The sequence below is a fragment of the Ranitomeya imitator genome, chromosome 2, assembly GCF_032444005.1.
Source record: "Ranitomeya imitator isolate aRanImi1 chromosome 2, aRanImi1.pri, whole genome shotgun sequence".
Lineage (NCBI taxonomy): Eukaryota > Metazoa > Chordata > Amphibia > Anura > Dendrobatidae > Ranitomeya > Ranitomeya imitator.
In genome coordinates, this window is record NC_091283.1 from 758,822,214 (window position 1) to 758,966,392 (window position 144,179).

Sequence of the window (144,179 nt, forward strand, 5' to 3'; positions counted from 1 at the left end):
CTCTATCATTGGTGCTGTCATGGGTGACAGAAAAACAATACATATGAATTTTAGCTTTGAATGCCTTGTCCATATAGGAGGCAAAAGTTGGCTCTGTAATAGGAAATTCACTTATTGAAGAAATGGCAGAGGATAACAACATTAATGAATCCCTATATTTAAATTACCGTATTTTTCGGACTATAAGACGCGCCGGACCATAAGGCGCACCCCAATTTGGGGTGAAAATTGCAGAAAAAAAAAGATTTTTTATAAGATGGGGGTCCGTCTTATTGTCCGAATTTACAGTATCTTACCTGAGGGCTGGCGGTGGCAGAGCAGGATCACAGGAGGCATGGTGTCGGCAGAGGTGGGGAGGTGCTGGGATGAGGAGGTGCTGGGATGAGGAGGCGCAGTGAGAGTTATGGCGTGAGAGGGGTCCCTTTCCCCCGGTATGGTGATGCAGCAGCCCGGGTGAATCCTGTTGTTATCGGTGGGGGCGGCCATCTTCCTGAGGCCACGCGTGTGCAGATGAAGTGCTCTGCTTCCCGGGGCTTCAGGAAAATGGCCACGGGAGGCCGCGCGTGCGCAGATGGAGATCGCGGTGGCCAAGGAAGCAGAGCGCTCCATCTGCGCACGCGCGGCCTCAGGAAAATGGCCGCCACCACCGATAACAGGATTCGCCCGGCTCTGCTGCTTACCGGGCTGCTGCATCACCTCGCCGGAGAAAGGGACCCCGCTTACTGCGCCACCTCTGCCGCCACGGTAAGCCTGCATTGCGACTATTAGACGCACCCCCTATTTTCCCCCTTTTTGGGGGGGGGAAGAAAAAGTGCGTCTTGTAGTCCGAAAAATACGGTATACACAATTTTTCTATAATGCAGAATAATGTTTTGTAGTCTGATTTCATACAAAATATTTGATTCCAATAAATGCATTTATGAAAAACCTCTTTGTTTATTGTATCATGTCCTTAATAACTTTACTTCTTAAATCTTGTCAAGCACATTTACATCATTAGAAAAACTATACAAGTAATTACATTTGCAATACTCAACCTCAGGATATCCGACAAAAATACATAGTCAAAATGACTTGCGGCAGGTGTCAGAGTTCTGCAAAACAAACATTTACACTACAGATTTCCAAGTGTGCAGTGGCAGACTCATCTGTAAATTCCCCACTAAGGCTTCAGGAACTCCCACAATAGCAGTTATAAGTAAATCTTCACACTGATTTTGTGTGCTCTCCGAAGTATAAGGCACTGAAAACAATGGAACGATCTAGGGGGGGGGAAAAAAAAAAAAAAAAAAAAAAGTATAGCGAGTGGTCTATTTCTAAGGCCGGGTTCACATTGCGTTAATGGCAACGCAGTAATGGCATCCATTACATAGCGGCACTAACGCTATGTAACGCAGGGGTGTCAAAACTGCATTCCTCGAGGGCCTCAAACCATGCGTGTTTTCAAGATCTCCTTAGCATTGCACAAGGTGCTGGAATCATTCTCTGCAGGTGATTAAATTATCACCTGTGCAATGCAAGGAAATCCTGAAAACATGACCTGTTTGCAGCCCTCGAGGAATGCAGTTTGACACCCCTGATGTAACGGATACGTTAGTACATGTCATGCGTTAGTGATGTGCCGTCATTCTGTGACGGGCCCTCGGACACTGTCTGCAGCGTTCCGGGGTCAGTCACCGCTAGCGCAGACGGACCATCTGTGCTAGCACAATCGCATAACGCGATCTTTAACGGCACTTGCGTTAGCGCAGTCCGTTTAACGCATGCGTCGAACGGACTGCCCTAACGCAATATGAACCTGGCCTAAGGGTAGTTCCAGGCCAAAATTATTAATTAAGGTGTGGAAATAGGACATACATAATACTTCTACAATTCAAGGAGGGTTTCCATCCAGGAAAGATTTGTGTGCCATCGTGCAAAAGGGAGTTCAATTGATTCTATATCCTAGAAAGCACATCATGGTACTGTGGATCTAGCATCTTCCTGGGGTCCATTAATGAAAGAGGTTTGTCCCCTAAACTTTTCGGGCTACCAGTAAAGGCAGGGGAGTATCGGAGGACAATAAGTTTACTTCCATATTATTGTCCTTTCAGGTACTGTGAGAATATGAACATCTGTACTTTAAGACAACTGGCATAAACCCTAGAATATGGCTTCAATATGTGACCAGTGCATCTCCTTTGTAGTAGATGGAGCTACACTGCGCTTTAGGAATACTTCATTTTGCAATTGCTAGGGATCTCAATGTTTGGATGATATTTGGATTACATTTTCCCTGGAATCTGCTATCAATCGTTCAAAGCAAGAAAATTCGTCGATACACAATGTATGAAACATTGTAAAAGTACCAGAACATTAAATTCAGAGTCTACTGTCCTTTTTAGCAGGGTAAACTTCCATCAGCCATCTCGTGGTCTGCATTGTCAGGGAGGTGGACACCCAAACTTTGTAATAAATTGGAAGCTGGTCCAGCCAAGCCAGATTGAGAGCTGCATGATTCAAGGAGATTTGTCACCAAATTTAAGTCCACATCCACTGGGGTCAGGTCTGGCTCATCAGCATCCACCTCAGCTTTATCGGTCTTGGAATTAGCTGCACTCTGCTTGGCAAAAAAAAAGGAAAATTAGAACAGTTCTGTATTGGCGACTTATACACACTACTCCAAAATGAACTCAAGAGCAATAATCTTATAAAATTCTACCTGATTGATTTGAATAAAATTATTCCTCACCACATTTTTCTTTTTGGTGAAGCTTTTCCCTATGTCTGTGTGTGCCAATTCTTTGTCCATAATGTCCATATAAGAGTGAAGGCTTTGCAGGGCATCTGCGTTCAGTGGTGTGGCCTGATCACCTCCTAAATAATCATCATCATCACTGTTCAGTAACTCAAATTCTTCTTCTGAGACTAGATCATCAGAATCCAGTTCCTCTGGGCTTGGACCTGAGAAAATAAGCGAATAGAAAATCCCTTTAATGCATTTAAAGTCTACAAAGATCAGACAAAAAAAAAAAAAAATGGTCAAAGAAAGTATCATAAATGTCAGTGACACACCATTGGAGGCTTGCAATTGGATGCAGCAATGTTGACAAGGAGCAGGAGAGTGGCAGAAGCAAGACTACATAACATCATCCTGATCCTATCTCACTGACCAGGATTGGTGCTAGTCCTGATCCTGGAAGTACAACCCTACAGGGTGCAACAGGCAATGGCTACTGCAACATCTAGGTGGTTAGACAATGGCGGCTCCCTCTGTCAGCCATACCCACCCCCGTTACCTCATGGGTGCTGATAGGCTGCAGTGGCTTAACCCCTTCACAACCCAAAGCCTGTTTTCACCTTCATGACCAGGTCAATTTTACAATTCTGACCAGTGTCACTTTATGTGGTAATAACTCTGGAACGCTTCAATGGATCCCACAGATTGTGAGTTTTTCGGGACATATTGTACTTGATTGTATTGTATTGTATTGTATTGTATTGTACATGATCGTGATAACATTTGTTCAATATAACTTGAGTTTGTGAAAAGAAAAAATCCGAAATTTGGTGAAAATGTCACAATTATCAAGCCCTTAAGCCAGAGACTTACGTCACACAAAATAGTTACTAAAATAACATTTCCCACATATCTACTTTACATCAGTACAATTTTTGAAACTTAAAATTTCGCTAGAAAGCTAGAAGGGCTAAAAGTTCCTCAGTAATTCCTCATATTACAGCAATGTTTATTTATTTATTTATTTATTGCACCACATCACATTTGAAGTGACTTTGGGGAGGCACATGACAGAAAACCAAAAGTGACAACAGTCTAAAAACTGCACCCCTCAAGGTGCTCAAAACCACATTGAAGAAATTTATTAACCCTTCATGTATGCACAGGAACTGAGGAAATGTGGAAAGAAAAAAAAAAAAAAAAAAAAATGAACATTTAACTTTTTTCAAAAATTTTTTTTACTTAAAGAAGGATTTTGCTCAGTAATCTACAGACACTGTCCGTATGGCAGTGTTAAACTGATTAAAGTGATACCTGGGTGAGGAAATCAGTCTTGTGGAATCAGTGTTAAGCCGGCGTTACACTCGGCGTAAGATAATACGGTCCGTATTTTACGGCCGTAATATGCTGAAAAGTCCCCAAAATAGTGGTCCGTAGCTCCTCCGTAGGCAGGGTGTGTCAGCGTATTTTGCACATGGCATCCTCCGTATGTAATCCATATGGCATCCGTACTGAGAGATTTTCTCGCAGGCTTGCAAAACCGACATACGGATATACAAGGGATCCATGTGCTCAAAAAATAATAAAAACATATATACTATAACTATATATAGCTTTTGCTATCTAGCGCTGGATGAGATAGATATATATATATATATATATATATATATATATATATATATATATATATATATATATATATATATATATATATATATATATATATATATATATATATATATACACACACACACACACCTATTCTATGTGTACACATTTATTCCACCTATTGTATTGTAAGCTGTCAGTGTGATTTTACTGTACACCGCACTGAATTACCGGCTTTTCTCACTAACACCGCTGCGTATTTCTCGCAAGTCACACTGCTGGTCCGTGTGTAATCCGTATTTTTCGGGCCCCCATAGACTTGCATTGGCGATTTTTTTGCGCAATACGGTGACAAACGCAGCATGCTGCGATTTTCTACGGCTGTAGAAAGCCGTATAATACGGATCAGTAAAATATGGCTGATAGGAGCTGGGGCATAGAGAATAATTGGGCCGTGTGTAATGCGTGTTTTATGGACGTATTTAATGCGCTCATACGTCCGTAAAACTCGCTAGTGTGACGCCGGCCTTAGAAGTTTTCAGTTAATGAGATGCCTGTGCTTCAGGGCAGGACTGTAGGCAGATTCTCATCTTGGTGCTCTAGGCAAGAAAAACCTAGGAAAGACCTGCCCACGGGCCTCCCCAAAGCGCAAACTGTCTCTATGATTAACAACAGATTTTGGGGTCCATTTTCACCCGAGTACACAGATACCCCATATATGGGGGAAAACTACTGTTTGCGTGCATGGCAGGGCTCGAAGGGAATGAGCACCAATTGACTTTTTGAATGCAAAATTGTCTGTAGTCGATAGCAGATGCTATGTCATGTTTGGAGAGCACCTGATGTGCCTAAACAGTGGAATACCCCCTCCCCCAACTGGCCCCATTTTGGATGTGACCCTCAAGGAATTTATCTAGACATATGGTTAGCACCTAGAACCCACAGATGCTTCACAGAATTTTACAATGTTCATCTGTGAAAATATACATTTTTTTTTTTTTTTTTTTTTTAAAGGCCCCCAATTTTTTTCGTTTTTACAACGATAGGAGAAATTGCACAACATATTTTAGGGTCCATTTTCTCCTTCTGAGTTCAGATGCCCCATATGTGGTCAAAAACTACTTCTGAGGCACAGTGCAAAGCTCAGAAGCACCATATTGGAGTTGATATTACTGGAATGGTTTGAGGGTACCATGTCACATTGAAAAGCAAAAAGGGAACCTAAAACATAGCATTTATTATATCTATTAAAATGACAAGACACAACATAGAAACAAAACATGTGTATTAACCAATCGTTAATCAGAAAATGGACTGTTTATGAATAAAGAGATCAAAACAATAATGCTCAGGACAGATTGGTTTCTTATACTCCTAAGGCAGTTATAAGCCCAACCCAGACTCAGCATAGAAACCAGACGCATAAATCAACACATATCAATGCTCCTGTCTATGCCAGCATACTCATGCTCAAATACGTGAAAAAAATCAGTACCACCGATGATCACCCTTAGTATGCTTGCAAAAATGAATAGGGGTATATAATACAAAAGTGGAACAATCTCACCAAATGATGAAGACACCACACCACACCATTGGTATTCAATCAGTCATAAATCCAATGGATCAATACACGGCTCCATAGATCATTCCTGTTCAGAACTACCTCCCTACGCGTTTCATCCCAGAGGGGAATCATCAGGGGACAGGGCGGTCAAATAGTGGTCTTGATGATAAGATGCTCCGTCATCATTAATTTTCACATAGAGCCTATTGATAGGGAAGCCCCATCAGTCCCTAACTCTGGGGTTACTCCTGAAGGTGGAGATGCCCGGGTCTCAGACTTCTGTGCTGCTACAATATCATACACAGCTTCCACCCTCCCCCAAAGGGAGGAAAGGGGCAGGAGTAAAGGGGGTAACACTGGCTGGACAGACAGGGGAAAACAGGGCACTATCAGATGTAGGGCACACAGGATAAAATACTGCGCTGGCAGTGAATATGCATTTCTCTGTAATAGCGGGCACAGTAGTCACAGCCGCTGGCTTCCTGCAGTGACCGGGCAGCCACATGTGCCTGCTACTTAAGAGAAATGAATATTCACTTTGCCACTCCCATGGGCGTGGAGGGCAGTGAATACTCATTCCCTTAAGTAGCCTTCACACGTGATTGCCCCGCCACTGCAGGAAGCCTGCGGGACGGTCAAGTAGGATGATTTATTTTTTTTGGATGAGATGCCATGCATTCCAGTATAGGGATGAGAGGGCCATGCAGACCATGATAGGGATGAGAGGACAATGCAAACCCGGTTATACTCAATCAATACGTTTTCCCAGTTTTTCTGTGGTAAAAAATATAGTTCTTACCGATAACGGTATTTCTCTGAGCCCATGACGGCACCACGGAGAGAGGGGATCCGCCCACCAAGGACTGGAAACCTACGGATAAAAAGGCGGTACCACTCTCCTGCATCAGTTGTTTTACATAGAGAACGATGGGAGACTACTAAACATTTGTTAAATTTTAACTGTTTATCATAACTAGATACCGCGTGACTATTAACACTATGAGTAGACTATGGCACCATTTTGATGTGCGCACCCACAAGTGAAGGGAGGGAATGTACGGGTGCCGTCATGGGCTCAGAGAAATACCGTTATCGGTAAGAACTATATTTTTCTCTGATCGCCCATGACGGCACCACGGAGAGAATTGCATAGATAGTGCATTCAGGGAGGGACCACCGCCTCCAGAACCCTTTTACCGAAAGTAAGGTCTGAAGAGGAGATTAGGTCCAATCTATAGTGCCTATAGAATGTGGATGGTGAGGACCAGGTAGCAGCTCTACATATCTGGTCTATGGAAGCTCCGGCCTTCTCCGCCCAGGAAGTCGCTACTGCTCTTGTTGAGTGAGCCTTAACCTCCCCGGGAACGGACATCCCACTTGCTGAGTATGATAGACTGATGGCGTCTGTGATCCATCTTGCTATGGTGGCTTTAGATGCTTTTTTTCCCCTTCCGGGGACCCTGGAAACACACAAACAGAGAGGAATCCTCCCTACTCTCTCTAGTGACTTCTAGGTAGTGTAAGAGACATCTTCTTACATCTAGTGTATGTAATGTTTGTTCCTCCTTATTTTTAGGATTGGGACAGAAGGAGGGGAGAGATATCTCTTGAGACCTGTGAAATTTTGAAGCCACTTTTGGGAGATATGCTGGGTCTGTTTTTAAAATGACCCTATCCTCTAGGAATTGTGTGTAGGGAGGGTTAGCTGAGAGAGCCTGTAAATCGCTAACCCTGCGGGCCGAAGTGAGGGCGACTAATAGAGCTGTTTTGAGGGATAGATTTTTTATTGTAGATTCGTGTAATGGCTCAAATGGAGAATTAGTCAGGGCTTTAAGGACCAAGTTTAAGTCCCATTGAGAAACAACTTTTACTGGAAGAGGCCTTGATCTTCCTGCCGCCCTGATGAATCTAGCGACCCACCTATTTGAGGCTAAATCAAAATTGAATAGGGCTCCCAAAGCTGCCACGTGAACTTTTAGGGTGTTAGTGGCTAAACCCATCTCCAACCCGTTTTGTAGGAACTCTAATATGGAATTAAGGGGAATTTCTTTCCCTATTTTTGCACCTGATGATGACAGAAACTTTTTCCATATCTTGCCATACTGTCTTGTTGTAACAGGCTTCCTACTTTGTAACAGAGTTGAGATCAAGCCCGGAGAGAACCCCCTGCTTTCTAGTAATTTCCTTTCAAGAGCCAAGCTGTCAAGTGTAAGTTCTTGACCTGCGGATGACAGACTGGGCCCTGTGACAACAGATCTTGGAGGTCTGGTAATACCCAAGGGTCTGATATTGATAACTTCCTCATCCATGAGAACCAAGGCCTCTTCGGCCAGAACGGGGCAATTAAGATGACCAGCGCCCCGTCCTCCCGAATCTTCCTCAGCACTGCTGGAATCAGAATAAGAGGAGGAAAGGCATAGACCAGATGGTGACCCCAAGATATCAGGAAGGCGTCCACAGCTACTGGGTTCCCCAGGGGAGATAGGGAGCAAAAGGAGGTTACTTTTTTGTTTAGATGACTCGCAAAGAGATCTATTTTGGGAACGCCCCATCTTTCTGTGATCTGGGTGAATATCGCCTGATTTAGTTCCCATTCCCCCTGTTTTAGACTGGACCGACTGAGGAAGTCTGCTTTGTAGTTGTCCACTCCCCTTATGTGTAAGCTTGTTAGGGATAAGAGGTTGCTCTCGGCTATTTGCAGGATTGAATTGGTCACCTCCATTAGATTTTTGGAACGGGTGCCCCCCTGGTGATTTAGATAAGATACTACCACCCGATTGTCCGACATTACTCTTACATGGTGAGAGTGAAGGACCCCCAAGAATTCCTGAAGGGCAAATTTTACTGCAAGGAGCTCCTTCATGTTGGAGGATTTGTTGACTGTGGATGGAGACCAAGTGCCCTGGGTTACTAGGTCGCCCAGATGAGCCCCCCACCCTGAAGGGCTTGCATCCGTAGTCAGGACTTTCGAGATCTGAATTACCCACGGGACTCCCTGGGAAAGATTTTTCTGCGATCTCCACCATGTCAGAGAGTGATTTGTGCGAGGAGATAGAGATAACTGCCCTCCTAAATTCTCTCCTAGATGGATTTGCTCCGACAATATCTGCCATTGAAGTTCTCTTGAATGTAATTGGGCCCACTGGACTGCAGGGATGCAAGAGGTCATAGAGCCTAAGAGGGACATGGCCTGACGGAGTGTTATGGAGGGGAGAGATTGGGTTCTCGATACTAAACTTTTTAGTTTTTGTATCTTGTACTCCGGGAGACGACATTCCATCTTTTTGGAGTCTAGAGTGAGACCCAGGTACTCCTGGACCTGAGAAGGCATTAGTCTGGACTTTCCCATGTTTATTAGCCAGCCCAATTCCTTCAGAGAATGCATCACTATTGCCAGTTGATCCTCGCAATGTTGCGGGGAGGAGCCTATCACCAAGAAATCGTCCAGATATGGAACGATTAGGGTATTTTCTTCTCTGAGGTGAGCCATTACCTCCGCTATCAGCTTTGTGAAAACTCTCGGAGCTATGGCAAGACCAAATGGTAGAGCTGAAAACTGGAAGTGTTTTAGGACTCCCCTGATGTGAACTGCCATCCTGAGGAATCTCTGGTGATCCTTGTGTATTGGGACGTGATAATATGCGTCCTTTAAGTCCAGGACCACCATGAAGCATTGGGGAAACAACATCTTGATAGATGACTTTATCGTTTCCATCTTGAATGCTTGAACCTCCAGGAAATCGTTTAATTTCTTTAGATTTATAATAGTCCTGAAGGAACCGTCGGTTTCTTCCTCAGGAATAGAGGGGAATAGTACCCTTGCCCTCTTTCTTGTGGGGGAACCTCCAGGAGTACACCCTTTTTTACTAACTCGATGACCTCGTTTTCCAGAGCCAGCTGTTCTTCTGCCGAAGATCTTATGGATGTCATCATAAAAGAGGGACGGGGGCATCTTTTGAATGTCAGCCTCAGGCCTGATTCTATAATGTTCAGAATCCATTGACTGGAGGTAATCTTTTTCCAGGCTGGAAGAAAGAGAGATAACCTCCCTCCCACCTGGGGCGAACCTTCATTGAGAGGGTTTCTTGTTATCACTGGGGTTTTTGTTAAAGATGAACCCCTTGTTTTTGTTCCTCTTATCCTCCCACTTTCCCTGGCCTCTCCCAGGGTTCTTGCGGAAAAACCTCTTGTTCCGAAAGGGCTTCCGGTAAGAGGGGAGACCAAGGGAGGGAAAGGACTTTTTCTTGTCCCCGGCTTTTTCCAGGATGTCATCTAATGTGGAACCGAACAAAAACTCCCCTTCGCAGGGGATAGTACATAGTTTTGTTTTTGTTTGCAGATCGCCAGGCCAATTTTTAAGCCAGAGGGCACGCCTGGCCGCATTAGCGAACACTGCTGACCTGGCGGCTAAGGCCTCTTTCACACTTCAGTTATTTGGCGTCAGTCTAAAACCGCCATTTTCCTCAAATAACGGATCCGTCATTTTTTTTGACGGATCCGTTATTTTCCCATAGACTTGCATTAGTGACGGATTGTGACGGATGGTCGTCCGTTCCATCCGCCATGCGACGGATCCGTCGACATTTGGCAGACGTTTACTGAAAATAGACGGACATTGGAACGTTTTTTGTCAACGCCGAAATGGCGGATCGCGACGGATCCGTTGCATCCGCCATTCCATAGAATGGGCGCCTATGGGCGACGGATCCGCCGCAACCGTTTTTTCGGCGGATCCGTCGCCCCAATCCGTTTTTTCAATTGCGCATGCTCCAAAAAGTAGATACTTCTCCCAGACAACCCCCAAGTAACGGATCCGTCAAAAAAACGGATCCGTTAGAACCGTTTTCGCAACAATTGTGACGGATCCGTCAATCCGTCACTATGTCGGTAGTGACTGACGCCAAAAGACTGAAGTGTGAAAGAGGCCTAACCTGATAGAGTCTGCTGAGGCGTCAGCCAGAAAAGCCGCCGCTCCCCTTATTACAGGTAATGTTTTCAGCATCAAGTCTTGGGAGGTTTTCCCTTTTAATTGACCCTCTAGTTGATTTAACCAGATCATTAGGGAGCGGGATGTGCAAGCTGCTGCCACTGCTGGTTTCAGGCCTCCTCCCGCTGACTCCAAAGAGCCCTTGAGGAAGGCGTCCGCCTTCTTGTCCATAGGGTCTTTTAGGACCCCCATGTCCTCAAAACGGGAGAGCGAATTTCTTTGATGCTTTGGCTATTGCTACATCTAATTTGGGGGCTTTTTCCCAAAAGGAACAGGATTCATCCTCGAAGGGGTATTTCCTTTTCGGGGTTAGAGTCTTTTTCATGGGTTTTTTCCATTCCTTTTTAATTAACGCTGCAATTGCTTCGTTAAGCGGAAAAGCTCTTCTCTTTTTTTGTTCTAATCCCCCAAACATGATGTCTTGTGCTGACTTTTTGGGGTGGGAGTCTACTAGTCCCATAGTACTCCTCACTGCCTTTATGAGGCCATCAGTGTCCTCTAGCGGGAAACAATTGTGACCTCCTGAGGAAGAAGTGGATGATGAGGATGAGGAGGAGGAGTCGGAGGATGCTGAACTCGCACTATCGCTGTCAGATTTAGAGACTGGGGACGGGGACCTGTGTCTGGTCCTTCTCCGTTTTTTTCCTCTTTTTAGGGATCTAAAGGTGTCTTCCACCTGTTCTTTAATCAGGTTTTTAAGATCTGTTGCAAACCCGGGCAGGCTTTCAGATACTGTTTGCTGTATGCAGGAATTGCATAGCTGCTTCTCCCATGCGGGTGGAAGATCCTCTTTACAGATGGCACAGGCTTTGTGCTTTGTTTTACCTACGCTTTTCCTCCCCTAAAAGAGACAAATAATAATCTTACTGTCTCTATCTTTCACGAAGATCAACTTACCACCTCCAGGACCCATAAATACCGGTTGGGGATTCTCAGCCTCTGGCTTTTTCCCCCCCGACGCCGTGCTGGACTCCTTGCTGTGTTGAGACCTTTGGCGTTCTTTGCCGGTGTCCTGGTAACTTTTCTGCTGTCGCCTTTTTTGCTGCTGCTGAGGCGATGCTGTAGGTGGAGGTGATCCAGGCAGGGGAGACGCCGGGTCGCTCATACTGCTGCTGGTCTGCTGCCAATAACGCTGGCTGCGCCTGATGCTGCGACGATTAGTAGCTCCTAAGGCTCTTGCTGATAAACTGCAGAGCCGCTGAGAGGAAGTAAATCCCCCATTTTAAAACTCCCGCCGCTTTCCTTCCGGCGCCTGCGCAGTAGCGCTTAGCCGACGGCGAGGAGCGCCGAACGCCGGCGCCTGCGCAGACGCTTCTGCCTTTGGAACGCCCAAGCGACCTATCTTTTGGCGACGCCTGCGCAGACGCTTCTGCGCCGCCTTTGGAACGCCCAAGTGACCTATCGGCGACGCCTGCGCAGTAGCGCTCAGCCGACGGCGCCCAGCGTCTCGCGAGACCAGCGCAACTCCGGGCATGCGCCCTACTCACAAGATGGCCGCCCGGAATGCAGATATGGCGCTGCTGACCGGCACCCCCGGTCCTATGCAGACCCTACTGCGTGGCTCTGCATACCCGATGGCGTGCAGTGTGCAGGCTGACGCGTGCTAGGGGAGGGCCACGCCGCACCTCCCGCAACCACAGAGGGACCCCCCTGGATGTTGCCGCTGCTGCATCTTACCTGGGGAGGTGACCGCGAACTCCTTGTCACCTCCCCCGCACACCCTGTCGGCCCACTGGCTCCCAGCGGTGGCGCTTCGGGTCACCACCCTAGCCGAGGCAGAGGGACCCCAGCTGCCTGAATCGGACTGGTTGGCCCCGGAATTCCAACGACGACTGGTAAGTCCGTAGGTCTCCCATCAAGGACAGGAAACCAACTGATGCAGGAGAGTGGTACCGCCTTTTTATCCGTAGGTTTCCTGTCCTTGGTGGGCGGATCCCCTCTCTCCGTGGTGCCGTCATGGGCGATCAGAGAAAATTGGGTGCCTTGGCTTATACTAGTGTATATACATTTTTTTTTTTTTTTTTGCACAGCATAGATTTCAGCGAGTTAGAGATTTGAGAATTTCAGATCCATTATATAGATGTGTAAAATATACAAAAACAAAAAACAAAAAAACAAAAACTTACCAATGATCTTTTTTAAAGCACTTGTGAAAGAATCGACATCAAATGTAATGGGTACTTCTGGAAGATTCCTGCGTAGGTCGTAAAACAAGAAGCATGTACAACTATTAGTAAGAGTTCAGCAAAACCTGTCACTTAGAGGTTTGTATAATAAATGGGATTGGAAGGTACCTGCACATGACCTCATAACAAGGTGTAATCTATAGAAATGGAATCAAGACACATTTCAGCGCTTGGGGAAACAAAAAAAAATAAAAATATTCTTTCATGAAGACTAAAGATGTAAGCAAACAATTCTTTGCATGAATATCACAGAACATCCCATCAACCACACATTTTGTATGCCACTGATAAACTTTCACATCTTTAATAGATATGAGTGAGCACTAAAATGCTCGGGTGCTCTTAATTCCTAATAGTCGCATGCTCATTTAGAGAAATTTCATGTTACAGGAAAAAAAAAAAAAAGTTATATATTTTTCTCCTGTATAATGACTTATATGAAAAAAAACAAAAAAAACCACATTTTTGGTTTACTTAAATTTTTATATATTTTTTATTAAAGAAAAAAAATAAAAAATAGGGCGTGTCAGTGTAATTTATGAAGGAAGCAAGAACTGCCAAAAATAAGGGACTGATACTCTCTGCATTAGACATAAAGGAGGGCCTCATACACATTCTGCTCAAATTGTCATACATCAGTACTCCTAGATTCAAAAAGGTATGCACTTTTTAAGGGTTATATACCAAGGAAATGTTCTCCAGACCATGGAAGTCTATGGGTGAGCAATATAATATTAATAAGAGTATGTGCACACGTGGAGTCAAATCTCTGCATCTCTTGGCAGGATAAATGCAGCTGCAAAAATGAGTATTTATTAATTTGAGTGAAGTGAATGGTGAAAAACGCATAGAAAATTAACATGCTGCAGATTATTGGAAATCAAAAATACTCAACTTGTGCATGACAGTCAAGGTTTCTCATTCACTTGCTGGCACCAGGTTGTCACAAATCCGAGCAAAAAAAAAAACAAAAAAAAAAAACAACAAACAAAAATACACAAGGACAAAAACGCACCTGCAGCATGTGCACACAGCCTAAATTTTTTTTTTAACAAATTTTGAGGCTTACAAAGCAACGAAATGTGCTCGAAGATTTAATACTGTAAGGCTGAGAAATGTAACTCAGTTAATTATTTTTAAACTTTTTATTTTTTGGAGTGTTCTATATCACATTAATGTGCCCCAGGACACAGAATAGTGTATGGGTAACAAATGTGAACAAACAGGCAACATTTTCAAATGCTTTTTTTTGGACTATGAAATACCACCAAAATGTGAAAGAACGCACATTATACTGCATGGATGAGCAATCTAATCGTGAACTGATTTTGTAAATTTTACATACCACTGTATTGCAACAATAACCATGTTAGACTGTATAGCTGAGTCATTGAATCTTTAACAAAAGTTGGACTAAAATATTTTGAAAGTGTAGTTGATGTACTTATGCAGTCAAAGGCTTTGCAGAAAGTGCAGAGCCAGACGGAAGTTATGAGGAGGGTCATCCATAGACCCCTGAAAAGCAACAACTGGGGAGCCTCACTAAAATATTGAATATTACAAACACTATCTGTTGCTGTCATCTGGTGGTGTGGAAAAGTGTGGCCTAATCCAGGCTTTGTTCATTTCAGAGTGAGCCTGTCTGCATTCTCTGTTGACAGGAAAAAGCCAGTCTGTTATGACTCCCCCCCCCACCTCGGCGGCACTAAAAACCCACTCAGACAAGGCACATAGTGTGACAGGTTTGAGACCCCGTAGTTGAAAGTCGCAGCGGAATTAGCGAGTATGCTTGTTTGATTGGTCAGATATTGTGATAATTGATTTATCTCCACTGCAATAAAACAAGTGTACTACTAATTCAGAAATAACCGTTTATATGTGTGAAGCAGTTTAATGGAGATCTAGTGAAAAATAGGTGCTCCAAAAACAATAAGACATTTGTAAAAAGTAATCTTAATGTTACTTGAGCTGATATACACCAGGATTACATTTAAATGATCTTGATATCTTTATATCTGCTCTAGACTTTGGGTACGTATCTCATGTGTGATGATGTCATCATCACAGGATGTATAAATAGGTTCAAGATGCGGCTGACCTCGCCCTTAGAGAAAGCCGGTTTCTCCGGTGAAAATCGCGCGTCAGGGACGTTTGTCCCGATAGTAGTGTTATCTGAGATTACAGGCATGAGGCCATTCATCTATGTACATGCTGACTAACCATCATAGATCCCTGCATGATCAATAAATCTATGAGCTGCAGATGGTGGACTCAACTGTTTAGGTAGTTTGCGTGATTGGCTCATCCGCACATGGTCTCTCTTTTCTGACCGCACATGTATTTGAGCGTCAGGTACCATTGAACTGCAGCCGCTCCTGTGCCATGCAACTGCTCCTGTGCCATGCAGCTGCTCCTGTGCCATGCAGCCGCTCCTGTGCCATGCAGCACGTAGCATCTATAGCGGCTTAGACAGAATGCCGATGACAACCGCAGACAATACAAGTAGCGGATAGAGCTAGGGAGAATTTTTCAGACATGCTTAATCAGCAAAGATCAGCAGGCTAACGTTGCGGTGACTGACAGTGCGGATTAACCTCACACGGCTTGCTGGCTTAACAATGGTTGATGCTAACTACCTATGGTTGGAACGCTATTTGATAATGTAGACTTAATATCTAATACACCATTAGGATGTTTAAGAATAAATTATTGTCACAGGTGATAACATGCAAAGGTAATCGGATTGTGGTGACACATACAGTGTTAATCAGTGGGGGGGCTATAACCATTATTGCCTGTTGGTTTATTTATCATCTAATTGACCATCGACAATGCAGAGCCATTATCCAATACACCATTAGGGTGAGCATTTAACTCTACTAGAGACCTCAGTCTGAGGATATGCTGATTTTGTGATACACCATTGGGGGGGAGGGAAGGCGATTCTACTGTGAACCTCACAGTGAGGACATACTGATTAAAAATTGTCCCATACAACACATGGGTGTTGTCTATAGTTAAGCCCGGTGTATATTAGGAGTTATATACACGGGCTATTGATAGCATATCTAATTTTTACAAATGCAGGGATCTATAAATGCGCTAATTAGACAGTGCATGTAACGATTGTTATATTAGTGCTATACTCCATTCAATTAATGTAGGAGTGCTTTTAGCAATGGAGATTGAAACCCAACCTTTAATTTTAGGGACAATGTTGAGACTTCATCTGATAGATTTAAGTTATTTCAATCTTAAAGTCCAATACCTAATCAGGATCTAGCGGGTCACAGTGGTGGTTATAACATAACATTTACTGTGATCCAATATACATGTTTACATAGATGTATGGTAATTCTTTTATAAGAACCAAAATTTATTAACCATCACCAATAAAAGTTAAAATTTCACATTATTTTCCCCTTTTCCTTCCCTTGGGTCACGCTACTAATCACAGTGGTGTCCACCTATGTGAATACGGTCTTATCAGATTTGACTTTTTGCTACAAAATTTCCACGTCAAGCAGCCTGGAAATGTGCCCGTTTATAATTTGGGTCTGTGGGTGGCTGAGAACTTTCCTCTTCATTCCAAGGCATGTGTAGGGACAGTTGAACAATGGGCTGGGACAGGACAAGGACCTGGAATTGACGGACGATGGCAAGTCTGATTGTGCAAGGATAGGTGCAGGGCAGGAGGCATCTGCGCCAGTGTTTTGTACAGAGGATTGGGATGTACCTAGAACAAGGGAAGTGGCAATGGTGCCACCCGATGGCACCAATCATGGACACAGGCGCTCAGCCCACAGAGTCAAGTGCTTAATGATGTCCCTGATCATGCTTGTAGTGGTTAGGTTTAGTCATCATGCCCCCCAAAAATGGCCATTTTGTTAGTCTCAGAATTCTCTTTCAGAAAGTCCAACTCTGACGGAGTTAGGCACCAGTGCTGGTGCTCTGCAAAACAGTTTCCTGCTTTGTCACTCTGGTCACCCCATTTTCCGTGCTACTGATCGTGCACCCTCAGCGCTGCTGGCCTCGCTCTGCAAGCCAGCTTCGCAGGTTGGGTCCGTGACTTAGTCATCCACCACCTCACCCACCCTTGTCCTCGACTTAACAACAAGATTTAGCAGCAACTGTGCCAATCTTCCTCCTTAGCCACAATTTGCCGTTCCCCACTGTCATGTTCTTGTGGCCACTCAAAAGGTTTGTGCATCACTAAACAGCGTGTCCTCCTGTCCCTCTTGGAGAATGCAGGCCGAGAGTCCACAATCATGAAATTAAGTTGTAAAGAGCTAAATCGGGAGTCTCCTAGGGCGTGATCACTAAGCTCCTGGGACTCAACATGGTGGGAGGAAGGAAGATCAGGGTGAAGATTTAATGATCCAGACTGTAGTTTGGAGAGACTGGACGGTGTGGAAGACTGGATGGTTCTGCCAAGCCATTATCTGGTATCTAACCAACCACCTGTTTGCAATGCTTTGGCATTTAGAAGAGATGTACTGTGCCTCCCTGAAAAGTGGAACAGGAACCCATGCATCCTGGATAGGCATGTTTCTTGTGCTCTAGTAACAGGTGTAGTAACACCTGCCCCACATCCTCGGCATCTGCTGCACCATCAAGACTGCCACTTTTCTGTCCCTTAACACACGCTTTCCACATTTTGCACTTGCTAGGACTTTTGAAAACAAGTTTATTTTTAATAAAATAAATAAATAATTGGTTACCTGCAGCAGTCAAAGCCGTTTTGGGGAGTTTACTCCACAGTAATGTAACAAAGTACGCACTGAAGACAATCAAATTCAATCCAGAAAAATGTTTAAATGCTTTTTATAGAGCAGTGTTCCCCAATTCCGGTCCTCAAGAGCCACCAACAGGTCATGTTTTGAGGATTTCCCTAGTATTGCACAGGTGATTGAATGCTTGCTTGTCCAGGTGATGCAATTATCACCTGTGCAATACTAAGGAAATCCTCAAAACATGACCTGTTGGTGGCTCTTGAGGACCGGACTAGGGGAACACTGCTATAGAGCAAAGAAATGTACCAGACCACGTAATAACTGTGGCTGAGAAATGGAACCCTGCAAAATGTTCTTAAAAGCCTTCTCAGTTTTAGAGAGCAGAGATATATACTCCACACTACGAAATAGTGTATGGCTGAGAAATGTGTCCATTAGTCAACAAGAGGACTGGAAGTTATAGATAGATCAGTATCTTGAGCAGTGTATAAAGAATAACATACTATAAAATGTTATTGAATATACGGTACATACCAGGGAACCTCCGCTCCTTCGTGTGAGGACACATTTGTCATAAATGCCTTCATGCTCTCAGTCACTTCTGACATGTTGTATTTCTCCTCATTCTCAGTGGCAACTTCCTTTGAGCCTGCAGCATACTGTAATATTTGCTCCAACTTCTCTGGTGTCAAGTCCAACCAGCTGTCATCTTCAAGCAGATAAAAAAAAAATTACAAGACTAGAAGGTAGATGATCTTCGTATAAGTCCCACTGATAATGACCATCAATAGACAGAAAATGCAAACGAGTGGAAGGGTCTGTGGCAACCTTTCAAGCAGTCAATTCTATATTAGTCAACTACAGGGCGGGCCATTTATATGGATACACCTAAATAAAATAGGAATGGTTGGTGATATCAACTTCCTGTTTGTCGCACATTAATATATGGGAGGGGGAAAACTTTTCAAGGTGGGTGGTGACCATGGTGGCCATTTTGAAGTCGGTCATTTTGGATCCAACTTTTTTTTTTTTCCAATGGGAAGAGGATCATGTGACACATCAAACATTGAGAATTTCACAAGAAAAACAAACAATGGTGCGATTGGTTTTAAGGTATCTTTATTCTTTCATGAGTTACTTACAAGTTTCTCTTTGTTTACAGCCATTGACAGAGGTTAACAGGTGAGAGCGGATAGAAATGGTGTTGATGTCTGGTGAATTCAGTACCTGGGTCATTACAGCAGACTTCAAAGCAAGACACCCTACAAGACCACCCATCTCCCATGCTACAGTTAGCAAACTGCTTGGCAAATTTCGTGAAACAGGTTCAGTGTTGCATTTGTCAAAATGTGGATGCAAGAAAACTGTCACTGATTAAGAAACATCAGTGGTTGAAGATGCACTGAACATGGCACGTTCCCTGAAGATGGCACGTTCCCTGAGTTTTTCCAGCAAGATGGTGCACCACCACATTATGGGTGTCAGGTCCGAGCATTCCTACATGAAAAGTTTCCTGGAAAGTGGATTGATCATCGTGGGCCAGTTGAATGGCCACCAAGGTCTCCCGATCTGACTTTTATCTTTGGGGTCATCTGAAGGCAATTGTCTTTGCTGTGAAGATACGAGATGTGCAGCATCTGAAACAACAGATACTGGAAGCCTGTGCTAGCCTTTCTTCTGCGGTGTTGCTATCAGGGTGTCAAGAGTGGAAGAAGAGGGTGGCATTGACAATTCAACACAGTGGGCAGCACTTTGAACACATTTTATAAGTGGTCATAAACTTGTAAATAACTCATGAAAGAATAAAGTTACGTTAAAACCAAGCACACCATTGTTTTTCTTGTGAAATTCTCAATAAGTTTGATGTGTCACATGACCCTCTTCCCATTGGAAAAAATAAAGTTGGATCCAAAATGGCAGAATTCAAAATGGCCGCCGTGGTCACCACCCATCTTGAAAAGTTTCCCCCCCTCCCATGTACTAATGTGCCACAAACAGGAAGTTGATATCACCAACCATTCCCATTTTATTTAGGTGTATCCATATAAAATGGCCCACCCTGTACATCAGCAGACTGCCATTTAGTGTAGCTTTACTGTGCTTCGATGTAGGGCAGGTGAAAGATCTAATGTATGTATATTACAAATCTGCTTGTAATGTAGATGCCCAATAGATAATTCAGGGATTATTAAAAATTTTAAATTAATTATTTAAAACTTGTTTTTGCATGCCATTTCAGACTGTTGCCGTTCCTTTACATTAGTGATATGCAAAAATGCTTGGATAAGGCTTTATCTGAGCATGCTTGAGCATCTTTGACGTGGTAGAATACTATATTCGAGTAGCCGCGGCTGAAAGTCTCAAGGCTGTTTGACAGCCGCAAAACATGCAGGGATTACCCGTTTGTTTGGCAACTCCTGCATGTGTTGCGGCTGTCAAACAGCTGTGGCAACTTGAAAGTAGTATTCGATCATGCCGAAGATACTCTTAACACCCAAGCATGCTCGGATAACACCTTAACGGAGCACGCTCACACATCACTACTTTACAGATAATAATCTCCACTTGTCTGAAACATGAGGAACATGCTGCTGAACGTCATCTTGGTATTATTATTGACTTCTCATCAGGAGGTGAGCAGGGTCGGTGCAGATCTCACACACCTGTCTTATTTTGTTCGCTATGCAGGTGGCCCACGTGTTTTTGGTTCTATAATTGTTCTCGTTTCTACAAGACTGGGGAGTCCACCACTCCTCTGTGGGTCATTTGCATTGTAGCTGTTCCATCTCGCATGTTCAACGTGGATATTTTCTCTCTGAACCCTGTTCATACATGTACTATACAGATGATCAGGTTTTTAAATACATCAGATAGGGATTATATACATTAGACAGGACTGCTCTATTATGGGTATACCTTGGCGATTGGTGGAGCAGCTTAACATACTTTTTTTTTTTTGCAAAAAAAAGTAACTAAATACCCTGTATTTTTTAATTTTTTTTGACTAGCACTTGCTTATTTACTGTGACTTTTTTTTTTTTTTTTACAACAGAGTATTTTTTTACCTCTCTGTGCGCTTTTGTGTTTTCAAGTTCTTTGGTGGTGTGAACAGGTTCCTACAGACTTGTTCGCTATGCAGGTGGCCCAGTAATCCACTAATTTGGACAGGCGCACAATACCGGCCAATTGTGTGCTCAATCAGGAAAGATCAGAAGACAAGTTGCCAGCCCACTCATCACCAACTGCAAAGTGAGTGGAGAAGAATACCACTAAGATTTACCTTCATCTGGAGGAAGTTGAGCTTCTTCTGTCTTCAACTCCTCCATGTTAACAGTAAGGGTGCTCAGTAACCTCAGGACTTCATCACCAGGACTCAAGCTTTTGGAACTAGGCAAAAAAGCAACAAGGCTGGGTCAAATCACCATTACATTAAGTCTTACACAACTCACTGACATTTATGTCCAAGTCTGGAGACTACAAAGTGGGTCAGAGAAAAGGAAAAGCTTTAAAAAAAAGGTTTCTTTTTCTAGTGGGAAGGGTCCTTAGAGCCTAATCAAGAGAGTGTTTTGATGCAGAAACCCACATCACCCAGCCATCTGTGGGAAACCTGGCAGTATAGGTGCAATGCCGCATTACATTTTTGTTGAAATCTGGGCTGTCCTTGTAACGTACAGACGTACCACGTCTCCCAGAGGGTGGTACTGCAGCATAACTCATTTTCATAGGTTTCACAGTGATCCTTTCTGATCCCAAGGATTGGAGGTAACGACAATAATGGTGGGAGCACAGATTGCGGTGGGTGCCAGGTACTCCCCCATGAACATCAGCAGTTGTCACAAGTCACAGGGGGAGGTTAGTGGTTATTCTCTGTCAGTTATTGTTTGGATAACAATCTTACCCATCTGGTTGGAATACCGATTGCTGGAAGTAAGTCTCTGCTCTCCTCATAAGTTCACAATACTTTGCCGATCCTTCAATTTCACCCTAAAAGCGAAGCAGTCTTCTTGATAATTCCCATAAACACAAATCCACAGCATGCAATCTTCCTTTACAGCATTAGATGAACTGATTATTGAACAGATGTGGCCATTACTTATATTTTCCTTTCCCATTTTAGCCCATACAGGGTGGGTTACTGAAAACCATTCCCGATAGACAATCACAGAGGGGCTATTATCCTCCACTGAGGATTCCATTTACTCAAAATTAATTAGGGAATGGTCATTTTTACTCTCAAGCATAAAATAATGTAACTAAACGTTACATACTATTATGAGCCTAATCCATCAGAACATATTAAAGAAACTATGCGATATTTGTGTACATTATGCGCTCATTTTATTATAGTGGGTGTCAAAACATGATCATTGGCAAATACATACAGCATAATGTGAATTAAGCTAGCCCTACCTTAAAGAAATCGTTTTTCTTCAAGTTATTTAAAAATCCAGTCCAGAGTGGGCTTTGTGAACGATGTCTTGTGGCCGCTCCGTCAGACCCAGCACTTTTGGAACACAGGATCTCAAAACCATGTGCCTAATGAAAAAACAGGTAAGTGTCCGCTTAATTGTAAAGTGCTGCGGAATTTGTTGGCGCTATATAAATACAAATTATTATTATTATTATTATTATGTGATGAAGATGTGCAACATCAAAAAGCACCAAATTCATTTAAAAAAAAAAAAAAAAAAAAAAAAAAAAGCACCCCACCAAATTTATTTAGCAGCATAACCACATTGATAAATCTGGTGTATTTTAAGACTGACTGACTTAAAGGTTGTGCTGCCCAAAACTTAGAAGCAGTATTAAAAAAATGTCCCATTGTGACAAAATCCTTAACCATGTGTATGAAAAGGAACCAATTTTTTTTTTTTCCATTTGCTTCGCGTATTCATCACAATACTTTATGGTTGTTTTCTAGCTTAAAAAAAAAAAAAAAACACGACAACCAGCATTTGCACAAAACTTTTTTGGTGATGCCTAGTTGGAGAGAGGTCAAAAGTTTGGGCACCCTACGTGGGTGCCTAGTAGCACCCCTTTTAAAAGTATCACAGACTTTTGCAGCCAGACAAGAGTCTTTCAATTCAATTCTTGTTTGAGGGATTTTCATCCATTCTTCCCTGGAAAATTCTTCCTGTTATTTTGAGGTCTAGCCACAGATTTTTAATGATGTTCAGGTCAGGAGACTGAGGGCGATTATAAAACCTTCAGCTTGCGACTTTTGAGATAGTCTACTGTGGATTTTCATGTGCGTTTCGGATCAGTATCCATTTGTAGAAGCCATCCTTTTCAACTTCTGCCTTTTTACACATTATGTTATGTTTGCATCAAGAATTTGTTGAAATTTCATTGAATCCACTGGTCCCTCTACCCGTGAAATGTCCTCTGTGCCATTGGCAGCAACACAACCCCAAAGCATAAATAAGCATGGGGTGGATCAACAGTTGGCGAGATGTTCATTTCCTAGAACTCTGTGCCCTTTTTTCTCCACACATACCTTTGATCATTATGGCCAAAGAGTTCTCTTTTAAACTCATCGATCCACAGGACTTGTTTCCAAAATGCATCAGGCTTGTTTACATGTTCTTTTGCATATTTATGAAGCTGAATTTCATGGTAAGGATGCAGGAGGGGTTTTCTTCTGATGACTTCAATGAAGGCCATATTTGTGCAGGTGTCTCTGAACAGTAAAACAATGTACTACAACGCCAGAGTCTTCTCAATCTTTCTGAAGGTTTTTTTTGCAGTCAAGCAGGGGTTCTGATTGGTCTCTCTAGAAATCCTACGAGCAGCTCTCACTGAAATTTTGCTTGGTCTTTCAGACCTTATCTTGACCTCCACAGTTCCTGTTATCTGCCATTTCTTAATTACATTTCGAACTGAGGAAAGGGCAACTTGAAAATGCTTTGCCATCTTCTTATAGGCTTCTCCTGCATTGTGGGCCTCCAAATTTTTCAGAGTGCCAGGCAGCTGCTTAGAAGCTGGAAAATTTGAATAATATGGCCTTTCCTAATGATGATTGTTAACAAGCCATAACGCTAACAGGCTAATTAAGGTCTGAAACTTCGGTCAATTTTATTTAAGTGCACACATCTCAAAAGGGTGCCCAAACTTTTGCAATGGCCCATTTTCCTTTTTAAAACGTAAAAAGATTAAATAAAGAGATATTTTTGCCTAAAATACAAAAGGAAAATGTGTAATCTTTAAGACCTTTTAGAGATCATTTTCAACTTGCTTAGCTGTTCAAAATAACAGTCATTTTGATCAAGGGTGCCCAAACTTTTGCATGCCACTGTAGCATGAATCTGCTGCAGCCATGACTGGTTTGCAGGGTGTATTTGATTTAAATTTAACGGATTTAAATCACGATTTAAATCACTAGTCAGTAAGGCTTGATTTAAATCAGTGATTTAAATCAAAGTTTCTACCTAAACTAGGTCTTGCTACTTTAACATGCAAGTAGATGAAGATTTTTAGAATCACTTTTTAGATTACTTTTTTCTCCCCAGTTTAATGGGTTAATCATTCATATTTGGACACCACTGTTCTGTTGTACTTAGGAAGGAGAAAAATAATCCTGACCTTAACAACAATTTAAATAGATTTATTCAACTGAAACAATAACAACATTACAGCATGAGTTATTTGCTTAAACAAACATCCATGTTTGTTAACTAATTTGGCTAAACTAGATCTATATATATATATATATATATATATATATATATATATATATATATATATATACACACAGTGGGGAAAAAAAGTATTTAGTCAGTCAGCAATAGTGCAAGTTCCACCACTTAAAAAGATGAGAGGCGTCTCTAATTTACATCATAGGTAGACCTCAACTATGGGAGACAAACTGAGAAAAAAAAATCCAGAAAATCACATTGTCTGTTTTTTTAACAATTTATTTGCATATTATGGTGGAAAATAAGTATTTGGTCAGAAACAAAATTTCATCTCAATACTTTGTAATATATCCTTTGTTGGCAATGACAGAGGTCAAAAGTCTTCACAAGGTTGCCACACACTGTTGTTGGTATGTTGGCCCATTCCTCCATGCAGATCTCCTCTAGAGCAGTGATGTTTTTGGCTTTTCGCTTGGCAACACGGATTTTCAACTCCCTCCAAAGGTTTTCTATAGGGTTGAGATCTGGAGACTGGCTAGGCCACTCCAGGACCTTGAAATGCTTCTTACGAAGCCACTCCTTCATTGCCCTGGCGGTGTGCTTTGGATCATTGTCATGTTGAAAGACCCAGCCACGATTCATCTTCAATGCCCTTGCTGATGGAAGGAGGTTTGCACTCAAAATCTCACGATACATGGCCCCATTCATTCTTTCATGCACCCGGATCAGTCGTCCTGGCCCCTTTGCAGAGAAACAGCCCCAAAGCATGATGTTTCCACCACCATGCTTTACAGTAGGTATGGTGTTTGATGGATGCAACTCAGTATTCTTTTTCCTCCAAACACGACAAGTTGTGTTTCTACCAAACAGTTCCAGTTTGGTTTCATCAGACCATAGGACATTCTCCCAAAACTCCTCTGGATCATCCAAATGCTCTCTAGCAAACTTCAGATGGGCCCGGACATGTACTGGCTTAAGTAGTGGGACACGTCTGGCACTGCAGGATCTGAGTCCATGGTGGCGTAGTGTGTTACTTATGGTAGGCCTTGTTACATTGGTCCCAGCTCTCTGCAGTTCATTCACTAGGTCCCCCCGTGTGGTTCTGGGATTTTTGCTCACCGTTCTTGTGATCATTCTGACCCCACGGGGTGGGATTTTGCGTGGAGCCCCAGATCGAGGGAGATTATCAGTGGTCTTGTATGTCTTCCATTTTCTAATTATTGCTCCCACTGTTGATTTCTTCACTCCAAGCTGGTTGGCTATTGCAGATTCAGTCTTCCTAGCCTGGTGCAGGGCTACAATTTTGTTTCTGGTGTCCTTTGACAGCTCTTTGGTCTTCACCATAGTGGAGTTTGGAGCCAGACTGTTTGAGGGTGTGCACAGGTGTCTTTTTATACTGATAACAAGTTTAAACAGGTGCCATTACTACAGGTAATGAGTGGAGGAAAGAGGAGACTCTTAAAGAAGAAGTTACAGGTCTGTGAGAGCCAGAAATCTTGATTGTTTGTTTCTGACCAAATACTTATTTTCCACCATAATATGCAAATAAATTGTTAAAAAAACAGACAATGTGATTTTCTGGATTTTTTTTTCTGTTTGTCTCCCATAGTTGAGGTCTACCTATGATGTAAATTACAGACGCCTCTCATCTTTTTAAGTGGTGGAACTTGCACTATTGCTGACTGACTAAATACTTTTTTGCCCCACTGTATATATATATATATATATATATATATATTATAAGAAACTTAGACTGTCAGCCCAGCCGACACATGAAAAACTTAAATACTACTGTCCCTGTTGTCCTCTGTAGCTCACTTGTCGTCATCATCATCTTCTTCTTTGTTCCTATTCATAATCTGGAAAAGAAAAACAAGCTTTCCTGCTTTATTGGGTCCCAACCGATTTCTCAATTTAGAATGAATGAGTCCAAAGGAAGAGAATATTCTTTCAACGCCTGCAGAAGAAGCTACTGCTGTTAAAAGTGAAATCATTACTTGAACAGTCTCTAAATCCAAGCGCTTAAGTGACTTCCACCAGTTTACTGGTGTGACCTTCCTTAAAATATCTTCAGCAAACATATATTTCTTGAATGGTTCCCCCTTAGCTCTGAAGTGTATTATAGTTGGCATTAAAGATGGATGATTGCTGGATACCCATGTCATAGCTAACTCCTCTTCCTCAGCACTTAGGTTTTGACCCCGATATTGGATATTGACAATATTTGCCAAAAAATGAGCTGGAGTCAGTGCTTGTCCCATTCGTTTGTTTACTGCTTGTAATTTAATTCTGTCCATGTGTAGTTCTGTTTTTAAGTGTTCACTCAGTTCCTTCCAAATTTCAACAGCATCCGCAATAAAACAGCTATTTTTCTGTATTTTGTTTAAAGCTTGAGAGATGGGTTTCAGGAAGCTCAGCATATGTTCAACATTTCTCTTAAGCCCAATGTTGAGGATTTTGGCCGTGACAGTGCCATCTATTTTATCTCGATTTTCTTCACAAAGTGTCATGAGAATAGGCCAGTTTTTGATATGCTGCTCAAAACAGTCCACCACAGAGTTCCATCCAACATCTTGTGGGAGCGTTAGCTTGGTTCCACCCATCCTTTTCAGAGCTGCTGCAGCAAAATGATTATTACGGAAGTATTTAGCAATTTCAACAACATTAGCCTTTATTTCTGGAACACTTAAGTCTTTGGCTAAGAGGTGCAGCAAATGAGCACTGCAACCATATGTTATTAGCAGCTTTGTATTCCCTCCCTGCTCTTCTAAATCTCTTCTCATCTTGGATACGTTTGCAGCATTGTCAGTGACCAAACTGCGTACTAGACATTTGAATTTTTGTTCACATGTCGTTATAGCTTTTACTGCCACTTCTTGTAAGTATTCTGCTGTGTGTGCATTTCCTGACGTATCAGTTGTTTGTGCAAGTTAGACTTTACCTTCTTCTGTTGTTATACAAGCACATACAATAGGATCATTGTGGACATTACTCCACCCATCAATACTTAGGTTAACAATTTTACCCTCCAGAGCTGTTGCACATTGCTCCATTTCTCTGTCATACACTTGATCCAGCAGTTTCCCTGCAACATCAGCTCTGCTGGGTGGACTGTATCCTGGTCTCAGTGACTGAACCATATTAATGAAATGTGGGTTCTCAGTCAGACGGAAAGAAGAATTCGTTGCATAAATAAACTGGGCAATTTTATCGTCAATCAACTCTTTTTCTAATCTGCTAGTTCTTATCACAAACCTATCTATGGTGGTTCCAGGAGGTAAAGGTTTTTTCTTCCTTTTGGGTGATGGTGATATGTGGCTGTGGGTGTCTGATGATGATGCTGCTGCTAATGAAGCACTATCCTGGATGGATAACTCTGAAACTGTAGAACAGGATGATGGTGATCTTGGAGGTGGATAGTTTCCAGAATCCATGAATTCCCCTAAACAAAAAAAGTCAATGCTGTTATTTTATTGTTTATACAATTTCTGCTTATTGTACACAACACATCACTGTCCCTGCCCCAAAAGGAATATTTGTTTTTCTTCATAACTGTACCAAATGACAGTAACATGCAGTAATAATAATAAATATAATTTTTCTCACACGTGACAGTTCAGTCTTTAGAAATAGGATTCAATAAAAATGTTTACCAACCTGAAGATCCTGCCTGTTCAGAAGTGTTTCTTTGGTCATCTTCATCACCGCACTTCTCATGATGTTGCCTTATTCGCGCCACCAGGCCTTGCATCTCTTTGTTGCATCGTTTGCATTTTGCACGCATGCCTGCCTTACCGATAGGCGAAGGAGCTTCATTAAAATATTCCCAAACTGGGTCTCTTTTACGGCCTGCTGCCATTATAAGGAAAGAATGTAATAAACCTCAGATCGTACACACAAATAGATCCAGACTTGTCTGTCTGTGGCTATGCTGCAGTATTGTGCTCAAAGTTTCACTTTCATTTTCTTGTCTGCTTGCCCTTCCTCCTCCTCACACCTAGATTCACATTCTTCTTGTGTTGTGCAGATCTATTCCACTCCAAACAATCAGAAACATATTGTCTAACTTCTTGGACTTGGCACTGAAGGGGTTGATTCTGTATTCATAGGTTTGTAGAACAATAGGATTAAGGTCTTTTTCTCAACTCTGTTCATGTTGTAACATTTTTGCCGTGAAGAAGAGGCTGGGACCTCTGCGGAGTCAAATTCAGTTTTGAGAACTGTGTAAGTAAAGCGAGCGTCTGTGATAATATAGGAGAGAAACTGCCCACTAATTCTACAGAAACCTCTGGAAGAGCATGGCATTGTGAATGTTACACATAGACAGCCTTTATTCTACTGAGTTAAACAACTCAGCTTTATCTCATGATGGAAGAACCTTTGGATGGTAAAATATTTTCCTCAAAAAGCAGTTTATTGAAAAAAAAAAATCCGATTTAAATAAAAAAAAATCCGATTTTTAAAAAAAAAAAAACATTGATTTTTATCCACCCTGCTGGTTTGCGACACTTAAGCCGCCCAAAGATGAGCCTCTTAAAGTTTGGGACGTTTTAATCCATCAGGTTTTGATCAAATGTACGAAACGTCAGTCTTGGTAAATTCTGTTAAACAAGAGTCTAAGACAGGGGTGGCAATTAATTTTCCCTTGGCAATTAATTTTCCCCAAGGGGGCCACGAGAGAGAGAGAGTATGTATATGTGTGTGTGGTGTGTGGCACGAACGAATAGGCTGAAATGTATTCTGCTCAGTTTTAACACAGGATTTTATATTAATTGCATCACTTCATATTGGGCAGAATTAAATTATTACAGCTTCTCATAAACAGCATGAAGCTCACATAGCCCCCTATATGCAGCTTGATTTCCCCCCTCCCAATACAGTATAAGCCCCATATAGCCTTACGCACGCACTCACGCGCCTTGCTCCAGTTCCCCTGGCGCTCTGCCTCTGCTCCGATTATCTGCAGTACGCAGCTGATGCAATGAAATTATGTCACCACGACTGCTGGCTCACACGCTGGTTGCTGGAACAAGGGGCGGCCGGCCCCTCTACCAATGTATTCACCGCTGCATGCATCGGATACAGGAGACGGCACAATACACGGTCCTCAGCCCCTCTGCTGTCTGTCCGGACTTGAACAGCCAGAGGAACTAAATGTGGCCTGCACTTTTCACGAATAGCATTCGTATCTGTGATTGTCCATGAGGCCACTCACGTGTCTATGATTTTTCACAGACAGAGTGGTCAGCGGAAAGTTACGGAAACGTCCAATTTCAGATGGAAAAAGATAAATAGACAATGCAGGTCTATGGTTCCATGGGGAAGGGGTGGAGCAAGAAATCAGATCGCACTCGGATACCAATTTTCATGGACTGTCGGGAAGAAGGAGATGTTTTCTTCCACGTATGAGAAAAGCTTATGCTTGGACCGCACTCTTGGTACGTGAGAAAACCTAATGACTGAATGAGGCCTAAGGCCGGCGTCACACACAGCGTAAAACAATACGGTCCGTATATTACAGCCGTAATACGCTGAAAAGTCCCCAAAATAGTGGTCCGTAGCTCCTCCGTAGGCAGGGTGTGTCAGCGTTTTTTGCGCATGGCATCCTCCGTATGTAATCCGATAGAGATAGAGATATATTTCATACAGCGCTAGATAGCTTTAAAGCCGGTAATTCAATTACCGGCTTTTCCTCTCTCCTTCCTAAACCCGACATGATTTGTGACATGGTTTACATACAGTAAACCATGTCATATCCCCCCTTTTTTTGCATATTCCACACTACTGTTAGTAGTGTGTATATGCAAAATTTGGCTGTTCTACCTACTAAATTAAAGGGTTCAATGGCGGAAAAAATTGGCGTGGGCTCCCACGCAATTTTCTCTGCCATAGTAGTAAAGCCAGTGACAGATATTAATAGCCTGGAGAGGGTCCATGGTTATTGGCCCCCCCCCTGGCTAAAAACACCTGCCCCCAGCCACCCAAGAAAAGGCACATCTGGAAGATGGCCACTCTCTTCCCATTCCCGTGTAGCGGTGGGATATGGGGTAATGAAGGGTTAATGCCACCTTGCTATTGTAAGGGGACATTAAGCCAAATTAATAATGGAGAGGCGTCAATTATGACACCTATCCATTATTAATCCAATACTAGTAAAGGGTTAAAAAAATACACAAACACATTATTAAAAATTATTTTAATGAAATAAAAACAAAGGTTGTTGTAATATATTATTCAACGCCCAATCCAATCACTGAAGACCCTCGTTCTGTAACAAAAAAAACATAATAAACCAACAATATCCATACCTTTCGAAGATCTGTAATGTCCAACGATGCGCCTATTCTGGCCAAGTGCCAGAATAGGCGCATCTTCCAGATATGCCTTTTCTGGGGTGGCTGGGGGTAGATGTTTTTAGCCAGGGGAGGGGCCCAATAACCATGGACCCTCTCCAGGATATTAATATCTGCCCTCAGTCACTGGCTTTACTACTCTGGCGGAGAAAATTGCGCGGGAGCCCACGCCAATTTTTTCCGCCATTTAACCCTTTAATTTAGTAGATAGAACGGCCAAATTTTGCACATATACACTACTAACATTAGTAGTGTGGAATATGCAAAAAAAAAAAAAGGTGATACGAGATGGTTTACTGTATGTAAACCATGTCTCATATCATGTCGGGTTTAGGAAGGTTTACTGTACACCGCACTGAATTGCCGGCTTTTCTCTCTAACACCGCTGCGTATTTCTCGCAAGTCACACTGCTGGTCCGTGTGTGATCCGTATTTTTCAGGCTTCCATAGACTTTCATTGGCGTATTTCTTGCGCAGTACGGTGACAAACGCAGCATGCTGCGATTTTCTACGGCCGTAGAAAGCCGTATAATACGGATCAGTAAAATACGGCAGATAGGAGCAGGGGCATAGAGAATAATTGTGCCGTTTGTTTTGCGAGTTTTACGGACGTATTTTCTGCGCTCATATGTCCGTAAAACTCGCAAGTGTGACGGCGGCCTCAGTTGTCTGGCAAGGCTCAATATTGACTTTTAGGATTGCTACTCTTCACTTTAGGCCGGTGTCACACTTGCCAGTGCAATGCGAAAAACTCTTGCATCAATACCCAGCACTGCGGCCGGCACTCAGAACCGGAGTGTGAGGCTGCATGTATTTCTATGTAGCTGAACGCTCCGGACTCAAGTGCCGGCTGCAGTGACGGGTATTGATGCAAGAGACTCGTGCAAGTTTCTTGCATTGCACATGCAAGTGTGACCCCGGCCTTAGAATTTTAATCCTCTTCCTTGCTGAAGAGGCAATTTGCATTCTTAAACTAGTCATATGAAGTCACTTTTCGGCCTGTACACATGAACCACTTAAAAGGGTAAGCTGTCACTAGAATCATGCTGCCTAAACCAAGTTGATTGGGCAGCGTGACCAGTGACAGGCTGCTATCTTTAATATTTCCATTCACTGCCTGCAAACACAGATTCTGAAGAAAGGGAGTATTTGAAGCACAGATTGTAAGAAACTTTCAGAATTTTTCATTTTCTAATGGAATAAGCTTTACTCACATGCAACCAGATACCTAAATTGACTCTTGTTGCGAGTGCCAAAATGGGGAAACCTGTCCCTCCCGACCAGGATGGCCGCAGTACAGCGGAGCTGTATAGTGCAATAGCTGATATAAATTAAATTGAAGTATTTCCATGTGCCTGAGGTATTACAACCAAATAAGCAGCGTTTACCAGCTTTATTCCCAGATCATGAGCCTTGTACTTGGGATGCGAGACCGCAGGAAGGGCGAATCCGCTGCGTTTGTCGGGATGGAACCCCTGTTGGCGGAGCTGAGCATATAAACACTTTGTAAAGGTCACCTAGAAATAACAGATCATAATTGTCAATAAAAAGCGTGTCTAAGGCATGATGGTCATCAGGTGGATGAATAGAGCAGAGTACAGACTACATGGCGTGTGCTTACCAATGTGTATATGCACCTTTCAGGTTTGAAGTGACGAAATGTGCGACAGGTTTTCAGGTCAATAGGGTCTCGGAGGTAAAACGCTTGGACGGCTGCCGATACCAACTGCGGACGCTCCTTTAATATAGCTGCTATCTCAGCAGGAACCAGACAATGGGCTTGATGGAAGGAATCCTTAATTTTTTCAGGATACCTGAAAAATATTATGAAATGAAGTCAATAGTTAAAAACCAATTAGCACGTCAATAAATTAAAAGTCTGTCAAATTTTGTGAATCTGATGGGGTGCCCCAAAGTGCACTGTAATAGAGAACAGACCAGGATCCCCTCTTCAGGACACCTATTTGCTGTAATAATTCCAGGTTGACAGCAGCAGAAGCATCTAATGCCAACTTGTAAGCTGTGAATCTGGCCACACACATGAAACAGAAAAACAGACAGCATTTACTCATTCATACACTATGGGCAGACATTGACCATCACAATTGCAGAGGGTCCATCCCTGCATTATATTATCAAACAATTACATATAGGAACCACGCACAAGCATGCAAACATTGATTCATTGATATATGCATACAATGAAATCAATAGTTGTCCATTTACAGTGCCTTGCGAAAGTATTCGGCCCCCTGGAACTTTTCCACCTTTTTCCACATATCATGCTTCAAACATAAAGATACCAAATGTAAATTTTTAGTGAAGAATCAACAACAAGTGGAACAATTGTGAAGTTGAACAAAATTTATTGGTTATTTTAAATTTTTGTGTAAATTCAAAAACTGAAAAGTGGGGAGTGCAAGCCGAGACCCTTAACTTTGCCACAAAAAACTGGGAAAAAAAACTTAATGACGCGAGTATAAGCCTAGGGTGGAAAATGCAGCAGCTACTGGTAAATTTCAAAAATAAATACCAATAAAAGTAAAATTAATTGAGACATCAGTAGGTTAAGTGTTTTTGAATATCCATATTGAATCAGGAGCCCCATAAAATGCTCCATAAAATTTATGATGGGCCCCATAAGATGCTCCATATTAAAATATGCCCCATTTAATGCTGCACAAATGCTGATTATGGTTCCATAAGATGCTCCATAGAGATATTTGCCCCATATGCTGTTGCTGCAATAAAAAAAAAAAAAAAGGCGCACTTCACTCTCGTCGCTCAGGCCCCCAGCGCTTGCAGTATTCACCTGTCCTCGTTCCACTGCCAGGCTCTGTCTTCAGCATCCTCTGCACTGATGTTCAGGCAGAGAGCACGCACTAACCACGTCATCGCGCCCTCTGACCTGAGTGTCACAGCAGAGGGCGCGGAAGACTGAGCCCGGCGGTGGAACGAGGACAGATGAATATCGCGCAATGCTGCTTACCCTCCCAATTATACTCACCTGCTCCCGGCACGGTCCCTGGCAGCTTCCCTGATAGCTTCTTCCAGCATTGAGCGGTCACCAGTACCGCTCATTACATTAATGAATATGCGGCTCCACCCCTACGGGAGTAGAGTTGCGTCCATATTCATTACTGTAATGAGCGGTACCACGTGACCACTCAACGCTGGAAGAAGCTGTCAGCGCCCGGAGACCATCGGAGATGCAGGGACCGCGCCATGAGCAGGCGAGTATGTCACAGCCGTCGCTCCCCCTCCCCCGCCAACCCCCCTGGAAAAATGACTCAAGTATAAGCCGAGAGGGGCACTTAGCCTAAAAAAAATGAGCTGAAAATCTCAGCTTATACTCGAGTATATACGGTACTTTGATTCTTGAAGTAATAACACATTTATAAGAATTAAGTAAATACCCTTTAATTCGTCGTTCGGTAGCTTTAGTAATGGAATCAGATGCAGTAAAGGCGTCTGGGTGAGCAGAGAGTAACTGCAGGGCTTGCGATATGGACATACCAGAAGCCGGGCCCGGCAGATCGCCCTTGTCTTGATGCACTGGTATCATGCACAGCTTTCCACGGTAGAAAAAGACCTGGTGAGAAAGTCAGAGCCGTGCAGTAGAATCTCTTCACAGTTGGGCTTCAGACTAGAGCTGCTCTATTCTTTATGAGAAGGCCCAATAAGGCCTTTAGTGTCATCATGGTCTTCCATAAGTGTAGATATGGGGACCAGAGTGCACAATAGGGCGATATCCACTCTCCCTCCATAGAGCGAGTGTTGGTTACATTCACCAGCTGGAGTGGCGACAGACACCACTCCTATGTAGGCATGAAGAATAATCAGCAGCTGCCGCCATGTGGCTGGTGGATAAATCCTCCAGGAAATATCGGATTCAGTTGGATGAAATCCGTTAGGTGGGCTGCGCTGCTGGATTCTTCAACAATGCTAAAGAGGTTTTTATTCACTTGATATAAAACCATAAATCGCTGAAGAATCGATTTACTCCAACAGCGCAGCCCACCTTACACATTTCATCCAACATGGTCTTAAAAGGGGTTGTCCATAAAGTAATGTACTTACCCGATTGGAGCTATTCTCTGGCTTTAACCACTTTGGCAAGAAATCGGCTGCTTCTATCAGCAAAAATTCTCCATCGTTGTCCTCAACCCTGTATTAAAAATATAAGAGAAACATAAGATGATAACATTAACTGGATGTGTACAGATATTTATGGTGTTAAATAATGTGGTAGATGCCAGCACTCCCTGCATATTGGAGGGGTCCTAGTCCTGGGAGCCTCACTGATAACGCAAATCACTTCAGAAGATTAAAAATATGCAGCTCAGTCGGCACAGAGCAGTGCGCACATGCACAAGGCCTTAAAAGAAATCTGTCAGCAGGTTTTTGCCAAGTAATTTGAGGACAGCGTGAGGAAGGGGTCACTGACTTCATCCATGTGTCACTTGTCAAGCTGTGCGTTTACTTAATTTGAAGATTTTATCACTAGATCATCATCATTATTCCTGTGACTAGCTGACATGTGGTCTCATCTGACTCTGCCCCTCCCGTGATAAGCAGCTCACTTTCTATAGACAGTAGACAGTGTACACACACATACACCGATGTGGATTGGTGCAGCTTTCTCAGCTCTGCTGCATTGCTAAATGTAAGAAGTCTTGATTGTGTGAGAAAGGCTGCACTCAGTAATCCAAGTGATCCAGGGTCTCTTAGCCGACATGATCCAGGGTCTCTTTGCCGACATGCTGCTCTCAAATGAGGTAGCAAAAACCAAGAGTTTGTTTAGTCTGTACACCGCCACTTGCACGAGCTCAAGAAGAAAGTGAGCACTTCTGTCTAATGGGCAGCATATGTAAAAAAGGATTTAGGGTGGTCGGTGGGAGTCCTATGACAGAAAGCACCATCCCCACCCAAGTAACGTGTAATATATTTGTATAATATAATATATATCTTTCAGCACCCAACACATATTAATATGTAGTTACACGTTATAAGTCACAGACCACTAGGCCGTATAAAGACTTATTCTGAAATGAATCAGCACAAGATGTTATGATTGTCTCTACACTACATCGGCATGCTTCAGAGGACTTGTGCTGCTGTCCATTGGTCAGAATTTCAGCAATATATAATGTTTAATTTCCAAATAATTAAATGTCACAAGTAGTAAATGGTATTTTTTTTTTTGCAGTTTGTTAAATCCTATTTGTGGCATACATTCACTAGGAGCAAACTACTCCCACATACATGTAGTAGGGACTAAGGTACCTGGCTGCCAGTTCTGGAAAGTCCTTTGTGATCTGTTGAAGAAGGTAAACTATAAACCACTCGTCTTCTATATTATCACCAAAACATGTCATCCCCCTAATATGAGCAGGAACATCACCTATTGAAGAGGGGAAAAAAAACAACAACTTTAGTCTGTGCTCAACAAAAGCCATTGTATACACAAGTCATAAAAAACAACATCATACAAAGGATCCATCACCAGATAGAACATTACAAGTTTCAATCATTATTATATGGTCATCGGGGCTAGAGCGACTCAACAGGAAGTGCGTCCGAGGAGAACTATTGAGGACCAGAGAGCCACCGGGGCAGCACCCAATAAACTAAGTGATACATCACTGAAATCAGTGTCTCTACCACTGACCTCATGCTGCTCTATCTAGATTCTATTTAATAGCAAAGCGTAAAAATAGCAATCCATAGAGGGATTATAAATTGAACCGCTACACTTAGTTTATCAACTTCTGGAAACAACTGTTTACAACCAAAGGCTGAAATTACAGATCACATCCATACAGGCAGAAATGACATAACAGAGGAAATTTGGGCTGATGAGAAAAAAAAAAAAAAAAAGTTTTCAGCTTACTGATGTAAACAATAACAGTTCCATTTACTAATGCAGAAAAATAAATAATCTTGAACAGTAAGCATTTGAAAGATTAACGCCTTAATGACCGCCAATACGTCTTTTTACTGACCTCAGACATAAGAGAATAGCCTCCCCATACAGGTGACAATCCAGCACTGTCGGCTGTACACTATAGCTGACAACTTTCTGTATTCGCCACGGTCAATGTTGACATCGTCCATATCTGTTTAACCCCTTAGATACTGATGTCAATAGTGAGATCATATAAATGGTTAATAGAGTGCGGGGGTACGCTTTGTATCCCCATTGGCACCCTGAGATCATGATTGTGTGGTCCTGATGTTTGTCATGGTAATTCATCACCAAATAGTGACCGTAGAGTCTGCCGGCTACACTGACCTGTTCATAAGTTACAGACATTTAAGTGGTAAAAATACACTTCTTCATTCCTGTTATGCCACTTTGCAATCATTCCCTAACATCGCCTTAAGGGTTAATAAGCTACCTGACAGTCTTCAATATTCTCAGGGGGTGCTGTTTTTAAAATAGTATCACTTTGGGAGGGGGGGGGAACCAATATCTAGGACCCCCGAAGTCACTTTAAACCTGACTAGGTCCTAAAAAAAAAAAAAAAAAAAAAAAAATGCTACATTTTTAAACCTCCTATAAGGCTAAAAAAACAAACAAACACCCAAAACAAGACATTTTACAAATGGTGCTCATGTAAAGCAGACATGAGGGAAATGTTATTTATTAATATTTTTCTGTGGTGTGACTATCTGGATTAAAGGGATAATCATTCAAACATTAAAAATTGATTTTTTTTTTACATTTTATCAAATTTCTGATTTTTTTTTACATTTTTTTATATAAATAAAACAAAAACAGAGACATTTACCATTAACAAAGTACAACATGTCATGAAAAAAAAAACAATCTCAAAATCATTGGGATCTGTTGAAGCTTTTCAGAGTTCTTACCACATAAAGGTCAATATTTAGAATTGAGAGTCCTCAGTGGTTGATACCTTTTAATGGCTAACTGAAAAGATGGTAAATTGCAAGCTCTCGAGACTACACAGGTCTCTTCATCAGGCAATAGACTAATACAAATTCTGAAGAATCAAATATTTATGCACAACACAACATAGAAATAATGCAATATGTATATAAGACAAGTGACGTGAAGCAGAACTATCACTATGGGAGAGGGATAAGCAGTTGTGGCCATAAATATTGGAACAGTTCATAGATAAGGAGTGTGACAGTTTTATTATCCTCTGATTGGGGTCTGGTTCTCTGTTGTGATGCCCCCACAAGGTCCAAGGAGCAAATTCCTTAATTGATGTAAAAAGACATAAATCCATGTGACCCATTCATTCCTGTATCAACCACTGAGGACTCTCGATTCTAAATATTTGTCTATCTACTGGCTAAATTGAAGGGAATGATGAGCACTCTGTAAACAAAGGTAGGCGGGTGCAGGCTGAACAAAAAGTTCCAATCTTCATGAAAAACAGCCGCACTCCAGTAGTATGAATTTTTATGCCAAAAGTATATCCTTATTTGTACGTACAGACATCGCCAGTTGTATACAGGCTAACACGGTAAAAAGATATATATTTTTCTTGTACCACATAGAGGGACACTAGTTAGATTTCAAAAATTTGGCCAGGTCACTAAAGGTACCGTCACAGATAACGATATCGTTAACGATATCGTTGCTTTTTGTGACGTAGCAACGATATCGTTAAGGAAATCGTTATGTGTGACAGCTGGGAGATCGTTGGTCGCTGAGGAAAATCCAGAACTTTATTTCGACGCTGGATCTCCCGTGGACATCGCTGAATCGGCGTGTGTAACGCCGATTCAGAGATGTCTTCACTGGTAACCAGGGTAAACATCGGGTTACTAAGCGCAGGGCCGCGCTTAGTAACCCGATGTTTACCCTGGTTACCAGCGTAAACGTTAAAAAAAACAAACACTACATACTTACCTACCGCTGTCTGTCCCCGGCGCTCTGCTTCTCTGCACTCCTCCTGCCTCCTGTGTCAGCGCCGGCCAGCCGGAAAGCAGAGCGGTAACGTCACCGCTCTGCTTTCCGGCTGAACGGCGCTGACAGTGCAGAGGAAAGCACAGCGCCGGAGGACAGACAGCTGAAGTTAAGTATGTAGTGTTTGTTTTTTTCAGTTTACGCTGGTAACCAGGGTAAACATCGGGTTACTAAGCGCGGCCCTGCGCTTAGTAACCCGATGTTTACCCTGGTTACCGGGGACCTCTGGATCGTTGGTCGCTGGAGAGCTGTCTGTGTGACAGCTCTCCAGCGACCACATAGCGACGCTGCAGCAATCCACATCGTTGTCGGTATCGCTGCAGCGTCGCTCAGTGTGAAGGTACCTTAACCCTGCTGTTCTGTTGGTCAAAAATGACCGACTTTGAACTTCAATATTCTTTAAAATATTCAAGATGCGGCTCTGAAACCCGTGGCCGACCGACCCATCCTCATTTAAGTCAATCAACCACAAGTTTCAGAACCGCATCTTGAACACCCCAAAAAATACCAAAGTTCAAAATAGGTCTCCCCAGACCGAACAGAACAGCAGGGTTAAGGGGTTAAAGAAGCATCTTTTTATTACATTAATGTGTATCCTTGTACCTTTCCTTGATGTATATTTGAGATTAAAAGCCTGGTTTTGCCAGATGTAATCAGCCAGTAATGGAGCAAGTTTAGCAACTATTTCTTCTATGTACTGCTGCAAAATCTGTTTGAGCTTTGCGGGGTCACTTGGCTCCTCAGGGACCAGGAAAAGGTGATATTCTACAAAATCTTCTACAACCATCATTTTCTTCGGCTTCTCCATGGCGTGCAAGATTTCTAAGAGAAAAAAAAATGCATGAGCCTCAAACAATATTCATAACACTTTTCCCTCAATTTACTGTGATGATTAAAAGGGAATCTGTCAGCAGGTCCTTTCTACCCCATCTAAGAGCAGCATGATGTAGGGGAAGAGAACTCAAACACAGTGTTGTGTCACTTACTGGGCTCATTGCAGCTTTTCTATTTTTAAATATTCTTTTATTCTTTCTGCTACAGCTTCTCTAAATGGTGAGAGCTGTATAACCCGCCCACACCACTGACTGGAAGCTTTCACTGTGCATAGGCAGAAAGCTGACAATCATTGGTGGGGTCGGGGGGGTTATACAGTGCTCATGAATATGGAGGACTACATGGCGGCAGGTTTACTAGACTAGTGATAATCTCTCAGTCCAGCAAGTGAAACATTGCTGGAATCAGGGTCTCTTTCTCTAAATCATACTGCTCTCAAATTAGTAAGTAAAAACCTGGCAACACGTTCCCTTTAAAAACTTTTGTGGTGGTGGGGGGAAATGGCAGATATTCATAATATTTTTCTTAAGACTCCCTTAGCAACTAATAGTTTACTGCAGTCCTGGAAAAGTGTTTCCATATGTAGAAACCCCCAATACAGTGCCCCCACAGGATCTACAGTATGTAATGTCTTCTGGCCAGTAAGCACCTCTAATTGCTTATATAATTTTCCACCTGCCCATGACAATGCTCCCCACACCTCTTCTCTGAGGGAGCCATTCTAAAGATCAGCACAGCGTGTCCCTCAATCCAAACGCTTAGGGAACTTTACAGCCACAGAGCAGCCATAATTTCATCACTTTCTACTTTCAAAGCAAAGAGAAAACAAGAGATTAACACAACGTTCATCTATCTGTAAGAGAAAAAAAAAAAAAAAAAAAAAAAAAAAAAAAATCACACAGACCACTAAAATTCTTGAATTGACCCCGTATTACGCTAACCTGAGAGGCCATCACTAACTCTCTTCATGCACCAGAATACAGAACCTTTATTGCCCTAGACCACCTTGGCTGCTGACAATAACCCTTTAGTGCACTGCACATCCATGAATGATCCTTCATTACCTACACCTCTACAGATCCGAACATTGATCCTTGTACCGTCGCACACAACCACGGAAGCGGTTATTACCACTAGGGAACCTGTCACCCCGTTTTTTCAGATTGAGATAACAATACCGTTAAATAGGGCCTGCGCTGTGCGTTACAATAGTGTATGTAGTGTACCCTGATTCCCCACCTATGCTGCGAAATACATTACCAAAGTCGCCGTTTTTGCCTGTCAATCAGGCTGGTCAGGTCAGGTGGGCGTGGTGACATCGCTGTTTGTTCCCCAGCTTTCCGTTGGTGGCGTGCGCATGTCCAAGTGCCGAATCCACTGCACGCACATGAAGAAACAGCGCGCGATCTGCGCTATTACCCTTGTCATCGGTGGGGGCGGCCATCTTCCTGGGGCCGCGCGTGCGCAGATGGAGTGCTCTGCTGCACGGAGCTTCAGGAAAATGGCCGCGGGATGCCGCGCGTGCGCATATGGAGATCGCGGCAGCCATTTTCCCAAAGCCGAGTTTGCATCTCAGCTTCAGGAAAATGGCCGCCGCGATCTCCATCTGCGCACGCGCGGCATTCCGCGGCCATTTTCCTGAAGCCCCGTGCAGCAGAGCACTCTATCTGCGCACGCGCGGCCCCAGGAAGATGGCCGCCCCCACCGATGACAGGGGGTAATAGCGCAGATCGCGCGCTGTTTCTTCACGTGCGCGCAGTGGATTCGGCACTTGGACATGCGCACACCACCAACGTAAAGCTGAGGAAGAAAAGAGCGATGTCACCACGCCCACCTGACCTGACCAGCCTGATTGACAGGTGAAAACGGCGACTTTGGTAATGTATTTCGCAGCATAGGTGGGGAATCAGGGTACACTACATACACTATTGTAACGCACAGCGCAGGCCCTATTTAACAGTATTTTTATCTCAATCTGAAAAAACGGGGTGACAGGTTCCCTTTAATGTTTCTACTTCATGGATGCCGACATTACGAGCAGGTGCAGATGGCTGTGTATTTTGTCATCCGAGAGAGTCAGCTAGATTATGCAAATCACACTCTGATCACAGTGTGATCCGATTCACGCGGATGAGAAAGAAAAAAAGAAAAAAAAGTCTCCATCTTCTCCATTCTATCAGTCTGTGGAAATCTCACTCCACTTAGATGCCATCCGAATGCAGTCCGATATTCCCCACAGACTCATTGACTTGTATGGCTGAGTGCAATCTGAACAAACAATGGTATGCAGTGACTTTTAGCTCAGACCACCTTGATTCAAGGAGGAAAAATAAAAATCTCACGTGCAGCTGGCCCCATAGAATAACACTGGCTCACGTCTGCACAAGTCCTATTTACCAAGTTGGGAGCTTATCCCCCTCTATAGGACAGGAGCTAGCATCCTCATCGCACTGGGACCTCCTACTGATCCAAGATCCAAGAAGGGGCTCTGCTGAAGTGCACATGCGCAGGCACTACTCCACTGAGGGACTGGTGGGGTCCCAGTAGTCACCCCCTCGTTGTCTAATGGACAGGGGATAGCTTCCATGCCTGGTACAAACCACTTAGCCCCTTCAATGCCATACATTACCAGACATGCCGGCGTTAACCCATTCACCACCCTAGACACCAGGGAGGAGGGAAAGTTAATCTTCGTATTAATTACAGCTCAGCAGCAGCATGGCGGTTACCTCAGTTTGAACAATCCTCTGTTTCTTTCCGCACCAAACAGCCAGTCCTGTCAAACTTCCAGAGGAAGCAAAAAGCCTGCGGTGACGTCATTATAAGGCGCCTCCAGCAGGAACATGTGACAGGGGGCTGTCGCCGGGAATGACGTGGGCGGGAGTCATGACGACTACAGAGCGTCCTTACGGCGGCCTGAGAGCGACGGGCGGCAGAGACCTTCTCCGCAGGTGCGAACACGCGCGGCCGAAGAGGGGACATCACTGATCGTGCTCAGGGGCTGACAGAAGTGGCGCTCTGTAGAACCACAAGTCACAGACTTATCTCTGGCGGGATAAACACGCGTGCTGGGACACGGGGGATGTTAGGACTCAGGGCTCCAGACTGCGGACTTTGGGGGGAGAGGTGGTCGCCTGCCCCATCTGTGCGGAGGTAGGAGGGGGCATCAGGGCGTGTGTTAGGCCATGTGCACACTAGCAGTGTTTGTAACCAAACCAGGAGTGGAACAATCAGGGGAAAAGTCTAATAGAAACATATGCACCACTTCTGGTTCCTGATTACAAATACTGACCGTGTGATCGTGGCATCCTGCAGATCATTATATCCCTGTGTTAGGGGCTTTGCACGGTGTGTGCACGGTGTGGAGGGGGTAACAGGTGCCAGCGACACACTGCTATCAGGGTCTCTGCCCCTATTTTATGCTGCTGTCAGATTGAGAAGCTTATACTTGGGGACAGATTTCCCTCAGAGTCCCTGGGTGGTCCTCGTTGTATACCTGTGGTGGGATTCCTGCGTTCTTCCTCTTGTGTACGCAGGGATAGACCTGACAGTCACCTGCAGTGGTGCTGGGAATAGCCGGCCAGGTGCAGAGCCGGACTAGTCTGCTTTCTCTCTATGGCCAGTGTTTCTACGGCTAATATTTCTGATGATCCATGCTGCTGGCGGTTTGGGCAACATGAATCGCGGACAGGTTCCCTGTAATAATACCTGTTTGCTGTGGGTGGTCACCCAGATAATGATATTGGAGTGAGGAATGTACGGGGTCACAGATCTGTCATTCAGGAGTCTGGGCGAGGCGGGTGCCTGATTATTTACAGGCTAAATGATGATATTCACAGAACCTAATGGAAATATTTCCCCACCTTTGTGGACCACAGGCATCAGGGGGAAATGTCACAGTGAGTGGTGTACTAGGATGATTTCCAGATACAAAAGGAAACCAGTATCACAGACATCACAAATGTAAGTTCGTCCGTCTGCTTCTTGTATAAATGTCATTAGTTTCAGCCTCTTCATCTATCTACTATTTGTATTTCTAGTAATCAGAGCCTCCCGAAAGCTGCAGAAAATTACCCTCATCCAGACAAAGGAGAAGGATTTTCTGGGGGTCTCAGCAGTGAAAGATACGATGTGGCTTCTGAGTGTGAAAGGTGCTGGTCACGTGGGATAGATTGTAGAGTTGTTCAGCTTTTCTAATAAGTGGGATGTGATGTTACATGTGATGTTATATCTTGATCAGCCGGAATAATTATGTTTAAAATGCGAGGTGGTGGGTAATGGAAAAAAAAGTTGGTATGTGATCGCAAGCATGCAAACTATGCGTGAGTGGTCACATGACAAGCGCCAGGAGTGTGACACCGCGGGCAGAGCTATGTCACACTGCTAGGGTTTCCACTTTTAGGCTATGTTCCCAAAATAAGTATTTGATGAGTTTTCATGTTGCAGATTTTCTGCATCAATTAGCTCAATTAAGTTACTCGCATTTTTTATTGCGTTTTTTCTACGTGCGATTTTCCTGCTTTTTTCTGCGTTGGGTTTTGTCTCTTTTTAGTATATTATGTTTTAAACAGAACTGATTTTTATTGGATACTCCGTGATACTTGGCTTTGCTAAAACTTTATTTTTGTCACCTGCGGATTTTCCAGTAGGAAAAACCCGCAAATAAAACACATACATACTGCAAGAGAAACTGCCGATTTCAGGTCAGTTAAGAAGCCCAGCGGGTGTGAGACTTCTATAAATCCCCTCCACTCTGCTGGAACTATAAAGCCGGGTGCCCGCGATCCGGAACTATCAGCGCCTTGGACTCAGCCATGTTCACTGCATCCAAAGTGCTGCCGTCTATTGAACGCAGGTGAATCCTCATGTGCTCACTGAACCGTTCAGATTCAACACATCCATTCTATTGATGTAATTTCTCTTGCGGAGACCTGCATCTCTGCAAGAGAAATTGACATGCTGCGGCCTGGAAAGACACGTCGCATGTCCATCTCCACGGGTGTCTGTGGACGCTTAGTGGACATGGGATTTGATGAAATCCCATCCACTACGCTATAATATCTGGCCACTGTGGGTTTGACGGTGCATAAGTACACAGCGTCAGAACTGCAGATTGTGGGCACATACCTTAAGATGTTGCGTTTTTTGTGCAGTGAAAATACCCAGCCTCAAAAACTCATCGTGGGAACTTAACCTTAGACTCCATGACTAATTCTATCAATGTCTTAGCCACATTACCAGCATCAGAGAGGCTGCCTATGTTAGGAAATGGTTGTTAGTGTATTCCTCTCCAAATAATTGGATCTGAAGCACATACAGTATGTAAAGTCCATTTTTTAACCTTATGTTCTGCTGTAATGTGACTAATCCGCAGTCAGTCTTACAACCTCTCTTCCTGTAAACATATAGTGTTTTTGCTGCAGATTTTTTCGCCACTTGGCACTTTACCACAACATGTCCAGGCACCCTCATATACACTCATGTCCTGATTCATAAAAGTCTTTATGCCAGAATTCAGTGGTGAAAAAACTGTGAAAAGGCACAAAATATTGATGCCAGTTGGTCCCCGGATTGGCGATTGGAGCGTGCAGACCTCCGCCCATCAAATTCATGACAATCAGCGGCATTCGCTATGCCACTAATCTTACTCCAGCAGGGAATGAATTTAGATGAAATTAATTAAGATGAAAATTGACAAGTTTTATCTAAGATGATAATGTAATGTAAAATGCCAGGCACTATATCAGTGGTTTATAGGAGAGCATCTCATGATATCAAGCTTTGAAATGAGTGAACCCCAACAGATGGAGACCATAATAAATGCCACCATCTTTATAGCACAGGTATGGAAGGCTGCAATGAACTTCTGCTCAGAAGAACTAGAAATTGAAGTTACTGCAATGTGCAGACGTTAAAGAGTTGCACAGGATTAGAAAACCATGGCTGATCCGGTGTGTCTACACAAGATATGTTATAAATAATCCCCGGTGCAGTGGTTGGACATTCATTGACTTTCGAGATGAGATAAAAAAAATTAGAAGTCAATAATGGACCAAGCAGCATTTAAATGGAAGCAGTGGTAGATCAGTAATCTGAATATTGCTTTTTTAATTTTTTTTAGGCTATTCTGAGCCATAGGCAAAAAAATACAACAGGCAATGCCGTGTAATAGACAATTAAATGTGTTGTTACATTTTGCCGAATGTGAGCTCACTGCTCCCTGGACTTCTTTCGGGCTGGGTAAGCGGTGCGCTCCTGCTACGCTGACGTAGTTGCACCACTGGCAGTAGCTGCGCTCTCTGATGCCTCTTTATGAGTCAGATTTGCCTAAGAAACAGCAGAAGGAAAGTGGCACTGAAGTTGGCCGAATCGGGAGTTAAAAGTACTCTCCAGCCATCTGTCCGGATTTAGCGCAGTGCATAGCAACTTTATTGGAAAGATTTTGCAAGTGCTGCGCATGTTCGGCCCCTGATGTGGTGGCAGATAACCTACAGGAGGCATCAGGTGATTAACAATAAAATGGAAACTCTCGCCCTCCTTGAGAACAGAGAAAAATGTTAATAACAAGTATTGCTTGTTTTTTCAAGTACTTTGCAATTTTACCTGTAATTACCCTGTTATATCTATGGCGTTTATTGTGATGCATCATCCATAAAGATCTGTCTTTTATCATTTATATTTTCAGTAAATCGGACGTTTCCGGAAACTCTGGGCCCCCCAGGGATGACACCGAGGTTTCATGGTCGGAATTTCAGAGTTGTGCCGGCCTTTCTACAGACGACAGCTCTGTTTTGTCCTGGGGCTTCGATGTAAGAGATGAAAGCTTTGTGTGTACAGAGCGTATGGTTCTATTAGTCATCTGACATCACATTACATGGGCATCCGGTCTTTAGGTGCAGATTTGTTTTCCCACATCTGAAATACCACCACCCATTTTTTAGGACTTGGCATAGTATGGCTAAGCACGCTGTGGACAAACCACGGAGACCAAAGCATTTTATCCAAGAATGTACCATGAATAAAAATAAATGTAAAAACCATAGAATCATTGCTGGGAGGAAATAGGGGATTATTGCCTCTCATTGGGGCAGTAGTCTGTAGATTATGCGCTGGTTTGGGTTATTGTCACACCACTGAATCCACTATGATCTGTGCCTCATAGGGGTACGCTAATATTCTAGAAGGGGGAACACTGCTCAGGATTTGTTTCTATTGGCAATAATCAGCAGTTAGTGCATAAGTCTGCATTCACCCATCCGTGTCAGTGTGACATCCATAAGAAATGGCCGGGATTTTTTTTTTTTTTAAATCCAGTTTTATTTTTTGCACTAAAGAGATGTGTGTTCCCAAGTCAGTAAAAAGACCCCAGGAAGGTCACTTGTTTTTAGTCAAATTTATCACTATGGAACAGATCTGTGAGACATGGAAGCAAAACTAAATCCCGTCTGTTTTCTGATTTGCATCTGTGTGTCATGGATCCTCGTTGTCTTGTATGGCCGATTCTGATCCGCAGACACAGAGAATAAGGCATGCATTGATTCGCACAGATCTCACACCTGGATTCATAATTTTTACGGATGTGTGAATAGATCTGTGACACTCTGAGTCGGGGAACCGTCCTAGAAAGAATCGCACAGCACATGGTCCTGTCCCGCGTACGTGAAAGGTTTATTTCTGCAGGGAAATGGATCATCACCCAGACACTTCTCACATCTCCAACTTGGAGCCCATTACTAGGTCTGTCGATTTTCAACTTTACCATTGAATATGTTTTTCCGATTAATCCCAAGTAAACCAGTTCTGACAACTGCACATTGTTTCCTTTTTTTTCTTTTGGACTCATAAAACGTGTTTGAGCCATTTGTCTGTCTGTGAGGATGACAACTAGTGATGAGTGAACATGCTCGGATAAAGTGTTAGCTCGTGTGCTAACCGAGTGTCTTCAGTGTGCTCGAAAAATATGTTCGAGTCCCTGCAGCTGAGTTTCTCATGGCTGTTTGACAGCCGCAACAGATGCAGGGATTGCCTGTTTGTGAGACATACAGGTGCGGGGACTCGGACATATTTTTCGAGCACGCCGGAGACATTCTGTTAGCCCCCGAGCATGCTCATATAACACCTTATCCAGACACATTTGCTCATTTTGCCTTTATTCTTGCACCTTCTACCTTCTGGAAGAAAGCTTTAGACACTGACCTTCATTGTGCAGATAACTGGACAGTAATGAGATTAAGACGCTGTTTTGGATTCTGATCCTGTGTGGTCTCATTTGGCAGGAGTTTGACCAGGCCGCAACTAGACAAGTGCAGAAGATTTTTAAGCAGATTGATGAGCTGCTGTATGAGCAGAAAGCCAGCACGCTTGTGGAAGGTCTGCAAGAAGAGTGCCATCAATGGACGTCGTCCTTCCCACATCTGCGGTATTTGATTGTTTCTTGTGTCCTCTAGAACATCTGTGAAGAGAAATGCACTTAGTCTACGTTCACACTAGTGTTGTGCGCCGCTGCGTCGGCGACGCACAATGCATCGAAAAACGCGTGCAAATGCACGCAAAAACGCTGCGTTTTTCGATGCGTGCGTCGTTTTTTGATGAAAATCGGACGCAAGAAAAATGCAACTTGTTGCGTTTTCTTGGTCCGACGCTAGCGTCAAAAAAGACGCACGTGTCGGAAAACGCAACAAGCAAAAACGCATGCGTCCCCCATGTTAAACATAGGGGCGCATGACGCGTGCGTCGCCGCTGCGTCGCCCGACGCTAGCGCGACGCACACTAGCCGAACGCTAGTGTGAACGTAGCCTAACACCCTGCTATATTTCTTACACGGTCAGAGACATCTGTGGATAATGGAGCTGGTGTGCTAATCCTACCTAGTATAACCTTCCACTTAACACGGTCGTATTCCATCGTCTGTATACAAACCAGACTGTACGGACGGGACCACTGGGCTTCCTACCCGGATTGGCAGCCTCGTATATGCCAATGAGGGTGTAACGTCGGATCAGGAGACGCGCGGTCAGCCTCTGCCACCGATCCGTATACCATGAGATGCCATCGTCTGAACATGGCCTGAAAACACATCAAATCCATCACATTGGCTCATTCTAGATCTTTACACATCTACAGATTATCTTATTAGGTGCCATTAGTTTGCACTGAAATTTGGGAGCCCAGTGTCTCATTTTTAAGCCACATTCTTTGTAAAGTGAGACACAAATTGTAAATGATTTAATCAATATTGTGCATGACTGGTTCGCTGAGTTTCTGGCTTATTTAGCTTAAGGGGAATCTCTCAATAGGATCAGCACTCCTAAGCCGTCTAAATGGGCACGCAGGTCATAGGAATCTGAATAACATGATACCTTGATCTATTTGATCCAATGTCTTATTCCAGAGAAATCCACATTTTTCTTAATATGTAAAGGAGCTGTTAAGATCTATGGGCCAGACGTAGATCTCCCTGAGAATCTGCCTCCAGAGGTTATTATAAATGAATGGTGGTATTACCAGTGTGAGCCATGTAATGACTGACAGTCTGCTTTCCTGATCTACTTGTCTCAGGATGCCGTCACACTATCAGTATTTGGTCAGTATTTTACATCAGTATTTGTAGCCAAAACCAGGAGTGGAACAATTAGAGGAAAAGTATAATAGAAACATATGCACCACTTCTGCATTTATCACCCAGTCCTGGTTTTGGCTTACAAATACTGATGTAAAATACTGACCAAATACTGCTAGTGTGACGGCAGCCTTACACTGGTAACAACCCGTTTCATTTAACTTATGGTAATCTTAGGAGGCAGATTCTCAGGGAGATGTGTGTCCGACCTATAAATCTTAACAGCTCATTTACATATTAATAAAAACCTAGATTTCTCAGGATAAGACATCGGATTACAGTTGTTAAGGTATCATTTTATTGCACTTTCTATAGACGGCTTAGAAGGGCTGATCCTACTAACAGATTCCCATCAATAAATCTGATAAGATAGTTGAGGCGGATTACTGGTGCAGAAGCAGCCAAAGAGTGGTAACCCTTCATAGCCAATTTCACACCTTAAAGGGAATATGTCAGCAGGTGTTGTTATGTAATCTGAAAGCAGCATGGAAGCTGCCAATCAGTGGTGGGGCGGGATTATACAGCGTTTCTGAATATGGAGGTTACCTGACAGCAGGTTTACTAATCCTCTAGTGATAATCTTTGGCTGATAAAACAGTGATTTTATCAAGACTACAGCAAGCAGCCCATTAAGTGACACATCGCTGGAATCGGGATCTCTGTCTCTGTTTTACGCCCACCATATTAGGGGTCAAAAACCTGTTGACTGATCCCTTTAAGGAATTATCTTAAAAAGTATACAACCCATGTACATTAATTATTGATTAACTTATTGTAGTATGAAAAAAATGTGTTTATTATCTGTTGCTTTAACATGTTCATCTGGGTACATTTCAGAATACAAGGCAAACAGGTAGTGCCCCCTGCAGATGATGGATACAGCTGGTACTGCAGTCATTCTGAAGCTGCTGGTACAATACCCTTCAGTACTACCCTCGCAAAAGAGTCCAGTGAGTAAGTATAAATTACACACAAAAAGTAATATATGATATAAGCATGTGGTGAGTACATGGAAACAGTATGTCTTTCATTGCTGCACTGACCACTTTCCACATGATATGAGAATCCATATTAGTGGATGACAGAAATCCATGAGTACCTTGTAGTGAAATCATTGAGATTCTCATGTTTAGGTGTATTAGGTAGGACCAGCAAACAGTTAAAGGGGGTATCCACTACTCGCAAACCTTCTCAATCACTGTATTTCCCTCATGTAAAATAATAACACCTATATTCAACTCTGGTGGGGGCGCCGTTCCAGCAACTTCAGCGCCTGCTGTCCCGGGGCTCAAATGACCGTGTTGTATCACATGAGCCCTGCAGCCATAAGCAGCTGCTTCACTTTCACTTAATTTGGATGAAACTGACACCAAGAAGAAGGGAGATCTGCTGCTGCCCTCTGACTTCCACTGAACATCAATTACATCCAAAGGGAAGCAGTCACTGATTTGCAGCAGAGCTCCCTTGACACAATAATGTCATGCTAGCCCTGGGAGAGCAGGCTCAGATGTCACTCTCGGGGTGAGTATAGATGTTATTATTTTACGCAGGTGAACTATGCTGATTGAGAAGGGATTTTCTGAGTAGTGCACAACCCCTTACCAAAAAAAAAAAAAAATGTAACATTTTCTTTCAGCATTATCCAAAAATGATGGGTCCATATTTTATTTTAAAGGGGTTTTCCACTGTGGTATCCAAATTGCAAGTGGGAAGCTGCCCCTATCAGAGAAAGATGCTGATCCAATGGCCTCTGCTGGACTGGAAGTGATGGTGTGAAAACTTCCAGGGACCTGGCTACTGATTGACAGCAGAGTCAGGTCGCTGGTAGTCGTCAGATCACCATTTCCGATCTGTTGGAGCGGCAGCATTTGAGCTGGGGTGGATTCTGCTGATAAACATGTCTTTTTAGATGATCATGATTGTTGGCATGTTTACGCAAATCAAGAGAATACTGAGTTACTGACTATTGACTTGTCTAAGTGGATCTTTATATGTATGGACAATGAAGAGTTATTCTAGCTGCCCCTGCATGTCCGTATTTATGGTGTATTGTATATTCCAGGTTGGGTATTCTTGGCATCGCGTTTCCTATCTCCACCCGTAGTGACAGCCGTGCCCCGGTGTCTTTTTCATTCTGTACTGATGAGGATGAAGATGACAATGATGTGGGGGTAATAATGTCAGATGGAACAATGGAGGAGTATTTGGCTTTTGACAGTCGAGATAAGTGAGTGTTTATAAGAGGGACATACGGTGGGTGAAGAAGAAGGGCATTTGGCATTGGTATTCTCTTCATATATAATTTACTAGAATAGTGGATGGTGGCTTAAAATAAAATAAATGTTTGTAAATCTAATATAATCTTTGTACGAAGAACAGTTTACAACTTTATAATTTACTTGGTATTTAATTTAGTTTAACTTTAAAAATATTTGGTTGTTCATATCCAAACAATGTTCAGATTTTCTGTGAATTTGCAAGTAATCCACAGAAAAGAAAAGCAACAATTAGGTTTTGTAGCAGATTTTTACTTTTTCCATTTAACTCCATGTCGAAAATCAGACTGAAGGTACTATAACATCAATTGATGAGCTGTAGAATTGCAATCCGCAGCGCATGCCTAGTTACACATGGGTATGTCAACCAAAGAAATGTCCCCAAAAGAAACTTTGGATGTTTGATGGTTATGATTTTGTCCCTTAGGGATGATGAATTCTTTGAATGGCACAGAGTGACGTCCTTGGACAGCTTGAAGATGGGCTACCCCCCAATTTCCCCACGGTACTGCAAGAAGGTAGCCGTGCTGGCTTGCCTGTTTGATGATGTGTGGAAGGAATCGGTGGCGTGTCTGGAGGAACTTATTTTCCGACACTGGGAAGAATCCGTCGCTGGTAAGAAAAGTGAAGCAAAATGATCCCAGTATCGAAATGGCTAACACCATTTCCATCAAAGTCTGTATAAAAGTAGATCCTATTATTTATTTCTCATTGCTTTTATAGCAACAACATATTCCGTAGCACTGCACAGGCATTGTCACCATTCTCATCAGCTCTTTTTTCCAACATTTGTCAATCTAGTTTTTCCAATATTAGACACACACTCAAATACAGTGCAATACATAGGAAACAAATTGGCCTTTTAGAGTATTTTGGGAGTGTGGGAGGAAACCGAAGTATCTGGGGAAAATAGTTACACGCAAACATAGTGAGAACGTATCAACTACATGATGGTGTTGGCTTTAATTGGATACAAACCCAAGACCCCAAACCCTAAAATGGAGAAACATATGGTTTTTAATGACATTTATACATTGCGTACTTACTTGGAGCATGGCAATAATATACATACAATGGCCAGATATGGGAAAGGAAGGATGAAGGGATGAGTAGGGAAGTGTTTCTCTACACAGGTGGGCGCATGTATGTCTGCAGTATTAGTTCAGGTTAAGTATTCTCGAAATATATACTAATTATTTAGAACAAAACATAATAGATATATATATATATATATATTGTAAATAAATATATTTATTAGTGGCTTGTTAAATTTTAGGCACTCCTGGTCAAAATTACTGCTGTTGTTGCTGTTGTGAACGGTTAAGCTAGTTGAAAGCTAGTTGAAGATGAAGTGATCTCTACAAGGCCTAAAGTTAAAGATGGCACATTTCCTTTGTATTTTAGGAATATATGTAATGTAAATATACTGCTCAAAAAAGTAAAGGGAACACTTAAACAACACAATCTAACTACAAGTCAATCACACTTCTGTGAAATCAACCTGTCCAGTTAGGAAGCAACACCATTTGTGAATCAATTTCTCCTGCTGTTGTGCAAATGAAACAGACAACAGGGAGAAATGATACGCAATTAGCAAGACAACGCCTATAAAGGAGTGGTTCTGCAAGGGGTGACCACAGGCCATTTCTCTGTTATCATCCTTTTTGGCTGTTGTTTTGGTCATTTTTACATTTTGTCATTGCTCTCACCCCTGGAGGTACTGTACAGTAGCATGAGGCGGTGTCTACAACACACAGAAGATGCTCAGGTACTGCAGCTCATCCAGGATGGCACATCAATGCAAGCTGTGGCAAGAAGGGTAGCTGTGTCTGTCAGCACAGTGTTCAGAGCATGGAGCAGATACCAGGAGACAGGCCAGTTCGAGATGGGGGGCTTTAGGAGGGCATCAACCCAAGAGCAGAAACACTATCTCCTCCTTTGTGCAAGGAAGAAAAGGAGGAGCAGTGCCAGAGCCCTGCAAAATGACCTCCACCAGGCCGCTAACATCCATGTCTGCTCAAACTGTCAGAAACTGACTCCATAAGGGTGGTACAAAGGCCTGATGTCCTCAAGTGGGTGTTGTGTTTTACAGCACAACTCTGTGCAGGGCGATTGGCATTTGCCAGAGAACACCAAGATTGGCAAATTTGACATTGGCACCCTCTGCCCTTCACGGATGAGAGCAGGTTAACACTGAGCACATGTGACAGAGTCTGGAGACGCCGTGGAGAACGTTCTTCTGCCTGCAACATCCTCTAGCATGACCGGTTTAGCATTGGGCCAGTAATGGTGGGGGGAGGGGGGTGGGTGGCATTTCTTTGGAGGGCCGCACAGTCCTCCAAGTACTAGCCTGAGGTACCCTGACTGCCATTAGGTACCAGATGAGCTCCTGAGACCCATTGTGAGACCATATGCAGGTGCAGTGGGACCTGGATTCCCTCTGATGCATGACAGTCCTAGGCCTCATGTGGCTGGAGTGTGTCAGCAGTTCCTGCATGATGAAGGCATAAACTATGGACTGGCCCTCCCGTTCCCCAGACCTTTATTCAATCGAGAACATCTGGGACATCATGTCTTGTTCAATCCACCAACGTCACGTTGCCCCACAGACTGTCCAGAAGTTGACTGTTGCTTTAATCCAGGTCTGGGAGGAGATGCCTTAGGAGAACCTCCGCCACCTCATCAGGAGCTTGCCCAGGCGTTATAAAGAGGTCATACAGGCACGTGGAGGCCACACACACTACTGAGCATAATTTCCTTGTCTTGAGGCATTTCCACTGATGTTGGATCAGCCTGTAAATTGATTTTTCACTTTGATTTTGAGTATCATTCCAAATCCAAACCTCCATGAGATATTACATTTGATTTACATTGATCATGTTTATGTTTTATTGTTCTCAACACATTCCACTATGTAATGAATAGATTTGCAACTGGAATTTTTCATTCAATGATATCTAGGATGTGGGATTTTAGTGTTCCCTTTATTATTTTTGAGCAGTGTATATTGTTAGGCAGTGAGGGGAATAATAAGAGGGACGGTATTTATCCCCTAGGATGTGCATAGAGACAAATTGAACTTTCTGGAGTCCATTGTGATTACAGCAACGCCTGTGTTTAAAGTGCAGAATAAAAGTTTGGATTTGGTAAAGTCAATTTGAAGGAAATCTCAACATGGGCTTTTATTTTTGGAGATTTTGCAGGTTTGGTAGTGGGACGCATCTCTCCCTCCACTCCAGGTTTTGGAAGTGGCTCTATGTCCACAATTCCCATTTAAACTCTCAGTGTTGGTTTAGGCACGTCAGTGTTTTGTTTGCAAGCTGCAGAGCAGGAGGTCACACAGTCCTATGTGAGGTTAAACACAGAGCCAAGGGCAACTCGGCATCTGGCACAACCAAGGGTGATACAGCGGTGCTGTCGCCCACGGCAACCGGGTGCCATATGGACTGTATTGAATGGCCCGGCTGTGATCCAGAGCAAAAAGCTGCCTTTAAAGGGAATATTTGATAAAGTACGTGGGCTCAACTGTAATATATAAGGTGCTCAGAAGTAAAATAGAATAAGAATGTTTTTAATTAAAAAAGACCCAGTGGCGAAACAAATTTCATCCAAAGAGGAACAGATAGTATTCATTCCACGTTTCGACCTGGCATGGCCTTTTTCAAGTAATATCTGTTGTCTCCATAGGGTATCTATGAGAATGCATGGTCCGGGAACAAAGTGTGAGGGTACACATGGGCAGTGTCTGCATTGATCTTTCGTGCAGGTGCGGTGAGTCACTGCGCAGTAGCAGAGACTCGCCTGCGCAGAAGGTCAATGCTGACGCTGCCCAGAGGAGGGTGGACCGGGTTTGTGTAACCATTCTCGTGTATAGCGCATGCATGGGATTACAGCATTGAACAGGTCAATGTGACGCTGATGGGAAGGGGGTACCATTATAATGAAGTCAGGGTGCAGCGATTTCTTCCAGGACCTCACACCCCCGGAGCCTGAAGAAATCATTAGCATATAACGTAAATGAATTTCTCCATATCTACACCGCAGCTATGAGGCATACAGTTAAGACTGGTTTACCATTCTATTACCTGTATGCCTATAGTAATAGATCAAAATCGTCCAAGGGGTGACATTCCCTTTAACTGTGAGAGTTTTTGGACAATAAAGCCTTTAACTTGAACTTTCTTGAGTAACTGCCTGTTAAATTGCACTGTGTGAATATCGCCACACTACAATATATATACATTTTCATCTTTTACATTTTAAAAATTACAAAAAGAAAAATGGTCCATTGCAAAAGTTTGGGCACTCTGCATGGTTAGTACCTAGTAGCACCCCCCTTTTTGCAAGTATTCACAACTTGTGAACTCTTGTGTAAGCAGCCAAGAATCTTTAAATTCCTGTTTTGAGGGATTTTCGTTCATTCTTCCTTGGAAAATTCTTCCAGTTCTGTGAGATTCCTAGGTCGTCTTGCATGCACTGCTATTTTGAGGTCTAGCCACAGATTTTCAATCAGGGGACTGTGAGGGCCATTGTAAGACCTTCAGCTTGCGCTTGTAATGTGCTGCTGCAGTGCAGTATAGAGCAATCTCCACCAGGGGGTGCTGGATAAGGAAAGGAGGCTGCACACACAGCACAGCAACACTGAGCAACAACACAGGTGTCACAGGTAATGAAAGGGACATGAAACAAGCCAAGGTCATACATGGAGATAGCAGCGCGGTACAGAAGGGGCGAGCAGAGAATCGTCGGGGACAAGAAAGACGTCAGAACCTACCGGGAACATGGTAACCAAAACGTGAGACGGAGACGGAGTCGGGGTACAGGCCAGAGGTCAGAACAAGTCTTAAAACGGGTGTAGGCAGTCAGAGGCAAACAGGAACACAATAACAGGGATCAGGTCAGGAGCTCAAACCGTGCAGCATGAACTATAGCTGACACTGGCCCAATGGCTGCAGAGAACTTAAATAGCTCAGCCAGCTCCAGGGTGAGGCAGAGAGGATTAACTCCCACATGACCAGTCCAGAGACAAGAGGGCTGAACATAATCTCAGAACTGGATCATGACAGTAACCCCTCTCAATGGGGGGCCACTGGACCCCCAGGCTTCTCTGGATAACGAGCATGAAAGGCCCGGAGTAGCCGATCTGCATGGACCAAACGCGCTGGCACCCACGACCGGTCCTCAGGACCGTAACCCCTCCAATGGACCAAGTACTGCAGTGAACGGCGGAGCATACGAGAATCCACCACCCGTTCCACCTCATACTCGGTCTGGCCATCAACCACAACAGGCGGAGGGTGCGCGGGAGACTCACCTGAGGAAGGCACTGATGGCTTCAGAAGCGCCTTATGGAACACATTGGGGATCCGCAACGACGGAGGCAAGCATAGACGGAAGGACACAGGATTAACCACCACCAAAATTTCATAAGGGCCAATAAACTTGGGACCCAGCTTATCAGAGGTAATCCTCAATCTAATATTCTTAGTGGATAACCATATCTTATCCCCCAGCTGGTAAGTCGGCCCCACAGAACGTCGTTTATCGGCAAAAAATTTATACTTGCCCTGAGCCTCCCCAATGTTACTCTGAACCTCCCTCCAGATCTCTCCTAACCGCAGAAAGGCTGAATCAGCCCCTGGACACGCCAAATCCAGCCGGGAAAACTCGCCAAAGTGAGGGTGAAACCCATAGTTGCAAAAGAACGGGGACGTACCAGTGGACTGATTGACACGATTATTAAAAGCAAATTCCGCCATGGGTAACGCAGAGCACCAATCATCCTGTCTGGACATAGCAAGACATCGCAATATCTGCTCCAAAGACTGATTGGTCCTCTCAGTCTGACCGTTGGTCTCGGGATGGTAGGCCGAAGAAAAGGACAGACTGATACCCAGCCTTTTACAAAAAGCCCTCCAAAATTTTGCCACAAATTGCACTCCTCTATCAGACACCACACTGACAGGCACACCATGCAGTCGGACCACATGCTCCATGAATAGTTTTGATAGTGTCTCAGCATTAGGGAGACCCGCTAAAGGTACAAAATGTGCCTGCTTACTGAACCTATCAACAACTACCCAGATAACGGTTTTGCCATGAGAGCGGGGAAGATCAGTGATAAAATCCATGGACAGGTGAGTCCACGGTCTATCTGGAATTGGCAGTGGTACCAATTCGCCGGCCGGTTACGGGAGGTTTTAGCGCGAGCACAAGTTTCACAGGAAGACACAAACCCAATGACGTCAGAAGCCAACGAAGGCCACCAAAACAGCCTAGTGATGGCTTTACGTGTGGCCGAGATTCCAGGATGCCCACTAAGAGCCGAGTCATGGAACTCCCGAAGCACCCTTAACCGATACTGGACAGGTACAAAGAGCTTATCATTGGGTACGGACGAGGGAGCAAGAGATTGGGCTTCACGAATCTCTCGCTCCAATACTGATGACACCGCAGCCACCACCACTCCGCGCTGAAGAATGGAGGAAGGAGGTTCAGGTGGTGAAACTGGGTCCAAGCTACGAGATAAGGCATCAGCCTTCACATTCTTGGACCCTGGTCTGAAAGTAATAGAAAACTGAAATCGGGAAAAGAAAAGTGACCACCTAGCTTGTCTCGGGGTCAACCGTTTGGCAGATTCGATGTAAGACAAGATTCTTGTGATCAGTAATGACAGTAATATGATGGGCAGCTCCCTCCAAAAAATGCCTCCATTCTTCAAATGCTAATTTAATGGCCAACAGTTCCCGATTACCCATATCATAATTCCTCTCAGCAGAGGAAAATTTTCTCGAAAAGAAGGCACAAGGTCTTAAGTTAGTCAACGTGGTGGGCCCTTGGGATAACACAGCCCCTACTCCCACCTCCGAGGCGTCCACCTCTACGATAAATGGTTTAGACAAATCTGGTTGAACCAGTACAGGAGCAGTCATGAAACAATTCTTCAAAGAAGAAAATGCCCCCTGACCAGTTTTTGAGATCTGCCCCCTTACGAGTTAAATCTGTGAGGGGTTTGACCACCTGGGAAAACCCCTTAATGAATTTTCTATAATAATTAGCAAAACCCAGAAAACGCTGAAGACCCTTGAGATCTCTGGGTTGCACCCAATCCACAATAGCCTGTACCTTCCTAGGGTCCATACGAAACCCCTTAGCGGACAAAATGACCCCTAGAAAGGCTAATTCCTGAGAAAAAAATGAACATTTCTCTGGTTTAGCAAATAGTGAGTTCTCCCTAAGCCTCAGAAGAACTGCACGGAGGTGGTCCATGTGACTCTGTTTGTCGGAAGAATATATGAGAATGTCATCCAAATAAATTACCATAAAACGCCCAATAAAATCTGAGAAAACATGATTCATGAATTTCTGAAACACAGCTGGTGCGTTAGTCAGGCCAAAGGGCATAACCAAATTCTCAAACAAACCTTCAGAGGTGAGAAAAGCAGTTTTCCATTCATCCCCCTCCCGCATACGGATGAGATTGTATGCCCCCCTGAGGTCCAACTTAGAGAACCACCTGGCCCCCGACAATTGGTTATACAAATCGGGGATAAGTGGGAGAGGATAAGTATTTCTTATGGTGATTTCTCTATCGCCTTTCATTGGGGGACACAGGAACCATGGGTGTATGCTGCTGCCACTAGGAGGCTGACACTATGCAAATAAAAAAGTCAGCTCCTCCCCTGCAGTGTACACCCTACCGACAGGAAGTAGGATATTCAGTTTAGCTTAGTGTCAGTAGGAGGTGGACACGGGTCTTTCATTAGACCCTTATCTACCTCAATGTGCGTCGTTCCTTTTCAGGTTTTTCCGGAGGGGATACAGGGTGATTAGTCACACCTGTAATCCCACAAAGCGGACTATGAGTATGGCGTGTACTGCCACCCCGTATCCTCATAGATCCCTCTCCAGGACCAAGATCCTAGCACACAAGCGTGCTGAGAAGTCCGGTCCTGGCTCCGTCCCCCACCCACTCGCCCACCAGAGCCTGTCGGTTGGAGGTGACGAGGACGTCCATCACCAGCTCCATGGACGTCTCATCCCCCTCAGGTTAGTAACGGCGTGGGATGTTTAGGTGAGTATTTTCCATGCTCCCTTTTCCCAGATCACTCGCAGTGTGGGGGAGCAGAGGTCCCTGAGGCACGATTTTTACTTTTATGTTAGGAATCCCAGAATAGCATCGCAGCGGGTCAGGCAGCAGCGCTCCCTTTTGAGCCGCGGTGATGGCAGGCTAGGTACGCTGGTTCTGTCTCTTCTTCTGCCGCCATCAGCGCGACACTCTGACAGTCTGCCGCACCGCTTCCCCCTGGGCCGCACTGTTCGTCGGCAACATTGCTTTTCTGTCCCTGCGCGGCGGCCTTGGCAGACTGCCGCGCTGTTCTTTCCCTGCGGCGTTCTGCTTCGGCGCCGCGGCTCTCTTATCCGGCGGCGCCGGCCTCTAATTTAGGCCCCGGTTCCGGCCGGGGCCTACTTCCGACGCCACGACCCTACTCTTCGTTCCCTCGGGCGGCCCTGGCAGGCTGCCGCACTGCTCTGCGGCGCACTGTTCCGGGGCCGTGGCCTCTTCTACCGGCGCGCCGGCCTCTAATTTAGGTCCCGGCTTCTGCCGGGGCCTACTTCAGGTACCGCGCTCCTCCACTTCCGGTTTCTTCGGGCGGGCTTTCTCCCGCCCGACAATCTCTTTTCTCCCCGCCCACCGGCGCCATCTTGGTGCTCCTGGGCCCATGATTGCTACACCGCTGCTTAGCGCCACATCGCAGCAGGGCGCACGTTCCAGCACCCTTTTCAGCGGTCTCCTTCTGCGGTTCTTCCAGACTGCAGCCAGGCCCTTTCTTTCCCCAGCACACGTTTCCTCCGGCGGGGTCCCCTGCATCCTCCTTAGGTTGCCATCTCATCGCTGGTGCCCTGGATCTGTGCCATGATGCCGGTCGCAGCTACAGCCAGGAGCAGTCTGCAGGACCCTACTATTACTGTGAGTAGCTCTGCTATGCAGCCTATTACTCCCCTCTCCTGTTTCCCTAACCTTCGGACATCATTTAGTGGGTCTGCTCCCAGGCCTAACCCTATAAGGAGAGCGTCCCCGTCCTCCTGCTTCCTCTTGTCAGCTGCAGCAACTCCCTGTCCAGGAGTCCCTAACCCGGGTGAGGCCGAGACCCGTATCCCTGGGTGGGTTTTCCTTCTGTCTCAGTCTGGGGCGGACCTCACCAGGATGTCACGACCTTGGTATCCGTGCCTGTCCGCAATCGCTAGTGGGTCACAGGATTCTCCGTCCAGCCTACAAGAGATACAGAACAGGGGGATACAGGGTGAACAGTCACACCTGCAATCCCACATTATGGACTATGAGTACGGCGTGTACTGCCACCCCGTATCTTTATAGATCCGACGGCAGGACCATGATCCTAGCACACAAGCGTGCTTAGAGGTTCGGTCCCAGCTCCATTCCCCACCCACTCGCCCTCCAGAGCCTGTCGGAGGAGACCATGACGTCCACCATCAACCCCATGGACGTCTGACACCTGTCTTTCCCGCTCCATCTTGCCCTCCGGTCTGGACCGGTGAGATCCCTCTTCCTGATCCTCCTCTCTATCGAGAGAGAGACGGGCTTCCTCGGTCATGTTTGCAGAGGAAGTTTCAGACTTGGATAGCCTTATTGATGCGATCAACCAGACCCTAAGCATCATGGATACCTCTACGGAACCCGCAGAATAGGCGGTTTTCGTTTAGACGGTCAAACCACTTTCCAGGACCTTTGCCCCACACACGCTGAACAGGTGGTGGTACTTGCCAGGAGAAATGCGAGCCATACCAGATGCTTGCAGACAGGGAAGCGTCTCGGCATCCTATATCCCTTCTCTCCTGAGCTCATCGCTAACTGGACTGATTCCTCGGCAGGAAGCGGGCAATTCTGGACTCGTCAGTTCCCAGACTGTCTATCAGCTTGGCACGGGTTCCAAGGATACTTTTATAGAACCGCTGGAAAAATCAGCCTTTTGTAACGGCTGCTTCTACTTTGTGCCTCGGCCATTGCCTCTACCTGGGTCTCAGGGACCATGGATAGATGGACCAAACAGCCTTGTAAGAGCACCCCGCCTGAAGCTCCTCCGGGGGAGCTAGCCGACCTGACGGACCGGATTTCCTATGCAGGGAAATATTTGGTATCTGCCTCCCTAGATGCGCAGCTTGTGCAGCTCACGCATCCAGCATTATGGTGGCCATCCGACGGAATATTCGGCTCTACACACAGCCCTTCCGGGGGGCCTGTTTCTTTGGCTACATGAGGGAACAAATTATTAATGATGCCACGGGAGGCACGAGTTCCCTTTGTCCCTTCGCTGTTTTGCGGCGTCGGAAGATTCCTCTAGCTAACACAGACTGCGATCTCGTCTGGCTAGAGAAAAGGCTTTCCTTTAAGCCTATCCCTTCCCGGTGTGCCCGCAACTCCCATGGTTGGTCCACCAGGCCTAGACCTGGCAGATCTTCTCCGGCATAATAACTCGTGCTAACGGCCCAGCGTTTCTTCCAGTTTGGGCGGGCATCTCCTGCCTTTTTCAGGGATGTTTGGCTAGCTTCGGTGGAGGACGCCTAGATCAGGGAGGTGGTATCCTCTGGATACAAGATAGGGTTCGCTTAGCGGCCCGGAATCGCTTCTTTGAATCCCGCCCTCTAAAAATCCTCCTCTGATCTTGGGTTTCTTTGCGTCCATTACCTTCCTTCTTTGTTCGGAGGTTATTGTTTCCGTCCCACAGCAGGTACGCTTCCCAGGTTTCTATCCAAACCTGCTTGTAGTGCCGAAGAAGAGCGGCGCAGTTCGACCCTTTCTGTCTCTGAACTTGGTGAACAGAAGGTTCCGCATGCGGCATTTCAGGATGAAGTTCCTCTGTTCAGTCCTGGCTTCCATGGACCCACAGGATTTCCTGTGCTACACGGATATCCAAGAGGCCTTGCTCCATGTCCTGATTTTCCTTGATGATCAGGGGCCTTAGTGCTCATTCCATACCTTGAAGTAATCCTCATCAAGCCTCTGCCCCTCTCTCAGGCCCCGAGGGTCTGACCATCGTCCTAGACTCCCTGTCCTGTTTCTGGTGGCTGGCCAACAGAACAAAGTCTTGTCTTGTTCCGAGTCAGCGTCTCGTCCTCTTAGGCATGTTGTTCGACATCGCTAGGGGTTTTTCTTCTTGAGAAGCGGGCAATTCTCCATACAGAGTTCGCTCTCTGCAGGGCCCTCGGCTGCCTTCCTTCCGTTCAGCTACGACGGTCCTGTGAGGCATGGTGACAGCTCCGTAAGCGTTCTCTTTTGCGCGGTTCCACTTGGGACCACTTCAGCAGGCCATCCTTCCTCAGTGGGACACGTCTGTGCTGTCTCTGGACCCTCCAATCCGACTTTCCATCAGATTCTAATAGCCTCTCAACTGGTGGCTGTCATCCCCTCTCATTCCTCATGTCCGGTCCTCCCCAAGGCAGGTGGTGACGACGGTCACCAGCCTTCCCGGCTGGGGTGCGTTTTCTCGCCATCCGTCATTGAAGGGGGCGTTGGTCGGAGCAAGGGTCCTCTCCGCCGATCGACACCATTGAGAGAGGGGCCTTTCTTCTATCCCTGAGTCACTGGGAAAGGCTTCTCAGACGTCTGCCAGTCAGAATCCAGACGTCCAATGCCTCGGCTGTGGCTTATGTCAATCGCCAGGGAGGGAATCAGTCTCTTGGCTATGGCGGAGGTATCCAGGATCCTCTGGGCAGAGGCGACGGTTTCAGCACTATCCACAGTGTATATCCCCGGCGTGGACAACTAGGCCGCAGTGTTTTCTCTGCCGTGAGGGCCTTGCGGCAGGACAGGGGTCCCGACTCAGGAGGTCTTCCTTCAAATTTTCCTTGGATGAGGAATTCCAGACACCGATCTCCTGGCGGCCCGACTGCTTAGGAAGAGTCCACCGTTTTGTTTCCAACTCCGCAATCCTCTTGTGGTGGATACCGATACCTTGACCATTCCTGGGTCGCCATTTGTACTTACCTTTCTGTTCCTCCCTCCCCTTTCTTCCCAGACTGTTGAAGATCTATGCGGAGGGGGTGCCGGTCATTCTGACCGCACCAGATTGGCCCAGAAGGTCTGGTTCGCTGAGATCGTTTATCTCCTCGCGGACTCTCACTGGAGGCCCCAGTCAGGTCAGATCTTCTGTACTAGGGACCCATCTGCCGCAGAATTCTTGGTGTCTCAGGTTAACAGCTTTGCTGTTGAAACCTTCCTTTTTGGCCGTTCTCTCTAGGTGGGACTTGATGCTGGCCTTGCCCTTAGTTTTCTGAAGGGTCAGATAGCAACCCTTTCCATCCTTTTTCTGAAGTCCCTTTTCAGAGGTCCTTTGCTACTGGCTATCACGGTACGAAGATTTATATCCGTCCCGTTCTCAGATCAGGACCTTTCTTCAGTAGCGCATGCGGCTCCCTCTTACCACACTTCCGTGGATCCCTGGGACCTCAGTCTTGTTCTGGAGGCTCGGTGGACTTTCTCCCTTGAGCCTCTCCATGAGCCTCACTGTCTGCTCTGTCCTGCAAGGTGGCTTTGCTGGTGGCCATCTCCACGCATCTCGGAGTTGGTGGCTCTCTCCTATCGCCCCTTTCTTGGTTTTTCACCAGGATAGGGTAGTTTTACGGCCTTCGTCGCCTTTTCTTCCCAGGGTGGTGTCCTCCTTTTACTTGAATAAGATCGTCCTTCCCACCTTTGTCCTGCTCCGATCGATTCTCTGGGGCATTCTCTGAACAGGCTAGACCTGGTCAGGGCGGTGAGGATCTATTTGTGTAGGGCCGCCTTCTTTAGGAAGAAGGTCTGTCCTTTGTCATTCCAGACGGTACGCCAAGAGGCCTGCCGGCTTCCAAGATTACGATTGTTCTCTGGATCAGACCTGCCATTCTGGAGGCTCACCGGATCAAGAACAGAGTGACTCCTCACTCTGCTCCGGGCAGTGGGCGCCTCCTGGGCGGTACACCATGGGGCATCCGCCCTACATCTTTGCTAGGGTTGAAACCTAGTGTTCCGGTCACTCCTTTGCCAAGGGGTTATAAGCTCCATACCTACGCTTCGGCAGTTGCCAGCCTAGGCGGAAGGATCTTGCAGGCGGCAGTGGTGATTCCTCCGACCTGAATGGAGTTTTTCTGCTGTTCCCACCCCAGGGACTGCTTTGGGACGTCCCATGGTTCCTGTGTCCCCCAATGAAAGGCGATAGAGAAAACAGGATTTTTGGTTGCTTACCGTAAAATCTGTTTCTCGGAGCCTTCATTGGGGGACACAGCACCCTCCCAAGTTGAACAGCTCTGTTTACAGTATACGTTTGAGTTCTTTGAACACTCTTTGAGTGTTTGAAACTGTTGATCTGTGAAGCGCCGTGGAGTTTGTTGGCGCTATATAGATAAAGTTTATTATATTATATTATTATTCTTTCTCTTTTACACGTTGCTTCTCCTACTGCTTTCTCACTAACTGAATATCCTACTTCCTGTCGGTAGGGTGTACACTGCAGGGGAGGAGCTGACTTTTTTATTTGCATAGTGTCAGCCTCCTAGTGGCAGCAGCATACACCCATGGTTCCTGTGTCCCCCAATGAAGGCTCCGAGAAACAGATTTTACGGTAAGCAACCAAAAATCCTGTTTTTATTACGTTCTCGAAAATCGAGGCATGGGCGTAAACCACCATCCTTTTTCTTCACGAAAAAGAACCCCGCAGCCACAGGAGAGACAGATGGCCGAATGTGCCCTTTGCGGAGACTATCGGAGATATACTCCTTCATGGCAGCCCGCTCAGGGGCAGAGAGGATTAACTCCCACATGACCAGTCCAGAGACAAGAGGGCTGAACATAATCTCAGAACTGGATCATGGCAGCGCTTTTTTGTAGGAAGTCTATTGTGGATTTTGACCCTTGTTTAAGATCAGTATCCATTTGTAGAAGTCGTCCTTTTTTCAACTTCAGCTTTTTTACAGATGGTGTAATGTTTGCATCAAGAATTTGTGGAAATTTCATTGAATTCATTCTTCGCTCTATCCGTGAAATGTTCCCCATGCCACTGGCTGCAACACGACCCCAAAGCATGACTGATCCATCCACATGCTTAATGGTTGGCAAGATGTTATTTTCCTTAAATGTTGTGCCATTTTTTCCCCACACATTGATCATTGTGGCCAAAGAGTTCTATTTTAACCTGATCGGTCGACAGGACTTGTTTCTAAAATGCATCAGGCTTGTTTAGATAATCTTTTACATAATTCTGATACAGAACTTTATGGTGAGGATGCCGGAGAGGTTTTCTTCTGATGACTTCCATGAAGGCCATATTTGTGCAGGTGTCTCTGAACAGTACAACAATGTACCACAACTCCAGAGTCTGCTAAATCTTTCTCAAGCTCTTTGAGGTCAAACGGGAATTCTGATTTGCCTCTCTAGCAATCCTACGAGCAGCTCTCACTGAAATTTAGCTTGGTCTTCCAGACCTTATTTTGATCCCCACTGTTCCTGTTAACTGCCATTTCTTAATTACATTTCCAGCTGAGGAAAAGGCAACTTGAAAACGCTGTGCTATATTCTTATAGCCTTTTCCTGCTTTGTGGTTCTCCACCGTTTTCATTTTCAGAGTGCTAGGCAGCTGCTTACAAGAACCCATGGCTGCGTTTTTTTTGTCACACAGAGGAGGCTGGCTTTTTGTAAAGCTGTGAAATTTGCATAACCTGGCTTCTCCTAAGGATGATCGTGAACAAGCCATAACCCCGACAGGCTAATTAAGGTCTGAAACTTTGGTCAAAGTTATCTGAGCACACAAATCTACAAGGATGCCCAAACATTTCCATCGGCCCATTTCCCTTTTTTGTAATTTTTATATAGGTGGGGTTTTTGTTGCCTAAAATACAAAGGAAATGTGTAATCTTTAACTTTAGGCCTTTTTAGAGATTATTCCATCTTTAACTTGCTTAACTGGTCACAATTAGTAATTTTGACCAGGGGTGCCAGAACTTCTACATGCCACTGCATATCATATTGCATGTACTGTTTGCCTGCATAGTAATTCTTCTTGTCTTGATTTTTTTTTCAGATGACGACAGGCACGTCATAGCCATTAAGACCACAAGAATAGAAACGCTCAACCCCTATGCTCCACTCCAGCGTCTTCCATTGGTTCTCCCTCCTGTCTCACATTCCAAAATCCCCCCTATCTCTCCTAATCTGGTAAGAGAATTTACCCTTTGAGCCTCAAGATGGCCGTAAATGTGAATCAACTGTACAGTCAGAGGGTAGGAAAAAGTAGATAAGCCACTCGTGACACCTGTGGCAGCACTTGCTCTATCAACCCCTCGATCGGCATGTGGAAATTGTGTTGCTATCGTAAGCATTCTACTAGGTGCACACTCCTTCCCACCCGTTGTGCTCTGCGTAGGGTGTTTCCGTCATGACCCCTGAAAAGAAGGATTCTTTACAAACTTTTATAGAGGTCAGAGATTTGCTTTTTTTTTTAAACACAGAACGTTCAACCCCTGCATGGATTCAAATATAAAACATGGAGGCAGATTTATCAAATACACCAGAATTCTGGCATTATTTTCACCAAAACCGCTGTCTTTCATGACCTTCACCATGGGTATGATGTGTTTTTGACATTTTTTACGGCTTTTCCAACTAGGTGGTGTGGTCTAGCCGGGGAAAAGGTGTGAGATCAGAGGAAAGGGGCATGGCTTAATGTGTTGCCCAATGCGCCAAAAAATGTACCCAAATTTTGGCACACGTTTCTGGCATAAAGTAAACCAACTTTCAGTCTTAAAATCATTTTTTAATAAAGCTGCATGAAAAATCTATGATATGATTTGGCGCACTGGAACACTGTCTAATCTAAGTTTGCGCTAAGAATTAGTGATACTTATGACCCAAGGTATTTTGGCTGCTTGCAGCCACCACTAGAGGGAGCTTACCGAACACTGTGGAAAACAGCATGAAGCTCCTTCTGGTGGTGACTGCAGACATCCAGCAAGATATTGTTTAACCCCTTAACACCAGGGCGATTTTTCATTTTTGCGGTTTCACATTTTCCTCCCCTCCTTCCAAGAGCCATAAGATATATATATTCTTTACTGATATAGCAGTATTGTGGCTATATATTGTGTGTGTATACATATATAATGCACTTTTTAAGGTTTTTTTTTAAAAACCTTTTTTGCTTCTATTTTTAGTTTAATTAGGGGCTTGAACCTTCAATTTTACGTTCACTTATACTGCATGCTTTTTGATTTTTTTTTTTTTTTTGTTCTCTTTTTGGCATTTACTATATGGGTTATACATTTTTATTGACTGGACTTTTACTGATGTGAAATATTACAAAATATACTTATTTAATTTCTTTACTTTCTATTTTATTGGGGGAAAAGAGGGGTGATTGGAATTTTTTGTACATACATTTTTTCCTAATTTATTTCTTAGTGGGCTTAGGGTCTTGAACCTGTGATTATCTGCTTGCTTCTGCCATGTAATGATATATAACAGTATTGCAGTACATAGTGTAAATCTCGGGCTATAGGGCCTTCATGCTGGACAATGACTATCATGGTAACCCATAAGTGGCTTCCGAGCGCACCGCAGAACTTGGTGGAGCCAATGCAATGTATTGACTGCAGGATATAAATGGTTAACTGCAGTGAGAGGAGCTCAACTTCGGCCGCTGCTGTTAAAGACACGTAAGAAAGAGCTGCGTAACACAGCCGGCATCTACAGTATATGGAGGGAAGCCCATCTCTTGAGCCACCTCCACACATAAGATCAGTGCTGACGTACATGTATGTAATTTTGCTTTCAGGGGTTAAAATAGCAAACGCATAGTCTGCACAGGCTGCCCACTTAAGTCAAAGACTAAAATATTGTTTGGAACTGTTTACAGGCGAATCGTTCTCAAGTGGGAAGTCTCATTCATCAACGGAACCTGAATGATTTAATGATGATTCATGGAATCCCATTACAGCAGAGGAATGCACATCTGATGGAGAAAGTCCTGTGAGTAGGACATGTCAGCACTCCTGTAGCCCAGTGTTCAGGTCTGAGCTACAGACTTTCTCTACAAATATTAGCAACTGACAAGTGAATCTATCTAGTGAACGTGCCACTATATTCATGTTTGGTGTTTCTCCCTCTCATCTGATATTAATAAGCTATCCTAAGGCCATCAGTATCAAAGTAGTGGACAACCCCTTCAAAGGGAACCTGTCTGAAAAAAAATGGTAGAGAACAGTCAACACTCACTACACAGTCTGCTCTGCTCGATGACTGACATCCTGCTGTGCCTTGTATTTGCAGGATGTCTGCAGAGCAGGATGTCAGTCACAGAGCAGTGATTACAGGGCTCTCTCTGTGCGCTGACTGATCACTGGGAGCGAGCAGCTGCAGGGAGAATAGACCTTTATTTTCTTCTTGTAGCCGCCCCTCCAATTACATTTACTGCACAGGCTTAAAATGGTATTTACCTTCAGATTAACACTATATAGGAAGGTAAATACTGTTTGTTTGTTTTTTACTTACTGGTTCCTTTAAGTACATTTGATTTTTAAGGAAAATGAATTTCGCAGTCTCATCCAAAATGTTTTCAGTTCCTGCTCCTCTTTTGAAGAGCCTCTTGACCAGTGCCCACCATCATGCCTTTTTAATACTGTGCCCCTTATTTATAAGTTTGGTGGTGAAAATGGGTATACACTGGCTGAAGAAGGTATATTTTTTCGGAATATGGCTTCCTTTAACATGAAGTGACACAACTCATGTTAATTTCATATTAATTTCTTGAGATCAGCCAGTTGAGTTTGATCCTCAGTTAAAAAAAAAAAAAAAAAAGCCACTAAAAAAACACAAGATTTGGGAGCAGGGAACGTTAACACCAGAGAAAAGTCCTCTGTAAACCTGGATAAAAATTCTCTTTCCTTTTTTGTAGAGATTCGGACGAGAAATCCCCCATGAGACCGACGTCTGCTGCACTGATCTCCGGGAAGCCAAGGCCGGGCCGCTCACTGGAGCACAGCTCCTCGTCACTGTCTCACAACGTTCCTTCTGCCAGGAGACGTAACCCTCCTCGCACACTCCATCCCATCAACAATAATCCCTCCAGGTCAGGGACCCCAAAGATGGAAGAGGTCATCAGAGGGACACGACTGTGAGTCTGATACATATGCAGTGCTATTCTCGTTTTGCCTGTTTGACATAAAACCACTGCCAAAGAAAATCACCAAGTCCGTTTGATCCCTTTGTTTCCTTATAGCCAATGGCCCCGTCGGGTGTTCTGTCTGAATCCTGTTTATTGGGGATTCAGATGGAGACCCCAGAATCGCTGCATATCACTAAGAAATGCTGTCACTTTATGATTGCTGGTGACCACCAACCTCTAATGCCCTATAGCAGTGTTCCCGAACTCCGGTCCTCAAGAGCCACCAACAGGTTATGTTTTCAGGATTTCCTTAGTAGTGCACAGGTGATAATTGCATCACCTGCACAGGCAAGCATTCACTGACCTGTGTAATACTAAGGAAATCCTCAAAACATGACCTGTTGGTGGCTCTTGAGGACCGGAGTTGGGGACCACTGCCCTATAGCTTCCAAAGAATGAAGGACCCCAGCCCTTATACTGCGCTGCAGCCACAAATATCCACATGACTGGGGCTCATATGACACATCTAATAGGGAAAACTATAAAGGGGTTGAGGCTCTGAATCCGCACTGCAGCCCCTTCATTCTTAGGATCAATGGGGGTCTCAGAGATCAGGCTCACAGTCCTACAATCTCCTATCCTTATGCTATCACTTTATGTGATGGGATTCTGGCTGACTGAAGTCCTCATTGGGAGGCTCTGTATACAAGGATTTATACAGCTCCCATAGAATTCAACTACTAAACTATATGCAATGAGCTCCCCCTGGTGGCAGCGGAAACAATTTCAATACTTCTGAATAATTGTCGTAAAGGGAATATGTCACCAGGTTTTTGCTGCTTTCCCTGTAGGGGTAGAAAGCTTGATTCCAGTGATGTCACTTACTTGGGCTGCTTGCTGTAGTTTTCCTAACATCCCTGTGCAGATCTACCAGTCCTCTGAATGCTGAGCTCTGTATAACACTGCCCATATCACTGATTGGCATATTTCTATGTACACACTTCATAGGCAGAAAGCTGCCAATCAGGTGCGTGTGAAGTTATACAGAGCTCATGAATATGGAGGACAACATGGCTGCAAGTTTACTTGTCCTCTAGTAATAATTTTCTGCTGATAAAACAGTGATTTTATCAAAACTACCCCAGGCAGCCCAGTATGTGACACATTGCTGGAATCAGGGTCTCTGTCTCTACATTATGCTGCTCTCAGATTAGATGGTAAAAACCTTGTGACAGTTTCCCTTTAATTGACTTTTCTGAGTACTAGAAATCTCCCCCTGAGCCTAGCCAAGTGTCCCATTCTTGTAAATCCCCATTGGTGAGGTTGCCCGCCGTTTGTTATGTACCTGATAACTGAGAGCAGATTCTTGTGTATTTTGGGGAGAACAGTCAGACCGCCAATGACCAGCTGCCCTGCTCTCCTGTTCCATTTAACCGGAATAATCTCCTGCCACCAATAGGAACCTCAGATACCGACTACCACAACCTGCCTGGATCACAGAGACAAACAGTAAGTGCAGAAGGTCTCGCTTTCTGGACATTACGTGATGAGCATATATAAAAGCCTGGATATTGCATGGTAATGGTAGGGGTGGGGGTGTCTTTCGGATAGCACTCGGGAACTAATATTTTTAGGCTCAGTATATATTTAGCGTGAAATGGATGTCATCATTGTGAATACAGATGTTGCAACCACCAGCACAATTGCCATACTGTGCCTATGCAAAATGTGCCATATAGATGCAGATTTGCATAGAAATCAGTGACACGCCAAACAAACGTGGCACACCAAATTGTGACGTGTGTACATTTATGTTCTCAATGGTGTTCCTCCATTACATAATAACTTCTGTGTTCTCAATGGAAAGAAGGGATTATGCTGCTGCAAGGTACCATAAAGGATCAGGCATGTTGAAATTCAATATGCCCGAACCTTTTCTTTTCTCCTAGAAGTCCTCTGTGAGAGAAGAGCATTGAGCCGGCGGAGATGCGTGGAAACTGATTGTCCCATTGATAAACTCAATATTGAACCATGATACTGTAGGGAGGAAGGTGTCCTGCTAGGAAGGTGGGAGACCACCATCTGTACAATCATGGGTAGCGCTGTATGCAGGCTGATGAAGCCGGGCAGAGTACCACTCATTTCATTGTGCATTTTTTTCCACAATTGGGAACTATTGTCAGGGGCATGATTGGGTTTGGGTTTCATTTTTCATTTTTTTTTAAACTCTGCATAAGGGAGCCATCCACATTTCCTGCAAGTCCATATCATTTTCTAACACTAGCTGAAATGACGGGCTACATGATGGATTGGCCAGGAGTTTGGGTGCATGCTGGTCTACATTCAGTAATAAACTTGTCAGCTATGTCACCGAAAAAGAAAACAATCTGAAATATTCACATGATCACGTATTCCCTTCATTACACAGCGCAGTATAGTGAGTGAGAACCATGACGGGGTACAGTAAAGAGGAGCATGAGCTGAGTCCGTATAATGTCTGCTCAGATCCTGAGCCTGCACTGTGCGAACTTGGCAATGGTTGTTTTGCCTTTTTATTTTTGGTGATGCCAATTAGACAAGAGATGTAAACGCCATGTAGGTGTTACATTAGAGCATATACCGTAACACTGCTCACTGCTGTCAGCGATTATCTCTGCCTCTCATTACTATTGGCATTGATGGATGGATTTGCAGTGGCCAGGTCAGTAGCCTGTGGCCTCTGGATGGGAGTCCTGAGAGCCGCTTGTTTCTTGACCGCATCCTCAGCTCCTCTTTTGATTAGCCGGCTTGCTGTGATCTCATCACATAACATCGTGCTAAAAGAAGAGCTGGGAAGTATAAAGTTCACAGGGCGCCCGTCTGACGGCCATGAATTACTGATCAAACCAAAGAACCAGGTAGTGCAATCAATTTGCACTAACTCTACCTTGAGCCGCCATCTCTGTGCTGATTGCATATAATACCAATTACTTCCAAGTTCTGTTCTGTTAAGTCCCTGAACTGTTTTACTTCTGCAGATGGTTTGAGTTATTGTGTGACACAGTGGTAAAGTATAGCAGCAGCTCCCTTAGGTATGCTGCGCTGGCATGTGAGTACAATCCTGCGTGATACCGTCATGTGCAGCCTTTTCCTTTTTCAGTTCTAAAGCTACGTGCACTTTTACCACCAGGTTTTATTCCTTATGTGCATCTAAAACAAAAGAATTATACAAATAGGCTCGATTAAAAAAATAAATAAAATAAAAATCCAATCATTTTTTGTATGCAGCTCTTTTGCAGATCTATGTGTCTCTGTGGTTACAGACTACAAACAAACCCTCTGCGTGGTCTGATTATGTGGTAATGTGTTATTCGCTCTCCTCTGTCCCCTCTTTTAGCCAAATCATGTACTGTAGAGTTAGAGACAAATTATTAATACAGAAATGAAGAAGCCAACATACAGCTAGTATGCAGTCTGTATCCATGGAGATACATAGGTCTGCGGATTAGCGGAGTACACAAAAGAAATTCTAGATGGCAATTTGGAAAGCTGCTTAGATGCATTGTAGCAATAAAAAGGGTTGAAAAAGTGCACCTAGCCTTTAAACTCACTCCATCTGTGTATTTATCACTATTGGCAACATGTTTCTTTTTTCATTTTGTGTTGTCTGTTCCAATGTCTGAATCCAAAATATAATCAATCATTACTGTCTAAATCTTTTGATCATTAGATGACGTTAAAGAGGAATACTTTATTTTCACATAATTGGAAAACACTCACCATCTTCATACAGGGCCAAACTATGTCTGACCGTGCAGGTGCTCGCTGGGCTGACAGCTATTTCTGTCGAGACCATAAACTTGCAAGCCCCACCAAGCGAGCCTGCTTATCCCAATCAGGAGAAGGGGATAAGTGAACACGTATGATGCCTCACTTAAGGGTTAGGTGTCATTCGGACATCCATTTTTTTATGGATGTGTTTTGTTTCTTTTTTACGGACAGAACACCTACCCTTTATGCCCAATGTGTGGTTCACATGTACATGTTTTTTGGGGGGTTGTTTCACAGCTGGGTGTCTGCAAAAAAAAAAAAATCACAGAGACGTCAGTTTTTAATCCAAATCATAGGTCAAAATTAACCATACAAGTCTATGCGTCCTTGTTAAAGGGAACCTGTCACCCCGTTTTTTCAATATGAGCTAAAAATAGCGTTACATAGGTCCTGAGCTGTGCTTTACAATAGTGTCATTATTGTCTCTTGATTCCCCACCTTTGCTGCTAAAATACCTTAGTAAAGTCGCCGTTTTCGCCTGTCAATCACGCTGGTCCGGTCAAATGGGCGTTGTGAAATCACTGTTTCTCTCCCCGCTCCTCGGCGTGTCTGACGTAACTCGATCTGTGAATAGCACAGATCGCGCTTTTTTTTTGCAGTTGCGCAGTGCATTCCGCTCTTGCGCATGCGCAGTATGTATTGGCCAACAGTGGGCAAAGCATACAATACATAATTGCGCATGCGCCGTTTTTTTTACTGTAACCTGTGCCCCGGAAGTCTCAGTATGCAAATTTGCATATCCAGACTTCCGGGGCACACAGGTTACAGTGAAGAGCCGCGCATGCGCAGTGATGTGCTGTATGCTATGCCCACAGTTGGGCAAAGCATAATGCGCAGGCGCGAGAGCGGCATGCACTGCGCAGGCGCGAAACACTACGCCAACGACGGGAAGACATTTCTTAGGGACAAGCAAGAGTTGGGGGAGAAACAGCGATTTCACAACGCCCATTTGACCGGACCAGCGTGATTGACAGGCGAAAACGGCGACTTTACTAAGGTATTTTGGTAGCAAAGGTGGGGAATCAGGGGACAATAAAGACACTATTGTAAAGCACAGCTCAGGCCCTATTCAACGCTATTTTTACCTCATATTGAAAAAACGGGGTGACAGGTTCCCTTTAAAAGGCTGATATTGACTTGTAGGATTGCTACTAACAGTAGGTGGTATTCGAGTTCTAGACTCTTCCTCCCTGGAGAGCTAAATTCCATAATTAATTTCCCAGAGGAGCATGCATGACATATCCGTCTTCTCACTGACATGCTAGGCCTGGCTAGTCACTCTCCACAAGGAGGAACATTACCCCTTACCTCCAGTCTTAGCCTCTCACCCAGCCAAATCAGATCTTCTACTTTGCCCTGACGAGGAGCAATCATAGAAATCAATAGGAAGAAGGAGAATCTTCTAAGCCATGAATACACCATGTAAACACATCGTTACTTTGGCACTAGATATTGTGAAATGTTGGTTCGAGAACCGCTTTAATGCCCCTCAGGCTTCATTCAGACGTATTTTTTGAATCCAAGAAAAATGGACCATTTTTCATCATTGTGTTGGATCTGATTTTCAGCCATTTTTGGTCTTTTGTGCCCATTTTGAACAACGGCATTTGCTTTTGTCGTATGCAAAAAGAGAAAAAAAAAATCAGACACACGTACAGTCTACAAAAAACCCCACACACATTTGAAGAACCCCCTACACTATAATTGGGAACGTTTTCTGTCCAAGAAAAACACAGATAAGCTATTTGTACATGGAGTCTTTGTGCAGAGTTTTCAGAGCAAGTTGTTGAGGAGCTTTGCATTGTCAAGGAGGATTTGTGGTGTCTCTGCTCCAAAAACCCCCAAAAATATTGTGCCCAACCGCTTTATTTTTACAGGTTGAGGTCATATCATTTTTCATTTCAAAGGTGCTTGAAAGTGTGTCCATGCATGCGTATGATATCCCGTCTCTGCTGTGTTTGTATACTTTAAACTGTTCATTTTGTGGTATTGTCAGGGGACAGTAACCTGCTATTTATTTCCACAGCCAGATGATGTTATGGGAAGGTCCTTTATCATTTCTAAACACCTAACTCCGCTTCAATCCCGAAGAGGCTCTGAAGGAATAGGTGATGTAAAGATTCTGCTTTCTGTTTGAATAATAAGATGTCCACCATTCCTACTCTTTGATATTAGTTAGAAGTGGGACTTAATGAGTTTTCCCCCCATCTCTGTGTCTTAAAATGAATTGTTAGTGGAGCCAGGAATGCATTGTGATACTTTTGGCTTTGATCAGCTAAGGTATGTGCAGATGGCATTTTTTGAGAGGATCTACTTATAAAATGCTTGAAATATCAAGACTATTTGTATATTTGAATCCCTAGAATACAACTGCATGGCCTGTAAGTCTCTTTACTGCGACTTGGCACTCTACACAAGGTTAAATGTTATCTGTTAGGCCAGGATCACACATACGCGAGATACGGCCGAGTCTCGCAGGTGAAATCCCTCCTCTGGCGCCGGCACTCCGGAGCGTGCAGCCGCACAGCAACACATGGAGCTGCACATTCCGCTCCGGAGTGCCGGCACCAGAGGAGGGATTTCACCTGCGAGACTCGGCCGTATCTCGCGTATGTGTGATCCTGGCCTTATAAGGACTGTCAGAAGCTGCTAAACTAGACACATGAGCACTGATGAGAGGCAAACGCCCTGAAACATGTGTCTGCAAATGGAGTTTCTGCTTTGGATTTTTATTCTAAATTCTGTAAGAAAGCTTGTTAAACGGTCAATATTGACTGTTAGCACCATCTTTTGGATGTAGCAATTCTAGCGGTCCAGTCCTCTCCCCTTTTTTTTTTTTTTTACAAAAACACTTGAAAGACTCTTCCATTTCTATTATAAATCCACTTTTATGTTCATATGTTCAGTCCTTTGTGGGTTTTCAAAAACACCTAGTGGGAAAAAATAAAGTGAATGTACTTCTGTGAAGCAGCGCCTCATGGGATCTCCTGTAAACTAGGCAATACCCAATCAAATGACTGCAATAAACACTTTAAAAAAACACTTAAACTCTTCAAAACCACTTAGTGAAACTAAAAAAACCTCTGTATTCACATATAACCCCCTCGAAAGCAACGTTTCCACAAGAAAATGTGGCATTTTTTTACCTACTGATACAAAGCTTTGTGCACATACCCACAGGGTGCTTTCACACTGCGTTTTGGCACCCATTCGTTGGTCCCATCTGGGCTTACGTCCAACCCCCCCAAAATGGGATTAGGGCATACATGCCAATGTGGGCCATAGTCTATAATGATGCTGACAAAGTCAATTTGCACTCTGATGTGCATCATTTTTGTCTGTGTAACCCTACTGGAGGCGGACACCCACACGTAGTAGGCTTCTTCTGGGTGTCTGTCTCCAGTAGGCATGCACCCCCAAAAACTAAGCACGACAGAGCACCCATTCACTGTCGCCACCATTATTTTCTATGGCCCCCTTTGGCGCATATTCCTGAATCCCATTTGGGACATAAGCCACAACAAGACTAATGAACAGGTGCCAAAACACAGTATTAAAGCACCGTGAGTCGGATCCCCACCAATTAAAATCCGCTTACCCACCCCATGGGAATGGGATACAAATTATTTTACATGGGGAAACTGCAGCCATACATGTACTGTTCTGTACGGAAAAATGCAATAGTGCATAGATGGCTTTAGTCCGCTAGAGTGGTTATTTGCCGTGCCTCACTATGTTTGTGGCCAGGGTCTGATGCGCCCACTTAGAAGGTATGTGCCCAACAGTGGCCACTGTCAAGCCGGATGCCAAAATATCCATAAACCTTAATGACCCATTGACTGGCCAGACGGAGACCAAACGCTCACTTTTTGCCTCGGTCTGGTGAATGGGAGTCTATGGGGAACGTTACAGTATACTTTGGGGAAAACCTCCAGATGTATATGGCAGACACAGTGTGCTCCTAGCCTGAGGGGGGAGTGGATTAGGTAACTAGAATGTGCTTCTGATTCTTCTTCTGCCTGCAGATTCCATTGGTATTGGAATAACTGGCATTGGTTTAAGTATTGCCAGCTCCTCAGCCAGTTCACTACAAATGGGACCATCCATAAATGAGAAAAACGAAGACGGGGATTATTCACTCTCAGGTCAGTAAAATGACTGCACTGCAATAACTTTGTATACACTGGACCATTAACTGGATTTTCCCACAAACAAATTACATTTTCTTTATCGCCTCTCATTGGGGGACACAGGAACCATGGGTGTATGCTGCTGCCACTAGGAGGCTGACACTATGCAAATAAAAAAGTTAGCTCCTCCTCTGCAGTGTACACCCCACCGACTGGCATTATACTCTTCAGTTTAGCTTAGTGTCAGTAGGAGGTGGACACGGGTCTTTCATTAGACCCTTATCTACCTCAATGTGCGTCGTTTTCTTTCAGTTTTCCTCGGAGGGATACAGGGTGAGCAGTCACACCTGTATTCCCACAAGCGGACTATGAGTACGGTGTGTACTGCCACCCCGTATCCTCATAGATCCCTCACCAGGACCAAGATCCTGGCACACCAGCGTGCTCAGAAGTCCGGTCCTGGCTCCGTCCCCCACCTACTCGCCCACCAGAGCCTGTCGGTTGGAGGAGACGAGGACGTCCATCAGCCCTGGATGTCTCACCCTCTTTTAAGGTTAGTACGGCGTGGGATGTTTTTTTAGGTGAGTATTTCCCCTATCCCATCCCAGATCCTTGTTAGGGGGGGGATTCTTGTTAAGGGCTCCCAGACGGTGACCCTCTCTTACCCGGTCATCGCCTGTATCCTTGCGGCGCGGTCGATTTTTTTATCGGTTCCTGGAGTTCCAGCATTTTCCCCATTCTGCAAGGGCCTTCTGCTCCAGTGCGGGGCCCTTTTCTGGCCGCAGCGCTCTCACTTCTTTTTTGGCAGCTTTTGGCTTTTGTTCGCTCCTTTCCGCGGCGGTTTTTCTCTGGGCACAGTCCTCAGCGCAGCAGCCCCGCAGTCTATCGCGCTGCTTATCGCTGCAGCGCATTGCTCCGGCGCCGCAGGAGGTGGATCTGCGGCGCCCTTCAGCGGCGCAGCCTAGCAGGCTGCGGCGCCTGTGCCGCCAGCCTCCCGTCGCGGCGCACTGCTCCGGCGCCGCAGGAGGTGGATCTGCGGCGCCCTTCAGCGGCGCAGCCTAGCAGGCTGCGGCGCCTGTGCCGCCAGCCTCCCGTCGCGGCGCATAGTTCCGGCGCTCTATACCGGCGCCGCGGCTCGTTTCCCGGCCGCCGGTTCCTAATTTAGGCCCCGGCTTCGGCCGGGGCCTACTTCCGGTCTTCGGATCTGTCACTTCCGCCTCTGCGGGCGGGCTTTTTCCCGCCCGACATACTGTGACCTGCCCACCGGCGCCTCTGCGTCTAGCTCCGCCCCCTTCCTTGTGGGACACTCGTCTGGTGTGAGCATCGCTTCACACCACAGCAGCAGCCCTTGCAGTGCCTCACGCAGCGCGCCACGCTCCTTCGCCCGCATCTTCTGTGAGCTCAGCACCAGGGGATTTCTCCACCAAGGACAAGTGGGACATCTTCCAGGACCGGGTCCGTGAGTAGCTGCACTGCAGTCTGACACCCCCCTCTGCCCTCTGTCCCCTAACCAACTGGCATCTTCAGGGTCCCTCAAAATGTCTTCCTCTAAAGGGGGCCGCTCTCGCCCCCCTACTTCTTCTTCATCTACTACCTTAGTCACGTACTTTGCATGTTCGTCCTGTAACAGCAAACTTCCCTCAGGTCAGTCCTCCCCGCTGTGTCAGTCCTGCAGCAACCCGATTGTTCCCACCGCCCAGGATCCCCCGGCTGTTCCGCCCGAGAGTGATCCCCCCATCCCAGGCTGGGCCGCTTCTCTGTCACAATCGGTGGCCGATTTAACACGGGTGTCCCAAACCCTGGTGTCCGCGCTGGATCGGTTACCCCTGCAGACCCCTGCAGTGGCCAGCGGGTCGCAGGAACCGCCGCCCGAGCCCTCCTTGATTAGCCACAAAAGGTCCAGACAGGAACGTCGGTCTGAGTCCTCTTCGCGTTCCATCTCGCCGCACGGCCCTCCCCCGCGGTTGGTGTCGCACCGTTCCTCCTCCCCTGAGTCAGGCGAGGCTTTATCTGATGCGCCCTCAGAGGAGATGTCGGAGTTGGATCCTAGCCAAATCGCCACCATGAGTGAGTCGGTCCAGAACCTCATTCGGGCTATAAACCAAACCTGTGGCATTAAGGATCCCTCTACGGAACCCGCAGATCAGGCGGTTTCGTTTAGACGGGCCAAACCACCTTCAAGATTTTTTGCCCCTCATCCTGAATTCGAGGAAATCCTGGCCAGAGAGAGAGAGAATCCGACCAGACGTTTTCAGAGGGGAAAACGCCTGGGGGTGTTATATCCTTTTTCACCAGATCTTACCGCCAATTGGACGGTCTCTCCCTCGGTGGATCCACCTGTGTCCAGGCTGTCCACCAACACGGTGCTCCCACTGTCCGGCGGAGCGTCTCTGAAGGATTCTAACGACAGAGTTATAGAATCCTTCGCAAAATCTGCCTTCGAAGCGGCTTCAGCAGCGCTATGCCCGGCCTTTGCTTCCACTTGGGCCTCAAAATCCATCTCAAAATGGGCCAAGGATCTGCGGCGAGGTATCCTGGACGGGGCTCCTCCAGCGCAATTAGCGGAACTTGCCAACCAGATTTCCCACGCTGGTGAATACCTGGTTTCCGCCTCCCTGGATGTCGCCTCTTGTGCGGCTCAGGCTTCCAGCAATGCCGTTGCCATCCGCCGGACCGTTTGGCTCAAGGCCTGGCAGGCGGACTTGTCCTCCAAAAAGTCCCTCACTAGTCTGCCCTTCCAGGGCTCTCGTCTCTTTGGTTCCCAGCTGGACCAGATCATTAAGGACGCCACTGGGGGCACAAGTTCCCTTCTCCCCCAGGCTAAACCTCGTCGCCCTCCTCCTAGACGGCAGTTTCGCTCGTTCCGGCCTTTTCGTCGCTTCGCTGCGTCAAACTCCTTTTCCCAGCAGCAACAGAGGCCACAGGCACGTCAAGAGAAGAAGGCGGTGTCCTTCAGGCCCACTCCGTCCTGGCGTCCTCGCTATTCCCAGGGTAGATCGTCCAGGCCCAGGACTGGAAGATCCACTTCCGCATGACTCTCGGCAAGACTCCAGCCCGACTCCCAGGTTGGGGGGCCGTCTTCTCCGTTTCAGGGACGTCTGGATTTCCGCAGTAGAGGATGCATGGGTCAGGGAAGTTGTGTCTTCGGGATACAAAATAGAGTTCGCCTCCCGACCCAGAGATCGTTTCTTCCAATCTCGTCCTCCAAAAGATCCCGCTTTGGTTCCGGGCTTCTTCGCAGCCATCGCTTCTCTGCTCAAATCCGGGGTAATCGTTCCCGTCCCAGAAAAGGAACGGTACACGGGTTTCTACTCGAACCTCTTTGTGGTACCGAAAAAAGACGGCAAGGTTCGTCCCATTCTGGACCTCAAATTGTTGAACAGGAGGGTTCGCCTGAGACACTTCAGGATGGAATCCCTTCGTTCAGTAATTGCTTCCATGGAGGCTCAGGAATTTCTATGCTCTATAGATATCCAGGACGCCTACCTACATGTTCCAATATTTCCCGGACATCACCGTTTCCTGCGCTTCGCAGTGCAACAAGATCATTTTCAGTTCGTCGCCCTGCCGTTCGGTCTCGCAACCGCGCCAAGGGTGTTCACGAAAATCATGGCGGCGCTGATGGCCATTTTGAGAGTCAGAGGCTTGGTTCTGTTTCCATACCTCGACGACATCCTCATCAAGGCTCCGTCCTTTGCTCAGGCCCACGAAAGCTTGTCCATTGTTCTCGACACCTTATCCCGTTTCGGATGGCTGGTCAACCGGAAGAAGTCCTGCCTTATTCCTTCTCAGCGCATCATCTTTCTGGGCATGCTCTTCGACACTCGTCAGTCCAGAGTCTTCCTTCCCAAGGACAAGAGATCCACCCTTTGTCGGGACATTCTCTTGCTCCAGGGTCCTCGGCCTCCCTCCCTCCGATCGGCCATGAAGGTTCTGGGGAGGATGGTAGCTACCTTGGAAGCGATTCCCTTCGCCCAATTCCATTCTCGACCCCTTCAGCAAGCCATTCTGTCTCAGTGGGACAGGTCGGTCTTCTCCCTGGATCGGCCGATCAGACTCTCCTTTCGGGTCAAGCGGTCTCTCAACTGGTGGCTGACGTCTCCTCTCATCTCATCTCCCAGGGCAGGTCCTTCCTTCCGGTTCACTGGCAGGTGGTGACAACGGATGCCAGCCTGATCGGCTGGGGTGCGGTTTTTCGCCACCTGACGGTTCAGGGCCGTTGGTCGCTGCAGGAGTCCGCGCTGCCGATCAACGTCCTCGAAATTCGGGCCATCTTTCTGTCCCTCCGCCATTGGGAAAGGATTCTCAAGGGCCTTCCAGTCCGGATCCAGACGGACAATGCCACGGCTGTGGCATATGTCAACCATCAGGGGGGGACTCGGAGCTCCTTGGCCCTTGCCGAGGTGTCCAAGATCCTCCTTTGGGCAGAGGCAACGGTTCCGGTGATATCCGCGGTGCATATCCCCGGCGTAGAAAACTGGGCCGCCGACTTCCTCAGCCGCGAGGGTCTCGCGGCAGGGGAATGGTCCCTGCATCCGGAGGTCTTCCATCAGATTTGTCTTCGATGGGGAACTCCGGATGTGGATCTCACGGCGTCTCGGATCAACAGGAAGGTTCCACAATTCGTCTCCAGGTCACGCGATCCTCTCGCAGTGGGCGTCGATGCTCTGGCCATTCCTTGGTCACAGTTCGAGATGCCCTATCTGTTCCCACCCCTTCCATTACTTCCCAAACTGTTGAAGAAGATCAAAGCGGAAGGGGTGCCGGTCATCCTGATCGCCCCGGATTGGCCCAGGAGAGCTTGGTTCGCGGAGCTCGTCAACCTTCTCGCGGACGCTCCCTGGTGCCTTCCAGACAGGCCCGATCTGCTGTCCCAGGGTCCGATCTGCCACCCGAATTCTCGGTCGCTCAGTTTAACGGCGTGGCTGTTGAGACCGCGGTTCTAAGAGCGTCCGGCCTTTCGGACCGGGTGATTCACACCATGATTCAGGCTCGGAAGCCTTCGTCTTCCAGGATCTACTACCGCACCTGGAAGGCCTACTTCCGTTGGTGCGAGTCCAACCGCGTGCCGCCTATGGTTTTTTCCCTGCCTTCTCTTTTGGCCTTCCTTCAGGCAGGACTGGATTCGGGCCTGGCTCTTAGTTCCCTGAAGGGTCAGGTCTCTGCGCTTTCCATCCTCTTTCAGAAGACCTTGGCCTCTCGGCCACAGATTAAGACCTTCTTTCAGGGGTTAGCCCACGCCGTCCCGCCGTACAGGGCCCCTGTGGAGGCATGGGACTTAAACCTGGTACTGGACGTTCTGAGGGTTTCTCCCTTTGAACCTCTTAGGGAGATTCCTCTATCAGTTTTATCTTGGAAGGTGGCCTTTCTTGTGGCCATCACGTCCATTCGCCGCGTTTCCGAGCTGGCGGCACTGTCTTGCCGCCCTCCGTTTTTGGTCATTCACCAGGACAAGGTGGTCTTCCGACCTCCACCTTCTTTTCTTCCTAAGGTGGTTTCCACCTTCCACCTCAACGAGGACATCGTTCTACCTTCCTTTTGTCCAGCTCCGACTCATCCTCTGGAGCGATCGTTGAACAAGCTGGACCTAGTCAGGGCAGTGAGGATTTATCTGGATAGAACATCCTCTTTCCGGAAGACGGATTCATTTTTCGTCATTCCTGATGGCACGCGCAGAGGCCAGCCGGCTTCTAAAGCGACTATTGCTCGCTGGATCAGAACGGCAATTTTGGAGGCTTACCGGGTCAAGAACAGAGTGCCCCCTCCTGGGATTAAGGCTCACTCTACCCGGGCAGTCGGCGCCTCCTGGGCGGTGCACCACAGGGCTTCCGCCCTACAGCTTTGCAAAGCGGCAACTTGGTCTTCCATCCACACGTTCGCCAAATTTTACAAGGTCCATACCTACGCATCGGCGGACGCCAGCCTAGGCAGAAGGATCCTGCAGGCGGCAGTGGTGAGTCCTCTGACCTGATGGAAGTCTGTTTTCCCGCCCTTGGGACTGCTTTGGGACGTCCCATGGTTCCTGTGTCCCCCAATGAGAGGCGATAAAGAAAACAGGATTTTTGGTTGCTTACCGTAAAATCTGTTTCTTGAAGCCTCCATTGGGGGACACAGCTCCCTCCCAATGTTTTCTGTTGTTATCTGTTCTATGACTGTTCTCACGTTACAGTTCTCAAGTTTGTGGTTATGGTTTTTCAACCTTGTTTCATTATCTCCTACTGCTTTCTCACTAACTGAAGAGTATAATGCCAGTCGGTGGGGTGTACACTGCAGAGGAGGAGCTAACTTTTTTATTTGCATAGTGTCAGCCTCCTAGTGGCAGCAGCATACACCCATGGTTCCTGTGTCCCCCAATGGAGGCTTCAAGAAACAGATTTTACGGTAAGCAACCAAAAATCCTGTTTTAATCAATAGATCTTGGAATAATAATCTACTATATAATTGTCTAAGGGTCACTTCCGTCTGTCCTTCTGTCTGTCTGTCTTTCTGTCACGGTTATTCATTCGCTGATTGGTTTCGCCAGCTGCCTGTCATAGCTGCCGCGACCAATCAGCGACGGGCACAGTCCGGAAGAAAATGGCCGCTCCTTACTCCCCGCAGTCGGTGCCTGTCGCCCGCATACTCCCCTCCGGTCACCGCTAACACAGGGTTAATGCCGGCGGTAACGGACCGCGTTATGCCGCGGGTAACGCACTCCATAACCGCTGCTATTAACCCTATGTGTCCCCAACTTTTTACTATTGACGCTGCCTATGCGGCATCAATAGTAAAAAATGTAATGTTAAAAATAATTAAAAAAAATAAACCTGCTATACTCATCCTCCGTAGTCCGCTGAGCCGCTCCCGCCGGCCGCCATCTTCCACTGCCATTTCCCGGTAGCAAAGATGGTATGGCAGAAGGACCTGCCATGACGTCACGGTCATGTGACCGCGACGTCTTCACAGGCCGTGCGCGCCTGCGCTAGAAAGACCTGCCATGACGTCACGTTCATGTGACCGCGACGTCATCACAGGTCCTGCGCTCTGATACCAACCCTGGGACCGCAAGCTGCCGTGGACTACAAGGGGCCCTCGGAAAGGTGAGTATATGTTTATTTTTTCACCTGTGACAAACCTGGCTGGGCAATATACTACGTAGCTGGGCAATATACTACGTGGCTCTGTGCTGTATACTACTTCGCTGTGCAATATACTATGTGGCTCTGTGCTGTATACTACGTCACTCAGCAATATACTACGTCACTGGGCAATATACGTGGCTCTGTGCTGTATACTACGTTGCTGTGCGATATACTACGTAACTGGGCAATATACTACGTAGCTGGGCAATATACTACGTGGCTGGGCAATATACTACATGACTGGGCAATATACTACGTGGCTGGGCAATATACTACGTGGCTGCGCAATATACTACCTGACTGGGCAATATACTAAGTTACTGGCCAATATACTACGTGGCTCTGTGCTGTATACTACGTCGCTGTGCGATATACTAGTCACTGGGCAATATACTACGTAACTTGGCAATATACTACGTGGCTGGGCAATATACTACGTGACTGGGCAATATACTACGTAACTGGCCAATATACTACGTGGCTGGGCAATATACTACGTGACTGGGCAATATACTACGTAACTGGCCAATGTACTACGTGGCTGGGCAATATACTACGTAACTGGCCAATATACTACGTGGCTGCGCAATATACTACGTCACTGGGCAATATACTACGTGGCTGGGCAATATACTACGTGGCTGGGCAATATACTACGTGGCTGGGCAATATACTACGTGGACATGCATATTCTAGAATACCTGATGCGTTAGAATCGGGCCACCATCTAGTAATAATAATAATTTCCCATGTGGATGTGTTAAAAAATGTCCCTGTGCTGAGATAATCTTATAAATGTACCCCTGCTGTGCACTGTGTAATGGCCGTGTCTGACTGTGCAGGAACATGGTCTGATCATACCACAGCTCATGGGCGGGGGGGGAAGAGTATACAGACATTACAGCACGGGATCTCAGCTGCTGCTTTTTCTAAGGTGTTTTTCCTCAAAGAAATAATCATGTAATCCCATGCTGTCCTGGGTCTCTGACTGTGATGCAGGCTCGCAAGCCGAGCCTGCATCATTCCCGGCAGATGATGGCTGCATTATTCAGCCATCATATGCCTATAACAGCCGCGGGTGGAGCAACCTGTTGAATGCCACTGTCTCTGACAGCAGGGGGAGGTGTCATTTTATGTGCCTATCAGGGCGCAGATGGGTTGCCTTGAGAGCAGGGGGTCTGCTGAAGACCCTAGTGCCTGTCATTACAGTACTTCTGTAAAAGCCATCCTGTAGCTGGTGTTTATAAGAGACTGATTTTTTTTTTGCTATACTTATTTACTGATACATCCCCAATAACCCAATTAATTACAGGTCAACACAGGAAACAAAAACAAATAACCGAAAAAGAAAGATATGTGCCAAGAACAAAAAATACAACAATATTTGTAAAAAATTTAATTTTAGTAGATACATTTTATATAAGGAATACAAATGAACAAACACGGAAAAAGACATAACTAAAAAATAGTGGGCGAGCTAATCAAAAAAGTTCCACAAATACATGTGTACATGATTGCACCATTTATAGGTTACCATGCAATGTCTGTGTAAACTGGTAAATCCTAATAATGCATGTACACAAAACTTTGGGTTCAATCAATTTGACGGTTTGTAGGGAATTGATGGAGCAGTGGTTAGCCATGTGTCGGGTCTATTGGTGGGTGAGCTGATCATTCTCATCATTCTTCCTTGACTGAATGTTTTTGTGTACTTCTGTATATTTCCCCGTGTTTTAATTATTGGATATGATTATATACATACTTTGATATGATATACTAGAAGGGGAATTACCTATGCACCGTCAAATTGACGGAACACAAAGTTTCATGTACATGCACGATTAGGATTTTAATTTATTAAATAAAATTAACTTTTTTACTTATGTTGTATTTTGTTCCTGGCACATATTTCTTTTTCGGTTATTTTTTCGCTATACATTGCAATACTGTGGTATTGTTGTGTATAGTACTAGCTCTCAGGTGATTGCAGGTTGTATTCTTCAGCGAACTAACAAGTACAGTTATAAGTGGAAAGAGGAGATTTTTGTGTACTCACCGTAAAATCTTTTTCCAGGACGTCCCTCCTCACAGCACTCCGGAGGACGTCCTCCTCCTCCTCGCAGGGACAGGAAACACACGAGAGTTCAAACATCCGGTTCCACCCACCGATCCTCAGTGTTTTTCCTGTCCCTGCACGGAGGGACACACGCAGAGAAGCAGCAGGCTTACCGGGCTCAGGGGGATCGGGCGGGCATCCAAACCTTCCCCCTGTCAAGCAGCCCAAAGTCGAAACTCCCCGGGGTGGGTGGGGGGTAGTCCCTCTACCTCAAAGGCCCGGAGCGGGACGAGGCTCCGGGATCGAACCGCTCCTCCCGGTGGGAGGCTCTCTGTTCAGGACGCGGCGGCGATCCAGGAGCGACTCCATCTGGCAGAGCGCGCAGTATTGGAGACGCTACAGCGGCCGGCACTTCCGCGTATGGGGAGTCGCGTCACTTCCGGTTTCATTGGAGCCGGCGAAACGTCACTTCCGGTGGCGTTCTATGAGCGGTAAAGCAGACGCTCCAGCAGGAGAACGCCGACAGAGCAGTCGCTACTGTGCTAGCGTCCAGCACCTGAGAAGGGGGTCGTATCGTCTGCTACAGGTCCGGCTATGGAAGAAAGAAACGTCGAGGAGGGGGTAAGTCTGCCCAGGGCAGTACACCCCTTTATCCAGGAGATCCCTCGTTCCATCTAGCCTATTCTCCCTATCTTATGTTGTTTAGGATAAGGGAGACCCCGCTGCTCCCCCGGTCACGACTAAAAAGTCTGGGAAGGTCACGGTGAAGAGCAACAGATGTCCTGTATGCCATATTAAACTACCAGACTCCCATGGCAAGACCCTCTGTGACACCTGCACGTCTAAAATCATGAAGGACGAGCAGTCATTGCTTTTTTCTGAGATGAGATCCCTTATTCGGGAGGAAGTGCAGGCTTCTATATCCAGCCTCTCACATTCTCGGCCTTCCAGTCCCATAGCTGGTCGCAAGCGGGCCAGGAAGGAGGAAGCTCATGGGGAGCCAGAGTATTCTACTGATGAAGGTTCCGAGTTCAGGGACTCGCTATCAGAGGAGGAGGGAGAAATTCCCGTAGAAAACCAGGACCGAGGCAGGAAGTACCTCCTCCATTCTGAAGAGACAGATGATCTGGTCCAGGCGGTCAGGAATACGATGCAGATTGAAGACACTGCTAAGCCACAATCCAGACAGGACTTAATGTTCAGGGGTCTTGTGGCACGAAACCAGACTGTGTTTCCCATTAGTGACCATATTAAAGCTATGATCCTGGAGGAATGGAAGGAAGCTGAACGCAGACTAGTGTTATCTCGTGACTTTAAAAGTCGCCTGCCATTCGATCATGAGGATGTCAAGCTATGGGAGGAGATCCCTAAAATTGATGTACCGTCGCTAAAGTCACAAAAAAGACTGCTATACCCTTCGAAGACTCCTCTAGTCTTCGTGATCCTATGGACAGGAAGGCTGACATACTTCTTAAGAGGGCTTGGGAGGCTTCTGCAGCCCTGATTGAAACTAACAAAGCGACCAATTCGGTGGCCAGATCTATGTACCTATGGATGGGGCAGTTGGAAGAGCAACTGTCCAATAAGACCCCCAGATCGGATATTCTGCATTCCTTTCCCATAATGAAATCAGCAATGGCTTTCTTATCAGATATGACAGCCGAATCTGTTAGCTTTTCAGCCCATAATAGTTCTCTATCTAATGCGGCTAGGAGGGCGGTGTGGCTAAGGTCATGGTCAGGTGACAATGCCTCCAAATCCAAACTCTGCTCTATTCCGTTTTCGGGACAGAGGGTGTTTGGACCTGCTTTAGACTCCATCCTCGAGTCAGCCTCGGATAAAAAGAAGGGATTTCCGGAGGACAAACATAAACGTTCTCAGTCCTTTCGGAGAGGTTTCTTCTCCAGAAAGCAGTTCGATCATAGGGGTCAGGGTCGGTCCAGCAGAGGATCCTACAGAGGCTCCCGGGGACAAAGTAGTAGGAACAGAGGTTCTTTCTTTAGCCCTTCCTATAAAAACAAGTCTTTATGACGCCACTCGTATCGGGGGGAGGCTTCGGAGGTTTGCAGGAAATTGGGCGCAAATTACGCAAAATCAGTGGGTTCTCAGTACTGTATCCAAGGGTTACAGTGTAGAACTTTATTTTCCTCCCCCATAAAGATACATTACACCTACGTTAGTCGTGGCAGATTCGGCTATACTGAAAGACTTACAGGACATGCTCAGGACAGAGGTAATAATTCCTGTCCCTCAGTCAGAGTTGGGGAAAGGTCACTACTCTTCCCTTTTCACTATCGCTCGGCCATCAGGGGACACCCGCACTATGATAAACTTAAAGCCTTTAAACCATTGGGTGAGATACAAAAGGTTCTTCATGGAGTCCATTCGTTCAGCAATCCCGCTGATAAATCAAAATGCGGTCATGTGTACTATCAACCTAAAAAGGGCCTACTACCAGGTCCCAGTACATCCTTTATCTCAGAACCTGCTGAGATTTGCAGTAGCTCTGCCATCTCGGACCTGACACTATCAATTTCAGGGCCTTCCCTTCGGTCTGGCTTCTGCTCCTCGTATTTTTACCAAACTTGTATCAGAGATGGTGGCCTTCCTAAGGAAACAAGGCATCATAATAATTCCGTATTTAGACGATTTCTTTCTCGTGGCAGATTCTGTAAAGCTTCTGGAAGATCACAGAGAGCGGACTATTGCTCTAATGAGACATCTCGGATGGGTGATAAACTGGCAGAAATCCGATCTTCCACCAGAACAAAGGAAAACCTTCCTGGGAGTGCTTCTGGACTCCAGACGCAGAATATCTTCACTACCCGACATCAAGAGAATGATAATTCAGACTCGAGTCCGATATCTGTTGGAACATCGAGTTACCATAAGGATGGCTATGAAGGTTCTAGGCCTAATGACAGCCTGTATACCATGCGTCAGATGGGCACAGGCACATTCAAGACAGCTACAAAAGCAAATCTTGTCCAGCTGGGATCGACGTCAGTCCTCACTAGAGGCTCCATTAAGGCTGACTGGTCTAACACGAAGATCTCTCTTCTGGTGGATACGATCAGAAAATCTAAAGGTGGGAGTTCTGTGGATCACTTCCCCTTACGTAGTTATTAATACGGACGCCAGCGCATGGGGCTGGGGAGCTCATCTACAAGGCAGAATTTTGCAAGGCAAGTGGCCAGAAAGTATAAAAAACAGATTGTCCAATTTCAGAGAACTCTACGCCGTATGGCAAGCATTGAGACACAATCAGCTCAGCCTCTCAGATTGTCACGTAAGAATATTCTCCGACAACGTAACAACAGTCTCATTCCTGAACCATCAAGGAGGACCAAGATATCAACCACTGCAGGACCTAGCAGAGATGATCTTGAGCTGGGCAGAAGACACAGCGCTATCCATAACGGCGATCCATCTAGAAGGATCCAAGAATGTGGTAGCGGATTACCTAAGCAGGCGGAACCTGTGCCCAACAGAGTGGGAATTGGAGCAGAGCATATTTTGAAGGTTATGTCTCAGATGGGGAACTCCCAACATCGACTTATTCGCAAGCAGGAGGAACGCGAAGACCCCAAGATTCTTCTCCCTGAACCCCTCGGATTTGCCAGAAGGGGTAGATGCTCTGAGCCAGCGATGGGATCAACCTCTGTCATATGCATTTCCACCACCGGCGTTAATTCCAGCTGTGCTGCGAAAGATCAAGGAAGATCAGGCGGCCGTCATCCTAATCGTACCGCATTGGCCAAGAAGGAGCTGGTTTCCAGTGCTGGGGACTCTAGCAATTGGCAATCCAGTCGAATTGCCCACCAGAGGGAAAGTCATTCACCAGGGTCCAGTCCCAAGCAAACTCCGTCTTTCAGCCTGGGTCCTGAAAGGGACAGGCCTTTTGACTTCAGGATATCAGACCAGGTCATATCTACTATCCAAGGTAGTAGAAAACCAGTTACCTCAGCCATTTACCGGAAGATCTGGAAACGCTTTTGTCTAGAAGGTGGCAGGTCTGATGTTGTATCAGACTCTCCGGACATCCCTGGTATCTTAGACTTTCTACAGAAAGGGTTTAATTTGGGTCTTCGTCCCAGCACATTGAAGGTCCAGGTGTCCGCGCTAAGTTCATTCCTAGACTATCCTTTGGCATCTCACCCATGGATGATAAGGTTTATTCGGGCCACTCAGAGGATGCATCTCTCCATTAGACAGCTGTCACCATCTTGGGACCTTAACTTGGTTCTTAGGGCTCTATGCAAGGGCGTCTACTCTTCGGGGGATAATGTGCCTATTTCTATTCTCACTCGTAAAACAGCTTTTTTAGTGGCGATCACTACGGCTAAGAGGGTTGGAGAGATTCAGGCTCTATGTATCAGAGATCCTTACCTACAGATCAGGGAAGACTGCCTAATCCTGAAATTAGATCCAGCTTTTATCCCGAAGGTAGCCTCTACTAAAAATAGAAATCAGGAAATTATTCTCCCTTCATTTTGTAATAACCCAGCTAACGAGAAAGAAAGGGCCCTCCATTCTCTGGATGTTAGACAGGGGGTATTAGATTACTTAAAGGCCACAGACTCTTGGCATATAGATCCAAACCTTTTCATTCTGTTCGGGGGAAAGAATAAGGGTAAGAAGGCCTCTAAGGCCTCTATTGCACGCTGGATCACTAATGTAATCTCAGATGCTTATCGGTCAGAGGGTATTTACCCTCCTTCAGGCTTAAAAGCACATTCCACCCGTGGTGTTTCTGCCTCCTGGGCAGAGCGTGCAGGAGCTTCTGTAAAACAGATCTGTAGGGCCGCAACATGGGCCAAGGCTGACACTTTCTGTAGACATTATAAGCTTGATGTAACATCTGGTCAGCCCACGGCTTTTGGGAGGAAAGTCCTCCAAGCGGTAATCCCACCCTGAGGAGGTCCTTTGGTACACTGGGGTGCTGTCAGGAGGGACGTCCTGGAAAATAGGTATTAGTCATACCGGTAATTATGTTTCCAGGAGTCCATACTGACAGCACCGGTCGTTCCCCTCCATGTATGTAATAAACTCAGGTGTATTCAGACTTGTGCCTATATACTATTTTGTAATGTGATTATGTCATTAAACGTTTTATTTGCATTATTCCATGATTTGGTTCTTGTTACAACACTGAGGATCGGTGGGTAGAACCGGATATTTGAACTCTCGTGTGTTTCCTGTCCCTGCGAGGAGGAGGAGGACGTCATCCGGGGTGCTGTCAGTATGGACTCCTGGAAACATAATTACCGGTATGACTAATACCTATTTTCTCCGAGCCAATCATTGGGGGACACAGGACCATGGGTGTTATGCTGCTTGCCACTAGGAGGACACTAAGTAAACACATAAAGAATTCACTCCTCTGCAGTATACACCCCTTGACTGGCCAGTAACAACCCAGTTCGATAGTAAAGCAGTAGGAGTAAGAGAAAACCAAGACAAGTAAACTATGTCAAAACCGAGGAACAAACAACAACAAGCCAATAGGCTAACAGGGTGGGTGCTGTGTCCCCCAATGACTAGCTCGGAGAAAAAGATTTTACGGTGAGTACACAAAAATCTCCTTTTCTCCTACGCCTCATTGGGGGACACAGGACCATGGGACGTCCTAAAGCAGTCCCTGGGTGGGGAGCAATTGCACTGCTAAAAACCCCATGCACAACTGGCTTACTGAGGTACCGCTGCTCGCAGAATGCAGCTGCCAAGGGCAGCGTCTGCCGAAGCCTGGGTATGAACATGATAGTGCTTCGTAAAAGCTGTTGTGCTGACGCCTGGTGCCGAATGGCCCAAGAGGCACCGACCGACCGAGTCGAATGCGCCTTAATCCCTGCTGGAACAGGGGTGTTCCTGACGCGGTAGGATTCCTGGATAGTTGAGCAAATCCACTTGGCTAAAGTAGGCGGCTAGACCTTTCCTATGTCCCTCCGGAAGCACGAAGAGGACGTCCGACTTACGGAAAGGAGCCATCCGAGATATATACCGCCGAAGAGCCCTAACTACATCAAGAGTATGGAGAGCTTTTTTTCCCGATACGATGGGTTGGTGCCGGACAGAATGACGGCAAGACAATGTCCTCATTCAGGTGAAAAGAGGAGACGACTTTAGGTAGGAAAGAGGGAGAAGTCCTCAAAACTGCCTTGTCTGGGTGAAAAATCAGAAAAGGGTCGGCAAGAGAGAGCCGCCAACTCAGAGACTCGCCTGATTGACGTAATCGCCACTAGAAAGACCACCTTCCAAGAAAGGAGAGTGAGAGAGATGTCCTGCAACGGTTCAAAAGGGGCCTCCTGAAGAACTCCGAGAACCAAGTTAAGATCCCATGAAGCCAATGGCATTCTATAGGGAGGGACCACCCGGGAAACTCCTTGGATGAATGTCTTAACCGGCAGTCTGGAAGCGATCTTTCGTTGGAAAAGAACTGACAATGCGGACACTTGTCCCTTGAGCGAGGCTAGGGCAAGGCCTGACTTTAAACCTGATTGGAGGAACTCCAGAATGGACGGAATGGAAAACACCAGAGGAGAACGTCCATGCGCATTGCACCATGAAAAGAAGGTGCGCCAGGTGCGATGATAAATGCGCATTGATATGGGTTTCCTAGCACGAGTCATGGTAGAAGAAACCCTTGGAGAGAACCCGGCTTGGGCTAAAATCCAGGATTCAACAGCCACGCCGTCAAAGACAGGGCCCTGAAGTTCCGGTGGCAAAACGGGCCCTGTGAGAGAAGATCCATGCGTTCTGGAAGCCGCCAGGGAACGTCGGCGACCATTTAGACGAGTTCCGCGTACCATACTCAGCGCGGCCAGTCCGGCGCGACAAGGATTACAGGTCTCCCCTCTGCCCTGATCTTCTTGATGACCCTCGAGAGCAGAGGAAGAGGAAAAATGTACGGCAGCTGAAACCGATGCCATGACAGAACCAGAGCATCTGCTCCGATGGCGCAAGGATCGCAGGATCGAGCAATGAACTGGGGAACCTGGTTGTTTAGCCTTGAGGCCATGAGATCCACATCCGGCGTCCCCCAGCAAAGACAAATCTGGAAGACTTCCGGTTGGAGGGACCACTCACCCGAGGCAAGATCTTGGTGACTGAGGAAGTCCGCCTCCCAATTCTGCACACCTGGTATGTGGATCGCCGAGATGAGCGAATGATTGGTCTCGGCCCAGCGTAGAATGTGGGTGACTTCGCGCATGGCCACCCTGCTGCGGGTTCCCCCTTGCTTGTTGATATACGCCACAGCCGTGGCGTTGTCAGATTAGATTCTGATGGGATGGCCTGCGAGGTGATGAAAGCTGCGTAAGGTAAGTGTGATCGCTCGAATCTCCAAGATATTTATTGGGAGACGTGATTCTCACGTGAACCAACGACCCTGTGCCGTGTGGTGATTGAATACTGCACCCCAGCCCAAAAGGCTGGCATCGGTGGTCACCACTAACCAGCGCACCGGGAGAAAGGACCTCCCTTGGTTGAGGGAGGACTGTAGCGTCCACCACCCGAGGGTTTTCCTGACCTGTGGGGATAGGCGAAAACGACGGTCTAGGAAAAACGGACTCCTGTCCCAGGCTAACAGCAGCGCTTGTTGCAGAGGATGGAAATAGAACTGCGCAAACGGAACGGCTTCCATCGCCGCAACCATTTTCCCGAGGATGTGCATCGTGAAGCGAATGGAGTGAGGGACTGGGCGGGAGAGCTTGCGCGCTCCCTGTTGTAAGGACAAGACCTTCTCTGGAGGGAGAATAACTAACCCGCGGGAAGAGTCCAGGATCATGCCGAGAAAGAAGATTTGCTGAGCCGGCACTGGAGATGATTTCTCGAGGGTTGATTTTCCAGCCCAGGCAAGAAAGAGAATCCACGGTGCTACTTACAGACTCCTCGCAGGCAGAATGTGACGGACCCTTGATTAATGGGTCGTCCAGATATGGAAGAACTGCCACTCCCCGAGCGTGAAGAATGGCCATTACAGCTTCCATGACCTTCGTGAAGACTCTGGGGGCAGTGGCGAGTCCGAAGGGCAAGGCCACAAACTGGAAGTGTTCGTACTGGATTGCGAAGCGTAGGAACTGCTGATGAGAGGGAAAAATCGGGATGTGGAGATAAGCATCCTTGATGTCTATGGATGCAAGGAACTCTCCTTTTTCCAGGGACGCGACAACGGAATGGAGCGAGTCCATCCTGAAGTGTCAAACCCGTACGAACTTGAGGTCCAGTATGGGCCGTAGAGTCCCGTCCTTCTTTGGGACCACAAATAGGTTTGAGTAAAACACCTTGAACCTTTGGTCTCGAGGGACCGGAACGACGACTCCGTCCCTTCGAAGTGCCTGTATGGCCTGAAGAAGATGTGACGCTCTTGATTTGGGAGGGGAGGACTGGAAGAAGCGTGGGGGGGGATGATAGAAAACTCGATTTTGTATCCGGAGGACACGAGCTCTCTGACCCACTCGTCGTGAACGACCGAGATCCAATTTTGATGGAACGAAAGAAGACGTCCGCCTACTTTGTCGGTGTCCGCCGGACACGTTGACGAGTCATTGTGTAGAAGGTTTAAGGGATGTGGATGCCTTGGGGCCAGAAGGTCTCAGTCTGGGTTTGCAGGAACGGTTAGGTCTATATGAGACCTGGGGATTTCTGTCTCCCCGCCGTCCTGAACCAGGGAAAGCGGATGACCAACTAGAGTTGTTGCGAAAGGACTGGAACCGAAACTGTTGTTGATTTAGAAAGGGCCGGGTAGGTTTTTGCTGAGGAAGAAATTTACTTTTCCCTCCGGTAGCGTCCGAAATGATTTGGTCTAGTTTCTCCCCAAATAAACGGCCAGCTTGGTAAGGTAACGAAGTCAGCGACTTTTTAGAAGCAGAATCTGCTCGCCAATCGCAGAGCCACAAGGCCCTCCTGATGGAGATTGTTTGCAGCCGCTTGTGCTGCACAATCAGCCGCATCTATGGAAGCGTTAACTACGAAGTCTCCGGCCTGAGCTATCTAGTTAGCGAGTCTGGCCGCTTCTAGGGGAAGATTACTGTCGTGGACTGTAGAGGTTAACACCTCTGCCCAGGCAACCATTGCCTTAGCCACCCAGGTAGCAGCGAAAGATGGAAGGAGTGCTGCTCCTGAGGCCTCAAAGACTGAGCGAGCTAGGTAGTCAATTTGACGGTCAGAAGGGTTTTTGACTGATGAACCGTCGGACAGAGATAGGATTGTTTTGGATGTGAGTCGCGATACAGCAGGATCCACAGGAGAGAGAAGCAACTCCTTCATTAGGTCCTTGGAGAAAGGATATTTAGCTTCCGTGGCCTTTTGAGCCATAAATCACTTATCTGGGTGTTCCCTGTGTTTTTGGACAACTCAGGGTGATTAACAAATATCTTTTGGACACGTATAGTCTTTTTTAAAAGACACGACGTTTTCCTGAGTGGATACAGATTCCTCGTCAACCATTAGCGTTTTGTTGACTGCCTTAATAAGGGAGTCAAGTGTCTCCTGACCGATCGAGGAGTCTTGGGTTAAAGATTTCTCCGACTCGTATTCCGAGTCATGTACGCTGCGACCCTTGGGGGAGAGGGAGCGAGAAGTTGATCTCGTAGATGCTGAAGCTCGAGCGTGGATGGGGGATGATGCATGGGTTCTTTTCCTGGAACCCCGAGATTCCCGTAGGAGAGTACGCCCCCTGTGGTCGGACAGCCCTGTACCTGCGCCAGATTCTGTCGCGGTCGACTGAGGGGAGTTCTGGCTTAGGGAGGATCCCTGGAAAGAGTCCAATGCCTTGGCCGGAGAATCCATAGATCGTGACAAGGAAGCGGCCCACTCAGGAGGGTTAGGCTCGGCAGGGTCGGTGGAGACATTGGAGGTGGAGGCAGAAGGCGGCTGCGCACAGGCCGGGTCACAGTTCTGGCACAAAGGAGTATTGTGGGCACGTGGCAAGGCAGAATTGCAAGTGGCACATGAAGTAAAAAACACAGTGTGCTTTTTATTGCCCCTTTTTGCCTCCTTAGATTGAGACATAGTTTGTCTATTCCTCCAATAAACTGCAATAGCAGGGCTATGGGTGCAGAGGAGGGGATAAGCTTTTCCCTATAGAGTGGAGCAGCTTACCCACGGTCCTGTGCTGGTGTCCCCAGGGAGGAAAACTAACGTTTTCGGGTGATTTCCCCACAGAAGTGGAGTCCCAAGATGGTGCCTGAGATTTGCAGGGCTCTTCTCGCTCAGAGCGAGAAGCGCTTGAGTAGTGGGCGGGGCTCCGGCGGTGGGTGGGAATTTCAATTGCGGCCTAGTCTGGCTGAAGAAGCCGGGGACTAAATTTATGGAGCCTGCCGGCGGCCGCGACGTAGCTCCGAATGGTCGCCGCTGGCTTCTAGTCAGCGGCACCTCTTCCCAGGGACCCGGACCGCACCTTCCCACGCAGGCAGCGTGAGGAAGGTTACTACACCCCGAGCAGAGATGCAGCCTTCAGCTCAATCGATCCTCCCTATGCCGGGGGATGGAGAACGTCTGTGCGTCTTCCTATATGCCTGCCGCAGGGGACTTACGGCTACCGTGGGGACTACATGACACCGAGGTGAGGGCTTGATTGTGGAGGAGCCCGGTAGATGCACATAAGAGCTATACTCTATGTGCTCGCCATCTTACAGGGGAGAGATCGGGACCATATAGGAACCGTCACCCTAGCGTAGATTAAGCATGCCCCAGTCGTCGCAGGAGAGGTACGGGGAGGTAAACTTGCCGTGCTCGCCTGTGGATGGTTCGGGGGAGAGCGGACCCTAGAAAGGAATCCGTCGCCCCTTCACTCCGTTAATTAAAAAATAAAAATTTAGAGAAAATAAAAATAAAAAACAGTGGGGTCTGAAAGCAGACCCAAGTGCCTCCTACAGACACTAAGCAAGAACTGGGTCGTTACTGGCCAGTCAAGGGGTGTATACTGCAGAGGAGGAGTTAATTCTTTATGTGTTTACTTAGTGTCCTCCTAGTGGCAAGCATCATAACACCCATGGTCCTGTGTCCCCCAATGAGGCGTAGGAGAAAAATGTTTTTTAAAAATATGAAAAAATATAAAAGTTAAAATTGCCCCCTCTTTTGCCCCATTAAAAATAAAGCAATACATTGATTTTTTTTTGTCTATTTTGCTTGTTAAAATGTTTTAACATGTAATAAAAATTAATTATATAAAAAAATAAATAAAATAAAGCAATAAAAAAACAAACAATTTAGTCGGTGAAAATATTGGCGATGTGGTCAATACTTACCGTATATACTCAAGTATAAGCCGACCCGAGTATAAGCCGACCCCCCTAATTTTGCCACAAAAAAAACTGGGAAAACTTATTGACTCGAGTATAAGCCTAGGGTAGGAAATGCAGCAGCTACCGGTGAATTTCAAAAATAAAAATAGATGCTCCATACCGTTCATTATTGCCCCATAGATGCTCCATATAAAGCTGTGCCATATATAATGCTCTGCACCGTTCATTATGGCCCCATAGATGCTCCATATAAAGCTGTGCCATATATAATTCTCTGCACTGTTCATTATGGCCCCATAGATGCTCCATAGAAAGCTGTGCCATATATAATGCTCTGCACCGTTGATTATTGCCCCATAGATGCTCTATAAAGTTGTGCAATATATAATGCTGCTGCAATAAAAAAAAAAAATCACATACTCACCTCTCTTCGCTCAGGACGCCGGCGCTTTCAATATTTACCTACTCCTCGTGCGGCTCCGTCTCCAGCACTGACGCTCAGCAGAGGGCGCGCACTGACTACGTCACCGCACCCTCTGACCTGAGCGTCACAGCCAGAGGATGCTGGAGACTGAGCCGCACCGGAACAAGGAGCAGGTAAATATCGTGCAGCGCTCCCCTCCCCATATACTTACCTGCTCCTGGTGCGGTCCCTGCTTCTTCCACCGCTGCATCTTCTTCCTGTATTGAGCGGTCACAGTTACCGCTCATTGCAGTCATGAATATGCGGCTCCACCTCTATTGGAGGTGGAGCCGCATATTCATGACTGTAATGAGCGGTACCATGTGACCGCTCAATACAGGAAGAAGATGCAGCGCTGGAAGAAGCAGGAACTGCGGGGACCGCGCCAGGAGCAGGTAAGTATAATTACACACCCCCCGCTCCCCTGCCGACCCCCGAGTATGACTCGAGTATAAGCCGAGAGGGGGACTTTCAGCCCAAAAAAATGGGCTGAAAATCTTGGCTTGTTCTCGAGTATATACGGTATTTAAGTAAATGTGTTTCTAAAGGTTCTATGGACATGACATTCTCACCAGATATCAGTAACAACCCATCCTTGCAACATAGGAATATTTCAGTAAATATGTTAAATACTTTTTCCTTGTGTCATTTCTCATTATTGTACATAATTTAATTTATGGACATCTATGCTGTGATTTCTTTTCCTGTGTGGATCGGATGGGTTGTTACCGGCGTCTGATGACAATTTCATGTCAATTGCACCTGTAGAAATATATTTACTTACAAAATTGGTGACATGTTCAATACTTATTTCACCCTCTGTATATTGTATTGCTGCGTTTGTAAAAGTCCGATCTATCAAGTTATAAAATAAATCACTATGATCGGTAAATGACGTAACAAGAAAAATAAAATTGAAAAGTCAGAACGTTTTTTGTTTGCGTATAATAAAAGGCGATCAGACATTGTATCTACCCTAACATGGTATCACTAAAAACGTTACTTTGGGGCTCCAAAAATCATTCCTCACAACCCCCTATCTCAAAAATTGAAAACGTTTCAGGCCTTGGAAAATAGCAACACAACTAAAATTTTGTTTTTTTCTTTTATACTATGCTTGTTTGGTATCTGTGTAATTGTACTAACCTGGAGAATCATATGGACAGGTCAGTTTTGCCGTTTAATGAACATTGCAAGTACAAAACCCCAAAAAACAATATTGGAATTGTACTTTTTTGTGCAATTTTGACGCACCGGGAATTTTTTTTCCCGCTTTCCGCTGCAACACATGATATTGTAAATGGTGTAATTCAAAAGTACAATTCGTCCTGCAAAAAGCAAGTCCTCATATGGATACTTGTACAGAACAATAAAAGTTATGCCTCTTGGAATAAGGGGAGGAAAAAACTAGAAGGGGTTAAACGCATCCAATGTGGAACTTGGAATAAAACTAAGATCTATTGATTGCACTGTAGTTTGTGGGACATTCCCTTTAATCACCATATGACTAGACGCAGATATGAATTCTTGTAACATTGTCAGGGAGCCGGAGAGGTTTGTGATTGCTTGTCCTGTTAGAAGCCAGAGAGAAGATAGATCTGTGGTTTCATCCATACTATGAAGTACAAGTTTGGACGTCTTAGCTGGTGAGAATTTGGAGATCCACAAAAGTTAGAACAGACAAATTTTACTTTTGTACAAAAAAAAAACAAAACCCCCCAAAAAAACCTTGTACCATTTTAATGTAGGTAGTTTTTTATTTTTATCATAGTATTTTCTTTTATACAAGACGCACTGATTGGTGGGATCTAATTACCGTAATTTTACTTGTAGTGAAAATTTGAGCTATGTCCTTCATGAGAATGTTTTTTGCATTTAATGTATTTTGACAATTTGGGGGCATTTTTATTTTACATATCAGTTAGGGTATGTGCACACGTTGCGGATTCTCTGCGGATCCGCAGCGTTTTTTTGCGGTGCAGAAACGCTGCAGATCCGCAATTGTTTTACAGTACAATGTAAATCAATGAGGAAAAAAAAAATGCTGTGCACACTTTGCGGAAAATCCGGTGCGGTTTAAAAGTAGCATGTGACTTTTCTGTGAATCTGCAGCGTTTTTGTACCCATTCGATTATAGAAAACCGCAGGGGTAAAAAACGCAGCAAATCCGCAAGAAAACCGCAGCAAAAACGCACAATTGCGACAAATCCGCAGGTGCGTTTTCTGCTAGGAGAGGCGGAATCCGCACCAGAAATTCCTAAGCCTAATCCGCAACGTGTGCACATAGCCTAAGTATTAATCATTTAAAAGAAACCTTGCAATGTTCACACTTGCCATGGGGGCTTTTTATTATAAAGTTGGATTTCAACACTATCTTTTGAACGTAAATGTCTAATGAGTCTGCTCAAAGGTCAATGTGACGGAAGGCGGAGGAGGGTCAGCTGTGACAGACCGTACCCACCAATCACAACAGATTATCAGCTGTGTACAGAGGCGTTACCTGTTATTGTAATCCTGCCTCTAATGATAAGGAGCCTCCTGAAAACTCTTCCTGAAAGAACAGGAACAATGAGTCTACAACCCTAGTGGCCACTGTAAAAATAATTACTTTTTTTTTATACAGTTCTTAATATGGGGAAAAAACATTACCAATTTTTTTAAAAATTACATGTAGCACAAGATCAGTGTTTAAACTAAGTCATTTTCTGATGATGCACTCCCTTTAAAAGATATTGACACCTTTCTCAGCACTAGAATTTTCTACTTATTGAAGTGCTACTTGGGTGTAATTAATATTGTGCTTTGCCTGGCATGTTTATACATAGCATAGCGAGCTGCAGAATGCTGTTTGTTCTATGGTAAATCCAGCAGGAGATAGTTCAGTTTCCAGCCCCCTTTCACTCTTTTATGAACCATCTTTTAAGGTGATTTAAAACAAAATCAAAGTTCTACCTTGATTTGGTCATAAATCATCCAATCAGATTGAACAAAAGGACCAGAGAAATCACATAGTGATCCGGATGGATTCATCACAGAACAGCATGCTGCAGCTTGCTATGTAATATACCTATCTATAGGTAATGGTTATAGATCTTTACTGATGGTGTCTGTAATTAATAATTTAAGTATGTAAGTAATTAATGATGCTATAGAAGTAATCTAAATAAATACCGCACGTTACACAGCAAGCTGCAGCACACAGGTCTGTAATAAATGTATATATTGATATACACACACGCTAACTGCACAAAAAAAAAATTCACAGAAATTGTTGTATGAGAGGGCTTTTGTTTAGCAAGATCAGTTGTATTTGTCAAGTTTTCCATTTTGGGGTATATACATTTTTTTTTTTTGCATTCTCTATCCATAGCAAATGATAACATATTGATACGATTACTAGGATCCCCAATTACTATTTGTTTTTTCTTTACCTTTCACAAGAAACAGCATGCACTATTTATTTTTATTTTTTTAGGGACAGCATTTGGAGAAAAAATACGACTGTACCCTTATACAGCCAGGCAGCCTAATAGACCGTACCCCAGGCACAATCTAGATGTTTTTGATCTATGCCAAACTATCGGTGCTACAGGAGGGACAATGGAGGGAATGGTCTCACTCTGTCATACTCCTGACATGCTGTGGTCTCAATTGACTGTGGCATGCAATGAGTTAATTGAGCTGCTGCAAAACACCGATGGTGCTCAATTCCCTGTGCTATATCTCTGTTAGCGGGGCATTGAATGCTGTGAGACAGTGGTAGCCCCAGAATCATGGCCCGGGGGTGAAGATTCACTGGCTTTTCATGTCTTAATTATAAGGCGATATGTCCATTAGGACATGAAAAGTCGGTGAGCTGATGTAATGTGGTTGAAAACCAACTAAAAATACATATTCGTGCACAAAATACATGAATTTTGAAATAAAATGCATATTCAACTTGCTGATAAAGTTTTGTGCCCCTCCCCCCCTTTGTGTTTAGGAACCCCACTGCATTTTCTGATGAAGTTTCATAACCGATGAGGACAGTATCAGACTAATGTGTAAACTAATGCAAAAGATGCCAAACTTCTACATCAGTCGGTCACAACCAATGGGTTTTTTTTTTTTGGATCCTTATCGGCCCCTACAGCTTAAGAATGGACGTGTGATCACTTACCTATACATTATGGAAACCATTGACAGCAAGTAAAATTATCTATGCAAGAAATGGCTCATCTCAATCTTTATTAGCATAAGACTTCCACACACATCTCCCCATACACAGGAATGTTGGGCTCATCTAATCGCTCCTGTCTTCTCCATTAAAGAGCTGCTGCCAGAATCCACAATCCATCCATCGGCAGTGCTCACTCAGGACAAAAGGATCGACTCCGAGATCCAACCGCCTGGATCCTTCTCACCACTGATATCCTTTGTCCCGGGACGCCAGGATGCCACAATTCAGACTCTTGGTGGCGGGTATGTGGGTCTCAAGCACTTAGGGTGGGTATACAAATCCTAAAACCTAGGCCTGAATGCAGGTTTTCTATTTTAAGACACTGTTCACATTCTGCTTGGATTATATGCGCCTGTGGGAAATTAGTGATGTGCCCATAGATGCACTGTACTAATAAGTGTGCAGCCATCAGAGCACTTTACCATTTATTTCATAGACCCGGCTGCTGGAAGGACCAGCATGTGTCTATAGCACCAGCCATGCTCTCAGGTCTCATCACAACCATGTCACATCTTCAGAGATCAGCAGGACTGTCGGAGCTGGCACAATACCTAATAGCTTGCCATATTTAACCAGGTTTTTGTTCATGGACTGCGTTGTAGCCTTGTGTAAATATGTATTTTTTTATGACCTAATAAATACTTTAATATTTATTGTATTATGTTTGATGTGTATTATGTCCGTCTTGAAAAATGGTCTCATGTATGCCTACAGGTCCATATTTATTCCATATTATGTTCAACTTTGAGAAGCTGTTGCTCTTGAGGTTCCTTAAGTTTTGTTTTTTTTTTAGTTTCTGGCTGAGTTGTGTCTCCCGCAGCATTCTATAACAAGGCTCATGTACTCCTGGAGCATTAAGGGGATGTTCTTATGTGGCAGATTTAGTGCAGAAACTTTGCGCAAAAAAAATAACCTCTACAACTGTACCGGGGTAGTTTCTCCAGCATAGCCGCAAACCGCTCATCAGTGGAAGAATGCCAGCGGTCAGACCCCACCAGATGCAATACTAATGACCTATCCTAAGAGTAGACAACCCCTTTGAGTATAAAGATTTGGTAAAGGAACATTCAAGGCAAGACAGGGGGCTATGTTTAGACATAAAGGTTGCAGAGTGACACATGAAAATTTAAAACCTTCCTAGTGGCAGCAGCATACACAAGGTTTCCTGTATCCCCCAATGAAGCAATAGATTAGTCTGATATAGGGTTTTTAATTTCTGTAACAGTCTCTAGATCTGTTGGACCCAAGTTTGCTAACCTTGAGAGCCACATTGAGCTTTAAGAGAGGGTCACGAGCCACATTTAGGTCTTAGGCTATGTGCAGACGATGCGAATTTAATGCAGATCCGCAGAGTTTTTCCCCGCGCAGAAATGTTGCAGATCCGCAGTACAGTACAATGTAAGTCAATAGGAAAAAAAAAAATGCTGTGCTAATTGTGCGGAAAATTCCACATGGAAAACGCTGCGGATTGAAAGAAGGAGTGTCACTTTTGTGCGGATCTGCAGCGTTTCTGCACCTTTCCATTATAGAAATCCATAGGGGTAAAAAAAAAAACATGAAATCCGCAACAAAAACGCACAAAATACACATAAAAAAAACGCATCAAATCTGCACCTGCGTTTTCTGCCAGGAGATGCATATTTTGTGCAGAAAATGCTGCAACGTGCACACATAGCCTAAGGCCTCCTTCACACGTCTGGTTTAAGGCCCACAAGTATGGACACACGCACACCTACTGTGGTGTGCACATATCAAGTTTTTCACACGGACCGTGTTTCCTTGTGAAAAACCCACATACTACTTAGTTTATCAGAATGAACAAAATGTGCAGATGACCTACGTGTGTCATCAAGGGGACACGTAGCAGCGCCTGGGAAGAAGCGGTACAGTTCATGCTAATCCCAGGCAGAGGCTGTTGAGGTAGCTCTCATGATTATCTCCTGGGACACACTGAGATGGGCACTACCAGGCGACAATGATGTGAGTTGTATTCAGCAGCAGCTGTGTAAAATGAAGGATTGAACAAAAAAAAAAAAAAAAACTGCATGGGCTGCCATGTAATTTTCATAACCAGCAAAGGGAAATTCCACTGCTGGGGACTGATGTCAATCTGGGAAAAGGAGCAATATCCCAAAAGGTTCCCAGGCTAGTAACGGCTCACAGCCTTTACTGGTGAATTCACGAGATGCGCAGTGTCCCCCTATTTATTCAAGCCAGCAAAGGCTAAACAGACTGCTGTGGATTATTAATAACCTTGGAAGGGGTGAAAGATTTTGGGCCCCCCTCCACCCAAGCTACCAACATGGCTTTTAAAGAAGATAGTTTGGATGCTGGACGTAGTTTTCTTTACCATTCAAATTTGGTTTAAAATAATAGCATCTGATTGGAATAGATGCCATAGGCAATCACTTTTTTTTGCACCAGTTTTGCTACGACATGTACTTTTGGACTTAAATATACAAAGTAAAAATCAGAAGAAGCGTTTTCAATATTTTTTTGAAAAGTTTAACAAACAAGCAAACTGCCAAACATTGAGGGGGAGAGGGATAATTAGATTCTTGCATAGGTAACGGTACAAAGTTATGACAGCAAAAAATTCAACAAATTCACAAATAAAGGAAAAAAAAAACTCAACGAGGTCCACATAAGAATTGCTTTTTACATGATCAACTTGGTAAAATGTAAGTTAAGGGCACTTATGTGGAGGCCAAAAGTGTGATAATTTGACCTCTGTATAGCAGGGGTACAAGTGTAAAGATTTTTAAAATTGATACCGATGGTGGGACAGAGGTCACAGCAATCAATCATCACCACTGGAGGGTGTATACAACGGACAGCGGCCACAAAAGCAGTGTGTACTTAGCGCACCTTTGACTACAAGATCACTTTTAATCAAATGGATCAACCAGTCAGCAGTGCTGTCTAAGAACGACTGCTTTCGAAAGGAAAGGTGTACAGACATTTAAACTAACTTTGTAGGATTTTAGCAGCTGCATTAATGTGTATAGCGTAATCTGGCATGTGTTATTCATTTAGTAACTAATGCTAACGTGCGCTTGACTCTTTTCAATAAGTGCTGAACAACCCCTTCCCACTCCTCAGTGGCCAACCAGGAGCCCTTATGGGGATTTTCGCACAAACAAAAACAGATATTGGAATAACTAGAAGTACCACAATTGGATACTTGGGGAAAAAAAAAAATGTTCCTGTGCTGAGATAATCACAGCAGATTCTTTTTATGAGGCAAAACATTTTACTGCCAGTTTTAAAAAATGTTTTACCTCAAATATCATTTGCAACCCCATGCTGTCCTGTCTGTACACTCTTGCTTCCTCCCCAGGAGCTGTGGTATGATCAGACCATGTCCCTGTATGGTCAGATACGGCCATTACACAGTACACAGCAGGGGCACATTTATAAGATTCTCAACAAAGGATTTTTATTTTTTTTTAAACGCATATAATTGAGGAAATTATTACTCAGTTTTATAAATGAAAATATTGATTAAAATTAACTTTGTTCATGGAAAAAAAACCCTTTATTAGCAAAAATAGGGGTTAAAGAGCGCTTACTGCAAAGAGCACTTCAGCGGGTTTCAGTGTTTCGCAGTCCACATCCGAACCATGATGCACGCACTGGCAGCAGGCTTCCTGACCCGAACTCTGCAGCCTCATATATGCCTTTGGCTGTAGTGCTTGGATCACAAGACCTGCTGCCAGTCCGCACATCATGGTCTGGACTGCGAAACAGTGACGTGTGATTCTCGATGGCCTTTGGGAATGCAGCATGTACAAAATGAAAGTTTCACATTCTGACTAAAGCTGCTGCTAAAACCCTTAAGAAAGGTATGCTTGACACCCATCTAGTGCGATCACTATTTTTTAGGGTCCGACTCCCTTGAAAGCACAACATTTAAAAAAAATAATGTAAGTGTGCAATATAATTCAATACTTTAGAAGTTCTGAATGTAAATAAGATGAAGCCATATGAATGAACTTTTCTTCCCAACTGGTGATGGCAGAGGGCAGTCCTGGTTTAATAGTTCCTAAACCATAAACATCATGTCAGGTAACCAATGTCTGGTCTGAGATACGATACCTCATGAAACAAATATATAGGGCGCTCCATAAAGCAGTTATCCTTAAGAATCGAGTGATAATGGCAAAACCTTCACAGGCATATATTCAGTTTATGAGGATGTCCTACTATCAAGGCCCCTAATGCCGGTGGCCTTATCTCATATACGATTTTTGGGGTGACAGATTCCCTTTAAGCAAATTTATCCTAGCTTTGCCCAAAATTCAAGAACCACATGTGCTAATTTGAAGAATTTGCAAAAAGATTACATACTGAGAAAAAAGGAATGTCAGCAGGATTTCACTTCCAAAACTATTTATATGCGCATGAGGGAATCAATATCACCATTACACACTGAACGGGAAACCACTGGGTAAATCTGACAGGGAGAAGGACTTGGGGATCCTAGTTAATGATAAACTTACCTGGAGCAGCCAGTGCCAGGCAGCAGCTGCAACAGGATCATGGGGTGCATTAAAAGAGGTCTGGATACACATGAGAGCATTATACTGCCTCTGTACAAATCCCTAGTTAGACCGCACATGGAGTACTGTGTCCAGTTTTGGGCACCGGTGCTCAGGAAGGATATAATGGAACTAGAGAGAGTACAAAGGAGGGCAACAAAATTAATAAAGGGGATGGGAGAACTACAATACCCAGATAGATTAGCGAAATTAGGATTATTTAGTCTAGAAAAAAGACGACTGAGGGGCGATCTAATAACCATGTATAAGTATATAAGGGGACAATACAAATATCTCGCTGAGGATCTGTTTATACCAAGGAAGGTGACGGGCACAAGGGGGCATTCTTTGCGTCTGGAGGAGAGAAGGTTTTTCCACCAACATAGAAGAGGATTCTTTACTGTTAGGGCAGTGAGAATCTGGAATTGCTTGCCTGAGGAGGTGGTGATGGCGAACTCAGTCGAGGGGTTCAAGAGAGGCCTGGATGTCTTCCTGGAGCAGAACAATATTGTATCATACAATTATTAGGTTCTGTAGAAGGACGTAGATCTGGGTATTTATTATGATGGAATATAGGCTGAACTGGATGGACAAATGTCTTTTTTCGGCCTTACTAACTATGTTACTATGTTACTATGTAGCGCTTTCAAAGACAAGTCCAACCATACCTGTATATGGCCAGTCTGTTCCTCTATTACTGAGAAATCAGAGCTTTTATTGATATGTAAATGAGGCTGAACTATTTGTACATCTAAAGCCTCCATCACTCCGGCTCTAGTCCTTGCGTCCCTCTCTCCTTGACTGACAGTCAATGCTGTGCAACTACAGGCAAAGCAGACAGCGGTACTGGCAGGGAATAGAGCTGGAGTGACAGAGGCTTCAGCTCTACAAAAAGCTCTTCAGCCTCATTTCCATATCCATTCAATAGTGTAACGGTATTGTTGGACTTGTTTTGGAAAAAGCTACATTTGGAAAATTAAATCATGGTGACAGATTTTAAGGAAAAAAAAAATATTTATTATAAGTTAGGGAATACATATCTGTGTACTGAAAAGTGTTCCTTGGCTATGTATTAAATTTGACTAAAATTTGGCCAAAAGAGTTGATCAGAGGGAATAGTAGCATCTCATACTGCAGCATACATCTGCAGGACTGCAGAGCCACCTCCTCAAAGAATACATTTATAATTCAAGACAAAAAACACTGGGAATGGACATTTTTTGACCCTTTAAAATCACTTTTTTCCTTTTTTTGATGTTGTAGGCTTTTTCCCTCCTTTTTTGGTTTTGTTGCAGTACTTTGCTTCCAGCTGTGCCATGAAGCCATCAAACTCCTTCTCCTTATCCTGCTGCCTTTTCTGAAAGGGAAAACACAATCAGCTATAAAAAGTTAGACAAGTAATGTAATAAGAAATCAGATGATATAGATACATTCTTACTTGCATCAAAGCTTTTAAATTATCCTCTCCATCATCAAGCCCCATTTCTTTCTTTAATACTTCAGCTTCCGCAGCTTCTTCATGAGCCTGCAATAAAAATAACTTGTTATCAGCGCTCTATCCCCTCACTACATGCTGATGAAGCCATGGTGCCATCCCACAATGAACTGAAATCATGTCTGCAATTATTTTTTTCCAGTGGGTGGCAGCTCTCGCTGTATGCACTCTCAGAAAAAGAAAGCAGTTAGGCTGGTTTCACACTTGCTTTTTTTTCTGCGTTTTTGCGTTAAAAAAAACGCAAAAAAAAACACATGCTTTTTTCCCCCTATACTTAACATTAAAAATGCATGCTTTTTTTGCATGCGTTTTGACGCGTTTTTGCAACACATGCGTTTCTCTGCATGCGTTGTATTGCAGAAATGCAACATGTAGTAATTTTAGCGGTGTTTTTTTGCGGCAAAAAAGCATGCGTTTTTTTGCGGCAAAAAAACGTATTGATGTCTATGTAAACGCATGCGTTTTTAAGCACATGCGTTTTTATAGAAAAACACAAGAATACACACTGATAAAGCCACCCCCTAACCCTAAGGGATCCTAACCGAGTTTGTGTGTGTGAGAGTTTGTGCGTGTGAGAGTTTGTGTGTGTGAGAGTTTGTGCGTGAGAGTTTGTGCGTGTGAGAGTTTGTGTGTGTGAGAGTTTGTGTGTGTGTGAGAGTTTGGGATAGGATCCCTAGGGTTACCGCGTTTGCGTTAAAACATGCAAAAACGCATGCGCCTAAAAAACGCAGCGTTTAAACGCGTTTTTGCACCAAATGCGTTTAAATGCGTTTGCGTTTAAAACGCTGCAGATCAAAACGCAAGTGTGAAACCAGCCTTAGTCACTTGTAGGACCATTCAGTGGAAAAAAATAATTGCAGAAAGCAGAGGTAAAATAATTAGAGATGTCATACTGAATCTTTTCTCACAAAATTATATATCAACCTGTTCTATAACATGATGCCTGCAGATTAGACTTCATGGGGACAGGGCTCCTGATGACACGGCACTTCAGCTCAAGGCCCACTACTGCCCATACCAAATCCTGTATCTGCACGTTTGAAAAAGGTTAGATTATACTCACCCAGGGGAGGTCCCGCTGCGGTCTGGGGCCTCCCATCTTCTTACGATGACGTCCTCTTCTTGTATTCACGCTGCGGCTCCGGCGCAGGTGTACTTTGTCTGCCCTGTTGAGGGCAAAGCAAAGTACTGCAGTGCGCAGGCGCCAGGAAAGGTCAAAGAGACCCAGCGCCTGCACACTGCAGTACTTTGCTCAGCCCTCAACAGGGCAGACAAAGTACGCAGAAGAGGACGTCATCCTATGAAGATGGGAGGCCCCAGACCGCGACGCCCATCGGACCGGGAGCGCCCCTGGGTGAATATAATCTAACCTCTTTTTCTCATCTTTCAGGATACATCGGGGGCTTATCTACAGCATTACAAAATACTGTAGGTAAGCCCCCGATACCGGTGGGCTTAGCTCACCTTCGATTTTGGGGGTCACAGGTTCCCTTTAACCTGCATATATGGTATTAATCTGCAGGATAATAGCGTTGTGAACTTGCCCGGCACTTAGACCCGCGCTGCCGGGAGGAAATTAACTTTGTTCCTTACTTGTTCTGGCAGAGTTCGGATTCCAATCATAGGGGCGGAGCGGACGCAGGTTCAGTCAACGCTCTGTATTGAGAGAAGCGGCTGTAATGGCCCCCCTTCCTTGCACTGACTGACAAAAGGCTCCAATGTTTATTGACTGATTTAATAAAAATGTATTGATTTATAAATTAGATTTGACTTGCCTTAGTCCATTTGTACAGGTGCTTCATTGTCCATGTTTGTCAAAATATTCAACAGCCCTTTTTGATAGAGCTTTAAAGGCTCAATCTAAGACATTCATAGCACATCCACAAGATATGGTTTGTGGGTCCCATGTCTGGGTCCTATATCTAAAGGTACCGTCACACTAGACGATATCGCTAGCGATCCGTGACGTTGCAGCGTCCTGGCTAGCGATATCGTCCAGTGTGACAGGCAGCAGCGATCAGGCCCCTGCTCTGATATCGCTGGTCGGGGAAGAAAGTCCAGAACTTTGTTTCGTCGCTGGATCTCCCGTTGACATCGCTGAATCGGCGTGTGTGACGCCGATTCAGCGATGTCTTCGCTGGTAACCAGGGTAAACATCGGGTTACTAAGCGCAGGGCCGCGCTTAGTAACCCGATGTTTACCCTGGTTACCATCGTTAAAGTAAAAAAAACAACCACTACATACTTACCTACTGCTGTCTGTCCCCGGCGCTCTGCTTCTCTGCACTCCTCCTTTACTGACTGTGAGCACAGCGGCCGGAAAGCACAGCAGTGACGTCACTGCTCTGCTTTCCGGCTGCCCGGCGCTCACAGCCAGAGCAGAGAAGCAGAGCGCCGGGGACAGACAGCGGTAGGTAAGTATGTAGTAGTTGTTTTTTTTACTTTAACGATGGTAACCAGGGTAAACATCGGGTTACTAAGCGCGGCCCTGCGCTTAGTAACCCGATGTTTACCCTGGTTACCGGCATCGTTGGTCGCTGGAGAGCTGTCTGTGTGACAGCTCTCCAGCGACCAAACAGCGACGCTGCAGCGATCCGGATCGTTGTCGGTATCGCTGCAGCGTCGCTTAGTGTGACGGTACCTTAAGAAGGAAGTAGAGGTACCCCACCCACCTTCCATACACTTCAGTTAAAGTTACAAAAAACAGCAGGGCATATTTGGTCAGCTGTTTCCCCAAGTCTCATGACCGCAGACACCATCGCCTGATGTGGGACCTGAAACTATGCGATAGATAAGCGTTTTAGCTGGGAATTTCCTTTAATAAAAACTAAATATTTTACAACAGCAACTGCATCATGCACACAAGCTAGCGACAGTTGTATTTACTACGTGGAGTGACCAATATGGAGCGGCCCAAGTCTTTGGACGTCAGCGTTACATTCTGCTTACATGACTTCTACTTGAAGAGACAGGTAAGACATTTGGCAAGTAAATAGATGCAGTCATGAGAGAATTAATGCTTGGCACTGAAGAAACATGAAATAATATTTCAGTACATCAGTCAGGCTATGCCTAAAATTTTCAGCGTATTGGTGCTACCATTCTATATTTTGGGTCTCACCCTTTTCTTGCGCCGTTCACGTTTCTTTTTGGATTCTTTCACAAAGGCATCATAAGCTGGAACCTCTTTCTTATCAATAGCTTTCTGAATAATATCCTTGATCCTCGGTTCATCATCAATTTCCACAAGAATAACAGAGCCCATTATGTTATCCATGTCTCCTTCAAAGTCCATATAAGCTTGTATTATATCAGCTCGTTCCTCCTCACAGCCTTTATATTTTTTTTCATATTCTTTTATGTCTTCTACAGTGATCTAAAATAAAAAATAGGATATTGTTCATTCTATATGCAAAGACCTTAAAAGTGTAGGCAATATTGTGCAAACAATAATAATAATCTTTATTTTTATATAGCGCTAACATATTCCGCAGCGCTATACATTTTTGCACACATTATCATCTCTGTCCCCGATGGGGCTCACAATCTAGATTCCCTATCAGAATGTCTTTGGAATGTGGGAAGAAACCGGAGAACCCGGAGGAAACCGACGCAAACACGGGGAGAACATACAAACTCTTGCAGATGTTGTCCTGGGTGGGATTAGAACCCAGGACCCCAGCGCTGCAAGGCTAACCACAGCGCCACCGTGCTGCCCCTGAATCAGTAAGGGTATGTGCACACGATGCAGATTTAGTGCAGAACTGCAGCAGATTTTTCTGCAGCAGAAACGCTGCAGAACTGCACTGTGATTTACAGTACAATGTAAATCAATGTGGAAAAAAAAAAGCTGTGCACACGGTGCAGAAAAATCTGCGCAGAAACGCTGCAGATTTCAAAGAAGTGCATGTCACTTCTTTTGTGCAGTTCTGCAGCGTTTCTGCACCCCTCCATAATAGAAATCCATTGGTAAAAAACGCACCTGCGGATTCTGCCAGGAGATGCAGATTACAGCTGTGTGCACACGTTGCGGTTTTTTCCGATAAAAACGCTATAAAACCGCAAAACGCATACAATAAGCATCCCATCATTTAGAATGAATTCCGCATGTTTTGTGCACATGATGCGTTTTTTTTCCGCGAAAAAAACGCATCGCGGCAAAAAACGCGGCATGTTCATTAATTTTCCGGTTTTTTTTGCGGATTTCCCACTCCAAAATGCATTGGGAAGTGTCCGAAAAAAACCGCGGCAAAAACGCGGCAAAACCGCATGCGGTTTTCTTGCGGATTTCTTGCAGAAAATGTCCGGAATTCTCAGGAATTTTCTGCAAGAAATCCTGAACGTGTGCACATAGCCTTAGTGCAGATTTTATGCAGAAAATTCTGCACCAAATCTGCATCGTGTGCACACAGCCTAACACCCCTGAAGTGCTTTTATTTTTACCCACACAGATCTCCAGACATTAGCAAATGGGCTAATAAAGAGCCCCTTCATTTCTGTGTTGTACTATGCAAATATAGCAACGGTCAGTATCAGTGGTGACCCCAGACTCCACATATTAGTAAATCATATTGTGTCCTAGCCGTTTGCCATAATGCATTAAGGTAACAATAATAGGCGATGTCTGTTTTTGACATTATTAATTCAGCAACATAATAGTGCTGCATATTCCATTACATATTACTTATTATAAATCATGTGTGCTTGATGAAAAATGATGGGATTGAACACCATCCAAGCAAGACTTGCACAATACTGATTATATACTTTACAGAGAGAAACCATGGGTAACAATACCTTCTTAAACAGCAGGTGCCAGTACTTTTCCCAGTTCTGGTCTTGGGAGACTGTGTCCGACTCATCAACGACAATTCCTTGCTCATCATACAAAGCTCTTTGGTCTGTGTCGTTCAGAACTGAATACACTTTTCCAAGTACCTGCACACAGAAATAGAGGACTTTAGGTTAGGATAATAAAAAGAACACTGACAGAACATGGAAGAGCTGTCCCACACACACAATCATCAGTGCCCAATCCATTCAGAATATAAAGTGCTGTGGATGGGAGTCTGCTCATTAATGATCAGAGGAGGCCAGTCAATTACCATAAGTTGTGGAACTTTGTGGAGTGCTGCAGCTTGTGCCCCACTGAAGTATCTAAAGCAGGGGTGGACAATTAACTATCCCAAGGGGCCACCTGAGAGACCGCAACTGTTGTGGAGGCCGAACAATTATTTTATATTGATATTAATTGTATTACTTTATATTGAGGAAAATTAAGTATGCTGATAGCCCCCAGACAGCCTCCCCAAATATGGCACAAGCCCCCACACGGCCCCCTGTATGCACAGCACGAGCCCCCACACGGCCCCCTGTATGCACAGCACAAGCCCCCACACGGCCCCCTGTATGCACAGCACAAGCCCCCACACGGCCCCCTGTATGCACAGCACAAGCCCCCACACAGACTCCCACATACATGTAAACATCTCAAACACAAAGCAACAACACTACATACTTATTTCGCTCCCATTCCCCCAGTGCTCGGCCGATGCAATGAAATGACATCATCGCATCTGCTCTCTGACACGCCGATTGGTGGAATATCGAGCTGGCAGCGCCGTCCTCCACCAATGTCTGCATCCAGACAATGTGGATAGTGGCAGGCAAGAGCATGGTGCGGCTCATGGACCACCGTTCAAGCACTTCAGCGTTCTCTGTCCACAGGCTGGACTGCGGGCTTCAGTTTGCCCAGGTCTGATCTAAAGGATGCCCAAGTTAAAGGGATATAGGTGACTGGCAGAGTTTTAAGGCATTTCCAAATTTTAACTTTTCTTAGTCTCATCTGATTGACAAGGCCCATTAGCTTAAGCTACCCGAATCAAAATTAACCTGCATTAATGCAGCCATGTTATTACTCTGAAATTATGCGGAGTTTCACTGTAAACATACAAAGTGACTGAACTATGCATCTTAAGTGACTAGTCCAAGTGAGGTCCCCTGCTGCTTCTCCCTCGCCCTGTATATATTGTAGTCTGTGTATATCTGTGTCTGCTGCATCTGATGCAAGGCCTCCCCCCATCTGTGTCTGATACATCTGATGCGAGGTCTCCCCCATCTGTGTCTGCTACATCTGATGCGAGGCCTCCCCCAACTGTGTCTGCTACGTCTGATGCGAGGCCTCCCCCAACTGTGTCTGCTGCATCTGATGCGAGGTCTCCCCCAACTGTGTCTGCTACGTCTGATGCGAGGCCTCCCCCAACTGTGTCTGCTACATCTGATGCGAGGCCTCCCCCATCTGTGTCTGCTACGTCTGATGCGAGGCCTCCTCCATCTGTGTCTGCTGCATCTGATGCGAGGTCTCCCCCAACTATGTCTGCTACATCTGATGCGAGGCCTCCCCCAACTGTGTCTGCTACGTCTGATGCGAGGCCTCCCCCAACTGTGTCTGCTACATCTGATGCGAGGCCTCCCCCATCTGTGTCTGCTACGTCTGATGCGAGGCCTCCTCCATCTGTGTCTGCTGCATCTGATGCGAGGTCTCCCCCAACTATGTCTGCTACATCTGATGCGAGGCCTCCTCCATCTGTGTCTGCTGCGAGGCCTCCTCCATCTGTGTCTGCTGCATCTGATGCGAGGCCTCCCCCCAACTGTGTCTGCTACATCTGATGCGAGGCCTCCTCCATCTGTCTGCTGCATCTGATGCGAGGCCTCCTCCAACTGTGTCTGCTATATCTGATGCGAGGACTCCTCCATCTGTGTCTGCTGCATCTGATGCGAGGCCTCCCCCCCATCTGTGTCTGCTGCATCTGATGCGAGGCCTCCCCCCCATCTGTGTCTGCTGCATCTGATGCGAGGCCTCCCCCAACTATGTCTGCTACATCTGATGCGAGGCCTCCTCCATCTGTGTCTGCTGCGAGGCCTCCTCCATCTGTGTCTGCTGCATCTGATGCGAGGCCTCCTCCATCTGTGTCTGCTGCATCTGATGCGAGGTTTCCCCCCCCATCTGTGTCTGCTGCATCTGATGCGAGGCCTCCCCCATCTGTGTCTGCTACATCTGATGCGAGGCCTCCCCCATCTGTGTCTGCTACATCTGATGTGAGGCCTCCCCCATCTGTGTCTGCTACATCTGATGCGAGGCCTCCCCCATCTGTGTCTGCTACATCTGATGCGAGGCCTCCCCCATCTGTGTCTGCTACATCTGATGTGAGGCCTCCCCCATCTGTGTCTGCTACATCTGATGCGAGGCCTCCCCCCCCCCCCATCTGTGTCTGCTGCGAGGCCTCCTCCCCATCTGTGTCTGCTACATCTGATGGACCTCTCGTGTCTCCCCTTTTCCTCATGGTTTGTAAGCTTGCGAGCAGGGTCCTCATTCCTCCTGGGATCTGTTTTGAACTGTGATTTCTGTTATGCTGTAATGTCTATTGTCTGTACAAGTCCCCTCTATAATTTGTAAAGCGCTGCGGAATATGTTGGCGCTATATAAATAAAAATTATTATTAATTATTATTATCTGATGCGAGGCCTCCCCCCATCTGTGTCTGATGCATTTGATGAGAGCCAGTCATGTAACCCTCTACATCAGAGGTGTCAAACTGCATTCCTCGAGGGCTGCAAACAGGTCATGTTTTCCGGATTTCCTTGTATTGCACAGGTGATAATGTAATCACCTGCAGAGAATGATTCCAGCACCTTGTGCAATGCTAAGGAAATCTTGAAAACACGCACGGTTTGCGGCCCTCGAGGAATGCAGTTTGACACCCCTGCTCTACATAACGTCCTTCGCCGCTCCCTCTAGCCGCCCGCCAGCCGCCTCTTCGTCTCCCTCTGGCCGCCTGCCAGCCGCCTCTGCGCCTCCCTCTGGCCGCCCGCCGCCTCTGCGCCTCCCTCTGGCCGCCACCTCTGCGCCTCCCCCTGGCCGCCCGCCACGTTTGTAGTCCCTGTACCGCATTGTGTCTTATTGTCATTAACCAGTAAAAGAAAGTTTGGGAGTAAAGGCCCCTTCACATTTAGCGACGCTGCAGCGATACCGACAACGATCCGAATCGCTGCAGCGTCGCTGTTTGGTCGCTGGAGAGCTGTCACACAGACCGCTCTCCAGCGACCAACGATGCCGGTAACCAGGGTAAACATCGGGTAACTAAGCGCAGGGCCGCGCTTAGTAACCCGATGTTTACCCTGGTTACCATGCTAAAAGTAAAAAAAAACAAACAGTACATACTTACCTACAGCCGTCTGACCTCCAGCGCTGCGCTCTGCTTCTCTGCTCTCCTCCTGTACTGTCTGGGAGCCGGAAAGCAGAGCGGTGACGTCACCGCTCTGCTTTCCGGCTCACAGCCAGTACAGGAGGAGTGCAGAGCGCAGCGCTGGAGGACAGACAGCGGTAGGTAAGTATGTAGTGTTTGTTTTTTTTTACTTTTAGCATGGTAACCAGGGTAAACATCGGGTTACTAAGCGCGGCCCTGCGCTTAGTTACCCGATGTTTACCCTGGTTACCAGTGAAGACATCGCTGGATCGGTGTCACACACGCCGATCCAGCGATGTCAGCAGGAGATCCAGCGACGAAATAAAGTTCTGGACTTTATTCAGCGACCAACGATCTCCCAGCAGGGGCCTGATCGTTGGTCGCTGTCACACATAACGATTTAATTAACGATATCGTTGCTACGTCACAAATAGCAACGATATCGTTAACAATATCGTTATGTGTGAAGGTACCTTAAGGGTACCGTCACACAGTGGCACTTTGATCGCTAGGACGGCACGATCCGTGACGTTCCAGCGATATCCTTACGATCTCGCTGTGTCTGACACGCTACTGCGATCAGGGACCCCGCTGAGAATCATTCGTTGTAGCAGATCGTTTGAAACTTTATTTCGTCACTGGATCTCCCGCAGACATCGCTGGATCGGCGTGTGTGACGCCGATTCAGCGATGTCTTCACTGGTAACCAGGGTAAACATCGGGTTACTAAGCGCAGGGCCGCGCTTAGTAACCCGATATTTACCCTGGTTACCAGTGTAAATGTAAAAAAAAAAAACACTACATACTCACATTCCCGGTGTCTGGTCATGTCCCTCGCCTTCAGTCAGTGCAGAGAAGCAGAGCGCCGGGGGACAGACAGCGGCAGCTAAGTATGTAGTGTTTGTTTGTTTTTTACGTTTACGGTGGTAACCAGGGTAAACATCGGGTGCGGCCCTGCGCTTAGTTACCCGATGTTTACCCTGGTTACCGGGGACTTCGGGATCGTTGGTCGCTGGAGAGCTGTCTGTGTGACAGCTCTCCAGCAACCAAACAGCGACGCTGCAGCGATCCGGATCGTTGTCTGGATCGCTGCAGCGTCGTTTTAGTGTGACGGTACCTTTAGAGACTGTTAAACCTGCATGTGGTCCCGAGTGCGGAGCCGCCCTGCCTCACCTGGAACTTGACCGTGGCCTGTGCCTTCTCCTCCTCCGTTACCCGGTCCGGGTGCACCTTTAGTGAGGTTTTCAGATACCCGCGGCGAATCTCCGCCTCTCCCGCCGCGTTCCTCACCCCCAGGACGGTGTACAGGTCCGAGCTGCCGAAGTGGCGCTCACAGTCGTCCAGCAGGCCCGGCATGATGATGATGAGGAGGAGCAGAGCGCGCAGCACCAGCCCGGGATAATAACACTCGCACGTGACGGATTTTGGCGCGTCTAGAAGAGAGCAGCGCTCATTGGCTGTTCCGGTGTTACGTCACTGCTGTCATCGTCACTTCCCGCCAGTTTCCGGAGTAGTAGTAGCTCCGCTGCCGGAGAATGGCGGCGTTCACCACCACGGCCGCGGACAATCTGCTCCGGCAGGCCCGGAAGCTCGGTGACGGGGAGCTGGAGAAATTCTGCTGCCGTGCTCGGAGTCAGCTGCTCAGCGCGGACGTGGAGAGCTTGGACAGTCTGCGGAGGCTGCACCTCATCCTCTCTGCCAGCAGGGGGCGGCGCAGTTTGGATTCTGCTCTGGTGAAGCAAATACAAGAAGCTCTGTGCTGCCAGCAGACCTCAGCTCAGGTTCAGACTGTGTGTGCTGCCATCCTGTGCCAGCTGTGCCCCTGCCCACTGGTGACGGTGTCGTGGGGTCCCACAGAGCAGTCGCGGGGCCCCGTGTTCTCCATCCTGCTGGCCCAGGCCTCTAACAGTGACGTGATGGAACTAGGGCCACGTATTTGCCAAGCTTTGGAGATGCGGGCCCCTGAGGGCCACAGCCTGAGAGCCCTTCTCCCAGCACTGCTGAGGGTCGTTGGTGTCCGTTCTGAGAGCTTGCAGGAAGAACAGGTCAACACCGTGAACAAGAAGCTGACAGACTGGCTGCGCTATGCCACCGTTCCACAGGTGGGCGCCACTGCCTCCGGAGGCTTCTTCTCCAGCCCACGAGTGAAGCAGCCCAGTCTAATCTCAGAGGTGGACGGTGCCATGGCAACCGATTTCTTCACCGTCCTTAACCATAGCCAGAACTATACCGAGGACCAATGGATGAATATCCAGGGCTTCTCCGTCCTGCGTCAGTGGCTCCTTCACTACGGCACAAACGGTAATGCCGGCTCTGAAGACAAGTCCGAGGTGGAGGGTTCTGTGGTCTCCATGGTCTCTGCTTCTTCAACGTCTAGCCGCCTCCTGCCGCCACGAGAACGGCTGAGGGAGAAGGGATTTGAATACTGTCTGAGGCTGATAGAGCAATGCAACCGAAAAGCCCTGAAGAAGTCCGATGTGGACCTCCAGAAGGCGTGCCTGGTAGAAGCGGTGTCCGTGATAGATGTCCTATGTAAGCAGGACGTGTCCTTCCTGTACCGCACCTTGCCTCTCATGAAGGTCCTGCACACAAGGGTTTGTTCGGACCCATCTTTGGCCCCCGTGCTCCTCCCAGTTGCTCAGTTCTATCTTAACCACAGTGAAGCTGCTGCAGTGGAATCGGAGGCGGTGTACAGGCATCTGTTCACCAAAGTGCCCTCGGACATGTTTCATCAGCCTCTGTTTGCATTTCAGTTTGTCCGATTCTGCACAGCTAACGGCTCCTTTCTGGCAGAGAACGCTGAGGCATTCAGAGGAAGCTTTCCCAGCATACTGAAGCTCCTGGCATGGCATGCTCCATCACTGCTATCAGACTTTGTGACTCTTCTTCCTATGCTTATCAGTCCAGAATCTGCAATTGAGATTCTGCATTCATTGTTGGATCTGCCTTGCCTTACAGCAGCAATGGAGGTCCACGTTATTGTTGCATCCTCAGTAGAGAAGCATAATCTAGACGCTTCCGTGTTGCCTTCATCTTCTTTAGAGGCCTATCGTCATCCCGTTTACAGTGCGCTCTTCCATTATCTGTTACGTATTGAGGCTTGGAATGGGACACCTCCAGAAGGATTCATCAAACTCCGCCAGATCCTTGCAGACAGGAACACGTCACCCCGTGTCCAACAGAGTTCTCAGATTGTTCCATGCCTTCTCCAGCTTTACGTCAATGTTGTCTCTAAATTTGCAGATGGTGGTCTTGTAAGTAGAATAGTTCTAACGTTCCTGGAGCGCAGTGTTCACTTATATGACTCTCCTTTATTCCAAGCCGAGGTCCAGAGCATCCTCGGTGCTCAGCTTCCTAACCTGTGCCGCCTGTACCCCTCTGTCATTGTAGAACTTTCCCGTGAGTTGTTAGACTTTATAAGTACAGTCGGTAACATCCAAAGCAAGGAACCATTATTTGCTCATGTGGTCTGGGCTATGGGAGAATACTTGTCGGTATCCTATGACAAGAGGTGCACCGTGGAACAAATCAATCGGTTCTTTGAGGTTCTAGAAGCATTATTGTTTGAGATCACACAACTCCGGGGTTCTTCCAGTGCACCAATCTCTTCACCTCGTGTTATAACAACTCTTATGACCACCCTTGCCAAACTAGCATCCCGCAGCCAGGACCTCATCCCAAGGGTTTCTCTCTACTTGTCCAAGATGAGATCGTGTGTACAGAGTTCAGCCATGATCTCTACATACGGGGAGGAGGACAGTGAACAGATTCTTATACGGGCCACAGAGCTTCTAAACCTACTGAAGGTGCCCAGTGTGGCACAGTTTGTTCTCACTCCTCCTCTTGAGGTTTCCAAGCCAAGTTTTCACCATGACCCATCTTCCTCTCTGCCACTTGCTATTCGTACCTCGAGTTATATGTTGCTAAGAGAGCGGACATTACCTGGATGAGTGACTGGAACTGTGATGGTGACCATACATTGGTCCTTGTATACCAATGACCATATATTGGGCATAACGAGTAGATTTTTTTTTTTTTTTTATTCAAATATGAAACAAAAAAATTGTTTTCAAAGATACTTTATTTTTGGAAATATGCTAAGTATAAAACATGTTATCTACATTAATGGTTTTGTCTTAGTTTTTAGAGGTGGCAGAAATATAATTATTGGTGAAAATGGATTGATATGAAAATTAATTGCAGTTTCTGGAAGGACTAAGAAATTGCTGATGAAGTAGGGGTTGTACGGGTTATTTATGGCCTATCTTTTTGCATAGGTCATAGGGATCAGGTCCGTAGAGGTCAAACATCTGGCACACCAGTAGATCAGGTGTTCCCATGTACCATGTCCACTAAAAGTACAAAGTGGTGTTCTATCAACTTTTCTTCTGGCTGCCTCAGACCTACAGATGTTCTGTGTTGGTGGCCAATGAACCCCACCACCACCAAACAGATATTCATCACCTATTTTGAGAATAGACCATGAAAATCCTGGACAACTCTTGAAGTGCTGACACTATGTTGGGTTTACCAGAGAACTAGATGCAGAGGTTAGCGTCGATTTTTGCTCACTAAGGCCGGCGTCACACACAGCGTAAAACAATACGGTCCGTATATTACGGCCGTAATACGCTGAAAAGTCCCCAAAATAGTGGTCCGTAGCTCCTCCGTAGGCAGGGTGTGTCAGCGTTTTTTGCGCATGGCATCCTCCGTATGTAATCCGTATGGCATCTGTACTGCGTGTTTTTCTCGCAGGCTTGCAAAACCAACATACCGCTATAGAAGGGATCCATGTGTCACCAAAAAAAAAAAATATATATATACAGTATATATTTATTAATATTTCTTCCAGCGCGAGATAGCTTTAAAGCCGGTAATTCAATTACCGGCTTTTGCTCTCTCCTTCCTAAAACCGACATATGTGACATGGTTTCATACAGTAAACCATGTCATATCCCCCTTTTTTTTGCATATTCCACACTACTAATGTTAGTAGTGTGTATATGCAAAATTTGGCCGTTCTATCTACTAAATTAAAGGGTTAAATGGCGGAAAAAATTGGCGTGGGCTCCCGCGCAATTTTCTCTGCCAGAGTAGTAAAGCCAGTGACTGAGGGCAGATATTAATAGCCTGGAGAGGGTCCACGGTTATTGCCCATCACGTGTCTCCGCAGCTTCTTTACTTGCATCTGCATATTTCCCATAAGGGATGGGGGCAGTGTTCTGGAATCACTGCGTTGAGAAACACGTGATGGTGTCTCCGCGGTGTTGGATGTTTTGGTCTCCCCGAAGCCAATCATCTGTGCCTTTATAGCCTTTTTACTAGGCACTGCTCCTAATAGCCAGATTCCTACTCCACACTGATGAGGGGCAAAAACCCCGAAACAGCTGTCTGTGGATGGATACCATGCTTGGCATAGGTGGCTTTCCTTCATAGGATGCTGCCCTTCCGGTGGTTGTTCCTTCCCGGGGAAAGGCCTGGCTATTCACTGCTTGCGTCGAGAAACACGTGATGGTGTCTCCGCAGCTTCTTTACTTGCATCAACATTAAGCCAAATTTATAATGGAGAGGCGTCAATTATGACACCTATCCATTATTAATCCAATACTAGTAAAGGGTTAAAAAAATACACAAAAACATTATTAAAAATTATTTTAATGAAATAAAAACAAAGGTTGTTGTAATATTTTATTCAACGCCCAATCCAATCACTGAAGACCCTCGTTCTGTAACAAAAAAAACCAACAATATCCTTACCTTCCGCAGATCTGTAAAGTCCAACGATGTAAATCCATCTGAAGGGGTTAAAATATTTTGCAGCCACAAGCTTTGCTAATGCAACGTTGTTCGTGGCTGCAAAACCCCGGGGAATGAAGGTAAAGTAGGTCAATGACCTATATTTACCTTCATTTACGGTGAGGCGCCCTCTGCTGGTTGTTCCTAGATCGTGGGAACTTTCCTAGAAAGCTCCCAGGCTCGAGTTCATATGCGGACAACCAGCAGAGGGCGCCTCTTATGAAGTCGGGAGCCCACGCCAATTTTTTCCGCCATTTAACCCTTTAATTTAGTAGATAGAACGGCCAAATTTTGCATATACACACTACTAACATTAGTAGTGTGGAATATGCAAAAAAAAGGGGGATATGAGATGGTTTACTGTATGTAAACCATGTCTCAAATCATGTCGGGTTTAGGAAGGAGAGAGCAAAAGCCGGTAATTGAATTACCGGCTTTAAAGCTATCTAGCGCTGTATGAAGTAATAATATATATACATATGTGTCTAATGACATAGAATAGGTATATATATATATATATATACATATATTGTACACATTTATTCTACCTATTCTAATGTAAGCTGTCAGTGTGATTTTACTGTACACCGCAATTAATTACCGGCTTTTCTCTCTAACACCGCTGCGTATTTCTTGCAAGTCACACTGCTGGTCCGTGTGTAATCCGTATTTTTCAGGCTTCCATAGACTTTCATTGGCGTATTTCTTGTGCAGTACGGTGACAAACGCAGCATGCTGCGATTTTCTACGGCCGTAGAAAGCCGTATAATATGGATCAGTAAAATACGGCAGATAGGAGCTGGGGCATAGAGAATAATTGTGCCGTTTGTTTTGCGAGTTTTACGGACGTATTTTCTGCGCTCATACGTCCGTAAAACTCGCAAGTGTGACGGCGGCCTAACACTGACAGACTTTTGACTATTCAGCAATTTAACAACATGGTGGTGCACAATAAACTGCAGATGGGGGACGCTTTAATGGGAGATTCCAAGTTTAATTATCCTTATCCATAGAAATGTCAGAAAACAACAAACCTTTATCATTCATTCACAGGATAGATAGTAAATGTCTGATTGTTAGGCTATGTACGCACGTTGCAGATTTTGATGCGTTTCCGTGGCGTTTTTGGACGAGTGGAATTGCATCAAATCCACAGTGTAGTGCACAAACAATGTTAGTCTATGTGAAATTGACATTTATAGAAATAGACGTCAGTTAACCCCTTTCTGACCTCGGACGGGATAGTACGTCCGAGGTCAGAAGCCCCTCTTTGATGCGGGCTCCGGCGGTGAGCCTGCATCAAAGCCGGGACATGTCAGCTGTTTTGAACAGCAGACATGTGCCCGTAATAGGCGCGGGCAGAATCGCGATCTGCCCGCGCCTATTAACTAGTTAAATGCCACTGTCAAACACAGACAGCAGCATCTAACTACCGCATCCGGCCGGAAATGACGTCATCGCCGACCCCATCACATGATCGGTGGTCGGCGATGCTTGTACCTTGTAACCATAGAGGTCCTTGAGACCTCTATGGTTACTGATCGCCGGTAGCTGTGAGCGCCACCCTGTGGTCGGCGCTCACAGCACACCTGCATTTCTGCTACATAGCAGCGAACAGCAGATCGCTGCTATGTAGCAGAGCCGATCGTGCTGTGCCTGCTTCTAGCCTCCCATGGAGGCTATTGAAGCATGGCAAAAGTAATTTAACCCCTTCATGACCCAGCCTATTTTGACCTTAAAGACCTTGCCGTTTTTTGCAATTCTGACCAGTGTCCCTTTATGAGGTAATAACTCAGGAACGCTTCAACGGATCCTAGCGGTTCTGAGATTGTTTTTTCGTGACATATTGGGCTTCATGTTAGTGGTAAATTTAGGTGAATAAATTCTGCGTTTATTTGTGATAAAAACGGAAATTTGGCGAAAATTTTGAAAATTTCGCAATTTTCACATTTTGAATTTTTATTCTGTTAAACCAGAGAGATATGTGACACAAAATAGTTAATAAATAACATTTCCCACATGTTTACTTTACATCAGCACAATTTTGGAAACAAAATTTTTTTTTTGTTAGGAAGTTATAAGGGTTAAAATTTGACCAGCGATTTGTCATTTTTACAACGAAATTTACAAAACCATTTTTTTTTAGGGACCACCTCACATTTGAAGTCAGTTTGAGGGGTCTATATGGCTGAAAATACCCAAAAGTGACACCATTCTAAAAACTGCACCCCTCAAGGTACTCAAAACCACATTCAAGAAGTTTATTAACCCTTCAGGTGCTTCACAGCAGCAGAAGCAACATGGAAGGAAAAAATGAACATTTAACTTTTTAGTCACAAAAATTATCTTTTAGTAACATTTTTTTTATTTTCCCAATGGTAAAAGGAGAAACTGAACCACGAAAGTTGTTGTCCAATTTGTCCTGAGTACGCGGATACCTCATATGTGGGGGTAAACCACTGTTTGGGCGCACGGCAGGGCTTGGAAGGGAAGGAGCGCCATTTGACTTTTTGAATCAAAAATTGGCTCCACTCTTTAGCGGACACCATGTCACGTTTGGAGAGCCCCCGTGTGCCTAAAAATTGGAGCTCCCCCACAAGTGACCCCATTTTGGAAACTAGACGCCCCAAGGAACTTATCTAGATGCATAGTGAGCACTTTGAACCCCCAGGTGCTTCACAAATTGATCCGTAAAAATGAAAAAGTACTTTTTTTTCACAAAAAAATTCTTTTAGCCTCAATTTTTTCATTTTCACATGGGCAACAGGATAAAATGGATCCTAAAATGTGTTGGGCAATTTCTCCCGAGTACGCCAATACCTCATATGTGGGGGTAAACCACTGTTTGGGCACACGGCAGGGCTCGGAAGGGAAGGCGCGCCATTTGACTTTTTGAATGGAAAATTAGCTCCAATTGTTAGCGGACACCATGTCGCATTTGGAGAGCCCCTGTGTGCCTATGCATTGGAGCTCCCCCACAAGTGACCCCATTTTGGAAACTAGACCCCCCAAGGAACTTATCTAGATGCATATTGAGCACTTTAAACCCCCAGGTGCTTCACAGAAGTTTATAACGCAGAGCCATGAAAATAAAAAATAATTTCTCTTTCCTCAAAAATGATTTTTTAGCCTGGAATTTCCTATTTTGCCAAGGATAATAGGAGAAATTGGACCCCAAATATTGTTGTCCAGTTTGTCCTGAGTACGCTGATACCCCATATGTGGGGGTAAACCACTGTTTGGGCGCATGGCAGGGCTCGGAAGGGATGGCACGCCATTTGGCTTTTTAAATGGAAAATTAGCTCCAATCATTAGCGGACACCATGTCACGTTTGGAGAGCCCCTGTGTGCCTAAACATTGGAGATCCCCCAGAAATGACCCCATTTTGGAAACTAGACCCCCAAAGGAACTAATCTAGATGTGTGGTGAGGACTTTGAACCCCCAAGTGCTTCACAGAAGTTTATAACGCAGAGCCACGAAAATAAAAAAAAAAATTATTTTCTCAAAAATGATCTTTTAGCCTGCAATTTTTTATTTTCCCAAGGGTAACAGGAGAAATTTGACCCCAAAAGTTGTTGTCCAGTTTCTCCTGAGTACGCTGATACCCCATATGTGGGGGTAAACCACTGTTTGGGCACATGCCGGGGCTCGGAAGTGAAGTAGTGACATTTTGAAATGCAGACTTTGATGGAATGCTCTGTGGGCGTCACGTTGCGTTTGCAGAGCCCCTGATGTGGCTTAACAGTAGAAACCCCCCACAAGTGACCCCATTTTGAAAACTAGACCCCGAAAGGAACTTATCTAGATGTGTGGTGAGCACTTTGAACCCCCAAGTGCTTCACAGAAGTTTATAATGCAGAGCTGTGAAAATAATAAATACGTTTTCTTTCCTCAAAAATAATTATTTAGCCCAGAATTTTTTAATTTTCCCAAGGGTAACAGGAGAAATTTGACCCCAATATTTGTTGTCCAGTTTCTCCTGAGTACGGTGATACCCCATATGTGGGGGTAAACCACTGTTTGGGCACACGTCGGGGCTCAGAAGGGAAGTAGTGACTTTTGAAATGCAGACTTTGATGGAATGGTCTGCGGGCGTCACATTGCGTTTGCAGAGCCCCTGGTGTGCCTAAACAGTAGAAACCCCCCACAAGTGACCCCATTTTAGAAACTAGACCCCCCAAGGAACTTATCTAGATATGTGGTGAGCACTTTGAACCCCCAAGTGCTTCACAGACGTTTACAACGCAGAGCCGTGAAAATAAAAAATCATTTTTCTTTCCTCAAAAATGATGTTTTAGCAAGCATTTCTTTATTTTCACAAGGGTAACAGGAGAAATTGGACCCCAGTAATTGTTGCGCAGTTTGTCCTGAGTATGCTGGTACCCCATATGTGGGGGTAAACCACTGTTTGGGTGCACGTCGGGGCTCGGAAGTGAGGGAGCACCATTTGACTTTTTGAATACAAGATTGGCTGGAATCAATGGTGGCGCCATGTTGCGTTTGGAGACCCCCTGATGTGCCTAAACAGTGGAAACCCCTCAATTCTAACTCCAACACACCCCTAACCCTTATCCCAACTGTAGCCGTAACCCTATTCACAACCCTAACCCCAACACACCCATAACCCCAACACACCCCTAACCCTAACCACAACCCTAATTCCAACCCAACCCTAGCCCTAAGGCTATGTACCAACGTTGCGGATTCGTATGAGATTTTTCAGCACCATTTTTGAAAAATCCGTGGGTAAAAGGCACTGCGTTTTACCTGCGGATTTACCGCGGATTTCCAGTGTTTTTTGTCCGGATTTCACCTGCGGATTCCTATTGAGGAACAGGTGTAAAACGCTGCGGAATCCGCACAATGAATTGACATGCTGCGGAAAATACAACGCAGCATTCCCGCGCGGTATTTTCCGCACCATGGGCACAGCGGATTTGGCTTTCCATATGTTTACATGGTACTGTAAACCTGATGGAACACTGCTGCAGATCCGCAGCGGCCAATCCGCACCGTGTGCACATAGCCTAATTCTAAAGGTATGTGCACACGCTGCGGAAAACGCTGCGGATCCGCAGCTGTTTCCCATGAGTTTACAGTTCAATGTAAACCTATGGGAAACAAAAATCGCTGTACACATGCTGCGGAAAAACTGCACGGAAACGCAGCGGTTTACATTCCGCAGCATGTCACTTCTTTCTGCGGATTCCGCAGCGGTTTTACAACTGCTCAAATAGAAAATCGCTGTTGTAAAACCGCATTGAAATGCGCAGAAAAAACATGGTAAATCCGCCATAAATCCGCAGCGGTTTAGCACTGCGGATTTATTAAATCCGCAGCGGAAAAATCCGCAGAGGACCAGAATACGTGTGCACATACCGAAACCCTAACCCTACCCCTAACCCTAACCCTAGTTCTTACCCCAACCTTAGTGGAAAAAAAAAAATTATTTTTTTTATTGTCCCTACCTATGGGGGTGACAAAGGGGGGGGGGGGGTAATTTACTTTTTTTTTTATTTTGATCACTGAGATAGGTTATATCTCAGTGATCAAAATTCACTCTGGAACGAATCTGCCGGCCGGCAGATTCGGCGGGCGCACTGCACATGCGCCCGCCATTTTGGAAGATGGCGGCGCCCAGGAAAGAAGACGGACGGTCCCCGGGAGGCCAGGTAAGTATAAGGGGGGGGAGATCAGGGCACGGGGGGGGGCGTCGGAGCACGGGGGAGGGGGGGGATCGGAACACGGGGGGGGTGGATTGGAGCACGGAGTGGGGGATCGCTGTGCGGGCGGGTGGATCGGAGCACGGGGGGGGAATCACTGTGCGGGGGGGATCGCTGTGCGGGGGGGGGAATCGGAGTGCGGGGGGGTTTGATTGGAGCACGGGGGGTGTGATTGGAGCACGGGGGGAGCGGGCAGGAGGACGGGGGAGCGGAGCACAGGACCGAGGGGAGCAGACCACAGATGGGGGGGCGATCGGAGGAGTGGGGTGGGTGCACATTAGTGTGTCCAGCCATGGCCGATGATATTGCAGCATCGGCCATGGCTGGATTGTAATATTTCACCATTTTTTTAGGTGAAATATTACAAATCGCTCTGATTGGCAGTTTCACTTTCAACAGCCAATCAGAGCGATCGTAGCCACGAGGGGGTGAAGCCACCCCCCCTGGGCTAAACTACCACTCCCCCTGTCCCTGCAGGCCGGGTGAAATGGGAGTTAACCCTTTCACCCGATCTGCAGGGACGCGATCTTTCCATGACGCATATGCTGCGTCATGGGTCGGAATGGCACCGACTTTCATGACGCAGCGTATGCGTCAAAGGTCGGGAAGGGGTTAAAAAAAAGTGAAAAAAATATATAAGTGATATAAATCACCCCCCTTTTGCCCCAATCAAAATAAATCAATAAAAAAAAAAATCAAATCTACACATATTTGGTATTGCCGCGTTCAGAATCGCCCGATCTATCAATTAAAAAAAAAGCATTAACCTGATCGCTAAACGGCATAGCGAGAAAAAAATTAGAAATGCCAGAATTACGTTTTTTTGGTCGCCGCGACATTGCATTAAAATGCAATAACGGGCGATCAAAAGAACGTATCTGCACCAAAATGCTATCATTAAAAATGTCATCTTGGCACGCAAAAAATAAGCCCTCAACCGACCCCAGATCATGAAAAATGGAGACGCTACGAGTATCGGAAAATGGCGCAATTTTTTTTTTTTTTTTTTAACAAAGCTTGGAATGTTTTTTCACCACTTAGATAAAAAATAATCTAGTCATGTTAGGTGTCTATGAACTCGTAATGACCTGGAGAATCATAATGTCATGTCCGTTTTAGCATTTAGTGAACCTAGCAAAAAAGCCAAACAAAAAACAAGTGTGGGATTGCACTTTTTTTGCAATTTCACTGCACTTGGAATTTTTTTCCCGTTTTCTAGTACACGACATGCTAAAACCAATGATGTCGTTCAAAAGTACAACTCGTCCCGCAAAAAATAAGCCCTCACATGGCCATATTGATGGAAAAATAAAAAAGTTATCTCTCTGGGAAGGAGGGGAGTGAAAAACGAACATGGAAAAACAAAAAATCCCAAGGTCATGAAGGGGTTAATTACATGCGCACGGCAACTCAATAACGAATAACTGATATCGGAGAAACAAGAGTCCAAAAATGGCCAAAAAGGTAACATTGAAACATATTTATTGAAAATTCAATTTTCACCTAAAAACACATCATGTATAGTAGAAAACCATGTTATAAACAGTAAATTGTGACTATATCCATAAGTGCAACCAGTGCTACAGGTTCACAGGATGGGACAATAATAAATTGAATGTTGCGGCAGCAACCACTCATAACTTCTGCATATGTGCAATTAGGTCTGATGCATGGCAGCTAGAGTAGATGTTAAGAAGGTGTTGAGGGAGGATCTAAAGTGATCCTTCACGGTTGACTCAGTGATTTCCAAATTAATCTAAAGGACGTTGCCGGCAACTGAAAATGACCAGACGGAGACTCGTGCCTCTGTGTGGGGGATCGAGCAGATCTCTGGGCCCCCGTTTATTCTCTGACTTTTCATAGTCCTAGAAATTATACTTCAACCAATCAGCATAAGAACACGTTCACATTTCTTAACCTATAAGAATGCAGGAACAGTCTGTACGTCAAAGTCTCGTAGAACAATGCACCCTTAGTCTCATGTCCTGGCAGATTGCAACAATCAAGGTCTCATCAAGGTTTCATAACATCTGTAAACTTTAGTCTGCTAACAAAATTTATATTCAAAACAACAAAATGGAGTCGAAAAGCACAAAATGGAGAATCCTTCTTAATTTGTTCCTTCACAAAGGTAAAGGGGTTAATTACCCAGAGTGTCCAAAATGACCCGTCTGGATCCTGGATTAGTACCCCTGGGGTATTAATCCAGGATCCAGACGGGTCATTTTGGACACTTATGGGTAATTAACCCCTTTACCTCCTTACTAACATTTTATATGTTGCGGGCTGTTTGTGTATGATGCGTGACATGGTCAGTGCTATTGTGCCATCTTAACATCACCTGGTTTTCACTTCACAGGTGTGCCCTGTCAGGTTTTAATAAGTGGGATTTCTTGCCTTATAAATGGGGTTGAGACCATCAGTTGTGTAGTGCAGAAGTCTGGTGGATACACAGCTGATGGTCGTACTGAATAGACTGTTAGAATTTGTATTATGGCAAGAAAAAAGCAGCTAAGTAAAGAAAAACAAGTGGCCATCATTACTTTAAGAAATAAAGGCCAGTCAGTCCGAAAAATTGGGAAAACTTTCAAAGTGTCCCCAAGTGCAGTGGCAAAAACCATCAAGCGCTACAAAGAAACTGGATCACATGAGGACCGCTCCAGGAAAGAAAAAACAACCAGCCTCAGAAATAGCAGGCTAACAGCAGCTCAGATTAGAGACAAGGTCAATGCCACACAGAGTTCTAGCAGCAGACACGTCTCTACAACAACTGTTAGGGCCCCTTTCCACTTGTGAGAAAAAAAACGGTCCGATTTACGGACCGAAAAAACAGATGTAACGTGTGCGATTGTCATGCGATTTTTTTTATTTTTTATCGCAACATCCGTATTGCTGTCCGATTTTTACGCATGGGTCTCCTTTGAAAAGTCGGTAATTCAGCGTAATGTACAGTAAAATCACACTGACAGGTTAGATTAGAGTAGATATGTACACATAGAATAGTTATATATATATACATATATATATATGTCAGGGAGACGTGACAGATCATCGGAAGGTATGAAATATTGTTTTTTTTTATTTTTCCTTTGTTACAGAGCGAGGGTCTTCAGGTGGATTAAGAATCTAATAAAATATTACCACAACCTGTGTCTTTATTTCATTAAAAGACTTTGTAATAATGTGTGTGTGTTTTTTAACCATTTCGTACAATTGGATTATTAATGGATAGGTGTCATAATTGATGCCTCTCCATTATTAATCTGGCTTAATTTCACCTTACAATAGCAAGGTGACATTAACCCTTCATTACCCCATATCCCACTGCTACACGGGAATGGGAAGAGAGTGGCCAAGTGCCAGAATAGGTGCATCTTCCAGATGTGCCTTTTCTGGGGTGGCTGGGGGCAGATGTTTTTAGCCGGGGGGGGGAGGAGGGGGGCAATAACCGTGGACCCTCTCCAGGCTATTAAGATCTGCCCTCAGTCACTGGCTTTACCACTCTGGCTGAGAAAATTGCGCGGGAGCCCACGCCAGTTTTTTTCTGTGATTTAACCCTTAAATATAGCTACAGCGCCCAAATTTTGCACATACACACTACTAACAGTAGTGTGGAATATGCAAAAAAAAAGGATATGAGATGGTTTACTGTATGTAAACCATGTCTCCTATCATGTCGGGTTTGTGAAGGAGATAGCAAAAGCCGGCAATTGAATTACCGGCTTTTAAGCTATCTAGCGCTGCATTAAATATATATATATAGGTGTCTCGCTGACATATACAGTATATATGTACAGTATATATACCTATTCTATGTGTATATATCTAATCTAAGCTGTCAGTGTGATTTTACTGTACACCACGCTGAATTACCGGCTTTTCAAAGGACACCGGTGCGTAAAAATCGGACAGCACTCGCATGGTGCGAGTGCTGTGCGATTTTTTTTTTTTCGCACCCATTGACTTGCATTGGCGAGTCTCGTCCGATTTCAGCTGAGAAAAAAAATCGCTAATGGAATGTCACCTATTGAATAACATTGGTCCGAGTGCAATCCGATTTTATTATCGAATTGCACTTGTCCGTTTTCCTCGCAAGTGGAAAGGGGCCCTTAAGACGAGACTTTGTGCAGCAGGCCTTCATGGTAAAATAGCTGCTAGGAAACCACTGCTAAGGACCGGCAACAAGCAGAAGAGACTTGTTTGGGCTAAAGAACACAAGGAATGGACATTAGACCAGGGGAAATCTGTGCTTTGGTCTGATGAGTCCAAATTTGAGATCTTTGGTTGCAACCACCGTGTCTTTATGCGACGCAGAAAAGGTGAACGGATGGACTCTACATGCCTGGTTCCCACCATGAAGCATGGAGGAGGAGGTGTGATGGTGTGGGGGGTGCTTTGCTGGTGACACTGTTGGGGATTTATTCAAAATTTAAGGCATACTAAACCAGCATGGCTACCACAGCATCTTGCAGCGGCATCCTATTCCATCCCGTTTGCGTTTAGGTGGACCATCATTTATTTTTCAACAGGACATTGACCCCAAACACACCTCCAAGCTGTGTAAGGGCTATTTGACCAAGAAGGAGAGTGATGGGGTGCTACGCCAGATGACCTGGCCTCCACAGTCACCAGACCTGAACCCAATCGAGATGGTTTGGGGTGAGCTGGACCGCAGAGTGAAGGCAAAAGGGTCAACAAGTGCTAAGCATCTCTGGGAACTCCTTCAAGATTGTTGGAAGACCATTCCTGGTGACTACCTCTTGAAGCTCATCAAGAGAATGCCACGAGTGTGCAAAGCAGTCATCAAAGCAAAAGGTGGCTGCTTTGAAGAACCTAGAATATAAGACATAATTTCAGTTGTTTCACACTTTTTTGTTAAGTATATAATTCCACATGTGTTAATTCATAGTTTTGATGCTTTCACTGTGAATGTACAATTTTCATAGTCATGAAAATACAGAAAAATCTTTAAATGAAGTGCGTCCAAACGTTTGGTCTGTACTGTACACACATATAGACATACAGTACATAAAACATAGAGTACATACCAATCACCTAGTACCTGAAGCCATCGATCACCTGTAAAAAAAAAATAATAATAAACCAACAGTATACTCCATGATTCGATGTAATCCATGTAATAACGAGTGTCCCACAACGATCTCACATCAGCAGATGCGACCGCTCTCAGGGGCTCCAGCGATACAATGACGTGATGTATCCTTCTGCACTGTATCCCTCCGCCGCTGTGAGTACAGTATAGTCCATACTGTCATTGCGGCACCGCTGCATGGGAAAATTCTCACGCAGCAGTGCCATAAAGTGAGTGGCCATTGAACCCTCAGTGATAACACTGCAGGAGCCATTGTCTTCTGTCAGTGTGTCATCGTCATGGGACACTCGTTATTAAATGGACTGCGTTGGAGCAGTGAGTATACTGTTGGTTTAATATTTTTTATTTTTTGCAGGTGATCGATGGCTTCGGGGAATTAGGCGTGGTTGTAAGTATGGTGAAATTAAGGATATTAAAATACTTTTTTCTGGCTGTGTCTTTAACTCTTTCACTTCTATAGGATTAGTAGTGGATAGGTGTCTTATTGACGCCTCTCCATTACGAACGCGCCTTAATGTCACCTTACAATCAAAGGTGACATTAACCCCTTATTACCCCATATGCCACTGCTGCAGGGCAGTGGGAAGAGAGAGGCTAAGTGCCGAAATTGGCTCATCTTACAGATGCACCATTTCTGGGGCGGCTGGGAGCTGGTATTTGTAGCTGGGGGGGGGGGGAATATCCATGACCCCTTCCTAGGCCCGTGAATATCAGCCCGTGGCTGTCTGCATAGCCTTTCTGGCTATAAATTATATGGGGAACCCACATAATTTTTTTGGGGGGCCCCCCTATTTTAATAGCCAGTAAAGGCTAAATATACAGCTGCGGGCTGATATAGCCTGGGAAGATCCATGGGTATTAACCCCTTCCCATTCTAAAAACATCGGCCGTCAGCTATCCCTCTCTTGCACAGAAAATTGCGCAGGAGCCCATGCCATTTTTTTTTAAAACATAATGCGTTTAATAACGCAGATTTTGTATGTGTATTTAACTCTACCATTTTATTATGTTTATTACTAAACATCGGGCTTGGTATTATCTATCTATTGATCTATCTATCGGTGAGTAAACATTCTTCATATGAGTATGTAAATGAAGAGGTTGGACAAGAAATGACATCACAATTCTTTTTTTGTTCAATATAGATCTTTAGATTTAAAAAACGCATACAAATCTGCATAAAAAAAGCATGAAAATCCGCATAAAAAAAGCATTAAAAAACGCACCAAATCCGCACCTGCGTTTTCTGGCAAGGGAGGAAGAATCTGTACAGAAAATTCCACAGGCAAATCTGCAACGTGTGCACATACCCTTAGAGGTCTAGCTACTTAGAACTCCAAAGTCCCCTGTGTGAATGGAATACTAGTGAGCATGTCAGCCATCACTCCTACTGACAGTAAATAAAGCATGGCCTTGCATATGATCACTACTGCTCCATTCTCACAGTGAACCACCTCCCCCTCATTCTTGTGATGGGTGGGTGCCCTTCTGTCAGACCCTCAGCGATCATACGTGTATCACCCATCCCACGGCTGGGTGACGCAAGTTGTTTATGGCGCAAACCCGATTCATAAAAGCCTTTATGAATCGGGTTTGCATCACCCAGCCACAGGATGGGTGATAAACGTATGATCGCTGAGGGTCTGACCGAAGAGCCCCCACCAATCACGCGAATGAGGGGTAAGTGGGGGTCACTGTGTGAATGGAGCAGTAGGTTCGCTTTTGCAGCGTTAAGCATTTAAGTGGCTGTTTCTTTCAGCTCCGCTGCAATGTGGGTTGGGACTATGGCGCGCCGGGCAATGACGCCACAACTCATCTAATTCCTGACAAGCTGGAGTGTTCCCTATGCTGGAAACCTCATCCCTGTCCCCGGAGACTCACCTCACTCATCAGACACTCCAGATTCATGGAGAGCCATGCACCTCTTCATGAATCGGGAGCGTCTGACTCCACCATGCCCCTCCTCTAAGAAATGCCAGTCTTGCTGAATCGGGGCTATACTATCTTGCTTTCTGCAGGCTAAAGAGACCTCCATTCTCCTAATTGTCTGTAGTCCTGGAGTACATTTGTTAGACTCGTGATATGCTATCAATGCCTCATATTGTAGCAGCCCTTTAAATCCAGCCATCTGTCTTTAGTGGATCATATTCACTTCTCAATCTGTGAAATTTAATACAAATTTAAATTTTGGAATTACTTTAATGTTTTGAGTTTTCTCCCATACCATATTGAAAAACTGCATTCCAGTGCATGTTTCTGTTCCTGTTTTTATTTACGGTCAATGGAGCAAAGTCAGCAATTCCTTTTTTTTCTTGTCAAAAAATGTTCTGTTCAATGAAATCTAATTTCAGGAAAGTAAACAATTTTTTTTTTAGACCTTCTGATTGGATCACTCTCAGGCTCTAATCTAGGGGCAGATACATCTTCATGTATGGTTGGCACACTAGAGCTGGCTTCCCAGAGCTGCTATGTTCCTGGCATATTAGAAGAGACAGGGATAGACATAGTGAATGTGCAGCCCTTTAGCTACATGGGGGCCCAGCCGCCCCACATGTATCTGATTCTGCTGTGATTGTTCACACTTTTCTCTCTATATAGTAAATAAAAAGGTCCACAAGCACAGCATTTTTGATCATAATAAATAAAGCCCCCAAATTATAGCAGAAAACATTTCTACATGGACACTTATAACTGGTGCAGTACATGCCAAGATACAATTATGTATAGAAAAAATGTACGTAACCAAAATGTATAACAAAATAACGCGCAATTTTCTTAGTATATCAAAGTACAGAAACATACAACATAGAAAAGGTAAGTGGGAAACCACAAGGTGGCCCCACAGTCCCATATACTGTGCATACTGAAGTAATTACATGCAGGTGCAGGTAAAGGGCAAATATACATGCAGAGAGGCTAAGGCTATGTGCACACGTTGCGGATTCTCTGCGGATCAGCAGCTTTTTTTGCAGTGCAGAAACGCTGCAGATGCACAATTGATTTACAGTACAATGTAAATCAATGAGAAAAAAAAATGCTGTGCACACTTTGCGGAAAATCCGCTGCGGAAACGCTGCAGTTTAAAAAGTAGCATGTCACTTCTTTTTTGTGAATCTGCAGCGTTTTTGTAGAAACTGCAAAACAGCATGTAAAATGTACAGGACAGTCTGTAAAATGTCTCATTCATGGGACATAACACTCCCCGTCTGAAATCTTTAGATTTCATAATTCTTATGATGTCCTCTGGGGATGTCACTGTAGACCTGAAAAACGCAAAAGGAAAACAAGCATGCAAGTAACAACAACAACAGTTGTAATCCAATTGGCATTGTCCAATCTTCAGTTGGAGGCATGAAGTCCTCAACAGCGGAATAGTCTGAGTCCAAACGTAAACCCATCTTCAGATTGGGGAAGCCGCAACGTGCAAACACTTCCACCAACCCAACAATCCACTGGAGAAATTTCAAATGTTCGAATGTTCCAACACAGCTGGATGAATATATGGTGTAGGCTCCCCGCCGTGAGCTGTGTCCATAAACAATGACTTTCATGTGATGTCCTCCTTTGGTAAAAGTAACACATGCTCAGTGACTGGACGGAAGAAAATACGAGTTGAACCGCCTTTCATAACCTTGACTTCTACCTTACGGATCCTCCCGTCATTGCTTGGTGTAACCTTGAAGATAAGACCCATTGGCCAGTCGTTGCAATGAGCTTCTTTATCTTTAAAGGGAGGGTGCCGTGATTTTAGTTTTTGTATTAATAATTATTGATTATATAATCAATTATTTTTAATACAAAAGTAAATGTAGTACTTTAATACTTTTTTATTTATTCATTTTTACTTTTGCCACTGGAGGCCGCCATTTTCATTAGTGTGGGTGTAAGTGTCTGGGCACGACACTTGCACACCTCACTTACGGCAGCCATGGGCATAGGAGCCAACAGTCGGGCTCCGACCGCTCCTCCTGCCTCTCAGCTGTGACTTGGGCACGCCCCCTGGGCTGCTACGTCACAGCTGTGAGAGGAGATCGCGGCCATTTTGTTTTTTTCCTTTGATCGCACACACAGCTCAGTGTGTGCGATCATAGCAGGAGCTGCCAGGGAGAAGCTGCTGCTGGGAAGCGAGGGTCGGGGTGAGTATCTGCAGCCAGGAGCTGTGATTGCAGCCTGTACTTATTATTACAGCACAGGCTGCAATCACTGCCGACCTGTTCAGAGCAGAGCAGGGAGATCGTCACACTGCTCTGCCCTGAACATGACTCAGCACTTCCTGGGAGAGGACTGAAGGTAAGTACAGAGTTTTTATTTTCTTATGCATCTACCACTGCTACCTGTCCCTATATACCACTGCTACCTGCCCCTATATACCACTGCTACCTGCCTCTATATACCACTGCTACCAGCCCTTATATACCACTGCTATCTGCTCCTATATACCACTGCTACCAGCCCTTATATACCACTGCTACCTGCCCCTATATACCACTGCTACCTGCTCCTATATACCACTGCTACCAGCCCCTATATACCACTGCTACCAGCTCCTATATACCACTGCTACCTGTCCCTATATACCACTGCTACCTGCCCCTATATACCACTGCTACCAGCTCCTATATACCACTGCTACCTGTCCCTATATACCACTGCTACCTGCCCCTATATACCACTGCTACCAGCTCCTATATACCACTGCTACCTGCCCCTATATACCACTGCTACCAGCCCTTATATACCACTGCTACCTGCCCCTATATACCACTGCTACCAGCCCCTATATACCACTGCTACCTGCCCCTATATACCACTGCTACTAGCCCCTATATACCACTGCTACCTGCCCCTATATACCACTGCTACCAGCCACTATATACCACTGCTACCTGTCCCTATATACCACTGCTACTAGCCCCTATATACCACTGCTACTAGCCCCTATATACCACTGCTACCAGCCCCTATATACCACTGCTACCTGCCCCTATATACCACTGCTACCAGCCCCTATATACCACTGCTACTAGCCCCTATATACCACTGCTACTAGCCCCTATATACCACTGCTACCTGCTCCTATATACCACTGCTACCTGCTCCTATATACCACTGCTACTAGCCCCTATATACCACTGCTACCTGCTCCTATATACCACTGCTACTAGCCCTTATATACCACTGCTACCTGCCCCTATATACCACTGCTACCTCTGTCCTGTGTAGCTAATCTAGTCTTGTGTAGCTAATCCTGTCCTGTGTACAGTATCACACAAGATAGGATTAGATACACGGCTCAGCAGTCAGTATCTAATCCTCTCCTATGCACTCCTCTCCCCCCTGCGTGTCTTTCCCCATTGTGGTTTATTATTTTTGTTGTGGGAGATGAGGGAGTTGAGGATTATGCGTTCGGTATGGTATAAAAAAGATTAATAAAGGACTTTATTCTGGCCGAGTCATTATTTACAATACATGTGAGATCTATGTGGCGGCATTATGGGTGATCTATATGGCGGTATTATGTGAGAAGCATATGGTGGTATGTGAGAACACTGGCGGTATTATGTGTGATCTATATGGTGGTATGTGAGAACACTGGCGGTATTATGTGTGATCTATATGGCGGTATGTGAGAACACTGGCGGTATTATGTGAGAACACTGGCAGTATTATGTGTTATCTATATGGCGGTATGTGAGAACACTGGCGGTATTATGTGTGATCTATATGGTGGTATTATGTGAGAACTGTATGACAGTATTGTGTGATCTATTTGATAGTATTGTGTGTGATCTATATGGCGGTATTATGTGAGAACACTGGCAGTATTATGTGTGATCTATATGGCGGTATTATGTGAGAACACTGGCAGTATTATGTGTGATCTATATGGCGGTATATGAGAACACTGGCGGTATTATGTGTGATCTATATGGCGGTATGTGAGAACACTGGCGGTATTATGTGTGATCTATATGGTGGTATTATGTGAGAACTGTATGACAGTATTGTGTGATCTATTTGATAGTATTGTGTGTGATCTATATGGCGGTATGTGAGAACACTGGCGGTATTATGTGTGATCTATATGGCGGTATATGAGAACACTGGCGGTATTATGTGTGATCTATATGGCGGTATGTGAGAACACTGGCGGTATTATGTGTGATCTATATGGTGGTATTATGTGAGAACTGTATGACAGTATTGTGTGATCTATTTGATAGTATTGTGTGTGATCTATATGGCGGTATTATGCGAGAACACTATTGCAGTATTATCTTCAGAAAGCGGACCCATTCTATGGTGGTTCTGGCTGAGCACCTGCACGCGGGTCTGGGGTAATAGAGGGTAAAGCATGACCTCCAGTTAGGTGCAGTCAGGGCTGGTGAGGCAGCTGAAGAGAGGGGTCTCATTTTTATCGTTACTATATGGCTACATTTCCTTCCCAGCGTCACCCCGGACTGCGCCTGTCGCCTCGCTTTCACACATTGCCAGGACAGGATGGAGAAGACAGGATCTGAGGAGGGGAATGGGGTCTGCATGCAAAGTCTGGATCAGACCAGGCCATCAATCCGCAGAAATGTTTCCTGGATTTCTGTGGAGCAGACGGTCCATCCATGTGTATAAAAGACAGCGCCCTATGTACAATCCCTGGCTGCTCCGCGCACCAAACAGGGGGCCCCCATAGACCAGCACACTGCTCTCCTGAAATACTCTGTGCTGCTGTCACCCTGCTCCCTCCACCACATATCTCCCAGAATCCTTGCTGCCTGCCATCCTCGGTGACCGTCTACTTGTCAGTATAAGGCTGCCTTCACACTATCAGTATTTGGTCAGTATTTTACCTCAGTATTTGTAGCCAAAACCAGGAGTGGGTGATAAATACAGAAGTGGTGTATATGTTTCTATTATACTTTTCCTCTATTTGTTCCACTCCTGGTTTTGGCTACAAATACTGAGGTAAAATACTGACCAAATACTGCTAGTGTGACGGCAGCCATACTCTGCAGTCACCAACAAAATGGCTGCTCACTGGGTCCCTGAATATCATCCTCTCTAATCCCTTAGCAAACACCCAGGAGGGGAGGAGAGGAGACATCACACACGTCAGCAGACTCCGCCCATAATTACTGCAGTGCAGTAATGTGAGCTAGTTGTACACTAGGTTTTTCTGAAATTTCAGCAGCTGCTCCCCCTAGTGTTGAAAAGTGGAAATTCCAAAACTTTTCAAATTATTTTTCATATTTTACTAAATTATAAACAAATGATAATATTTTTTAAGAAAATGTAATCATTAATTCTTTACATTTTTACAATTTCTAAAAAATTTTTTTTTTGATGGCACCTTTCCTTTAAGGAGGACGAGGTCTCCCTCTTGGAGATTAGGTTTTGCAGTCTGCCATTTGTGACGGCTTTGAAGCAAGTGCAAGTATTCAGTTTTCCAGCGGTGCCAAAAGACATTGGACAAGTGTTGTACCTGTTTCCACTGACCTCTGTAAATGTCCCCGTCCGCAAACTTCCCTGGAGGGATTGCGGCAGCTCCAACCTTCTGAGTAAGAAGTGTAGCAGGAGTAAGGATCATTGGTGCATCAGGGTCCGATGTTACTGGTACCACTTTACTGTTCGTGTAGAAGGTAAATGAATCAATAGCAATGTCCATTTCGTCCTTTATAGCTTCAACTAACTCCACTGCCAGAACGGCGGCAAAAGTTTGAGCCTTGGAACAGAGTGAGCAGGTTTCGGGGTTAGTTTTGCCTTACCGAGGATGAACCCACAATGCACCTTGTTATCCTCTTCCAAGGTCTTCAGGTAGGCTACGGCAGCTATAGTCTCTGTAGAAGCATCGTAGAAAATGTGGACTTCTCTTCTAATGGTGACTGAAAGGGTGCCTGGGGAATAACAACGTGGGACTTTGAAATGCTCTAAGACCTTCAGAGACTTCTTCTACGCCTCCCACCTTTGTTGTTTCTGGGGTGGTAGCGGAGTGTCCCAATCCATACTCTCGGCGGTCAACTGTCTCAACAGTATCTTGCCTTGAATGGTGATGGGTGCGATAAACCCGAGAGGATCTTAGATGCTGTTCACAACAGATAGGACACCTCGTTTAGTGAAAGGTTTATCACAAGCTGACACCTGGAAAGTGAACGTGTCCTGCTTAATATCCCAAAGTAGACAGAGGCTGCATTGCGTGGGAGGAACGTCAGAACCCAGAACAAGATCCCTTACACCAGCAGCGTGATCCTCAGATGGAAATGCTTCCATTACCTTTTTACTGTTGGAGATGATCTTGTAGTCTATGATCTTGTTATGGGCGTCGTCTTTGTGCCATAGGAATCTGAGGTAGTTTCTGCTGTCTTCTCTTGTAGAGTTGAAAACTGTTGACCCGAGGTCATCATTGTGGGACAGGAATGTGTTCATGTTGTCAGAGGTTTCTTTCTTCCACTTGTTATCGCTTATCTTCTCTTTCACCCAGTAATGCTGTTGGCATGGTTGAAAGTAAGTGTTGCGACCATTTGGTAGGATGTGAGTCTTAAATGAGGAAATCCTCGTGGGTCTCTTCATCTTTCCTATACAGACATTGTCTATGATAACCTAGCCTAGGTCAAAGCATTGAGCAAATGGAGCGTCATGTGGCCCGTTGATTTGCTGACGTACCTTGTGTAGTCGCAGAATGTCTCTGCCAAGCAAGATCAGAATGTTTGCGCTGTTGTCGAGAGCTGGTATCTTGCCTGACAAAGTCCTTAGATGAGGGTGATGGAGTGCAGCCTCTGGAGTTGAGATTTCCTCTCTGTTGGACGGTATCTGGTTGCATTCGACCAGAGTGGGTAAGGGTATCTCCACATTTTTCTCAAGAGAAGACACCATGAGTCAATTTGCTGTTCTTCCAGAGACCTCCGTAACACCGCTGTAGGTGCCCAGGGTGTAGGGGTGAGAGTTTCCCTTTAAGTCAAACATATCAAAGAATTCTGACCTTGCAAGTGTCCGGTTGCTCTGATCATCCAGGATAACATACACCCTTGCGGTTTTCTCTGGTCGACCCTTGGGATACACATGCACCAAGCATATCTTCGCACATGACTTGTCCCAGAGGCCTTCACCGCAGATGTCTGTGCATGAAGAAGATATTGTGATAGAACTCACTGTTTGAACAGCATCCTCCCCGCCTTGCCTCGTGGTGGGGAAGGCGTAGGCTGTGCAGTGTTAGATTGGGATGGATGGAGCGCTTGCACATGCTGCTCACTTTCGCACTCCAAACACTTAATAGATATTTTACAGTCCTTAGCAAAGTGTTCAGTAGAAGCGCAGCACCCCCCCCCCCCCCCCCGCTGTGATTAAAATACTCACCTAGCTTCCGGATCCCTCGCAGCGTCGTGTCCTGGCCGCACCTTGTACTGTATGAGCGGTCACGTGGGGCCGCTCATTTACTGTAATGAATATGTGGCTCCACCCCTTTGGGATGATTTGTGATGTAATTTCTTGTCCAACCTCCTCTTTTACATTTATCCAACCCACACTCCATTACGCACAGAGATAGACAGATAGGTAGGTAGATAGATATGGGATAGATACTGTAAATCTATGGACACAGACAGCCCCGCAGACCCCGCACACAGTCCTGCTGCCCGCCGCAGCGTCCGATTCCGGATCTCCGGTAGGATCTGCTGCTCCTCTGGCTCCTGGCTTTGTGTCCGCCACGCCACATACCCACGGGGAAGAGGGGTCTTCACCTCATCACCACATCAGCATGGAGGGCAGCAGGGTGCTCTGTCTGCGGAGCCGGGACACGGTTCCAGAGATCGCGGTATGCGTTCAGTGCTTACACATACCGCGATCTCTAGCGCTGTCTCCTGGGCCACAGTCCTCATCCCCGGATGCGTAACTCTGTGGGGTCCGGACTGCGCAGGCGCATCGCGCTTGCGCAGTCTATAAAGGCTTCGGACAGTGACGCTCCTATAATTATATTATAGATATCATTAATTTGCATTCTGATTACTAGTTGGTGATTATCATATGCTAAAGGTCTACACATCGATGTCTCTGTGCTCATTTCTTGGCATATCACATGGAGTGTTCTATTTGAAGTCAGATTGATCAGTAGCAGCCAAAACGTCATCAGCTAATCTGTGATTGGTCTCATTCTTAACCCCTTAACGACCAGAGGTATTTTTGATTTTGCATTTTTATTATTTGCTCTTCTTCCCAGAGCCATAACTTAATATTTTTTGGTCAAAATGGCCATGTGAGGGCTGGTTTTTTGCAGGATGAGTTGTACTTTTGAACCACACCATTGGTTTTAATGTATCATGTTCTGGAAAAAGGGGAAAAAAATTCCAAATGTGGTGAAATTGCAAAAACATTTTTTTTTTTTTAACATGTTCACTAAATGCTAAAACTGACCTGCTACTATGATTCTCCAGGTTATTTTCGAGTTCATAGACACCAAACATGTATAGGGTTTTTTTTATTTAAGGGGTGTAAAAAAAATTCCAAAGTTTGTTAAACAAAATTGCGCCATTTTCCAATACCCGTAGCGTCTCCATTTTTCTCGGGTTGGGTGAGGGCTTATTTTTTGCATGCTGAGGTGATGTTTTTAATTATACCATT

The 144,179-nt window shown here is 45.4% G+C and overlaps 4 protein-coding genes across 5 annotated transcripts; 2 read left to right on the forward strand and 2 right to left on the reverse strand.

Moving 5' to 3' along the window:
• Positions 1–912: 912 nt before the first annotated feature.
• ECD (ecdysoneless cell cycle regulator) lies at positions 913–42,388 on the reverse strand. Its single transcript, XM_069753343.1, has 14 exons — positions 42,300–42,388; positions 39,340–39,558; positions 36,075–36,192; positions 34,869–34,956; positions 34,205–34,380; positions 32,410–32,602; positions 32,177–32,305; positions 22,211–22,336; positions 21,699–21,784; positions 21,081–21,187; positions 18,335–18,509; positions 13,008–13,075; positions 2,732–2,943; positions 913–2,599 (listed from the first exon to the last, which is right to left on the reverse strand). Exons 2-14 carry the CDS (start codon positions 39,542–39,544, stop codon positions 2,381–2,383), a joined length of 1,902 nt encoding a protein of 633 aa, XP_069609444.1. The 5' UTR covers positions 39,545–39,558; positions 42,300–42,388; the 3' UTR covers positions 913–2,380.
• Positions 42,389–42,443: 55 nt separating this feature from the next.
• Positions 42,444–103,312, forward strand: FAM149B1 (family with sequence similarity 149 member B1). Of its 2 annotated transcripts, none has more exons than XM_069753340.1 (15): positions 42,444–42,521; positions 43,449–43,533; positions 43,611–43,721; positions 46,256–46,379; positions 47,847–47,989; positions 50,027–50,143; positions 51,252–51,416; positions 51,893–52,080; positions 66,537–66,670; positions 68,367–68,479; positions 69,405–69,623; positions 71,003–71,123; positions 75,451–75,532; positions 77,450–77,569; positions 102,423–103,312. In XM_069753340.1, the coding sequence occupies exons 2-15, from the start codon at positions 43,487–43,489 to the stop codon at positions 102,461–102,463; spliced, it is 1,725 nt and encodes a 574-aa protein (XP_069609441.1). In that variant the 5' UTR covers positions 42,444–42,521; positions 43,449–43,486; the 3' UTR covers positions 102,464–103,312. The 2 variants fall into 2 exon arrangements, with proteins under 2 accessions (XP_069609441.1, XP_069609442.1); XM_069753341.1 differs by having other exon boundaries at positions 42,473–42,723.
• A 1,829-nt stretch (positions 103,313–105,141) lies between these two features.
• DNAJC9 (DnaJ heat shock protein family (Hsp40) member C9) lies at positions 105,142–118,382 on the reverse strand. The gene is made up of 5 exons (XM_069753344.1): positions 118,114–118,382; positions 113,492–113,632; positions 111,816–112,070; positions 108,639–108,725; positions 105,142–108,557 (listed from the first exon to the last, which is right to left on the reverse strand). Exons 1-5 carry the CDS (start codon positions 118,294–118,296, stop codon positions 108,435–108,437), a joined length of 789 nt encoding a protein of 262 aa, XP_069609445.1. The 5' UTR covers positions 118,297–118,382; the 3' UTR covers positions 105,142–108,434.
• Positions 118,383–118,416: 34 nt separating this feature from the next.
• Positions 118,417–121,066, forward strand: AP5Z1 (adaptor related protein complex 5 subunit zeta 1). The gene has a single exon (XM_069753342.1). The coding sequence runs from the start codon at positions 118,476–118,478 to the stop codon at positions 120,888–120,890; it is 2,415 nt and encodes an 804-aa protein (XP_069609443.1). The 5' UTR covers positions 118,417–118,475; the 3' UTR covers positions 120,891–121,066.
• The last annotated feature ends 23,113 nt before the right edge of the window (positions 121,067–144,179 follow it).

Coding starts and splice junctions, on each gene's coding strand:
- DNAJC9 (XM_069753344.1), bottom strand. CDS start 118,296: ATGCCGGGCCTGCTGGACGACTGTGAGCGCCACTTCGGCAGCTCGGAC. Junction 112,071..113,491: donor GGCACCTGCTGTTTAAGAAG/GTATTGTTACCC, acceptor TTTTTATTTTAG/ATCACTGTAGAAGACATAAA. Junction 108,558..108,638: donor ATTTAAAAGCTTTGATGCAA/GTAAGAATGTAT, acceptor TTTCCCTTTCAG/AAAAGGCAGCAGGATAAGGA.
- FAM149B1 (XM_069753340.1), top strand. CDS start 43,487: ATGATTTCCAGATACAAAAGGAAACCAGTATCACAGACATCACAAAT. Junction 46,380..47,846: donor TTTTGTCCTGGGGCTTCGAT/GTAAGAGATGAA, acceptor CTCATTTGGCAG/GAGTTTGACCAGGCCGCAAC. Junction 68,480..69,404: donor CATCTGATGGAGAAAGTCCT/GTGAGTAGGACA, acceptor CCTTTTTTGTAG/AGATTCGGACGAGAAATCCC.
- AP5Z1 (XM_069753342.1), top strand. CDS start 118,476: ATGGCGGCGTTCACCACCACGGCCGCGGACAATCTGCTCCGGCAGGCC.
- ECD (XM_069753343.1), bottom strand. CDS start 39,544: ATGGAGAAGCCGAAGAAAATGATGGTTGTAGAAGATTTTGTAGAATAT. Junction 34,957..36,074: donor TTTCCAGAACTGGCAGCCAG/GTACCTTAGTCC, acceptor TTTTTAATACAG/GGTTGAGGACAACGATGGAG. Junction 2,600..2,731: donor TCACCAAAAAGAAAAATGTG/GTGAGGAATAAT, acceptor TTTGCCAAGCAG/AGTGCAGCTAATTCCAAGAC.